The sequence below is a fragment of the Helicoverpa zea genome, chromosome 31, assembly GCF_022581195.2.
Source record: "Helicoverpa zea isolate HzStark_Cry1AcR chromosome 31, ilHelZeax1.1, whole genome shotgun sequence".
In the NCBI taxonomy this organism is placed as follows: domain Eukaryota; kingdom Metazoa; phylum Arthropoda; class Insecta; order Lepidoptera; family Noctuidae; genus Helicoverpa; species Helicoverpa zea.
The window spans coordinates 5,071,895-5,174,770 of NC_061482.1; the positions used below are offsets into that span (position 1 = coordinate 5,071,895).

General features: G+C 36.2%; 3 protein-coding genes and 2 non-coding genes across 6 annotated transcripts; 3 read left to right on the top strand and 2 right to left on the bottom strand.

The window, feature by feature from the left end:
- Nucleotides 1-10,664: 10,664 nt before the first annotated feature.
- LOC124645012 (DNA-binding protein D-ETS-3) lies at nt 10,665-68,483 on the top strand. Of its 2 annotated transcripts, XM_047184738.1 has the most exons (9): nt 10,665-10,860; nt 12,741-13,114; nt 19,044-19,127; nt 42,891-42,944; nt 49,948-50,019; nt 59,905-59,952; nt 64,468-64,657; nt 64,827-65,035; nt 66,184-68,483. In XM_047184738.1, exons 1-9 carry the CDS (start codon nt 10,856-10,858, stop codon nt 66,306-66,308), a joined length of 1,161 nt encoding a protein of 386 aa, XP_047040694.1. In that variant the 5' UTR covers nt 10,665-10,855; the 3' UTR covers nt 66,309-68,483. The 2 variants fall into 2 exon arrangements, with proteins under 2 accessions (XP_047040694.1, XP_047040695.1); XM_047184739.1 differs by lacking the exon at nt 64,827-65,035.
- Nucleotides 23,843-26,556, top strand: LOC124645011 (dynein regulatory complex protein 11-like). The gene has a single exon (XM_047184737.1). It carries the CDS (start codon nt 23,860-23,862, stop codon nt 26,554-26,556), a length of 2,697 nt encoding a protein of 898 aa, XP_047040693.1. The 5' UTR covers nt 23,843-23,859.
- A 13,090-nt stretch (nt 68,484-81,573) lies between the features above and the next one.
- On the bottom strand, nt 81,574-81,646 carry Trnav-aac. The gene has a single exon. It is a non-coding gene; the product is annotated as a tRNA-Val (tRNA).
- Nucleotides 81,647-82,267: 621 nt separating this feature from the next.
- Trnav-aac lies at nt 82,268-82,340 on the top strand. Its single transcript has one exon. It is a non-coding gene; the product is annotated as a tRNA-Val (tRNA).
- A 492-nt stretch (nt 82,341-82,832) lies between these two features.
- Nucleotides 82,833-93,384, bottom strand: LOC124645051 (succinate dehydrogenase [ubiquinone] flavoprotein subunit, mitochondrial-like). The gene is made up of 13 exons (XM_047184786.1): nt 93,364-93,384; nt 92,968-93,019; nt 92,458-92,649; nt 91,511-91,584; nt 90,946-91,118; nt 89,987-90,142; nt 88,668-88,825; nt 86,008-86,172; nt 84,279-84,478; nt 83,947-84,141; nt 83,556-83,700; nt 83,229-83,464; nt 82,833-83,044 (listed from the first exon to the last, which is right to left on the bottom strand). Exons 1-13 carry the CDS (start codon nt 93,382-93,384, stop codon nt 82,889-82,891), a joined length of 1,923 nt encoding a protein of 640 aa, XP_047040742.1. The 3' UTR covers nt 82,833-82,888.
- Between the last annotated feature and the right edge of the window lie 9,492 nt (nt 93,385-102,876).

Below are 102,876 nucleotides of genomic sequence, written 5' to 3' on the forward strand. Positions count from 1 at the left end.
GATTGTTCGAAAGAGTTACCGCGACCCTGGTACGTAAAGGGACTAAGAAGATGTACATGATGAGTTTTGGTCGCTGTACCCACAGCGGGAAAATCATCAAATGAACCTTCATTTGGTGATTTACCATAAAAAAAATGATGATCGATTCTAGCAAAGCCGGAGCATTTAATCAATTTCAAAGTAAAACTCATATCTTTTGACATTAAATTAAAATCAAGAATCATTTTAATGATTTGCATTTTCAGCAGCAGTAAGCAGATATGCTGAAATACTTAATTTACGCTTGAATAAAAAGGTACTACTAGGTCGTATTTAAAATCGTTGAGCATTAGTCGTTATCGGCCGAGGCGTTGAAGAGGGTGGTCGGCACGCCCCTCCCTTGATTACCGAGCTTTCATTGAGCATCGCCTAATTACCTACGAACAGTAGGTAGGTAGGTAACGACTGCCCAGTTTCTGAAAGGATAATGTCACTGTATATTGGTATAAAGGTTGTTTATGTATTTGTATGTATGTAATACATTGTATTTGGTTTTGATGTACGTGTGTGTGTGTAAGTTCCTAGATAACTAGATATACTGATGTATTTAAACTAGCCGTTTTCTCGCGGTTTCTCCCGTAGGAACTGCTGCCCATACCGGGATAAAATATATCGTAAGTAACTCGCAGATAATGAAGCTTTCTTATGGTGAAAGAATTTTTAAAATTGGTCCAGCAGTTTTTAAGTTTAAGTATCGATTACAAACAAATAAATAAATATACAAAGCTTTGCTCTATATAGTTTTACTAACTTCCGCGTGCTGTGTTGATAAAAAGAATCCTATGTTCATTCTAAGTACCAAGAATACGTGTACAAAGTTTCATGATCGGTCTTGTCATTTTCGCGCGAAAGCGTAGCAAACAAACGGACTTTTCGGAATATTAGTAGGATAGTGTAGGATGAGTACAGGAATGGTAAACCAGCAAAAAAGTTACTTTTTATATTAAAAATATTAATTCTACTGTTACTTAATTTGTAAGCATTATGAATAGATATGAAAAATGAGGATGGGTGTTTGTTTAATTTTCGTACTGTTGAACGAACACACACGGTAGATACTTAATAGTTTCACAATATTTGAGTGAAAATAGAACATTTTTATTCAAATCTACATAGAACAATTTTAGGACACGTGTTTACATAATCTGCCTAGCCTTTTCCCAACTTTGCTCGGTTTTCAGTCTAACCGAGTACCAGTGTCTTGCAAGGGGCACCCCAATATCTCTTGGGAAGAGTGGTTTTCAGATTTTATTGTTTCTACTACTAACTACCCGTACTACTGACTACCGACCTACAGTTTATCGTGTTTTTCGAAATACAGAAGAACTCGTTAGGACAAGATGCTCACCCATCCACGGACCGACTGCGCCAAGCTTTCCTTCATTTTATGTACAGTCGATCCGCGCGGCTTCGACTTAGCCACGAGATCTTCCTCAATGATATTATAGTACGGAGTGATTATTAAAGTTCGCCGTCTATTCCTTACCTAGTCTGTGGTCATACTTACTGTCGTACATAGGTACTTGCACACATCAAGCTGTCAGAACTTTTACAATAACGCATTGTTCTGTCGAGATATATCTACTATATAGAAGACGTCTCTTTTACTGCTAGAAGCACTGAGAATAGGAGAATAGACAAGTATTAAACTACTACTATATAGCTACTAGTATTAGTACTAGGTGAATCCCGCGATTTTACCTTGCGTCCCGAGGGTACACCTTCTCATACCCGCATAATAAGTAGGTATAGTCTATCTATGACATTCACCAATAACATACCTTTTTACTTATTGACCAAATAATTTTCAAAATCGGTATAGGCCCAAGTTCACTGACAACGTAAACGTCCGTTATTTTTATAACAACTATTTATTTATAGTTCGGCCATTCAGAGAATGCGTTCCTGACACGTCGCGATTGAACTGACGACGTAACTTTGCAATGGCGTTGCAGTTACGATAAAAATATTTTTGCTGGTTGTTTACCGTTTTAACAATTGAGGAGCATTAAAACAACATTATTATATCAATAATCAATGAATGTTATAATTTTGTGCCAAACTGAGTGTCAAATAACTTGGTAAACAATATTTTTCTAAATCTATACTGCGCTATTACAAGGTTATGTCAGCGGTTTATATTTTGTAGTGCTGTGCTAAAAATAACAGGCAAGTATCGTAATCTGTTCTTATACAGTTATAATATAAAATAATACGTTTTGATTTTCTTTTTAAGAATTGGAAAATAATGGACTATAAGACTTAATTATAACTTTTATGAAAAATAAAAATAAAACTATGACCAAACCGCATTTTTATACTTAGATTAAAAATGGTAACCCCAAATGGCGTTATGGGCCGCCATTTTGTGACGCTAAAACAGTCGTCCGTTGTCGTTTCGTGCGCATAGACCACGTTTTTCAAGTGTTTTCGATCTGTTTTTATTTGATTACCCGGCTTTTGTTAGACCGAGATATCAGGATTGATTCTGTTATTGATAATAATATAATTATACATGTAGGCGAAGATGATGATGAAGACACCACCTCCTCAAGCAAATCGGAGTCTGATTAATATTCTGTTCGCACATTCAATTCAATGTACTTGTAACAAAGAATAAATAAAACAATTTTATTATATGAATATTACCTTTTTTTGGTTTCCACTTAAATAACTAAAATATAAAACAAATGATTCCGCCAATTTAAAACGAAAATAATCTTAAAATAATGCGGCGGTTCATTTTGAAGGAACGGTAACGAACTCAGTGTTATGTTGTGCCCATCACTAGTCGTGACTAACTGATAGGTATCAGGAACGCATTCTCTGAACGGCCGAAGTATAGTTACTATTAATTTTCACTTTCAAATTTCAAAGTAAACCTTAGTACTTACCTCTAGATGGGCTTAGTTAGCCCCAAGTTCACCGACAGCATAAACGTCAGGGGACCGATTCTGCTAAGTTAATACTGTCAATATTGAATAGAAATTGAATCGCAATATCAGTTTTAACCTTAGCGGGCATTCTGCTACTAATATAAGACCAATCGTATACCAATGACGTTCGATTGGTTTGCGATTGGCCTGCCATTTGGTCTAGACGGTAGTTTGCTCTACAATCATAGTGCAATCGTAAACAATTTGCAGACAATATGATTCATTATTGAATCACAGAAACGGATAAAAAGGTTTATTTAAAAGAAAAAATAGCGGGATGCCATATACGCTTCAATCGTAATTGAGTCGTGATTGGATCTCAGGCGAATGTGAATCGTATGTCACTTAAGTAAAATTAGTAGAATCGCGCCCCAGTTTTCTTAAACAACTATGTACTACGAATTTTCCTTTTCAATTTTCAAATAAACAGTTGTTTAATAAAAACGGACGTCCATGTTATCGGTGAACTTAAGCCTTAGTCGATCCAGAGATTACCAACATTCCTCGGATAAATATTTGAGTAGGTAGGTAATAAAAATGGCAAAATGTACCTACTTGTGCAGCAACAGTTTATTTTCAAAATTGAACGTAAAAAAATCATAGCAAACAGTTATTTGAAGGAAACTGACGTATATGCTGTCGGTGACCTTTTCCCTAAATCATGAACTGGCTGGCTGTTAGTGATCGTCACTTGTTTAGGTATTCATTTCCCCTCAGTCAAAACATTGACCTAATGCACCTACCGAGTGTGCGTAGTGAGGTGAACGTGTAAATCTAGGTATGTAAGTATGTAAGTTTTCCCACAATGGAGTTTCTGAATTTCTCCATTTGTTAAAAAAATGAGGCAAAATAAACACAGCAGACTACCATTTGTAACAAAGCTATCGAAACCTTATATTATGTCTGTATACATTTCGCAAAATTATTGACTGAAGGTGCCTAGTACCTATGAGAAAGTTGATGAAGAATATATACAACTTCACTCCTCGGTAGTGTCCGTGATAAACTGAAAAATTACTGAACAGATCTTCATGCTGTTTCAGCGATAGATGGTCAGACAAATTGAAATCCCCTGCCGGGTGATATAGTGAGGGCAGTCTGTACCCAGTAAAATCATAGGTACCTACTATGCCTATTAGTTGCTAAGTATTGTATATGACGAAGAATGGCAGTTAGAAGATTCACCAGCAAATAATTAAATTGATTTGTAATCTGTAGAAACAGTACTGAAATATTGTAGTAGTATATAAAAATATGCTATAATACTGGTTTTAGCACTTAGCTACAAAAAATATCGATATAATATCGGTATGTACAGTCACCGACATAAGTATGAAGTCTAACTTTCAAGTACGTCTTCTTCTTCAGATAGACCTTAGAATGTCTTTCAAAAAGTACAATGAATCCAAAAAGGTAGCAAGTTGGTGAACGGAACGTCTCTGCCGAACTACCATTGAGCCGGGATAACCCGCGCAGGCGAGCCGAGGCCCCGCCCCGAGGCGTGGCTCCTTCCGGCTGCCACCCCCGCAACCCTCCCTTCGTCTCCGACGACCGGACGAGGCACCTCGCTTTTATCCCGGTTTCCTGTCGGTGGACGCTCGCTTTGCTCCGGTTTATCGATTTGTTTATTTTTTTAACAAGACAAATAGGTCAGAGGCGTCCCTTCCGAGTGGCGTGTCGTGTCCGTGTTGCGTCCGGCGCGTCGCCGGTACCGTCGGAGTGTCCGCGATGGACTGTGTCCGGTGGAGGTGCTCACCGGCAACCCAAGCCATGGAGTCTCTTGTATAAAGGTGAGTGGCGATCGACTCCTTCATTATGTAGCTCTAGACATTCTGCCTCTTTGCTCAGAGCAAAGGAGGCCAAAGTGTCGAGTATGACCTTATCCTTGAAAAATGTGTGAAAGTTTTCTGATTTTAAATTGGGATGTTACCTGGTTTTAAGAAGGCAATATTTGGGAATTAAGCTGAGTAGGAATCCTCCGTAACATGACGAGAAATAATTTTAAAGCATTCGTTCATTAGCTACTATGAACACCAAATATTAAATATTGATAGTTAGTTACAAACCCTTTATTATTGAACACTTAAGTAGTATCTACCAAGCTCGTCATACTAGAACAACATAACTTTCAAAAGTTGTATTCAAGAGTTAAACAATTTTATTAAGTGCGAAAATATGATCATCAATTGTTTGAAGCTAAAAGTACAAAATATCACGTTCAATCAAGCATTTCTCATAAAATAACAATTTATAAAAATACCTACATAACTCGAAAAACAAACAATTTAAAATTATTCAAAAAAGCTTGTTAAAAATTCGTTGATTTTCCATTAATGGGATCATGTATGGGTGTAGGAAAATTAGAATGACCAAGAGATTAAACCACTGTGAAGCTGAGTAGTAGAGTTAAGTTTAAAAAATAAATGCCGCAAGCCACTAAAGGCTTATCCAATCAATTATTCTTAGGTAGGTACATTAATTTTAATTAATAGTCCAATATTCAAAACGGAGCCAATAAATCAATACATTGTATATTTAACCACTTATTCAAAATCAACTGTAGTTAATTTGATAATTTGGACATACTAGTGCACATTACGCCTTAACTAACCAGTACCCCATCGCCTTATTTTCCGCAATTCCAACTTCTGTTTTTCTGCGAGCATAACAACACATTTTGCGATACCAATTGTTACGCCAAGATGTTCCAGCTCCATTATAACAAATTGTGAGCTAAATCCAGTCCTTGCCCATTGAAGCGCATTGTGCATTCTCGATGCAGTACCTAACTGCTATCCGGTGCTATTGTGCTACATTTGATCGCCGATTATCCTCAGCTGCAACCGAACCAACGAGTATTATCTACTTCAGGCCCATCCTGAGACGTATTTGCATGTGTAGGTACAAACCTAGTGTTGTTTGTTCATCCTTGTGCTAGTTTTTTGAACTTGAGAGCTACATCTTTGTTTCTGTATCAATCTACCCTATCTGTACTTCTAACTAACATTGTAAACGTGAATGTTTGTATGTATGGATTTTTTTGACCTTTCACGCAATAGTTTTGGTGACTTGACAGTATTATTAAAAGAGAAACCTGGGAGGAGAAGAACCTCGTTGCTTTAAAACTTTAGAACATTGTTCAACCTGAACATCAGATCCCTATTCCGCGCGGCTGTACTTACCCAGTTAAAATTGCCCTGGTGGCAGCCAACCTGTGGGAAATGGCACCATAGAAGAAGTAGATGCAAAGTAGCCTGCAATTTGCATGTTATTCTAACACTAATAACAACATACAGGCTACTTTTTACCCGGTTGCGAGAAATTGTTCCCTCGGCGACAAGGGAAACTGCTGGCTTAATGTATTTAACAGGTACAAATAAAGCTGTTATATGATAAACACCGAAATTATCCACGACGATGAACATGTCTTTACCAAACACAAAAATACAAATACATCTGACACGAAACAAAAATATTCCACGCTGCGGTCATACAAACATGCACTTAAATGCAACAAATAAGTTGAACATGTTATTAGCATGCCAGTAACCGTGTTTCTGCCAGTAATGTGACTGGTTTGGCACACTCCCTGGAAAACAAATGAATGCCAAATGACTGGCACGCGATCCTTCGGCTGTTTAGCAGAAGGAATGTCGAAAAAATTGTGTACTTACATACTTATTCGTGCTAAGATTGAGTCATGTACGTTGTTTATCTGAATTAGACATGACTTTTAAATAAAATAATGAAAAATCTTTATTCGTAGTTGTGGTTTAGAGGCAAAACTAGCTATGGTAATGTGAAAGACAGGATTTTTGTTTATTTTTATGATTATATTCAACGTTGTTTATTCAGGACTGAGGACATTATTTGCTACGTGTAAGGTTGATAGATATACCTAGCTTACTTATTTTGCCTCTTTATCCTACCAAGGCAAACGTGTTTATAGGCGGTCATTACTTCTTTGTTCGAGAAGAGGCCTCTGCCTTGCAGTAGGATAGTAAAAAAACCATTGGTTGATTTCGGTTGATTATACCAAAGTGGCTATAAGATAATACTGTTTACAAAAAAAAAAAAACATAAGGGTTTTTGTTTCTAATTCTTTCAAAATACCTAGCTACCGAATGACATGCCGTGTAAAGACCTGCAGGCCCGCCGTAAGCGGGCGTGCGTGGCGTGCACCGCACGCGGGCGTCGTACAGACGGTCGCGGGCGGCAAATCGAGCGACTTATCACGTTCTATTTAAAAAATACGGTATCTTTTTACCAATGATTTGATTTCAATATTACCGAACACAGCAATAGCGCTAAGAATATTACTTACACTGCCGGTTTCAGTTGCATCTGTTGAAAGATCATTTTATTTTCAAAATTAAAACTATTTAAGATCAAGGGCAAAAGCCCCGGGCGGCACGATTTAGGGGGCGGCAAAATTAAACCATAACTACTGATTACTAAATTATGAAATAAAAATATTTAGTAGATAAGCAATAAAAATTTAAATAAAAAGCCGCCCTCGCTATGGTCGTGTCCTGTCAATTCTAACGGCTTCACCCTTTGCATCCCCAAAAAAATTCGAGCTCGCTTCGCTCGCGGCTTCTTATATATTTGGACTTCGTTCCTGTGCATTTCTTAATTTTTGACGTTGCTTTGTTAATTTACAGTGGTTTTTAGTTATTTTGTGTCCTTAGACTACAAAAATTTTCGCGCTCGCTTCGCTTGCGCTTCCTTACGTATGACATATGTCTTATAGGGTAACTTTTTCATGAAACCCATCAAAAAAATTGTCGCTATCAACATCTTTTTATGAATGAAAACATTGTTATAGGTATTTAAGTTCTTTAGTTTGGGTTAAATAATAAACTGTTCTAAGTACTTTGACATTCATATGTTGGTACCTAATAATCACAATCTTTCAATACACAGGGGCCACTAGGGTAATGATTGCACAAGCCTTTGGTTGAAATTAACTTTTCAGACCATAAACTATAAAAATTTCGTTTCGTTGTCGTTCGTTTTACATCGCGCCAGGCGCACTATAATATTATAAATGAAACATGGATATATATATAAAATGGGGGTCCGGACCCCTGGACCTCCCCCCCTTATATACGTCCATGGTTTCAATTGAACATGAAATTTTTGACAGCTTGGATACAAGAAAGTTGATAGAAGAATTCGCAAATACAGTATGTATAAATACTGTATAAAGGCAAGAAGAGTTAAGTTTTTGTAATAATTATGTGACTTAGTTTTACACTTCACTAAACAAATATAAATTATTGTACCTCATACCTAATAATATGTAGTCGTAGGGCGGCATAATCAGTTTTGCACGCGGGCGAACAAACAGCTAGCGGCGGGCCTGAAGACCCGCCGTGTAACAGTGTATTTTCAAAAATAAAAAACCACACCTGAAAACGAAGAAAATTTTAAAATCCACTCAGCAAAGATAGCGGTGTACCGTTTTTATTTATAAACGCAAATGTATTCCTTGTAACATCAGCATGTATTACCATAGATGCATAAATCTAAAGTGGTAGACACTCCGAGTTGGGGCCGACTGTACCTATGTACATGCTAGCATAATATTCGCATAAATCACAGGCGAATTAATTATTGCTTCTGACTGTAGTACGTGTTTAGGGAGGAAGATTTAGTTAGTTTATGATGTTATGTTCATCTCTGTTTGAAAGTGGTTGCTACATTGCTGTAATACAACCTTATCTACATGGTTTTCTGTTTTATAAATTTGAGTAATTTTTAGGCAGTTTGAGTGTTCAAGTAGCATGCATGTTTTCTCACTGTATTGCTAACTCAAAAATTGATAGGTAATCATGTTTACTTTCAGTTGCAGCTTTCACTTTCGGATTTGTTCAGATTTTTCCAAAGTTATCTTTTACGTCATTTCACTTGAGTGATGAGATGAGTTTGATTACTTAATTAAGTTATCATCTGAAAAGCAAATAAAACTGAAAATAGAGAAAAAAGTTATTTACTTTAGGTTTATTAAGCTCTATAAAAAGCTTTATAGTATAGTCTAAGTTTCCCACGATTTAAATATAATTTGTGAAGAAATAGAATAGTGTTCCATGTAGTCGTAACAAATTCGTAGATACACATATAATATGTAACAATTTACCATACAACCTACTGTTCTATAATGTTCAACCTTTTACAAATCGATAGGTACAACGCTAGCTTTGCACTACAAACACAACCAAAGATGATGACGTGTTTTTCGCAAATGTCTATAACAACAAACATGGCTGTATGTGCACTGAATGCGAAGTTTCGGCCGATTTTTCGCTCGATTAGGTCCGTGATAAGTAGCCGATGGTCGGCCAGGGAAGAAATCGCTGTGTTTGCTATTTCAGTAACTTATGTTGGGGATTGAGGAATCGATTTTAGAATCGAGCGCATGATAAGTATATATTAATATATTTTTCCTCTACAGTGTATGAAACAAAGACATGTAGATTACACTGTATTTCTATGTCAAGATGTGGTGTGTGTGATTCCAATGTATAGTTACGTATTTGGATAGCAAAAATAAATATAGTTGACTGACTGCGATTTACACTCGACACAGTGCAGCCGAATGCCGCAGCAGTTCCTATCCTTATAAATCAATCTTAAAGTTGCAAATTTTATTAAGACACTCGTATTTTCTTATGATTGTTATTTATTACAATACCAATGAAACTTCTCAAGAAAATCCAAAAGTACCAAATTACATTTCGGAAAACAATCCGTGTGTCCTTGTATGACTTCGCAAATATATTTTTGACCCAAAACCACATTTCGAGATTCGAACACCCGCGTTTTATAATATAGATCAATTGTCTCTTATGAAGGCCGCCACCTGTTTGGTCGACAAGCGGATGACACTTTTACGGGATATAATAAGGTAATGTATAGACTTCCTGCAGCTAAGTGGCGCGCGCGCCGGTCCTCTCGCCCACATGCGCGCGTCACTTTATATGTATGTACATTTGACGGTTGGTCCAGTCGGGCATAAAAAGTGTTTACTGTTTGTCTTTTTTTACTTTTTAAGTAGGTGGTATATATTTTGGAAATGGGCGTTTATAATTGATGAAAAGCTAGTTTAGGTCAAGATTTTTTTTTAAATCAGAAGACGTTTATTTGCTTTCGGGTAATTGGCAATGCATGTCTTGACAGCAGTGTAACAGTTATCCAACCCTAATAAATTAAATAAAAAAATTGGCCTATATTGGGGGTACCTACTCAAATAGAAGTCCGCACTTTCTCTGGCCCAACAGCGACTAGATTACAGTCGGAACATGTAGTAAAAACTGCTACACAAACAATTCCGGCACTAATAACATAATTCATTAAAATGCTAACTAAAACGCGTTTATACCGTAATTTCACGACCGTGGTCAAATCGAGTGGTATATTTAAATTGATTGTAGGACATATTTCCTTGAAGCCGGATGCATTCAATTGGCATCAGCGGAGTGCGCAAGCGACGAACAGTTCGCGATCGGCCGTCCTGTCACTCTCACCGCGGTATCGATCAATCGGAATCGAGATATCAGTGCGGTGAAATATGATTGGTTAATCCGAATCTACAAAACAGTTACATTCGAAATTTAATTATTTAAAGTGCCCCAATTTTGTTGTATACGTTTAATTTATATTTGAATTTTGGTGAATTCAAACATGAATTTACATGAGAACATTCGTTTTGTGGGACAGTGAGAGTATAAATGGATTAGATTTAGAAAGTGATAGTCTGGAAGCAGGGTTTGTTACTAAGGAGTGGTATCACTGCCATGTGATACCACAAGACAGCTACCACGACGGAGAGAGACGGCAAAGACAAAAAGCGACCGAAAAGAAAACGAATATCCGATATGAGGTGAGATAAATTGGAATCATGAAAAATCTATTAATCTGAGTCTGCTAAGCGTGTTGGTTGCTTTAAGTTGGTGGAAATACCGTTATATATAATATAATAATAATGTTAACCGATTTCTATTTCAAACTTAGAAGGCAGTCAGAACTTTGAAGATTTTTCTCCAGTTCTTGTAGCGGGTGAATGTTATCCGGTAGTATTGAATGGTTTTCTTATATATTCTACCTATGAAACAAAAATAAAGTGTTTAACAATAATTTTCAAACAGCGTAGGTTTTAGTAATCTTGCAATATCATCATTAGCGATATTACCGAGAATAATTTACAAGAATGTTATAAAAAATATATATATTATAAATATTACAAGAATAATTTCTACATTATAAAAATCTTCAACAATGTTGGTTTTACTGTCTGATTTTATTATTGTAAATTGTATGTTTTCACACTATACAATTAGCTATCATTATAAATATTTTGCTAGAAAACCATATAATACGGGCTACATATTGTTTCTCTTACAACTGAACTATGATGTTGTTATTTTGATATTATTATTTTTTTTGTCCATAACATGTAGTAGGTGTGCAGTATGAGTAGGTATGCAGTAAAAACCGGTCGCGTTAGTTTGTTGCTAATCACAGTTTTGACAACAGCGATGACTTGGATAATACGAATCGTTTCACCAGTTTTAAGCCACTACAAGCTTAAAATAGCTACGTGCTCTCGAAAATATTTGTTAGCTTTATAACACCCCAGATGATTGCATTAACTGAAGTCCCTTTGTGAATTTCCGTGGCACATAAGTACATACTTTAAAAGAAAGGATGCTTAAATCAGCAGGATATTTGTAAAAGCTAGTTTAGTTTCCTATCAATCTTAATTGGCAGACGAAATACCCTTATCTGCCCCGTTATCGTTGGTCTATTGGCTGCCGATGTGATTGACACACACATTATGCATATGGTTTAGGTTTTAACGGGTCCGCCGGTAACTAGATTCGTGAATTTTAAGAAACTAACACAAAGCAGGAGTATGGAAGTTGATGGAGACATTGAAGTCTTCATCCCCGAACGTTGCCTAGTAGCAGTTGTTGCTATACTTCCATATAAGAGGCTGGTAGACTGTCTTGAGAACACTCGGACTCTGAAGGCTGTTCGTCGTCTTTAACATGTTTGTTGAACCTACTTCAATAACAGACACATACGATGAGGCATTTGTATGGATAAAAGCCTTATAACTGCAAACTCAAGATCTTTGAACATCCGTTATTCTCTTAGTCTTGTAGAGTAAGCTTACACTTGGACCTCCAAAGCATTGCATCTGATAGCTGCATGTCAATCATGCAGTCATTATTTAATCAGTCTGTATAAATAGATGCACGGATTAAATAATCACTTCATTGCCAGTACTTCCTAGATGACAGATAACTAGCTACTTCTGGTTTTCTATTGCCTATAATCACCGCGGTTTAATTTTATGGGATGTTGAATTGAAGTGTGATAAGATTTACTGAACATAAAAATTACCTATTTTTACTAACGTGAAGATGATGATCTAGGATTTTAAACTACGCATTTACTTTTATTATAAATTCGCGGCAGAACGCATTTTATTGGCTTCTTGGGTACCTAATCATTAAAACTTAGTCACATCACACCTGAAAAGTTTCAACTTCTTTAAAACTCAACTTACATTTTCCACTTACAATGAGTAAATTTTATACTTATAATTGACTTGGAAATGAGACCGCATATTTTAAGAAGTTTTTACCTGTAGAATATTTTTTATATATATTATTTTTTTATATAAAAATAAACGCATGTGTATTCAGAACTCAATTTATCTCAATCCTAACTATATCGTAGTTCCATTGTCCCCAGGGTTGACATCCGCAGTTTAAAGTGTGCATCTGCACTCCGCGCTGGCCTCAAAGCTGCAATGTACGAAAGCAGCTGCTCCTACGCAGGAGCCTTAGAATTAAAGAGAAGCGCATTAAAGGAGGAGCCATGGCCTGCCACAGAATGGCCGCCTTACCGTCTTCATCAGTCTACCTTCGAGCAGTTGAAACAGAGCGTGGAGAAGGCGAAAGCTGCCTTACAAGACAGGTCAGGACTCCTGGGCACGGCTACTGCCTTCGGTGACTTCTATGGCGGGCAGCTGGGCCAGGATGCCACTGGCTCCACGCTCGGCTTTGGACGGACGGCGAGGACAGAAGAGTCGATGCTCGGGAATATGGATAAAAATAAAACTATTGGTGAGTTCATTGTTTCTTATCTAACGTGTTTGAAGGTCTATTTTTGAATAGGGGTCGGTTAATCAAAATAGGATATGTATTCGGTCTTAAGTCTAACAAAGTATTGCAAACTTACGTCTAGACACATTTATCTAGTAAGAAGTTGAAGACGCTTTTGAAGATACATGCGTAATGTATATTATATCGATTTACGGTTCGTCGCAATCGAATACCGTAGCTATTATGTGACATGATATACTGCACTACGTCAAAGTGATAAAATTCACTCTCAAAATATGAACTTTTATACCAGCCATTTTACATTCATATCAGAATTTAAGGTCTATTGTCATGTGCCTTAACCTCAGGGCGATAACGCGAACGGGAGACACGGCTGAATATCGATTGGGCGTCGTTTCAGCGCATTCTCGCCCTTATCGTAACAAAGCACAGTCTCATTTTGCGTGTCAACTAAACCCTTTTAGATTACTTTGATGTAGGTAGAGGCTTGGCGGGGAGGCATCTTCAGATAACAATCAAGGGAGAGGGGCGTACGGGATTCATCCCCATGGTTGCTATAGAGACGCCCCCGCCCCTTAACGCCCCGCGATGATCGCGCTCGGGTAAATAGTGGCGAAAATAAATTTTTATTATCCCACCGTTCATTATTGTCGAAGTTAGCCGACGCTTTTTTTCGCTTAACGAGGATAGGATGATAATTCTGCTGCATTTTTTTCTCGAATTAGCCAGCAGTAAGAAATGTTGAGTTCGAATATTATTTTGTTTCAGAAACTTATTTTATAAATAGTACTGTTTATTGCCAAGATAAACAAAAAATAAGTTACACTCTTATAACGATATTTTATATTATCTCGTGTCACTACTAAGCTTATGTAGCTACAGTTTATGTACAGTACCTAATAGGTAACCTTCCCACTACCTAAACCGAACTAAAATTCAATCTCTATTAAGCGAGCCATTGTTATAAGTAATTCGTATGTGCTATTATGTAGTATGTTAGAAAAAGATTGCTCAGAAAGCTCGTGGATGGAACTTTCAGGAATTTAGGCAGTCAACTGCTTTGGGAAAAATAATTTTCTTTGAATTCTGATAAGGAGTAGGTACAGTGTTTTAGCGACAAACACTGGTTTAAAAAAATCCATGCCCATGTTCATAGACGATCCTTTGTTTTAGACTACGCATATCCACTTTTTCATGATCTTTTTGAGTTCATCCTCGCACAATTAAATCTTAGGTTTCATTACCAAATTTTATAGTTTTCTAAGCTATTCCGAGAACTACCCATGCTGCCAATAATCTTGAGAGATTTTCTTTGTAATGTAAAATAAATAAGCGTCTGACTGTTTTTTGAAAAGGGTATTTTCCCTTAAAAAAGGACATCTCCCAACTGCACAAAAATATTCGGTACCACTTTAATTGTCAATTCACTTTCACACATGTCGTAATGAAACTGAAATGACGAGCGTGAATTTTGAACACATCAAAAAGTTTTTCATGCACTGACTCAAAGCCGAAAAGTGTTGCTCACATAAAGAAGCATTTCTAGATCTATAGTACAAACATATTCCGATTGTTACAAAAGTTCTTTGTCCATAGAGGTCGCGACAAAAGGGCCTTAACAAAGGAGCTACTCTCGAAAAAGACAATAAACTTTTTGCCATTAAAAAAAAGTACCGCAATTCATAAAAAAATGTAAATTCGAAACGAGGTTCTATTGTCTTGGCATCGCACGCCGGAGAGGAGATCGGTCCTTTCCGCGTTCGTTAACTAGGAAAAACTCTTCGCGCTAGTTGCTCGTCCCACGAAATTCATTTTTTATTTACAATACCTATCTTTTGCGTCTTTTTGTGGTGAAATTCATTTTTACAACGTGAATTTTGAAATGTATTTTATTAGTTAGGATGATTTTTTCTTATTATCAATCTAGTAACACGCCTCGTCTCTGCACGGGCTGATTTTGTTTTTATTATAATTTCTTTCAATAATTTTCCGCTGAAAACCCCCCAAGACCGCCCGTGACCTCTCAAGCATGAGGGCGCGGGTTCGATCCCAGGTCAGGCAAGTACCAATGCAACTTTTCTAAGTTTGTATGTACTTTCTAAGTATATCTTAGACATAATTGACTGTGTTTCGGATGGCACGTTAAACTGTAGGTCCCGGCTGTCATTGAACATCCTTGGCAGTCGTTACGGGTAGTCAGAAGCCAGTAAGTCTGACACCAGTCTAACCAAGGGGTATCGGGTTGCCCGGGTAACTGGGTTGAGGAGGTCAGATAGGCAGTCGCTTCTTGTAAAGCACTGGTACTCAGCTGAATCCGGTTAGACTGGAAGCCGACCCCAACATGATTGGGAAAAAGGCTCGGAGGATGAATTTTCCGCTGAAAAATACTTATACAGAGACAATGTTATATGTCTATTGATATATTTTTTGTTTCTGAAAAGAAGCTACATCAAAGCATCTAATATAGTTTAGAGCTCGTCTAAGCAAGCTATAGGTACCTACCTACAAATTAAACCAATAATTTATAACGTATTTGTAAAGTCACTTCGCATTTGGCATGAAATAGGTGCTTGTCATTGGCTTTTATATTTCGTTCAAACTTAACAATAACCAAACTATTCACATAACAAATTACAATTTGATGGAATTTCAAATTCAAGACAAAGTTGCCAAGCTAAACGGCTTGTAACGACATCCATTACCAGTTGGCTTTGATAAATACACGACTAGAGCCAAAAGAACTAAGCAATGGTCGGTATATTTACATAATATTCAAATAAGTGCAAAAATCCACGTGCCGCCGACGCTTAATCTTAGTCATTAAGAGAAATGTATTTAAAGTAACCCTCTAACGACGACGTAAAGAGTTGTTAACACGAAAATGATTGCAGAACGCCCCGAATACCAGTTGCTAGTATTTTACATGGCTATCGTTCCCCGGGATCAGTTTGGTACAAATGTCATCAATTATGAGGCCACACTTTAGATGGTATCGCGATAAAATATAATATCAATAAATCATGCTACAACTGCTCTGATACGAGTTTATTGATTTTTTTAATGTGTATTGCCAAAGGGCTAGGGTTGTTGTTTCTCGATTTATATTCATTAGCGGGGGTCGGTGTGAGCGTACTATGTAGCTTGCAAGTAATGTAGATTATAGACCGTTTAGTTACTATTTTGCTTCATCTTGGTTTGTTTAGATTATATAGTTTATTCGTCCTTTCAAAATCAAAATCAAATTGTTTTTATTTCAAATAGGCCTTTGCAGGCTCTTATGAAACGTCATATTAATTGCACGGTTCCAAAAAGTTGGTCTCATGGAGAAGAGTCGGCAAGAAACTCCATAGACACTCTTTTAAAAAGAAATATTTTCACAAACATTCTATTACACAACAATAGTAAGCTGATAAAATTATACAATGCAACTGAAAGTTAAACAGTAAATCAATACAATCCAAACAGAAGAAATCCCTTTCTTAGGATAAGTTCCTATCTAGTCTCCAGTCTTTATCTTCTCTAGCTCTGTAAATCAACTTCCAATGGAGGTTATCAAGTTCTTAGTGCGTTTAATCTGTTGAAAGCCGCCCGACGGCTTCTGACATGGAACATAGGAGATGCGCTTAAAAAATGTTAGACTTTAACGAAACGGCCTTTGATTATTATTCACTTTGATTGGTAATTTTCACAAGTTCTGGTGTTATAGGTAATGACCTAGGTACAGACTGCTAGTTTTGAAAGAAGATTTAAAGTCAAATATTTTTTTGGTAATAATCTGTATTATTGTAGTCTATTTTATTTGATTATCTAGGATTACGCTAAATACGTTCCTTTTGCTCGTTTGTACTCTAAACTCTCTGAGGTATCTACCTACTGAGCTGATTTGAAAAATCTTTCACAGTTAAGCAGCGACATTATCCCCGAGTAACATGATTAGCTATATTTTATCCGATTAAGAGAAGTAGTTCCCATGAAACGTACGGAAAACAGCCACTCACAAAAGATCTGCTAGTAGAGCTGCTAGTGCTAGACTAGAATACAAACAATTACCAAAAAAGTATACCTACGTAAAATATGCATGTTGTATGCACATTAGTACAGTCAGCCACTTATTACTTATCACGCAGATAATCTACAAAGTAAAGTATCGTAAAACGTTGTAACGAGTGTGAAAGTGACTCATCATGGGGCGCCCTGCTGTCTGCACCGATTTTATTATGTTTAATAGTCCCGAGCCCCAAACGTTTGCCTTTTAATTAGTAAACCTTACTGTATTATTATAAACTGACTTATGACTTGGTGTAACGATACTGATGTTTGGGTGTATTAAAGGATTATTATTTCTTTGAAAATAAAATTAAAAGGTATATTTATTTGAATAAAATTTAATTATCACTGTAGGAATTTAATTCTTTAGCTTACATACACATAAACTTCAATACACCGATCACAATTTTTAGGTTCCGTTAGTTTTTCATGTAAAAAAATATAAACAAGGGATAAAACACTGCAACTCACTGTCACAGCAAAAAAAGCCCAATTCAACTTTGTAACATAATTGCTTAATCACTCCGAATACCCACTAACCCTCTCTCGAGAGCCAAACACTTCACATTAAGCCAATAAGCTATATTCCCATCCCATGGGGTGATGCGAGTACCAAACAAACAATTATTGCACAATCAATGACCATTCGCGCGCGAATATTATAAATCAGCGATAATGGCTGGTGTTCGGAATAGTGACATCGCTTTTAGTTCGCCGTCGCTGACAATAGGTGGCGTACGGCTGACGCGCGCCCGCGCATCCTATAAACATGAGACGGACATTAAAACCGCGGGGAGTATAGCAGAGCGTTGAGCGGAGCGGATAGTGAGTTGTTTTCAGTGCAAGTAGGCGACATCGTGACGTAAAATTAATAAACGTTTTTTGAATTGTTGAAATAGATTTTGTCAGTAAGCACATAAATTTTTTCGCAGTAAACGCAAAGTACACAAAATGAAAGCCTTAAAATCCAACATCAGGATTTAATCTGAAAAGGAAAGAAAATACCTACTGGCAAAAGTATTTAGTTTTCGTATTTATTAAAATATTCAATCTTTATGACAAGCAGAGAATTACCATATACCTTGTCAAAATGATGATGTAGTCAACATAGAAACCCTATAGTCCAGGTCCACCAACACACAATTTAAAATAGCTTCACCCGTCGTTTTCCTGGCCCCTTCAATGTTGCTTACCATTTCATGGGAACCATGGCCGAGACAATGCGAACTTAATTGTGCGACAGATACCGGTAATGATGACGCCACCCCATTTTTTTTTCGATTTATGGATATGCCGTGACCACGCGACCTCACCCCAGGGTTATTTTCAACAAATAAATTGTTCAAAACATATTGTGTTCGGCAATTTGATACGTTTGACTTTAGCGTGGGAGAGCCGAGATTATTATTTATTTTATTTTATTTTTTATTATTTTATTTATTTTTTTCGCACAATTTAATTCGTGTTTGATTAATAGTTTTGTTATAACAGTTTGGTGTAGTGGTCTTAAAATCCTGTACTTAGTAAGCTATCTTTATGAAAGTACTAGCTGTAGCTCGGTATGAATACAAATAGGTATTGTATATTATGACGGTTTTAAGAGTAGTCTTGAACATCGTCAATGTACCCCAGCTTCTGAAAATCTCTCTTATTTTGAAATCTCTAAGCTTCCTCAGAAGGATTATACGTAGCTATAGGCTGTCTATAGCCTTAATTAGCACCTATCATAGAACTAGCAATAACATTTGAGCCTGATTGAATTTATCAATCGTTGTTTTTGCATATTAATTAATTTTTCATTTTCCACATAGATTGAATCCCTTTTGTTTTGCATACATTCCCTTATTGTTTGGTAATTGTTGTGTAATTTTGGACGCGACAGGTTCAGACAAGCTGTCTGGTGGGGTCGGTAAGGGGTACAACACACCGACACTGTCGGACACGCTACGGGCAACTAAGTGTTCAGGTATGTTGCATTTTACGCTCTGCGAGTAACTCTTAATGGCTGACGTTAATGGTTTGGAAGAATTTAGAAAAATAGACCGTTATTTGTTAAGGTTTTTCTAGTGTTTATTCTTGGGGAGGTCTGGAAAGACAGTGGAATCTCCTAAGGAACCTACATATGTATTATATTATAGAAGGTGAAGCAGTTCAAGCCATATAAAATAATTACTAAAACCGTTTGCATTACTTGAAAACTGAAATCAGGCATCTAACTACGTTACATTTATTTCACGCCTGCCCTGCTATTTGTTGTTAAACATAACTCACTGAGGTACTAACCTTACCCTGTCAAGAAAAAATATAAACATCTTATTTTATAGGCCATAGAGACATCTATACCACAATCATATAGACTTAAGACGCCCACATAAGTCATTAAGTACGTCTCATTTTCCCGATCCCAAAAAGATTACACTGTCTTGCATTACATTTAACCAGATGCAGAATTCTTTCAAAAATTCTGTGCAATTTAACCGATGACAGTAGCGAGTGTACCGAGGCGTGAGTTCAAAGGATGGCCGCAAGAGTGCGCTGGAGTGCTGCAATTAAAAGTTACCGTTTCACCATCAAAGCGACTCTCATTATGCTTGGTAAAGCGGCAAAATGATTGTGGTAAATAGCTTTATCTACTGCGGTAATGAGAGGGATAACTACTGAACATTAAAAGGACTGATTTGATGAATTAAGTGTTCGGAAAAGTTGGGTTGTGAAAAGCTCTGGTTTCTGATTTTGACTTTTACAGACTCGAATAAGTAGGTACAGTGATATTTGTGGTAAAAATGCTTGTATATTCTTAACAACTTTCTTATATATGTACCTACATCTGTCTTGTAATGTCTTTATACATCTAGAAGTTTTAATGTTTTATCCACTTCTAGGAAGAATTACTTCCGGTAATCTGATATTATAATCTAGATAGTCTAGATCTCTAAACGCATAGATAATATAAAATTCTTATTGAGAAAGAATGACAGATTCAAAAAGACAAGATTCAAAATGACTTGACTCATATTAGTCATATTGCACTTTTGTATGTCCCTGCATATGTTTGTGCAACACGGCAGTAGTTTTTCTATTCATCTAATTATACTGGCAGCCTCTGACGCTGCCACATGTCAGTTGAAGCAATTTTCCAATTTAGACCTGCGATGTGGCACTGCAAACGTGGTTAGTTGACAATTGGTAGTGAAGCAGTCGATTCCCTTTTTGTTAAATCAAGACTGGGATTTGTTTTCATGTTTTTATTTTGAAAGAACCATAGTAAAATTATGCAAAACTAGCTTCCACACGCGGTTTGTCCCGCATCCCGGTATGTTCCCGATATGACGGTTTCCCGTAGCCGGATGGTGACAAAAACTATCCTATGTCCTTTTCCCGGGTCTAAGCTATCTCCTCTCTAATTTTCAGGTTAAACGGTTCTGCCATTCTTGAGTAATTAAATGTGTAACTAATACCATTTTCTTTTATATAAAAAATCCATAACAAAAATCTCCGTTTACTAAATGAGACTCTCACGAAACAAACCACTTCAGCTACACATTCCAAAAAAAAAAAACATTATATAATGAGAGTGATATTATAACCCTCGAGATACAATGCGTACTAGTGCTGTAACTAACACGGCACGCGTGGCTACATGTACCCCGTTAATTAAGAGCTCTCCACGTCCTTTCGACCGCTTTGTACATCGCGATTCGATACCGTTTCGGATATATCCCTGCATTTCTATTCACTGATACTCGCTTGTCGATTTAATCGATAAGTCCTGTGTTCATTTGCTGGTACTGGCTTATCGATATGCTGTGGTGTCTGCTATGTAACTGACGGCTTGATATTACTGATATGGAGAAGTTTATTTGTTTATTTATTGTAACTGCATGTAAATCATCGAGCTTAGATATGTCAATGATGTAAATGTTTATGTGACAGCTGTCATTTGAGTATAGTGAAGAGAAAATCTATGCTTAAGTATTTTATATTTTTTTGCAAAGAAAACATATGATTATGAACATTATAGTCAGTAGTTTTTTTGTTTGAGAACATTTCACGCACCTACGTTTTACGCGAAACATGTCGCCACTCGATTTTCCCACCACTCAATCAAACCTAATTGTTCTAAAAAAAGTGACGTATCCAAATAAAATTATCCAGGTCTATACATGAAGCTTTTTGGGACCTTTTGGGCCAATAAATCTGGGGTTCCGTCAGACCCCACTAAGCATATCGAATGTACGCGCGTGCGGATATCCATGCGAACCTCGAGCGATTACAAATCTGCGGTGACAACCGTGCATTACACAGATATTTTCTCATGCGGTACAAAAGACCGCGGCGCGTTATCGTAGGGTTGAATTAATACTGTAATTGTGGCGCTCATTATTTGAATTATAATCTATTATGATGTTTATTTTGGGATGTCTCCTAATTGGCATTATGTGTTTTTTTTGCTATTTTTTTTCTAAAGATACATAGACGTAGCGGCCCAGTGGTTAAAGTATAGATCTCTGATAGAAAAAAATAATGACGAAAAACACACAATCGAGCACCCAAAATTCCGCCAATTTACTATACATACAATCATAACTAACATCAAATGACATGACACACAAAAACAATCACACGAACCCCGCAAAAATAAACAGGCACTTTCACCCAATATTTATTTACATCGCGAAGATAAATAAATCAGTATCGCCCCTGTACCAGTTCATTCGTCAGTCAATCATTGTGCCATTCAGTTCCGGAGTCGCTCCATAAATGTGTGGGTGGAGCGATCGGAGCCGTGACTAATTCCTGGATTATCATTACCAGGGTATAAAGATGTTACCCGTGAGAAAAGCGGAGGGAATAATGAGGACGTCATGCTTGGTAGTAGATAATTGTTGAAGAGTGAGTTAGTTGGGTTGGTATAGTTTAATTATTTGAAAAAATCTGAATGAAAGCTAAGGAAATTAAGTCATGAACAATTATACAGTTTTTATTTTTTCACCCCATTAAATGAACAGTGCCATTTATTTAGGGTACTAGGTTTATGTTAATATAAAGTACAATTGTGGAAAAAAAAATTACACATCTTATAATTTTAGAAAATCAAAAATACCACCTGGTGAGCAATGCGTGAAATGGTCGAATCTTGCTGTTTTTTTCCAACTTTCATTTTGTATTAAGACACGAGCCTAATCTATGAATATCATAAACATATTAAAGGTACTTATAGTTCGGCCATTCAGAGAATGCGTTCCTGACACGTCGCGATTGAACTGACGACGTAACTTTGCAATGGCGTTGCAGTTACGATAAAAATATTTTTGCTGGTTGTTTACCGTTTTAACAATTGAGGAGCATTAAAACAACATTATTATATCAATAATCAATGAATGTTATTACGTCGTCAGTTCAATCGCGACGTGTCAGGAACGCATTCTCTGAATGGCCGAACTATAGGTACTTCATAAATAAAATCAGTAAAATCCCACTCCAAAACATAAATATTCATACAATATCAAATAGAAACATTAAGATTACAAACTACGTTTACATTGATCCCTTATAATCGGCCCCTTCGCCAACTTTATTGCCCGGGAGAGAGAGTTAACAAAATAAATGGCTTAAATTTCTACACCAGTAATGAATACAAGCGAGGGTTGGAGAATAAATCATTGTTACGTTGCATTTTGTGAAGCTAGGGGTGCGAGATAAGAGATGTAGCGGAACTAGGGGTGGCGGGTCTATGTGTAAAATGTGGCAGAGTTATTGAGAGGTTGCTTTTTTAAATAGAGTATTTTTATAATGTTGTTGTTGTTGGCAACATAAAAAAATTAAAGTATATTTTTTTGTATCACACGTAAAAAACTTGGTCTTACAATGAAAAACTAGAAGAAAATCATTATTTAATAATCGTAAACTGTAATGCGTCAGTTTCCTTAAAATAACTGATCACAACAAAATTTTACGTTACATTTCTAAACATAATCAGTTGTTGCTGAAATTAGCGAAAGAAATACTGGCAATTCAAATTAGATACATTGCTGCGATAATAGCAAAACTTGCATTTTAGTTTAGCGTATTATGTCCCGTTAACGCTTGTCTATTGGGCCACTGTCCAGCACGCGTCACGCACCGGACGTAGGTGACGAGCGGGAGCGTGCGCACACTATTCAAATGCTCAATGGGACGTACGGAGGCACACTTAAAACATTTTTATTGTAACAGGGCATTGTTAAGGAACCCTTGGAATTCAGAAGATATGAACTTCTGCTATTTTTAGTTCTCATGTTACAAAAAATATTTTGTCTCTCTTGTTTAATGTAGATCAAACCTTTTTTTTCAGTTTTGTATAAAATGTCGAAAGACCGTATTTTCTTAGATTTCTGCTCCTCTTTTCAGCATGCTGAATTAAAAGTCTAAAGTTCACGCGATATTCACAATAAAAATATGTTGACGCGTGGTATGAGCACGCAGTGTTCTGTTCTTGTTGTATTTAGTTATTATTTTCTCTTCGGCTATATTTATGAGAACTTTTTGGTCACAAAATTCTCGGTCAACAATATAGCATAGAGCATAGCACCTTATTTATTTGACGTGTCATGCTAGATTGATGATGTGAAATATTTTTGGAAAAATATATTTCTTAGTATTTTCACCAATAATTCAATGATTATACCATAAATGAAATCAAATTATTGTGTACAAAAATGTCTAACAAAGATTATTATGAGCGGTGGCTTAAACTTAAAGAGCAGTTCAGAGTAGCGCTACAAGAAGATGAGCGCATTCAAGAGTTAGCAATAAACCTTATCGGTGTCAAGCCCCAAGCGACAGCAGTTGAAGTAGTAAGTAGAGTTTATTGCAGGTATTGTGAGATATATAACAAACTATGCGATTGCTACGATCAAATGGAGCAGGCACAGCGAAGACCTTGGATAAAGAAAATTATAGACGGTGTCACATGCCGTATTATTGAGCTGAAGAGAACACTTGAAGAAGTGGAAGTTTTTGAATATACATATGCTGATAACGCGTTCGAACAAATGCTAATACAGCCCCAAGATGTTGAAATAATGTGTCCGTTCTTTTACCCATTTGAAATACGTAAGGCAGAAATGCAATACATTATGGACCAAATATTTGCTGGTAATCGATTAGGAGATCCACCACCAACGCCATCACAGCTAGAACTGTTAGAAGAAGAAAGACTAATAAAAGAGCAAAAGTTGCGAGAGCAAAAAGAAGCGGAATTAAGAAATCTGGCTGAAGGTGGTTCATGTGAAAAACTAGTTACTTTAACTCCTGATGAGTTGGAAGCAAGAAGGCAGAAAAACATTCTCAATGGCCATGCACGTACTATACAGAAAATGGAGAGGTCACGAATAGTATTAAGAGAGAAATTTCTTAAGGCATTCAAAGATGAAAACTTATACTTAGAATTAGCAGGTTTGAAAAAACCACCAAAACCTGAACCTATCAGGACTGCGGCTGGATTAATGATACAAAAAGTTTTTCGTGAGTTTATGGAACTAAAACGCATTCAATCGCGAGAAATGAAGTTAAAGGAAAAGCTTGGTATGATCATACCTTCTTATAGTCCTCCTTCGGCAAAAGTACAGTTAGAAAAGGTAAAAGAAGCTAGAAGGAAATTTAGACGTGCATATTATGAACAATATTTGAATGAAAACTTAAAAGAGAAGGCACACGTTCTTCGACTAAGGCAAGGTGACATAATGGATGATATTACAGATGAAATAAGACAGTGGTTTACAGAATGGTTTAGAGGAGTTCGTGTGTTTGATGAATTTCCTTATGCCGAGGAAGGTGGATCTATATTGATAGTAAAAGGTGAAACTTACTCTATCGAGGAGTATCTTCAATGGCGTACAGATGAAGAGAAAAGAATAAAAGCAGAGGGAGGTGTGGTAAAAAGCAAAGAACAAATTAAAGCTGAAAAGGCATTTGAACGTGAGGAGAAGAGAAGACTAGCACAGGAAGCTAGAGATAGAGAAAAGAAAAGAATTCACGAATACAAAAAGTATCGAATGCATCCTGATAATGACCCTGGTGTATATATCATGATTGGTCAGCAACACAATAGCTTAAAATCGAATTGGCATGATTATGAAATTCAGTGGAGTACTTATGATACACCTGATGCTGGCTTAGATTCAATCAGAGGGCATATTATGCAACTCATCACTGAGAATGCATATAAGGACATACAATTGGAGTTGCGCCCAATCGCAGATGAAATAATGAGATTGGAGCTGGAAATATTAAAAAATGCTCTAAAAACAGATTATACTACCGTTGGAATGAAAGTACCTCCAGTCAAGAAAAGGAAAAAACCAAAGAAACCGAAACCACCAAAACATGAAAAATTATCCCCTAAGGTGATGTTCCAACAGTTAGCTGATAACGGTATTGTTAAACGATATCCTCGAATGACGCTTGACGACTACTGGGGTGACAGGAACTATGCTGCTGCTGACTGCCGCGCCGTATTGTGGACTCCTACATTTCCACCACCTTGCATTGGTGATGTTAAAGAACAGATCAGGATTCGATGTTTACTAACTCTTGGAGCCACCTGCTCAGGCATACAAAGATCACATTTATTGGTTGGCCCCAGGGGTACAGGTAAAAAATCTTTAGTATATGCAATCGCCACGGAGACTAACGCTCTTCTTATTGATCTTTCACCTTTTAATACTTATGACAAATTTATTGGTCCTAAAAATACGCGGACGCTGTTTACCTACGTCAATAAAATAAGTAAACTTATGCAACCCACAGTAATATTTGTGGAAGACGCCGAAAAGTTATTTTACAAAAAGGTACCAAAAGAAGAAAAGATGTTTGATCCAACACGACTTTCAAAAGATTTCTTTAAAGAGATTGTCAAACCGCTTGGTGTGCACGACAAAGTAATAGTGATTGGCACGGCCACTGAACCGTGGCTGGCAAAAAATAGTACAATGTTCAAGGCTTTTCCTTCGACCATCATGATTCCTAAGTCAGATTATGGAAGCATTTCTTTAATCCTCACCCAAATGCTAATGAAGTACCACGGTGTTAATCGTGATTTTAATGTTAATTCCACTGCACAGGCCTTAAGAGGTTACGACATAAGTACTATTAAATCTGTCGTTGAAAACTTGTTGAGTGGTAAACGCTTGGCTGAGCTGTACTACAAACCGCTTCACCCTATGGAAATTCTTCAGGGCGTGTTGAATGCTGAAAATGTAACCTTTATGGACACACTCGAAACTGAAATGTATAAATCTTGGTACTTGTCATACTCGCCTTGGGGACCTAAGATGATGGAGTATATGCTCATGTTGGAGTCACAGTATAGCGTTAAATTAAAAAACGACAAGAAAAAGAAACAAGCTGGATAAATTATTAGGAAAAAATTATAGTTTGCTGGTTATATTTATTAATTCAACGGTCCGTGGAGGCAAAATCAATAAATAAATATTTATATTCAGTTGCAAGTGGCAGTTTCCTTATAAAATCTTCTTATATATAAACTTTGACTGACTTTACCGATTTGGCTTTTTTGTTTTTAATTTTTTTGTATAGGTCAAGGGTCAGCTATACGAAGCTTGTTGGGTCGTCTAGTACCTATCGAATAAAAAAATTAGAAATGCAAAAACGACTGCAGCTCCATCTAATAAGTAAGTCAGTTCCACCCCATCTAGTCATAATATAGCTGACAGACGTGCGTGACTGACTTATTACGTAGGGGTTGTACCGCATTCGCTACCCCCGTGTATCGCTAGTTCGCAGTCTAAAGGTTAGAGGGCGCTTTATCCTTCCAAGAATTAAAGGCAGCCTTAAAGTGTAGTTTTCCGAAAGATGGCGTTTGTTGACCGGGACAAATATTTTTCATTTTTATTTCATCTTAAAAAAAGGGTAAATTAAATTTTAAATAATAGTAATAAAAACCAAAGTTTAAATAGCTAGAACTTAGTATAGATCAAAATTTACGTAATTGCAATACTTATGTGTTTACCTATTTATAATTTTCTAATCACTGGATATTGTTATCTGGTATTAGAGCTTGGTCAAGTGCAATTAGGTATAAAAATCAAGAACTTTATAGCTGATTCTTTCAATTTGAAAAGGATACCTCTGCCATGATTCATAAATAAAGTAAGCTAGCATATCGAACTTTTCATCTTTTAATAGCTGCGAGTCCTCTCAAAAGATTATATGTACTGGTAGAAAAAGGGATCTTTTCTAGGAATAGTATTTTGCATGCATTTTGTCATCTTTATTATGAAAACCATATATTTAAAAAAGGAGAGATTTGATTGTTCCTTTGCCTTGAATGGGCTTCAAAACTACTGAACCGATTCGAAAAATATTTTACTCTTGTGAAGCCCGACTAGCCCTAGCTGAAAAAGTGAACATTTTCTCCTATAGAACTTATGAAAACACGAAAAGCAGCCAGCAACAAATAACCCTGAAAGCAAATGTGACGCTGAAGTTCATGGACTACGTAATCCGTCAGAGTGTCGGATAATAACGCGTATTTCCAAAAGTGGGTCGTAGGTGGGTGTTGGTCCGACAATACCCGGGTTTACACTGAACCGGGCACCGCTGGCTTCACCTCTCCGGATGTCGCTGTCTCCGCTCTCCGCCGCCATTTCCGCGGAGTCGGGGAGTGGAGGAAAGAGGAGGTTCCGACGCTCCGAACTACAATGGACCCTTTATATCTCCCTACCGCTAATCTAGGAGCTGATAATATGATTAGGCTCTTTGTACTCCGTTCGTATGTTAATCGTTTGGAAGTTTGGACAATTCCTCGGGTACTTTTAGGTGTGTGGTGGATTTTCAGTGGTCGTTTTTTAAATAAATAAAAATAAGTTTTCATACAGTGATACAGATAACTTTTAGACATTGCAGGTATACTATATAGTTCCAGTAGGTGCACCTTGCGTACAAATGTACTAACCAAAATTCTAGTAGCTGCTGATTGTAGCTAGTATGAACAAACCTTCTGGAATAAGCTATCATTTTTGACGACCAAAGCTTCTCGGTCAGATTTCTGAAAAAAAGTATTGGTTTTCCCTATCACTAATTATTCTTAAACCCACACTACAGTATTAACATTTATTTAAATAAATAAACAAAACATACATTACTTGTACCATGCTACTAACAACCCAGAAATTGATGTACTGTACAATTATAACTACAGTAAAGCGAGAGGACTGAAAACAATTTGGCGCTTGATCCGAAACGCCTTTGATAAAAGTTATACTCTGCATCTGGGTGCGTCAGTCCAACTTATTCTGACTGAAGCCGCTTCGACGCTGGGTAAACTAATTTAAGTTCTCGCAAACTTTTTCAATGAAGCCGGTGGTGGCCTTTTTCTGTAAGCCAACGGACCGCCGAGTTCTTTCATAGCTGCAGGCTTTCCCCTTTATGACTCAGTCTACCTGATGAAATGCAATTTAGCGTGAAGAACTGTTTCTAGTATTTGTTTCATGAGTTGTGTTATAGCTTTATTTATAGTGTATTTTATATTTGCACTTCATAGAGTTTGGTAAACAAGGACGATTGCAAATTGTGTGGACTCAATTCGGAACATACACTATGTAGGTTCAACACAAACAATTGACGACAATATATACACGACACAATACGATTTAAATTGGATTGTTTTACTTTCGTTATTCATTTATCGAAGACCAGAAAACTTTATTCAGTGTGAGCGAAATGATTTCTGTGATTTTTAGATTTGACCGATTCAGAAAAAGCCCCTTTTTTGACGGACCTAGGAGACGGTGCGCTAACTTGTCAGCTACGAGTAAAATGGATAATGGATTTGGAATGCCAGGTGCAGTCATGAAAACGACTATGTATGGAGTGTCTCTCGGATACAATACTAATAGGGATGTCCGTCCAAGAATCAAACAGCTACATATCCTGACTTATGAAGTAGTGCAATCAGGATTGATGAATTGAAGACAGCTCGTGAATCGGAAGTCGTGGTGATAATGGAGTAGTTGGTTTAGGATTCGTCTATCGAATTGCTTTTCATATTGACACTGTTAAAAATAATATATTTACAAGCAAGTTGAAGCTAAAGATCTGTATCCATGATGAGATATACAAAACTAATGCGTCTCTGTCTTAAATATATATTAGCAATTTAGAAAGAAAGAAAAAATATTTATTTGTAAGTTGTATTTATTTTGCAATTATCCTTTATTTTATTTATTTTTACTTAAATTCTTTTTCAACACAAAACACTCCCAGATTATATAATATACAAAGACAACTCAATTCACTTATTTTCGCCCTCATTCCGTATTTGCAAAATAATACTGAAAATAGTTCATCGGAACGCTTCAGAGACAGACATTTATGAAACTCACAAAGCTTTTCAAGCTGAACAATAGATATGCAGACGCTTCAAACCTACATAGGCCCATACATATATGTATAGACTTATGCAAGCATATGTATTCAAGTTCTAACATATGGCCTATACTTGTATAGGTCTTGCACTGAATGGACGTGCAAGACCAGATGCAAGATTTCTAAGGACAATGCCTAGCCTGCTTCTATCTTATTCGATAAAGCAGCTTCGGGAAATTATTTGGGTATCTTGATCGAACTAAGGGCATGTGGTTGTTTTGTTCCCTGTGAAATTGAATTCGCAGTGCAGTGACTCGCATTTCCATGGCTTGATATAGACTAGACATAGGGTTTTAGTATATGCTAGTATCTTGAGGATGTAAACTTGGGTTATATCCGAAAATATTCACAGTTAAAAAAGAAACACAGTCGTTAAAGAAAACTTTTTACAACTTTACTATAATTTAAAATGTTGAATAAAAACCTTATTACAGTTTGAGAAAAATAGCGAAAAATCAAGCAAATTAATTAATATGTAGGTAATTGTACATCCATATATAGTTGTTCTTTTTTAATTATTATAAAGAGAATCTTTGCTTTGAATAGGCTCCGAAATTGCCGAAATCTTTAGATGGAAAAATTCTTTCACGGTTAGAATGCCACACTATCGGCGGGTAACACCGTCTATGTTTTATCCGGTTACAGGAAGAAGTTCCCTTTAGACGCAGTTGACACTATGAGAAACAGTTAACTTTCCTAGCACTATAGAATCAGGATGTTATCGGAACATTTAATAAGTATGCAAATCTTTTAAAATTGAGTTTGAACATAACATACGATGCATCTTCATCTACTGAGCCTTTTCCCAACTATGTTGGAGTCGGTTTCCAGTCTAACCAGATGCTTACCTTGAGTACCAGTGTTTTATAAGAAGCGACTGCCTGTCTGACCTCCTCAACCCAGTTACCCGGGCAATTCAATAACACCCAGGTAAGACTAATTGTCAGATTTACTGGTTTCTGATTAACCGTAACGACTGCCACAGATATTCAAAATATGACATGTGATGCGACGGTGAAAAAAACCTTAGTAAAACTATTTTCATTTTCAAGTATTTTGGGTGTGCTGACCGATCATCGCAAAATCATTGACCTAAGTTTCAAAGCCTAATGTTAGGAATTATTATTTCCGCCAAAGCGTCATTATCTGAGCGTTCGTCATCGGACACATTACACAAGAGAATGCTTGCTTTGTTGAGCACATTTGCTATTTAGAGCAGCTAAAACAATTTCAGAGTTCCCTAGAACACAATAACATACAATGTAACACAATTTCACTGAACTACTTTGACGTAGAAGTAGATTAAGGAACAAGGAAGAAGCAAAAAAGACTAGTCAAAGCTTTGTCAGTGTCATTGAAGAAACAGGTATAGCAAACCTAATTAGAATATCTAACTAAAACATCGACTTATGTATCAGAAAACTTTACCGTAACGAAAACCATCGAAGCATTTTCCGTCATTTTCCTACTAATTCGAATGTATAGATTGAAAAAAATCTATGAAAGTAAAATTAAATAACGAAACGAAAAAACAACTCAAAGCGAGTATTTTATGCGACATGAGCTGAGCAATGGTTATCAAATTATAGCGACGGCTCCGTCTAATTCGGAGTTTTGGCTGCCCCCACCCTCCCCGCGTCGCTCCTGCCCCCCTGAGCTCCCTTCAGCTCTAAGCTCATTTCCTGTGTGCCGGCTGGTTGTATTAATTTTAAATTAAGTATAGATAGAGGTTCGTGCAGTCTCGCAGCGCCTCGATCCGGTGATGTAAACAAATATCTATGTACCTATGTAACAGGTGGGGTGTACATGTGTGTGTGATACACAGATTATATGCGATAGTCACCAACACATGCATAAAATGTACAGTTGATTTTACAGTCGTATTTTGACTTAGCAAATTTTGCAGGTTTTATTAAATATCCGTTTGATTTAGAAATCCGATTTAATGTGTGGTATCGATAGAATAATGTTTTAATTGCTTACCTTTTGCTTTTTTATTATTTATGATTACATAAAATTTAATAAAAGCGCACATTTTACTGTCAGTTATTACTGTTATGTTTTCTTTGGTAAACATTTTAGCTATCAACCCATTCCTGTACTGACAGTAATAAGTCATATAAGACTCACATACCAGACATTTATCTGCTTTAAAAGGAAATCTGCTAAGAAGTAGAGTAACATACAGAATTTCGATTTCTAATTTAGTTTTCAGGCTTTTGAGTACAGTGTTGATATTAAATTGCCCATAAAAAAATATTACACATAACCGTGATAAAATCCAGTACAAAAAAACATGGGACATTAATAAAACTAACTTATTTAAGTGCAATTTTCACTTAAAGTCATGTTTGAATGAATGCAATAGTACGGATTTGCAGTTATTACGGGATCCGACGGAAAGCGTCGCGACAAGTCGATTGCCATAGGGAACATATGAGTTAATATCCAACTAACGAATACTACTTAGCAGGTTCATGGACGTATAAAAGACACTTTAATTTTACTGCTCACATTCCACTGCTTGGAGAAATCACCAATCATGATTTTGTGAGATGTACGTATTTTAGCTAAGGCCTTTAGTTATAACTAATACATCAATTAAATCATATCGTTCCCTAGGAAAACGTCATCCATTTAGCAAATGGTGAAGCAATGCTATTATATTTCGCAGCCTGAATTGATTGAAAATGCTAAACGATGTACTGTGGTCAGATTTAGAGTAACAATCGAACATTATTCGAATTAAGTAACATCATGTTATTTATTACTAGCTCAAAAGGGTATTGGGTTGCCCGAGTAACTGGGTTGAGGAGGTCAGATAGGCAGTCGCTCCTTGTAAAGCACTGGTACTCAGCTGAATCAGGTTAGACTGGAAGCCGACCCCAACATAGTTGGGAAAAAGGCTCGGAGGATGATTTATTACTAGCTCAGTTCCCTATCCTTGCGGATAAAAAGTCTGTGTCCTTTCTCAGGCTGTACCAAATACCATTGATATCAGTAGCTTTGACGTGAAAGCGTGATAAGCAGACAGAGTGACCCCGGAATTTATAATTAAAGTAAGGATATGATCTTCATTTGTCTACTCTATTTATTATCGGAGTATCTCTGACCGGGTACCGATTTTTATTAATTACTAGCTTCCGCCAGCGGCTTCGCCCGCGTGCTGTGTTGATAAAAAGTAGCCTATGTGTTAATTCAGGGTATCACCTATCTACATCGGTCCAGCCGTTTTTGCGTGATTGAATAACAAACATACATCCATACGTTCTCACAAACTTTCACATTTATAATATAAGTTAGGATTTAATACGTGCATGTAACGCACATAACATATCATGGCTGACTGGCTGTTTTCTCGCGGTTTCTCCCGCGTTCCGAGAGAATTTTTTTTCGTACCTGGATAAAATATAACCTATGTTACCGGGGGCTAATATAACTTTCCAATAGGAAAGAATTTTTCCGATCGGTTCAGCAAATTCGAAAACGGACAAACAAAAAGATATTTACTCACACTACAAAGTGATAGAGTATAGAAATACATCAACGCTGAAAATGTATGCAATTTAATGTTCAGCAATGACAGTACTAAACTGAAAACTAACAGCAGTTAATTAAATTTTAATGAAATTTGTGCAGCATGAGAAATCGGACAATTCGATTCGCCGGTGATTCCCCTGCAGCTATTCGATTTCCTATCGCTGCATAACTGCCATTGAAGTTTTGATTCCAATATTCACATATTTCGATAGAAGCCGAGGCATGGGAAATAATTAAAAGCTAGACTCGTAGCTATTGGGGATAATATTTTGAAATATTAACTGTAGGTAGTAATTTTCATTGCAAAATCTTCCTCTAACAAATTATCTATTTCATTTGCTAAAATAAATGCTTTTCTATTAATATTAAATAGAAGTTCAACAAAAGTGGTTGTAAATTCGTTAGATTGCTTATAATTAATTTTGTTTGTAAATACCTTTTACCTACTGGTTTAAATGAGTATCAGTGTGTGATTATGGCATTAATAAAATGATAATAATAGTAAGCTAATAGGGAAAACAGTGTTCTAAGTTCAAAGAGAATTTTGAACGCTGAACAAACCGTGTACAGCTACCGTGTAATATGTTATCAAAATCTCCTCCAAATCATCACCCAAAAAGTGAAATCAAACATCACAAAAATAGAAAAAAAGTAGGCTTTAATCCACAATTTCAGTTTTACGCAGCCCGGCGAGGGCTGGCACCGTCGCAACCGGAAGTGCGCGGAACGGCAACGTCGCACTGGCATCGATCATGGCTGTACTCACACAGGCACGCACACATACACAGTTCACGCACACAGAGAACACTCTTACAGCCTTGAGGTGTTTGCTTGTTTAAATTATTATTTTTACGCTCCTCTGATGTATGGGGTGAAATAGACACGAGATAAGATGCGAGCAAATAATAACCTGATACAGGATTTGTTTGTTTGTCTCAAAAGATTTTTTGGAGGGTTTTTCATGATATTTTTGGGTTGTTCGTCTTGAAATTAGTGAAAAACGGATACCTGCGTAGGCTTAATGTATTGTATATAAGAATCGCTTTGTAGCATTATAAGTTATGAATAATGTCATGTGCGTTGAAAAACTTAATCAAACATTGTTTAGCAGTAGTCGTTTTCGTAGATAAGTTAATTTACAATGTTTTTGGACAATTCCATGTTAGAAGTAAAGAATCCGTAAATTTTCAAACGCTGAGTAGATTAAAATCAAAATACCTCATAATATATTTATTTATTATACATATTAGAGTACAGAAACCAAACCAAAGCAAGATAATAATTATTAAGTAAAAATATGCTAAAATTAGTAGTAGTAGTCTAGCTGTAAAGTGAAATTTTTAGACGCCATGCTAGAAATAAATCCATTACTTACGAAGATATCATTTAGACACAAAGCAAATACAACGATAAGTATTTTTTTTAAGTAGTCGCACTTTAAAACCTTAGCAATAGCCCACCGAGGCGTCGGATCGCCCTACGGGACACTAGGGGTGATCAACACCATAGATAGTGTGTTCTACCCACCAACATCCATTAATGCCACTAGAATACAGTACCCCACTCAATTAGCTTCATAGCTTCACGGTTAGGGAAGAAAAAGGTGAATAAAATAGAGGACATACTGTAGTAAGATATTTTTTTACTGTCTGGGATTACTTTGATACTCGAGGAAAATAAAATATCTGTATAATTAAGGTGCATTCTTTGACATAAAAACTACTTGACGGATTTAAATGAATGATGAATAAAAAGTCAAGAACCTGAAAAAGGAGGCTTTCTTTTTATCCGACTGCAGGAAATATGTAGCGTTACCTCGATCGTCAACTTCACAAACAGCTAGTAAACTTAATAAAATTATTAAATAGTCATGCAAAAATTAAATATTTTTCTAGTGCTGGGCAATCCAAAGGTTTAACAGTAGTTTAAGGTTTAATAGCAACAAAACCATTTAAAACAAGGACATACTCAATAGCTTAAAATCGACATCGACACATTTTGAAACACATAAGTGTCACAGTGTATCTCTCAGTATGAATACCCCACAGACTATTGCTGGAATAATTTAATACAATGGCATATATAATATACAACATCAATAGTAGGTATATAACAATGAAGTTCCCAAGAGACGGCGTTCTAAAGCATTATATTCTTCGGTCGGCGTCTATCAAACGAGTAGGTAGGTATCTACCGATAGTAGAACATACAGCCAATCGATAGTATCGTACTGTGAGAACTTAGTCCTATATGTACGTAAGGCTATGACCTAGAATTAGGATTCTGATTGAGTTTCAATGATTAGCTGTGGAAAGACTTATTTGGGATATAGGTAGATAGATGTATTCTTTATTAAATACACCAAATTAAATATTAAAAAAAAAAACTAAAATATTACAATGGGTGGTTATATTGGTAAAAGAGATCTCTTACAAACCTTTGGATGGATTTAGACGAAAGAAACAACCATATACGAGGTAGTTATTTCTATTTTATTTTTTTTATTTATTACACTTTTTGCACACATTTTACACAAAAAACAATGTACAAAGGCGGAATTATAGTTCGGCCATTCAGAGAATGCGTTCCTGACACGTCGCGATTGAACTGACGACGTAACTACATTCATTGATTATTGATATAATAATGTTGTTTTAATGCTCCTCAATTGTTAAAACGGTAAACAACCAGCAAAAATATTTTTATCGTAACTGCAACGCCATTGCAAAGTTACGTCGTCAGTTCAATCGCGACGTGTCAGGAACGCATTCTCTGAATGGCCGAACTATAACGCCTTAGGCGTTCTATGTACCTATATAGTAAATGTATTTCTTTTTACATTGGTCATGCTTAAAGAAATTGTAATGATAACAATATTAGGTGGATAATAGTACGAGTAAGCATGATTATCTGATTACCGCGGTTTTAGTTAAAGTCAATATTGACAATGATCAATATTGACAGTGTTCTGCAATAGGCAAAGATAAACACTGTTTTAGGGACCGTCGAATCTAATCGTCAAACACACTATTTAGTAAACGCAGTGCTTTATAAATAATTAACAGCCTTACTTATAAACGTGAATTAAATAATAAGTAATACTTAAGGGCTGTTTAAGAAAATTCTTACTTATAAACGTTGCTTAAGCATGTCTTAACTAACATTTAATCAGTACTTAAGGCTTTAAGTAGTGATTAGTTAAAATGTTGCTTAGAAGGTGATTAGAGATTTTTATAAGTAAGGGGGTAAATATATAAGTTTTTGTTTAGACACAGTATACATAAATTTAGACTAATGTTTAATCTCATCATCAATCATACAAAAAGAAAACAAAACTTTACATAACTATTAATAAAATAATACCTACAATAGTACTTCGTAGCAACAAGATGCTACAAAAGTGATAGCTGTAGCATTGTCGTAGCAGCTACGCCTCGTAGCAAAGTCGTAGTCAGCCTACGCTGCCGATGCAGTACAGTAATAGCACCGTATTGCGGTGTCTACGCTTCAATGATTTTCGAAGTCTTGCAAAGATGTCTGGTGAAGATATAACTTAGAAAAAATTTCTATAGAAGGTAGAGTACAAAATGTAATGGGAGCTTTTTTATAGTGTTTCTAGTTCAGTCAATTTAATACCATTAAAAAAAATAGTATTTTTTTAGTGCTCTCATAAAAAACGAGCATTGTTTGACGACTTTTTTAATCACCTGTAACCTTAACCTTCACCAGATTAACATTATTGATTCGATTATAAAATTTTACGAGTCTAAGGAGCCGGTCCTTTGAACAATTGTTTGTCCAAAAGCTTTTGTGTTATGAATCATAAAAAGTGTAATTTAAGTAGTATTTTCATCCTGTCGACTGGCAGGCTCGTGGGTCGTGACCGTAACCCAGCGGCATAAATTATAATAAATCGACCACGGAGCCACAACACTACCCGGCCTTGTTTGAAGATAACGTGTACGAGTGGTCAAAGCCATTTGATTGCGATTTTGTCAAAGGAATTTTGTGTCTATAGGTATTCCTGTTTGTACCACCCAAAACCCTCATTGTCTTCAAATGAAATGGACATATTGACGAGCACCCAAAATGAGACAATGCTCAAACAAAATGTTTACACGCAACAACACCTGAAAAGCATTGTGCCAAAATACAAAACACAATATGCCTAAACCCAGCCAATTATATGGACAATTATCGAGATAGGAAAAGGCAGGCAATTTATAAAAATAATACAAAAGGGACACAAAGGCGGTCATTGTTCCAGCCCGAAATTCGAGCGGGCGAATTAATAAAAAAAATACAATATGCGACTGACAAACAAGCCGAAACGAGTGCCAACTTCGATAGGCAATAGGCTTTTAATAAAAACGTTTTATGCTCTTTGAAAAAAAGCATCGAACGGTTCCATTTTCGCCAAACTGTGCGACGGCGGCGCGGGGCGTCGGGTCCCACAAAGCCTGATTATCGGCGCTCTACGTCATTATCTACCGCCCACCGTGTTTATTTTTCTCGGATAAAGATTAGCCGGAGTGTTTTGCTATTGGCGGGGTGGTGTGTTGAGGTGAGAGGGGGCGTGTTGAGGCGTGGTTAGGGTTGGTCGCCGCCCCGTGCGCCGGCCGTGCAGTCACAAAGTTTGTCGTAGGGCGCGCCGTACGCACCGACATGTGGCACCGCTCGTGAATCATGCTCGATATAAAAAGCTCCGCCGACTATCTCAGTCGCTCGGGCACGTTCACCAACTTCTCTATGTTATTTGCGGGTGAATATACCTTATATTATCTTATTGTATTATTGTAATGTGTACTGTGCAGTGTCGCGTGAAGTGTTGTGTGATGTAAGCACGGTTTGGTCAAAAGGTCGTAAGTACTAAGGATAGTGTGGATCAGTGCCAATATTTAATCAGTGGCTTTATATAGACTAGCATTCCCTAGGTATTTCTATAGGATATCGTTTGATTACTATGTTATACAATTTGTCCCGAGGTCCTTTAGAATGTCAGCCTGAAATAGATTATTTTTTTAAATAATATGACCCACGTTAAGTTATTCTTAAAATGAAATTAATTTTTCGTTTTATCTTAGCTTACCTATAGACCTATAGATATATTTTCATATTATTAAATAATAGATTCTAGATTTAGCTTACATAACGAAAGTATTTACTGTGGGTACCTAGTCATAGGATTTGTTTTGAGTATTTTAGTTAGAATGACATTAGATATATAAAAAATAACCTTATTCACCGTTAAGAATAGAAAAAAAATATGTTCTCTTTCTGATGTTTTTTGATAAGAGAATAAGTAGTATTTAAGTAGCTAGTAGGTACTAGTCTTCATTACAGATGGTATAATTTTGAGTCTAGTTACGTTGAATCTAGATTCAACTAGCTGGTGTTACTATAGTTTATTTACTTACAGTTTAACTGATTTTAGTAGAACTCTGCTTTGATAGCCCTCATGTTAATAATTTGTTACTTTCTTGTCCGTTTTAGAAACATAAAAGCTGGCGCACACTACACACTTTTAGTCCGCTGATATTTTTTTTTTTGGGATCATAAATTAATATGAAAATGACGCATACAAAGATCTGGAATTCAGCCGGTATCAGAATCAAGATTTTCTGTATAAAAATGTTTGCCAACCGTCGGGTCAACTATCGGCCCACTGTTTAGTGACCAGTGTGCGGAGACTCTAAATCATAGTACATACGTCTATATCGTATTTTACATAGATCGTATTTTACATAGATTTATGTTTTCATGGGTTTACCTCTACTTATATAAGGACTTCACTTACCATGTCGGCTCAATGAAATCTTTATAGAAGTAGATAATTTTGATACTCACATCAACCGAATTTTAGCAAAAAAACTTATTTAATTTTTATTTTTACAATACCTAGTTTGAATGATAATAGTTTTCACAAAAGTATTAGTTAATTTGTGACAACATTTAAGGGTTTCTTTACCATTTTTGGTGGCCCCATTTTTAGCCCCTTTGTAGTCTAAAATGTAATTTATATTATTGCTGATTTTTTATGTAGTTACCTTACATTATTTATTTGAGGTGAAATCAGGCGCACCTTCCGACTGCTTGAGTCGCAACTATCAGCCGTCTTTTTACAAGCTTTTATTATATATCTATTCTATATATATATATATTTGACGAGATAAAAAAAATATAATATCTCCTAATAGTTGTTTGGAAATTAAGCTTTTGAAATAAAAAAAATATATATAATACCAGAGATTAGTGCATACAAACAAGTTCCTCTGCTAGTATCAAAATAAGTATTTTTTTATGAAAGTCGTACACAGAGAGAATTGTTACTATTTTAACTAAATAAAGTGTACCTACCAATTTGCGAATGCCTCAGTGTCAACAATTTCTATTATTTAATATTCAATTTCATGTAACGTTTTCACAAAATTAAATGTTCAAACAAAAATGTGAACAGAATTCGAACGTTTGTAGATGACAACGGAAATAGAGCCTTCCGTGTGGACAGCTGTCATTGGCCAATAACGTTGCCATGTTTAATACGAGAATATTACCAACTAGTTCTATTCTGTAACGTGTCTTGTTGAAGCCGAAGGGAGATGAAAAAACAAACGACGGACAATTCAATTTTTGAAACAAAAAGAAGACTTTTAGAGCTTCTAATGTCTACAGTGACTAAAAAGGCTTTGAAAATGGTTAAAAATTAACATTGTTGAGCATAACATATATACATCGTGCGCATGCTATGATATAATCGCAACAGTGTCTGCGCTTTGGCATCATTACATTAAAGTTTTCATGGAAGATGCTTACAGTGCTAAATCTAATCAATCGAACTACCAAGGACTTAACAGCAACATCAGTAAGGCACGCAAGATGTTAGAGCCCTATGTCCCGTAGATTAATCTTTATGCGTTTTTCAGTTCAGCTGTTCTTCGATATGTCTCCAATTCATTAAAACAAATAACTATTCATTAGACCTTTTCCTCGGATTAACATAGTTGCAGCTTATTAAATACGGAATGAATAATAAGGAGTGGTTACCACTGTGAGCTTTGAATTTAGATCGGCATAAAAGTATAGACTGTCAGCAGTCTTTCCTGTAAGACAGAAAGTAGCTGAAAGAAAGAAAGGTGCATAACCAGTATTGCACAAGTCCTCGTCAAACTTAATGACGGCTCGCAACTAATTTCCGATTATGAGAACACGTGCGTACTATGCCTGTGCTACCCCTCGCGCATCTTAGTCACCCGGGTGGGCTAAAGTTTGGCAAAAACTAAATATTGTAAATGAAATGTATCAGAAAGGCACTCCACATAAGAAAGCCAGCATCTGCATACTGCAAAGCCTACTTTACAACGTAATATACTAAGAACAGACACAAGACGATACATACAAACTTTTTATCTCTGCAACATTTTTTTAAGCCGTCGTACTCACCAGGCCCTTAGCTGCTAGTTTCTATCTAGTTTATTACCGTCTTTTTAACGGATAATGGCTCCTGTAGGATCCTCAAGTCTTTCACCACCTGGATAATTTTCCTGCTGAGGGGTATTTTGGCACCTTTTAAGGACTGAAAGCCCTCGGGGGTAGTTGTCTCGGTTTGAAGGGGTTGAAAGCCTTTCACTGAAGTGTGGAAATGAGCATTACTGTCTCACTTCATGTCGTGGGGAAGCTGTAAGAATGCTTATCTGTAAGAGACGGATCAGTGGTTTTGTATAGCGGTAAATAAAATTGTTATGGTTCTAAGGGTTGGTGGAAAAAATGCCTATATTTTTAATGTTTTATGCTGTATTATTTGCATGATTTTTTTTTGTAATAATTCCTTTTGTCTTTTTATCTATAATTCTGGAATATTTTCCCATACCCGGATAAAAATAGCCTATTTCTATGGTCTCACATTCATATAATATAAAGCCTCTCTAAATTCAGCTCGTTTACTATGCAATTGAAACAATCAAAAAGACGTTCGCATTTATAATATAAGTTAGTTTAAAAAGTATGAAATGTAAAGTGCAGGCGTAAACAAACCGACGCGGACGGTAGGGCGTGGTGAGATAACTGTGTTCACATTGAACGCCTCTCCGACGGCTGCTTCAGGAATATAAACTAACTTGACTTAGAGTCCTATGTCCCCTAGATGGGGCAGAGAGCATCCACAGTGCTCCGCCATCGCGTTCGGTCGTGAGCTTCGCGCTTTATTTCGCTCCACGTTCTGCGTATAGCCGCTGCCAGGATCGTTTAGGATTATAAACGAAGTCCCAGGCTTAACTGAAGCTGAGTCGAGAGCAGAAAAAGCTAGTAACTTTCACCTATTACTGTCAACTGCTTCCATAAGCGTCCCAATGAGCTTCAGACTCTTCGTTACCTTCTTTAAATCCACCGTGATGCAGTACGTCCTACACTCGCCTCACTCTTTGCCTTATCGTGTTATAACTATATGGTATTTTAAACTGACGGACACATCCTCCCTTAATCAGGGCGTTGTGATATGTCTCCTGCAAGTAGCATCTCGTACTACATAAATACTATAATTATTTTTAACCGATTATAAAAAGGAGGATTTCAATTTGACCATATATTTTTTTGTTTCATAATACCAACTTGATGATTGGATTTAAATCATCAAGATTCAAGTGACTTATAAATTTTTTCATCGTCAATTACTTCTCAATGCCACGACTTATCATTCTCTTTAGGGACTTCGGCCTCGTAGTAAATAGATGCTTACTTCTTATCTTATAATAAAAATAGCTTGGGTTGTAGCAAAGCGGATAAGGTTATGTTAAGACACTCTCTAAAGTGATACTTTCCAAAAATTTTTGCTCTTTCTATAAAATAGCGCTGATAAAATCATATTTCTTCGAAACAGAAAAAAAACTGATAGGTAGGCCCCTTCCTAAAATAATAAAATTATAAAATTGCAATTTCGTCACACATTTAAGTATATAATTTTCTAATTTATTTATAAATATATACCTAATTATCGTTACAATCTTACCCAACTGAAATAGTTTGGTGTAAGATAATACAGTCAGGTATGCAATGTGATGCAACACAAAATGCTCCTATATACAGACGGATCAGGACGGATGCACTTGGCAACAGTTCGGATGAACTTCCGATGCGGATATTGAACCCGTTATGCATCAGTACTGGGAGCGAACCTGATAAACTGGAAGTTTTAGTTTAACTGAAAACTTCGTAGAGGTAATATAGTTGGTTACGTGTGATACTAGGCTGCTCAGTGAAACATCTTTTTAAATAAAAACTAATGCAAGTGGCATTAGTTTTATAACTCAAGAACGGTCGGTTCGTAGTAGTTTTATAACTCAAGAACGGTCTCACCTATTCAAACCCGTAACAGTTCCTAATATTAACGTAGGAATTGAAACAACTGCCTTGAAGAACATCGAAGATTTTATAAACATATCGATATTTGATCTGACACAGCAGTCTTCTTCTTAGAGATTTACTATTAAAACTCTATTCTAAAATATCAAGAAGGCTTTGGTTTTGTTAAATGTAAAACACATATTTTTTTTTGATCTCATCTTTGTTTTTCGTCAAGCAAGGTTTACTACTCTACCTCAATCAAATTATTGAAGTAACAATTAAATTTAATTATATTTGTAGGTGGCTCATGCAGCTTCAATCTTCTAATGAATACACGAACATTATTTACCAAAGACTACGTTTATACAGAGAGTCAAAAAAGTTTCTGAATTTGTACCTGTACTGAACTGTATTTTATTTTCAGATGCCTCTTACAAAAGTACTTGGTCAACTCACGCTACGTCACAAGGTTCGCAAGGTAAGGCTCTTTGACTTATATATCTATAATTATTTCTAATTAGCCGTTTTCCCGCGGTTTCACCCGCGTCCCGTGGGAGCTACTGCCCGCACCGGGATAAAAGGTAGCCTATAGCCTTCCTCGATAAATGGGCTATCTAACACTGAAATAAATTTTCAAATCGGACCAGAAGTTCCTGAGATTAGCGCGTTCAAACAAACAAACAAACTCTTCTGCTTTATAATATTAGTATAGATTATTTCTAATATAGATTAATGAAACTTAAATGTTACGGTTGTCCTAATACTAACTTAAGAAGTACCTACGTTTTGACTTTTTGGTAAAAGTTTCATGTGAAGAATTTCCTGTTTTAAAGAATTATACTGCTTTAGGTCCCAGACACAAAAAGAGTATTATTTTCGGGACTTGCTACTGAAACATAGCTTACCTACGATTCGCAACTATTTATATTTCTTTGATTTTGTCGTCTAAGGTGTTGGCAAAATATACATTTCCAAGAATATGTAGGATTTTGTTTAGTTTTTTGTTATATATATTTGACTAGGATTTTCTAGACGACTTTGTGTAGGACGTGTGATGAGTGGACGACGCGGGCTTGCACTATTAGGCACTACTATCAGTGTGCTGTATTTTTCTTCTATAAAAAAATGGTCACCGATTATCGGGCGTGGGTGAGCCGAATATATGTTTATTACCAACTATAAATTGCTGTAGGTAATAAGTAATAACCTACTATCCCTGGCGTCGTCTAAACTTAGCCGATATACGGTTTTAGGCTTGACCTTATCAGAACAGAAATCACAGCGTTTCCGTCCTACCAGATAGCCTAGACCACAACTATTGGTATGCCATCTCCGTTCGTTATCGGCTGTGAGATGACAGGTCATGTGTGATGTTATCAGTGGTCATTAGATAAGATATATTGGGTTACTGATGTGCTAATTGATTGCCTGATTGAATGTTAAGTCCTGTTCTACTGATGAAATTATAGAAAGTATTTTTTTTATGTCTCCATTAGTAGAAAACAGAATATTTAAACACCTTAAATAAAAGTGTACGCCATCGCCACCGCGTTAAAAAATACTAAAGTATATTAAACAAGAAAAACCAAAAATAACTATACGCACTTAAAATCGTGTTTAAACCTAAAAACTTCATTAAATTCAATTTTAATAAATTTTTACTCATAAAAATCGGAAACCCTGTTGGTCAAACCGCGTTGTATTTACCGCTGTTCCATAAGCTTGAAACCAACGAATCTAGCCAATATGACGTATCCGTGTCATTTCACGCGCAAAAATCAAAACAATGAGCCCCTAAAATGTTGCATGCGAGAGTTCAGCGAAGCGAGACCGCGCGTGCCGGGCGCGTGCCTCGACAATACTGACTTAATTCTTTGATTGACACTTACAATATTTCGATAACTGATGCAATATTTTGATGATTATCATTTTAGCGCTCCCGCTGTATTATCGCGTGCACGGTTCAGTTGCTTCACGTTGATTGACTTTTGAATGCTAAATTTAATGTATTGTTTACATGTTTAGGTGATGGTGGGATGTCAGACTGAATGTTTGACTTTTAGGCGCATTTGATTTCAATTAACTATAGGTACTAGAATAATACTCAACGGCAGAAATCTATTTAAGTATGAAAAAATTAAACACACTAACCACAATATACTTATTTAATTTGCGTAGGCCACTGGGCCCCATGAAAAAATACCTATACGAAAAAGCACTTTATTTTCAAAAATATTTCATTATAGTTTAATTGTATGTATAGTTTTTTTACAAACTTGCCTAGTAAAATATGATTTTTTTATTACTACATAATTACCACATACCAGCGCACGCAAATGTAGTTAGGGGGCTAACAAACTGATTTACACCCTGAGAAATATTTAAATAATTTTGTTACATATCTGTTGCTGGAATATAAATAACAGGGTATATTCTAGTTGGTTTTATTGGAAAATTAATTTTTGAACGCCTCAAGCCTCAGTGAGATGAAGAAATACTTTTGATTATATTCGGAAATTATTATAAACTAGTGAATGCTTTATTTGTTCTTCAAAATCGCACCTAGTCGCCGTAGTGATGCGTTGCCGTCGCCGGGTAGTTTTCGGTAAAATCCGTCGCGCTATAGATATCTGTAGGTCTTCAATAGTTATATAGAAATGATTTAACCACAGTCAAGGGTCCATCATTATCTATGGAGTACGTCATTACCAACGGGTAATGAACGTAGTTTTTTTAATATTATTATATCAATGGATAAATTACCCGTAAGGTAATTATCACATTTTTATTGACTCCTCTGACCTCTATGTCAGCATAGTTAGCACGTTGACGATTATTTAACTATTAACGCCCCCTCTAAACCTGAACTGTGAACTGTGACCCACGGGCTACCTAAATGTTATTAATTAAAGCCCCAACGCTACCCCAAACTTAATTATGAACGCTTTCGATTTGTTTGACTGGCATTAAAATTTCATCAACGATTTAGGGAGCTGAGTTTTCTGTACAGACGTAATTTGTTAGTCTTTTCGTTCAATTATTGTGAAGTCTTAGTTAAGTTTCATGTAAAATTTAAGGCTTTGCAATTCTGTCTCTGTGAAAGGTCCGTGATGACAACATTTTATTTACCACATCTGTGATGTATAGTGAAATCTATGCTATTCATACTAGGTAATGGTTGGCTTCAAACTTAAAATTTTAGTCTATTTAATCTCAATCCAAAAGACAGACCATTTTAAACGAAGAAAAATCGATGCCATTAACAGTGTCAATAAAATTCCCAGATTAAAATTTTCATTAGTGAAATCTGCATTAAAAATCTCAAACGCAAAAAAGGCACAAATGATCCCATCTCAACAAAAAGTCAGTTTAAAAACGGACCAAATATTTTAAGTCAGAGTTTGCGTCAACGAGAAGCGGCGAGCGCCGGCGAAAATTAGCTAAAAGTGGCTTTCGTCACCGGCATCTGTGCTCCTCGCACTTACTGAGGAAACAATGGGGAAGAACGGTACGGGAGTCGCAGGAAAAACCGCTTCAGGCATCAGGAGGGAAGCGGTAAGCACCCTATTGTTTTGCACTCCCCGAAGCGCGAATCGTTTGCAGCTATACGCTTGTATGAGAATTGTAATTTAGAATGAAAATTTCGCGCTTATGTATTGGGGTCCGCTGAATGTATGTGCGTATAGTTTTGATACGGTACTGCATAGGATAACGTACTGAAAGAATTAACCTATTGAAAAATTAATGTTTTTGAACTTTTCTCAATCTAATATGAATGCTGTTACAGAATAATTGAAATACTATTATTTTCTTTTATTAACCTTTCATTTAAGTGTAAACGTGTTTTAAACGTATCGTTTTAAAACTTAAATAAACGGTAATCTTAAATAACTGTAAATAACTACTTGGTACTCTGAAAATATTTGCTGTTGTTCGTGAAAACGTGTAATGTACTGAAAGCATTGAAGTGAATTAAGCTCGAAATGAATAAATGTTTTAATGAACATTTCGAATTAATGGTTAATAGAATTGCGCATTCTATTATTCAATGCTTTGTCATTTAATGATTGTTTGTTTTTGAAAAGGATCTGTGAATCTTAAAATGTGTTCATGACTTGAGATCAATAAAGTTAATTAAACTTTTAAGCGCCTATAACTGCTGTGAATTGTTGACACTGCAGCACATAAACAAAGATTCATATCTTTTATCATTATAATTCATGCATTTTAATTCTGTAGGACCGTGCCTCTGGCAGGGTCGCCATGAGGTGTCGCGACTAAAAGAAACTATTTATTGATCGGAATACACGTGTTTAATAGGTGAAGACCAGATTACGATTAATACATTCTTAGATCACTACACTACACTGTGTTTGTTTAAAAATATACACAGGTCTTGATAAGGTCTTAATAATTTAGAATTAAAATGAATATATCATATTGTCTACGCCAAAATACGTCTTAATCGTGAAGCGTCTTTTATACGGAGCAACATCCGTCGGCAACTGCCATTTTTTGCCGACACGCACTCATCATGATATTTTTGAACCAAAAACTATAATTACTAACCATTGAGTAATGAGAGACTATTGAGTACCTAATAATTAACTCAATATTAAGTTAAACCGTATTGGCTTAGGTACACTGTGTGCCTTCCAATGATTCACTAATTTAGCCATCAATTACTGGATTAAACGTTCCGCTGTTACAGTTCGTAGAATCCTGATTCGGCTTTGAAATTCCCTTTACTGCGTTATTCATATAAACTGTAAACAATATGAGAAACACAACAACCAAATTACAAATTAATCACTATCACAGAAGCAAAATTTAATTCTGGAGGGTAGCAATTAGGTAGCAACTCTGGGTGAAAAAAAACGCAATACTTTTGCACCGTTTCTTCACACTGGGAAAAGTGACAGCCATCCTGGTATCAGAATGGCTGTCACCTTTGGATGCTGAATATCTTCAAAACCACGAGGGTAGCAATTGGTAGCAATTAGGTAGCAACTCTCTATATGTATTTCAAGAGGATCGATGAGTTGTGACGGCGGTCCTGACGCAGACAATATACTTACTTATAACAATAGTTAAAAGGTAAGCTTTATGGGTAAATATGGCATCATAATTGATAGGGTGTAAGTGAACATAGAAATAAAAAACTGGACAACATATAATACAAGAAATAAAAAAATCAAAAATATCCTGTGTCAGTTTTAACACCAGTACTCAAAGAATTTCATTAAGTATTCGCGTAGAACCGCACAAACATTTATTTAGACAATCCTTTGATGTGGTGTGATGGTTCGTCTAATCTGCGGTCGGTTGGTCCCAGCGGTGTTATTTAAATTGTTTTTAGGTGATCGTATTGAAAATAGGGTGCTACGTGTTTGTAATCCCTTGGTTCGTGTTTGTCGCTGAGTGTAGTGTTTCAGATTTAGCGAGATGATTTTTACTTTTTTTGTCATCTAATTAGTATGTTGAGATTTTTTTTTGGGTAGGTATATTCTCTGATGAAATTGTTTCGTGAGTTGGATTCTTTTAGTGTAGAAAACCTTTTTATTGAGGAAGACTAAAGGCCACTTTTTTCACGAGTAAGGGTGTTAGTATTAGTTACCATGAAACATCGGTGACCAGCGGAATTTAGTAATTTAACATTTTCTTAATTCACAATTGATAAAGATATAATAATGAAATAAACCTCCTTTCACGATAACAACGATTGTATTATATCTAATTTATTACTTCATTTCAAATAATTCTTCAATCAAAGCTAAAACAATCGCCAATCAATAACAAATGTACGACAAAAGGACGACAAATTAACGTTTTTTTTTCAATCTTCGAACTCAGTCGGAACCATAACGATATTACTGGACCAAAACAATGAGCCAACAAGCCACGGGATTTTCGACCTTACACACTCAATATATAATTGTTACGATTAAAAAATTGATTGACAGGTTTTGGCGTAGGTACCTTTTGGCAATCGATTAACGATAAGGGTATTTCAATTGGTACTGAATAAAAGGTATTAAAAAATTGAAGGAGTAATAAAGCGAAGGCTGGACAGATGAATTGAACAGCTATTTGTGGTTTGCCAAATGCTAAATTTAGCAAAGAAGATATCCTAACTGATGTGGATGCTATCCTTCTACTAAACTCTGCTCTTGACTATAGTTGTTTCGCGATACGTTTTCCTATAATGGGCTTATCTAAATTAGTTCGCTATTAACCCGACTGTCATCGAACAAAGCGCCAGGATTTCCATTGATGATGTTAGCCATTTGTTTCTTAGGGGCGAGAGGACCCGAGGCGTCATATCCCATTGCTTTTCAATTCTCAACATTATTGTATTGAAGATAGGGTTCGATATTAAAAGATAAGAGGTGTGAAGCATTCGTTTCTCTTTGATGCTCTCAATAGGATTTCACGCATAGTTAGTGTTAGAGCTATATTGTGGAAAGCTCTTTGATTTTGGGTGTATTTTTGATTCCATGTTTCACGGAGCTTGAACAACTTTGGGGGAAAATAAACGTGATAGTGACGGAAGATAAACATTATTTTCAGAATAGCATTTTATCTTCTTTTTGGAATTTTAGAACAAGAAACAGCTATGTATAACTTGAGGAGCGTCAGAGCACAGCCGAAAAATATTCGGCTAGTCTATTAAGACGGCGTTAGCTGCAAAATATTAAACTTCGCTTTGGTCTAGCTAGACAGAAAGTAAAACCGAAATTAACAAAAATCTAATTTTACCCTAAAATCTTCATAAGCTATTTTTTAGTCTTTTAATCCACCATTTATCCCAATACAGTCCTGATCGATCGCTGCGACATTTAAGTGAACTTCGCAGACAAGATGTTGTCTAAACTACGACAATTCCATTCTTGTCCTCTCAATAGTTATCCAGTGAAGCGTCGGGCGCCGGCCACATTCGCTGAACATCGATCACTTGTAATATGATCCTTGTCTGATCGTGTAAAGCCACTATCTTTGGGGGATTATATTTTAGTTGTGTGAAAGAGGCTCATGTTTTGGTATTTTTATCTCCTTGGAACGGTTGTGTGGATTTTGGGGCTTAAGATTTCTGAATCATGATTTCATAGATGATTAACACAAGGCACTGTACAGTCGGGCGTTGTTTGTGTGAAAGGTTTGCGAGGATTTCATAGAAAAACTAGTGTGTAGGTATGTTATATGATTGAAACGCCAGTATGTAAAATGTGGATGGAATTGCTACTCAGGCGACTTCTTACCGACGGGCCGTGAGACGGGCAAGTCCAAGTAGGACAGAAGCTATGAAGTCTCTTTTCGGTTAAAAGTGTTTCTGCTTGCTATCCCGCCTCTCTTTTTAGAGCGAGATTCAGCATAGTTCTGTACAAATTTTATAATTTCTTAAAATATAATACGCTAATGTAATAGCAAAGGCAATTGTATAAATTATTACTTTATGACTAATCATATACTTTTTGTTCCAGGCTATGGGTCCAATACGATTTCAGCAATGTCGAAGTCGACGCTTGACGCGCACTCGCACTTACGTCAGCCAGGTCAGTGACTAATCATGTTTTTTTATAACATCTGTTTTCGTTTCTTTTCTCATGAAAGCTCCACTGGTATTTTACTGAAATATATCAACAACTGAATCTTTATAAATAAGTTAGAAGTGGCTTTAAAAAACACCTAAAACCACCAAGACCTTTTTGATGCGGTGCCCTAACACCCAAAGGAAAATTATAGTATTAAAAAGTTGATAACATGACAGTGTGATTTTCAAAAGCCCATGTTCAAGACACGAGCACATATTGAGAAGTTAAACGAACTATACATTTTCGAATGACCGAACCCGTATGCTCAGGCAATGTTTGTTGTCCACGGTCAGTTACACAGGAACCCAAGGTACATATAGGTTATTTGGTGGGCATATAGGCCTTCCGTAGTAAAACGTTCGGCAATTGTTTTATTGACATGAGAGAAATTACATTGGAAAGTTCGTATATGTAGGTATGCAGTTCTGTTCAAAAAAGGAATGATATTTAACAAAATTAAAAAGACAAAAATGCTGAATTTATGAAAGAACAAAGTTGATATAATTATAAAAATGTAACAGTAATTTTCGTACTAACAAGAGCTGGTAACACAAATGAAGTCGATTCTGAAGTGGCTTTATAGATGCACCCCCAATACGTGATTCTTGTACCGATTAGCTACATAATAAACGCTAATCTGTGGCATTAAGAGTACAAGTAAAATGAGGAATTATGAAACTAGACATAATATTCGACCTTATTTTGTGTTATGTTTAGGCATCAAATATTTGGGTTGTGATTATTATGATGACGATTGTTTCAACGCACGAGACTTGGGAGATTTTCATTAGATACAATCATCTAACCTAAATTAGCAATCATCAACTGTATCTACTACGAGAGTAAGTTTAATATGGGATGTCAATAAGTATAAAGTGAAACATGTAAAGATAGTTCAAGATGTGTAATACTTTGTAAATGAACTCGGGAATGGCAAACTAAAAAAACTTCAGTAAACCACAAAAAAGAGTACCAACCAAAGTAGAAAATATCACACGATTGTAAGGGATCAAAGTTTATTCAAACCACAATATTGCAAGCAAGTTAACATAGTAACGCGACCCCGCCTGTCGCCGGGCACGCGGCTACGACAAACAACGAACCCAATGTTTTCTAATGAAATCGAGAAGAGACGCGCCTCTGAGCTGTCACTCAATTTGGGAGTCTCGGCCCTCACCCTGAACGTAGTGATGATTGAGAAATATTTCGCTGAAGTGGACAAAAGAAATCAAGGTTTTGGTCGTTGAATAGACTATTGGTTCAGAATATTAGTTCTTGAGACTATGCTAAGAACACACAAATCTGATCTAATTGAAATGGTCAGTGAGATGATCAAGAATTAGTTGAACATATTCATGAACATCAGAAGACACCAAAACTCTCAACTGTCAAAATAATGAAAGTAATAAGTTTAATAGGAAACACTGGTGCAGTCGAGCAGTAATCTGTAATTGCCATCCAACTGTTAGCAAGCCAAAAAATATGAGAACATAGATTTTTTGATTTTTCATTTGCGGTGCAAGCACTAAGTACATTCTTATTATAAGTAGAAAAATCGTAGAGTGACGTAGAAGCAAACCACTTCGCTTTCAATTTTCACACTCAGCGTTAAAACTAGTTCAATAATGATGGAATGTGTTCAAAATACTTGGTGTAGGGGACCCAGGAATGCCTTGTTCGACCACTTTCATACATACCTGTTTGAGTACGAAACAACCTGTACCAAGTGCCTATTAACATGCGATACCTTATCAGACTCGTATTTTTTTTCATATAGGCGGCAGGTATGTAGTCCTATTATAGGAGGGTGTTGAGAGTTTTATAGGCCTCGCTTGCTATTGTTTCATTCAACTTCTCAACTTCTTTATCTTCCATTAGGATTCTCTTCTTAATCAGCTTCAACTTCTTTTTTTAAATGTAATTCTTTGATCCCATTAGGTACTCTTTTCTCTATTTCATAGACTTACGTAACTATGACGACAACTTGTTTTTGTGCCAAGATTTTTTCTTAAACTATTTCTCCTGTAAGCCATCATTCGCTATGGCTAGCAAAACATGTTTATCCAACGTTTGATCGGTCGCACCCACGGACACGCAAACAGGGGTACCGTGGGGGTACCTAAGTAAAGTAAAAATGCGAAAAGAAATCAAAACGTTGTTTTCACAGGCGTGCGTGCGGTGACGGTCGACATTGTCTTTTTATGTGCCGATTGTAGGGGCACACGTCATGCGTAACTTATCGCCTTTGACACTAGTCAACCGAATTTTGAAGTACGGCTAAAATATATGACACATATGATTTTTCTGAAGAAGTTGGAGCTTAGAGATCTGGGTAAAAATGAATCATTCTCTATCTGATGATTCGGTGTTAAGCCAGACTTGAATCTTCTTATTTTCATAAGTAACAACTACAAAATATTTCGAGCCAAAATATGGACCGTCAATTCTGACGAAAACCAATATGTTATGCATGTTGGAACGACACAACTAAAATGGATCTTCATGCATAAAGTCAAACTGGAATTGATTCATTGTGCGAACTCAGTCTGTAGAATTGAATAATTGTATTCAGTTCTGTGATAGGTGTGCAACTGTGCACAGATGTTGATAAATTGAAACTAGGCGTTGTAAAGTAGGACAAAGTTACCTATCGTACACCACCATTTAAAGAAAAGAGAAAACTAAAGCATAATGAAACAATAAAAAAGACTTGTGACTATGTCCGAAAAATCTTGCGACTGTAACTCAAATCGTCTGTAACTGCGAATCGATCAAAAATCAAGCGAAGACAAAAGACATAACACAATCTTACAAATAAGATCTGCCGGTTGATCTCACAAAACAATTACTAACCAATAATCATACGTCTTAACAAATAGAAACGTCAAAATAAATCTGTCGGGGTGAACATTATTGAATCCGGGAGTGGGGAGCACAGAATCGCAATCAAACGGCTAATGCCACAGGGGCCCGGAATTGCACTAACGACTCACTGGGGGACTGGTAATGCACTGAAATCGATTAATTATCCTTTTATTATTACTTTATGGCTATTTCACTAGTTCTGCGCGAACTATACGAGAAATGTCTTCACCTGGTTCTTTGTCATCAGTTCTTTATTTGCCGAATGTAGTATTCCTACAAAATATTTTCCCACTTGATGCCACGTTTCGCCATGGATAAGTTTTTTATAACGTGTTTCTCTCACGAGGTTTAATAACATTTTACGTTACAAACTACTACGCCTTTGATTCTTCATAGTAGCCATAATACTACCAGCTAAGTATAACATAATACTTAATATCGAAAAAACTGCCCTGAAATTACCACCTTTTATTGATCGTCGGATGTCTATGCTGGCGGGCGTCATAATTGGAATACAAATTCGCTCTTTGACGCCACGGCCGCACGTCGGCCAGTGATTTGGCCCTTTGTGCCGCACGCATTAACTCCTTCAGGCCTCAAGCAACACCCCACACTTTATCATCTCCAAACCGAAAAACAACTTTAACATGATGCAGTAAGGCATAAAATAGCAGATCAACATCCACCGCCACCGATTTTCGATTTTCAGCTAATGCAGTAAGAACTATTTCTCTTTTGTCGTATGACGCACATCATTGGCACTCAGCGTTTCCGCTGAGGGATAACGTACTTTATTGCGTGTGGATAGAGTTGGATTTTGTTGTTGCATGTGTTTTGTGCTGCGAAAGTGTAGTGGTAATGGCGCGTAATTACAGTAGAAAAGACTAACACCGTAAGGTTCATTTGGTGAGCACCAATCAGTTGTAATGTGAAGGGGTTTCGGTTTGAGTGCCGCTCTGGGCACCAACTGATTCACTTACTGGCAAACACTTCAGGCCACTTGTTTAGACGATTCAGGAGTTTCTTTAACTAGAACATTTATTTTGTCTAATAAGTTTCACAAATAAATTAGATTTAGATTTCAGTTTTCGCTTACAGACAAGTAAAATCAATCGTTAAAATATATAATCATAAATTAGCTACTCGTAGTTAAAGTCCTTAAATTTCATAATCAGCACAAGGCCTTTTTTGTGAGATTTTGGATATCTAGACACACGGCAGTGTGTCCGCCAAGTTCGAGCAAAAAAAGCGACACGCCGGCCGTGGGTTATATTACACGAACCATTTCGGGCCATATTCGACCCCCCTATTTAACTCAAAATTTATTTTGTTTACGCATATGAAATTTCTAGTATCTGTTGAGACCCCCTCACTTATCTAAAATACAAAATTTCATTAATATACCTAGTGTAGGTCTTGAGATATTGACGTCAGAAAATCGCTATTTTTACTATACACTCACTGACTGACTGACTGACTCACTCACTCATCAAAAACCTAAACCACTTCCAATGGTCGTATTGACTTGAAATTTGGCATGGAGGCAGGTCTTTATGTCAAGGTAAAGGGAAAAATCTGAAAATGGCCAAGTGTGAGTCAGTTTCAAAATAATGAAGGTGTATACCCGGTGTAAATTTATACCCCTAAGGAACTAAAACGAACTAAATTTATCTATATTTATATAATATATGTTCGAATGGTCGTACCAATCTGAAATTCGTTACAAAGGTTTGTATTTAGTCAAAGTAAAGTAAAAATCTGAAAACGGCCAAGTGTGAGTCACTTTCGAAAATAACGAATGCGTAACTTTGATCCACGAACATAATATATGATAACATGTCTTGTCAGTCAGTTGGTAAATCTAGTCCATTTAGTTAATCTAGTTCATTTCCTTGTAAGAAGCATAGTGCATATTCGAAAATCTGAAAAATAGTATAAATGAGACATTTCCTTAACTAACTTAATCATAAGAAAAAAATAAAATAATCAACCTTACAAAAATAAATGAAATCCCACCCAAAACAAAAGTGTGAAAGGCTGCCAAGTTCGATTATATGAGAATGCTTCGCCTATAAAAGAAGTGAGATCTGAATAAGTACCAAGTTCCATACACATACCTCAGTTAAAAATAGTTAATTTTTAATGATGTTACTTGGCAGGTTTTAATAGAAAATTATATACTTGATTCATTGCGTTTAGTAGGTTTATAACAAGGTGTGTGAAAACTTGCCAAGTAATATCATTAAAAAGTGACTATTTTTAACTGAGGTATGTGTATGGAACTTGGTACTTATTCAGATCTCACTTCTTTTATAGGCGAAGCATTCTCATATAATCGAACTTGGCAGCCTTTCACATTTTTGTTTTGGGTGGGATTATGTTTACTGAAAACTCCAAGGTACCACCCTTACTACCTTACCTTAGGGTTTATTCCTAGTAACTGTGTCTAATTTAGTTCAGGCATTTCCTCATTCTACTTAGTGACACATTTTTATCAGAAAACTCCTGAGATATTAACACGTAAGTACGTCATGTAAGAATGTCGTGCAAAAATATTATATTGTTTTCCTTATACTAAAATTCAGGAGACTCACCCAATATTCTACATCTGTGGCAGAATTTCCTCGACATTGGCACTATAAATAAATAGTTCACCATGTTTGCCATAAGAATGCATTGTTGACAGAGCTTCGAAGGGGAAGCGACGGACCGTCCCGACAAACAGCGGGGGACATATTGTCCACTAGCCAAAATATAAATGAGAAATATGCTCGCCTTACTCTATCATTTACAATTAGGACATTATAAAGGTGGAGTGGATAATTTAAGATTTTGCAAAATACTAAACAGTACGGTCTCACCTCAGGTCATAAATATTCAAACTGAATTGATGATATCATTAGGAAGTACTAAGTATCATTCTATGGAAGTAATGATCGATTATTTTAGGTACTCGTTTAATCGTGTACCTATTGTTCTGATATTCTTTCAAACATTATTAACTGAACTTTTTATATTTTCCAAGTCAATACTTATTTACAAATAACTTTTTACAATATCTTAATAATAAATATACATATACAACATACAACTAACTTATACTACTTACCTTTATAAACTGAACACTCATAAATAGGTATTAGAAACATTGGGCGTGGATTAAGCCCAAATTACAAAATTATCCACATCAACCTACACCCAACCAAAAAAATCAAAGATATAACAACAAAAAACGCCTAATACAAATCTCAAGATACCTTTACAAATCGCAAATCGATTGGAATACACAAAAACAATCAGAGTGGCAATAAGCGGCGACAGAAGCCGTGACGGGGTACGTCCCACCAATTTTGTTCGCAAATGGGAACTGTTATAGCTTTTGACAATTCTATTTGCGACGCTACAGATGTACTTACGAGAGTAACTTCGTTTGCAGGTGATTCAGAACCGTTTAACGACGGTATGTTTCGAAATTAGATATGTTTTGAAGTTATGATTGCTTGAGATTTGATGCTTAATCTGTGCTTTATGGATTTACGTGGTGTTCCTAAATGTGTGATGAGTTGTTAAAAGAAATGGTTTACAATCGTCCCAAAAATAAATTAGCGGGAGGTTTGTTATATGTTATTCGATAGGCTGTTTAATTCTTAAACTACGTAAGTAGGTAGGTACTTAAAACGCAAATGTTAAATCATCTAAATCTAAATGGTTGGCATCTATAAGTATAATCATTTCACCCACCCATCCAAAAGCGAATCAAAGCGGGTGTAACGTCAAACGAATGGAAATTGGTCAACGTTTTGAAGGGGTGGCGATTAGAGCAAATTATTAACTTGTGTCGAGATATAAATTATGATTCAGAAATTGTAGGGCCTTTTAGAGTTCATAATAAAACAATTTGAATGCAATTATTTCATTTTATGATTATTGGGAGCTATGTAGATGGTGCTATAAGAAGATGAAAAACGGTAGTAATTTTATTCTCACACTTTTATGATAAGGTCCCTTTGCAGATACAACAGCTTCATTAATTAAACACTTAAAATTAATGTTTCTTTTTCTGTCATCGCATCATAAAATCCCAATCCTGCACAAATCGCAGGAACATGAACCGTCGGCGTGAATCCATCCGCATCGCTTTGGGTTTCGGTTCGCGACGCATCGAAACGCTCAAAAACGTTCCCCGATCATTTATCATAATCATCTCGATTGGATCGCGCCTCGCCCTTCTAGCGGCTATTTACCCACCCTCGATTTAACTATTATTGTGAACATTTTTTTATGCTCAGCTTGGCTTTTGACAGTAACAGTGAGTTTGCAACATTTGTCGTCTTTCATCTTCGTTAATAGTGCTTTGACAGACTTTAATAGGGTTTTCTTCCGCGTCAGTCGTGTTGCAAATCACCTTGTTATTAGCTTTGTGTAACGCATTTTATATGTACCTATTCATGTACACTAATGATGTATCGTATACCTAACTGCCAACAGATACCAATTTTGGACTTATTTGCTAGGGATACACCTAGTTATTCGGATAGTTTTTCAATTATTATATTAATATATACAATGCCGTATTATTTTAAGTTGCCAAGGCCTTAAACAAAAACGGAGCGTGTGTGCTAGGCGAGCACAAAGCTACTATAACACATCAACGTGTACCTTTGATATACTTACATAGAAACACTTGTTCTTTTGCGACGTGACCCATGGTGGTTGTTAGCATTATTTTTCTTCTTCTACCTATTTTTTTTATATACGTATCGTTTATCTGAAAATACATTATGCCTTGTATTACTTAAACCGGCGCGTACTTATGTTTATGGGCTTTCTAAAAGAAGGCTTCTAAAGTAAATTAAAGGACTGTATTAATGTGATTTGCCACTCACTTTATGATTACTAAGTATATCACTAAGTAATTACTTCATATGAAATCCATTACACTTGCGTGTTCAGAAATCCAGACGTAGGTGTCATAATTCAGTGTAGTACAAAATTATAAGCGTCAGCGAGTTGCGATTTTAGCAAACAAAAATGCTTTCGTTTATCAGGACGAACCGTAGTTTATATTTTAAACCTATTTTTTACAATAATACAGATACACGTGTACAATACAATAGGTTCCTTAAATAGCTATGGTTTTGTCTTCCAAGCCCGAATGTACCTAACTTATGTTTTGGGCCAACGGTTAAACTATTTTGCTTGCACTACTAATTATTACAGGAAATGTCGGATTGTTAAATAAGTGTTTAACTTCAGCTGCTTTCTTTTTACAACGTGTTAATATTTCCTCATATAAGAAAAAGATTTTTCACGAACTTACTTTTATACTAGCCGTTAATATTGCGAACTATACTATTAATAATATGAATTAATGCTCTCAAGCGGGTCTCGATTCGTTACATTCAGTCTGCTTTATAGTCCGTCCAACTCGAGTGTCATTACCATCGCCACTTCATTATGGCATTAACAAAAGGCGAGAACTGTCGTTAGGGGGCGCTATTGTTTCAATTTGAATGTGCCATTGAAATTATTACTATAATTTGCATACAACGATCGTATGTATAAAATTATGAGGGCAACTTTTTATGGTCGATCCTAAGTTAGAACTTGGGGTTGAAATGCGTCGGCTTCGTGTATCTAGGCGTCGATAATACTTTTGATCAGAAATGTAGATATGCGAATAGTCAGAAGAAATGTTTGTTACAAATCATTGATGGTATTCAGTTTAACTTTATTATACCTATAATATGAAGAAACTGAAACCGTGCTAGCTGATAATAAATAATGCTACCGCCTTGTTCACCCATTTAAATCAGAAAATAAGGCATTCTTCATGTCGTTATTTTACTCACAATTTACTTCCTTTTTTCAAAAATTCTTGATGATGGGTTGTGGGACCTGACTTATTTTTAATTTATGAAGATACCTTACCCATTTAGTATGTAAACTTTATCCGTCTTACCACAAAAACTTTTAAACGTCAGTTTAAGCCTTGTCTAAAAAAATGTCAAATTATGACGTTGACATATGGTTCATTTTGCAGCCACAATTTTTTTTAGACAAGTGTAAAACAGGTGTTTAAGTTTTTGTAGTAGGGCCATATGTGTGTAACTTAGAACAAAGGCGTGATATACAACAAAAACTTTAACAAAAATGTACCTACAAGGCATTCTTCAAAGCGTGTAAGGCCAGACACGCCGTCGACGTGCAGCCGACGGGCGACTATCTATGCAAATTGAGATAGTTGCACACCGACCTCATTATGCCTATTTGTAATGCAATCTATGCAATGTATCTGGGTTTTTTCGGCCGGCATTGTTGGCGGCCAGTTGTCATGGCAACGGTTATCTTTTACGATGTTAGGTGATCTACAATGAGGCGATTGCGACAATCGCTGCCGTGATTCGCTGTTGGTCTTAAGATTGTTGTCGCGACTTTCGACGGCCTATGAAGATAACCTTATGGGTTTTAAGGTTAAATATGTTGATTGTGTACTTAGGGTTCTTTTAAATTTTTAAATTTTATACAGCTGTCTGTACAGATAGAACTTCAAATTGGATTTCGAAAGTAACTGTGGGGTAATACAATAATAATCTGAGGTAATCAGATTTGGTAATACCCACAGTTACAAGCTAGAATTTTGAGTTCTGCTCTGTTAAAAGAAGTATCACTGTGAATGAGTTTTCTGAACAATAGGAATGAACTTTATACAACTTTAATTCGGTAATGATTGCTTAATTGAAATGCATATTGCATTGTCATTGTTATTATGAAATCTCTCAGATTGATACATGTGACAAGGCCCAAGTTCACCAACAACATACATGTGACATATGTAATGTTTACTTTTAAAATTCATAGTACTTATACAGTTATTTTAAGAAAACAACTCGTTAGTGGTTGTCGTTGAACTTAGGCCCAAGATTTAAGAAAATGTTTTAATATTGCAATCTTTATTTTAACATTGTTTGTTTGTTTCAGACCCTTATCAAATGTTTGGCCCGACGAGTAGTCGACTCGCAAACTCAGGTTAGTAAAATATTATATTAAGTTTATAAGTAAGTACTATTTGCAAGTTCTTTCTAAGTATATCTTGGACGCCAATGGCTGATAAAAAGGTGAAGGAAAACATCTTGAGGAAACCTGGTCTATATAGGCTAAAATCTTCAACCCACATTGAGCAAGCGTGGTGATTAATGCTCAATCCTTCTCCGTGTGAGAGGAGGCCTGCGCCCAGCAGTGGGACAATAAAGAGGTCATAACAGTAACTATTTGCAAACACATATGCGGCTACCTTTAATCACTTTACTGTCCCAATAGTTAAATTAAACAATCTGTGTGAATTACATATGACTCATGGGACAGGCAAGTTATTAAAAAAACTTATTTATGATTTTATGATGTGGAAGTAGGTAACTGTGTCTGTCCTTCGGGTGATGGGTGTTTACGCAAAAAATACTGAATCGATTTAGTATCGGTCTAAAACCTGAGAAAGGACATATAAGCTACTTAAACCGACTTGTGGATACCTAGCAAGCAGTTTTACCAGCTTGTGGCTAATTTCTTAACGACAACTGGTCTCCTTTATTATTTTAGAAATCAAGTATAAAATATAATATCGTTCTTAAGGAGGTATAGCTATGGAAGGTATACATAACTAAAGATATTTAATAGGTTATTGAAAAGCAGCAGCTACATTATTGAGGCTTCCCACCACACTCACTGATTAATTCCAATCAAAACACTTATAGAGTTAAAATTAAACTAGTACCTACAGTAACAAAATAATCCAGCGGTGAAAAGGTCAGGTGGCCTCAGAAATTAGGGTGGCCGATTCTCACGTGGAAATCACGCGAGATCTCGATAACGGCCCCCAAATTGGGGTCAAACTGGCATTAACTCTCACTTATCACAGCGATTTAGGGGTACATGGGGTGCAGGTACCGTGAAGTGATCGTGTGTCATGTATGTGTACTTAGAAGTCATGTTTTTAATGAGTAAATTGTGTTTATGGTGCCATTTTATAGGTAGGTATAACTACATGTTTCGTGATAAAGTAATTCACTATTTCGGTATCCTAAGGAAGTACCTAGACACGCCTACCAATATACAGTTTTGTCACAGTCTCTCCTGAAGCATTCTTTATTTAGAGGTATTTCAGGCAACTGGGGCTCATGACACTTAATAAAACAGGCACATGTAGGTAGTTAAAGAAATAAACAAATATCAGTCAGAATGATGTTTTATGATGAGATTTCATACAATCTACTGAAACCGTGTACAAAAGTTATGCTTATAACCTACTTACAATTATGCGCTACACGATAACAATGCACTTGTCACAAAGTTCACAAAAATGACTAAAAAGATGGAAAAAAGTAATCTAGATATGAATGTCGCTAAAATAATCTCTAACAGTCCAAATTGGCAGCAGTTAAATTTGAAAAAAAAAAACTGTTCAAAGGTGACTGTTTTAAATACTCAGCACAAGTATGAGGTATTTTCGATACAATTCTTTTGGCGTCGCCTATGACACGCGATTGCTTCGATAAGCCGGCGCTAAGGAACGTGGTAACGTCACGAATATACACAATACTCTAATGTTTATGTTCATACCAATCGTGAATACCGTACTTTTATGTTTTCCTAACCATTTTCTTTAGAAATAAAGTTCGAATAGAAATTGGAAACAAAAAGTCAGAGGCGTATAGAAAATATAGCAAAGTGATCGTAGATGATTAGACAATCTTTATTTTAGAGAACTTTGATAATAGTCGTACATAATGTACCTACTTGTTTCACAAAAAAACTTAGCCAGATTATATGTGGTAGACGTACCGGACTGGATCTTGTGATTCATAATCTCCTCATGATATTAAGTTCAGTGTGAGGTACAATATTGAAAAAAAAATGCATCAATAACACTGGTCAACAGCATTTTTGTAACCAAGGTGAAACATATAAGTGATGTAAAGTAAACTGGATTTGAATTGAAATGAGCAGTACTAAACGATTCTTTAGTTAGAGATTACGAAAAAAAATAGTGTCTGTAGAAAAATGGCTTTAAATATCGTTAGCATTTTCAGATTGGTTTTTCTCCAAAACTAGACGTGCTAGATCAGTCCTGTGTTCTAGACTTCGATTCTGTGATAGATAATTCGCAAGAATTTGTATGTTTCACCTTGGTTACAAAAAAAAGAAAAAAATTGTAGACCAGTGTAATCATAATAACACCTACACTTGAAAAACGAATGCAAGTCAAAGTCTAGACGTCGTATAGATTGCGTTGCCATAACATAAAAAAAAAACTTTATCACAAAAATCAGTTCAAACTCGCGTTATCTTCTCGATCAATCGACTCACATCGACCCTCTAGAAACTAAAACACGACTATCTAACTATCTAATGCTACGGGGCCACTTTCCACACTCAGATTTATGTAAATCACACGTTATTATGGCAATATCTGAAGGGAAATTATTTAGGTATGCAGGGTAACTTTAATACCGCTGGTTATCAATGTTAAGTAGAATTAAATTGTCAGGGGTTGGGGTAGTTTCTCATGGTTTCACATTAACTATAGTTAAATTAATTTTGTTTTGTATTATACATAATAATTATGTTTTGTGTTGGGATTCGATTTTGATGTAAAAATTGTGGTTTTTGTTATATTATTCGAATTGGTTTAATAATCGTCAACCTACACTTATCTTAAAACATTGTAATACCTAATGGTGCAATTAACTTGTCTCAATCTTTTGACCACTTTAAAATCATGCTCATTAATTGCCCTTTTAAGAATCTCACTCCTCACTCAAGATATTCATTTTCAATTTAATTTCCATAAAATAAAAATACTGCAATTAAATCAAGCGAGCGATTACCAAGTTCATAGGTCGCTGCACCGTCACACCTTTGCATCAGCACCGTATAATTTACTGTCAGTAAATCTTTGGCCGGCGCACGCGTCGAACTAAAAACAATTAGGGCCACGTGCCTGCCCCGACTTGTAATCATTGGCGCACCTTGCCTGAGCACGCGAGTGCAACCCTATGTAAGCTAAGCTAGGTATCGATCGGCTTTTGTTTTTTATCGCGAGATTTGTGAATAAGTTTCGTTCTTGCTGTAAAAGTTTGTACAAAACTTTCTCAAATACCACGAGGTATCGAGTGATTCAGAGCTCAAACACAAGCCTACCACATTTTGTGACAAAATATAATAATAACAAATTGGTACCTACATAAAAATAGCTAAAAACAGCTCAAAGTTTTATCTCCGCACCCAAATTAACCATAGGCCTTAACAGTGGTAACGTAGTAAAGTTTGAGTTACTACATTAATAGAATACATAGGTACCATCAAGTTACCAACTTAATCACCATTTCAAACCCTACGATAGTCGATACACGAGCATACGTCCCACATCCATTTTAAGGCCGGGAGCACAATATTTTGGCTATCAATGCATTAATTGCGAGTCATAAAATCGATGAGGCATACAGCCAACAATGGATCAAGCGAGGCGAGATGCGATGCTACAAACGTTGTGACGTAAAAGACGATGCGCATATAAATCACGGGAAGGCACGGTCGTGTGCTCCCACCCTTAGTGTACGGTCCGTAGAACAGAAGTCGTTTGAGATGGTAGACTAGACGTTACATAAATCGGTTTTCGGTAAGAGGGATGATTTTTAGTAGGCTTCTAAGTACATGCCAAAATTACCTTAATAAGTCTGGATCTAGATCTGGGATCTTGTTTTTAAATAATTGCTGTGGTAAAAGTTTGAAAATACTCGATTAGTTTTTAGACATGGATGAACAGTTAATCTTAATTCTTACTCATTGTTAGAAACATGAAAGGAATTTTGTCTACTTTAATAGAGAGATCCATAACATAACCAGAAAGACGATTTTATGTGAAACTTCTCAACTGCGATTACCCCAAAGTCTTTTAAAAATGATCCGTGTCCAAATCATTTGTGCTACCCTTACGAGGGCGGTTCCACACGAGTGGAGCCGGCGTCGATCGTGCGCGGATGTAGCACATCGCCCAATAACGTCGCTCCGACCCTGCCCATTAGCCCCAACTATCCACCAGTGTGTGGCGCGCTCATTTTATTGTGCGCCTTTTTTTGTTATTTCGTCTAATTCCCGGGTAGTGTAAAAGTGTGTGATTTCATGAAAAATTTAATAAAAAATGCACCCAGAATGGTAGTTTTAGCTGAATAAACCATCCAATAATTGTAATTGTCATCTAACACAAGATGTAGGTAACCTGAAGACGTAAAGCTATCATACATATGGACAATGAAAGTTATAGACTGCATTTTATAGAAAACAAATCGTGTCAGTAATAAGTTCAGGAAGAAAATAGCTAATAATAGAATTGTAAAATTGTATTGAGTGTAAAACGAATGTATAAAAAATGTTTTAGGAACTGCAGTTGTAAATCTTTTGCAGTACTATGGTACTGCAAAAGAATTAGCAAAAGTGCGGTAGTATGCTACCGCGCGTAGACCTTACTAATATCGCTGTTGTTTCCAGGTTCGGGCCAGATACAACTGTGGCAGTTCTTACTAGAACTCCTGAGCGACTCCAGTAACGCCGGCTGCATCACATGGGAGGGCACCAACGGGGAGTTCAAGCTCACGGACCCCGACGAGGTGGCCCGTCGGTGGGGAGAACGAAAGTCCAAGCCCAACATGAACTATGACAAACTCAGTCGCGCCCTCAGGTAACAAAGCTGGTACCCTAGCGAGCCCTAGCGAAAGAAAGGGTACCCTTTTCTCATGCCTCATTCACTGCAATGCGATTTTAAAATTCAAAATTAATGCCTAAACAATGCGACTGTCTTTTCAAACTATAATTGTGACAACATTTTTCATGACTGTTTTTCTACACAGATATTACTACGACAAGAATATAATGACAAAAGTACATGGCAAGAGGTATGCCTACAAGTTTGACTTTCAAGGGTTGGCTGCGGCCACGCAACCGGCGGCCAGTGACCCCGCTTACAAGTACCAGAGCGATCTGTTCATGAGCTCGTATCACCACTCGGCGAAGCTCTCGTCGTTCATGTCGCCACACGCGGCGATGCCAACCTCCACAGGTAATATTCATTTGCAAGCGATGTGCTCTTGCGAATTGTACAAATGTAGGTGCGTGTGTTCGTTTTGCCTCTGTAAGGAAAATACTCAAGTTCAAAATATTTAATCTACAACTTTTGAGATTTTTCTGCACATACGGTTCTAAAGTTAGATGTGGAAATACATTTTCTTGGAGCGATTATTTCAGAAAATCTTTACATTATCAATATCAGTGTAATCATAAGGCATTGGAATTAACTATAGGACCCTAAAATAAGATAATTGATCTACGCTTGATCTAAAAAAAATTATACTCAAAAACTCATGGGTATTTAATATCACATACTTAAATCTGTCCACGGCAGTGTACCATTTTGCTGGTAATCTGCATTTCTCTGCTAATGCTTCGGTACACTTGCGTGCACAAATATTTGCACGCCGCTCGAAAGGGGTTGTCATTGCCACGATCCGAGCACACTTGACTTAATGGAACATACTATTTAAACTCTGCAGTATAGCGTATTGGATTTTTTAGGATTAAACTCTATTTAAATTAACAAATAAAACTTTATAGGTGTAGGTAAAGTATAAAGTTTAAAAATATTGGTAGGCTTCAAATCCATGTAGGTACTGGGTAGATAAGATACTGAAAAGTTCCACATTACGAATAATATTTAAATGTGCTTGCTGCTAAATTGTATGATTTATCTACCTAAGATTTTAATTCCCAGAGCATATGGCGATAACTTATAGCGTTCTCACACTAGCGGATTTTCCGAGGGCACCAACAACTTGAAAATACCACTTCCATTGCCACTATTAAGTACCACGTGAATCCGTGTGACAAGTTTTCTCGGTCCGTAAAAAATACAGAGCGGAAAATCCGCTGACGTGAAAACGGTGTAATGTTTAAAAACTGTTCGACGCAGATATGGCCACGCCTAGCACTGCGCAGAGCGTTTTTCACTACTTTCTTATCAAATGCGCTCTTGAGTCTAACGGCCTTTCCTAATATTCTGTCTGACTGAGGATTTTCTTACTAGAGACAAAATTTTGACATTAGTTCCATACAAATCCCTATCTCTAGAACGCCAGACAAAGGATAGACAGAATATTGGAGGCGGGCGTGAGTTATCACGTAAAAACTGAGGTAAGTAATGTTTTGTTTCAGCATCAATATTCCCGTCGGCGTCTTGGGGCAACTGGGGCGGCGGAGGGAGCAACTTGTACTCGCCCCACTCCATGGCGCCTCCCCACGTGCCGTCACACCTAGGATCCTACCCGCATTATGCATGACCAATTTAATTTTATCATAATTATTTCATTAATTCAATACGTCTTATAATTTAACGTAAAACCCATAATTTTTAATTCTTTACTATTTATTGGCAGCATAAAAAGAAATAATTTTAGTGTTAAATTCAGAATTTAGTTTAATTTTTACGTGCGTGGTAGAAATTATTATAATTCGTTTCGGTTTCGCTCATGAGTTCATACGTTATATATATATGTAATGTACTTCTTAAAATGTTTCCTTCATAAATTATGTATATATTTACATTATCAAATATTGCAACAAGCAATATATATTTTTTGATATTTCAATCGAAGGAACCCTTTTGAAATATCTTTTATTATATAGCTATCTAATAATCTGTAAACTGATTACCATTTATTCTGAAATTTTTATAGTTTTAAATCCATTTTGATAACAGGTAGGTACTTTTATTTTACTTTTATTGTAAAAATCAAATATTTTAATGTTATCTTCAGTCATGAATGTATTTTTCTTCTGATAAGCGTCTGATGGACCGCAACACTAGTCTTTTATCAAAGAATGATGTAAATAATAGATACTCATTAAAATAAGTAGAATTATTCGTTTAGGATAACAAAATAAATGAAAAAAAATTGGTCGTACGAAAAGTATGGTGAAAATAACGAATACTTCTTGTTTACAAGCTGATCAGTGTGTTTTGCAATAACATTTCAAATATCTTATTGGTTTCCAAAATACTGACAAGAAACGCAATTTCTTCACACAAAACATCGTCACTTTGACACCTTCAGCTTTGAACTGTACGTAGGTTATATACTTAAATATAAGTACGAGCAGTCGTACTCATATGTAAGTATTTTAGATTGGCCTCGTAATTTCTGAACAGTGTTATCGTCCAATATCGACTCTTCCACTTTGATTTTCAGATTTATTTTCTTAAGTTATTGCAAAATGACCTCAGAAAAGTATTCGCTAATAAAAAAAATAAGCACAATCGCCACGTATAGTTAACGATTGGTGATATTATACTCAGTATTATTGAACTTATTAAATAAATACTTATAAGCAGAACTGTTTTATTAAATCCCAAATGATTTCTATTGCGAACATAAACTTGAGATAAAAAAAAAAAATATCAAAGCTCAAAAATGTTGTGCCACTATAAGTATGCTGAGGTAAAGTCGGCCGATTTGTCGAAACGCAGGTTGTAACATTTTCTTACGTCGTCAGCCTTTTTTGTACATATTATTGTAATCATCAGTATTACAAAGAAGCAATAACCACATTGTATTCCTATGTTATTGCTGATTACATTAATTTTTAAATACATAAAGCTTTACTATGTTTCCGATTCTCAATCAATTTTTAATTCGCCTTATTTCTTGGAAGGCGAAAAAAGGTAAAAAAGACAATGTTTTTTAATTTGATATATTTATTAAAAATATTTCAAAATAGGTTTGTTATCAGTATTACCCCACTGTACCAAATAATTTCAACTGTGAGTAATAATAGATGTGTATATAATATTAGATTATTTTAAAAAGTGCAATCGTATTAGTAATAGTTTAGTTTAGATTTAAATTATTCGTATAATTAATTGTTTATAAAAAGTATTACCATCAATTTTATTGTATAGTAATTTTAATTTTTAAATTCGGTCCTTTTGTGATTTGAACTGATTTGATATTGGGTGTCGTCATGCTAGCTTCGTTGCAGTCAAACAGTTTTTGATGTGGGTCTTCTGTAGGCCCTTACTAAAAGATACACTAGTTGCACAATTTCACAATTTTTGATGGTTCTTTTACTCTCAAATGTTTAGTGTGAAAAATCCTAGCATGAGATGTCCCATTGAGTGAGAAAATTAATAAGTATTGCATGTAATTTAATGTGTCAGCTAATATTTTGTAGCTAAGGATGATAATTTTAGTTAAAAAAAATAGAATAATTTTAATCATCCTCAGGTTTCATGCCTAGGATTGCAGTGATTTGAATAAAATTCCAGTCAAGAGATTATTTATTTTATTTATTAAGAAATTGTTTATCCAGTGTTATTTTTTTGAGTGATATAATATATTTATTTTTTACCAATGTGTCAATAATAAATAATGAAAACATTTAGTCGTAGAATACCAATGTATAGATGTTATTGTATTTGAAAATGAATAAAAATAATTGAAACGTCTCAATTACAATTTATTTGAATTATTTTCACCCATACTGCTCAAGGATCCAAAAAAAGTAATAATATATTTTGATACTAGATAATAACAGCCTTACAGCGCTTTCACACACAACATTTAATCGAAAATATATTATATTATACATTTCGAGTGGAAAAAATCTGTTTCTCGGTTTTAAAGATCATTTTAGTTAGCGATTGTTTGGCCGACATCGCTAGTACGATTCGGGCGGTGTAGCTCCGAACAACCGAGAGGAAAATCAGCTAAGTAAACGACAAAAGCAACGGTTCGCCACAGACACACAGACGAACAATCAAAGCGTTATTAGTGCATACTATGACTATTCGCTTATTGGCCATTCTGTCGGAAGAGTAGGTACCTTTAGTATCTACCACAAAATACCCATTCATGTTCATAAAACTCTATATTAGCATAAGTAGCATTAGATATCAAAATGATCTTCCTTGATGAGAAAGGCCTTGCAAGCGGGGACTGTAGTTTGGTTATACAATCACATAGGTAGGTACCTACTGAAAAAGATGTACATTCATACAATTTGTGAATTATGGCCGTCGTCTGTAGATGTAAATTTCAAAGCATCGGACATAGGCTAGGCAAGGTCGGATGCCAGAAACTTTCTACACTATTTTAGTTACAAGACGTTCAATTTTTGCTATCAACCTCTTCATACCTAAGTAAAAACTAAATATAACAAAATGAATTGAGTTTTTCGTCAAAATATATCTTATTTCTTTTTTATCAAAATGCGACGACACAGTATACATTTTATTTTCATTTATTTATCATATTTACAATAAATACAGGGGCCCGATTCTCCTAAGTTAATAATGTCAAAATCGAATCGCAATATGATCGCAATAGCAGTTTTAACCATATCGGGCATTCTGCTACTAATAAAAGACCAATCGTATTCGATTGACATTTGATTGGTGTGCGATTGTTCTGCTATTTTGGTGATTTTGGTCTATACGGTAGTTTGCTGTACAATCATTTTGCAATCGTAAATCATTTGCAGACAAAATGATTCATTATTGAATGACAGAAAAGGATAAAAACGTTTATTTCAAAGAAAAAATAGCAGAATGCCACAACATACGCTTCTATCGTAATCGAGTCGGGATTGGATCTCAGTCGAATCGAGTCGAACGTGAATCGTATGTCGCTTAAGTAAAATTAGGAGAATCGGGGCCCAGGATTATCAATTTAAAATAGCAACCAAAAACACTAAGGTTTAAGCTACCACCATGAATCTATCTCAAAGTCGAAGTTTTAAAACGTTAATATCGCTAATGATATAAACTAAACAAATACATATAAATACAATATAAACGGACTTTGCATAAACAAACACATTCCTATATAATACTTATGAAATACTGCTTTAGTTTACATTTTACTTTTGAGTAATATTACTTTTTATTACTGAGGGTAAGCTATTAATAAGTATGGGTACAATATAATACAATGCAAACATAATTTACTCTTATGAAGTTAGTGGCGGAATAAACATAACTGCACTAGAAACTGACTTCTAGGTTCCTGCCACAAGGATCCACAAACGTGTTGATCCGGTGGGCATATTGAAACCTTTATAAGCATACTTATAGGTAATTAGGAAATATCTTCAACCAGCGGTTTCACCCGCATCTCGTGGGAACTACTTCCCGTGCCGGGATAAAAAGTAGCCTATAGCCTTCCTCGATAACTGGGCTATCTAACACTAAAAGAAATTTTCAATTCGGACCAGTAGTTCCTGAGATTAGCGCGTTCAAGCAAACAAACAAACAAACTCTTCAGCTTTATAATATTAGTATAGATATTGATTTTACCGAAACCTCAACAAAAAGTCTCATAAGAGAATTGTACCTATGTCTGTAATTATCTGTTAAGATTTGATCCTTGTTCTTCAGCGACAGCATCAAATACAATTCGTATTTTTCCGGTTTGTTAGGATAGTGAACACCAAAAGATGGAAGTAAATTTTTACTAAGTTCCCGAGGGTAACCGACGTTGGATAATTGTTTGACTTACTTCACATACGGTGCAGCCTCTTAGGAATCCGGCGTGTTAAATTATTATTATATAATAATTAATCATCTCATTAGGAGGGTGATAGCTAAAAATGTGGAGTAGATAAGGTATAATGATTGTATTCGTTCCATCGGAAATAAAAATAAAAACTTTGTTTAGCCATTGGATAAAACAACCGATTTTTATAAAATGCGGCAAAATGGTAGTTAAAAATGGTGAGAAAGTACAATGGTTGCTTTCATTATCCGAATTTAAAAAAAGAGAATTTTTACAAAACAAACTTAGTTGTGCGGTCGCACTAATTTTGATGAAATTCGGCGTAGATATAGTTTGAATCAATACGAATGAGGTTCATAATTCAAATCAGTCCTTTTATCAAGAAAAAAAAAAGACAGGCAGAACCGCGGGCAGCAACTAGTATGTAGCATTAAATCTCCTGCTCGCCGAAAGATGTCGCTGTGACGAATAGAACGACGTTCCACTACTAGATGGCGCTGTACTGAATGATACGTCCTTTAGCTAATAGATGTCACTTCTACAATTAAATTATCTACCCTCCGATAGATTGCGCTAGTAAAAAGAGGGCGACATCTTGTGACGACTTGATGATTTAGTTAACAGACTGACATCTAGGTGTAAGGAAATTAAATAATTTGTAACAAATATAACTTTCTTACGTGTTTGTGTGCGTAATTTTTTCTAGATGTCGCTTAAAAGAATTGGAAAATAACGAATACTTCTTGTTTCCAAGCTGATCAGTGTGTTTTGCGATATCATTTTAAATACTTGCCTATTTGTTATTAGTTTCCAAAATGCTGGCATGAAACGCAATGTCTTCGCACAAAACATCGTTAGGGTGCGCCTACACGGTGCATGTAGCTGGACCAAGTTAACATGTACAAATGATGGTCATTCGTCATCTCGAAATCATCACTACGAGTATCACAGAAAATTATATAAATACATTTTTATATTTTTCAAGGTTAAACGCAATTACGTTTTGAACCTTAAATATACACTCCATTGGATTTTCAATGAAAAAAAAAAACGTCTTCACCAAACTGTGACGTATGTGCAACGCCGGAAGATGCAGTACACTTGTTGACGGAGTGTTCCAGATTTCAGTCTGACAGAGCTGAGTTATTTAAAGATTTAAATTTAAATACACTCTTTTGCAAAAAAAAACGGGCACCTATGCGAAATCTTAGTTTTAAGGACTTTACGTGTATTTCAAAGGGTTTTAATGATTGTAGTATGTTTTTAGCATCAAAAGAGTTAGCCGAGCATGCGTGAGAGTGTATTCTAAATTTGAATTTTGAAGAATTGCTAAGAAATTGGTTTAACCTTGTTTTGGACTAATTGCTGACAGAAAGTTCGTCGGTGTTTTGAAAAGTTTTTGAAGTGATTTTCAGGAAAATGATAATGCAGTTTTAATTAATGATTAATGTACTTTTTTGTTTGATCAAAACATTTTGGAAAAACTATGCGTATTTGATAAAATTTTCACCTGCTCTAAATGGGCTGTACTGATGATTGATGGCATTGTTAAGAGTTTCGGTATTTTAGTGTAAAGCGTTCTATTGTTTAGATATTGTACCCACGTGTTTTAAAATATCGCTTTTTCATAAATAAACACAATTTAGAAGAGTATCAGTACTTTGAGCTACGACAAAACCTATTTAAAGTAAGCAGTGCCCATCACAACTCGTCTCCTATAGGACTTTGACATTTAAAAAATACCAAATTTTGTGATAAATGTTAAAATTAACCACATGAAATGATGAGGAGGGCCAAAGCTATCTAAAAGTCAAATTATTGCCTCGTTGGTTTTTTTTTTTACAAATTAGTTTACAAATTCAGTAGACAAGTTCCCTCGACCTTCTCTCGTCTCCATCATCAGGTCAGCTCCAAACCTTTATTGTTGCATAGTGTTATCAGACGTACACTGTCAATTTTTCAACCTATGCATGCCTACAATTTTCGAAAGTTGCCCTCGATTTCTCAGGGTTTCCATCATCAAATCCTGACTTGATGATTATGGGACCACCTGGGAAGTATACCCTATCAAATAAAAAAAGAATTTTGCAAATCCGTCGAGGCGTCTTGGAGAAATCGGTAAAAATACATTAAAAAAATATATCCCGACGAATTGAGAACCTCCTCCTTTTTGGGAAGTCGGTTAAAAATATTCCAGTATACCTACTAATATAATAAAAAGGCTCCGCGACTATTGAACCGATTTAAAAAATTCTTCTGTTGTTGGGAAGCTAGACTAACGGCCAGTTTCTTCATCAAAAGTTAAAGTTATGGCTAAAGTAATGTCTAAAGTAAAAGTAACGGTCAATTCGTTTTTTCTACTAGTTTTGCTGTCACTTTAGCCTTGAAAAAACGAATTTGACCGTTACTTTTACTTTAGACATTACTTTAACTATAACTTTTGATGAAGAAACTGGCCGTTAGAGAACAAAATAAATTGAGCTGTTATTTAAATATTTGACATGTTACTAGGATCAGTTGAAAATCATATTGAGCAGTTATTTTAATATAATAGCAGTTGGACAGTTAAACATGGACAGTTTAAAAACAATTGGTCGGTTATTTTGCTATGCAATGTCAATTCTAAAAATTCAGCAATCTAATAAATAAATGTCCAGTAAAAATTACTAAAACCGGCTTTTCATTATGGGGTGTAATATAATATATGTATCTATATTACATCCTGAGATATAATATTTTATCGCTCGGCATACATTTGACACTGAGCTATAATATCTATTACATCCCAAACTATAAATAATTTTTCAAAATGTATGACAAGAATATACAGGGTGGCCCATCCATAGGCGTCCAAAAGAAAAATTTAGAAGCTCTAGGCTATGGGGTATCCGAATCACCCCCACGTACCTATGTTCAACGATTTTTTGTACTTTAGGAGCTAGAATTATTTTTATTTTTTCCGTAATTTTCATTTTTTTTTCTATTTTATCTTTTTTTCCTAACGTCTACAGATTTTTTTAATGTAATTAATCATCATGATAGTAGCTAACACCTGAAAAAAAGCAGTTTGGCTAAACATTCTAGAACTTACATAAAATTTAATCTGAAGTTCAAAATTACTGTTGGAGTTCAGTAGCCAAAAATGTTAAGAACTTAAAAAAATATATGAGGAGTGCCAAAGGTTTCTAATTCTAAGCATTTAATAAATTAAGTTAAAAAAAAACTTAAAAAAAAGCTTTTATTTAAATGCGCTAAAATTAAAAAATAAACTTTTACAAAACTTTACTGTTAACTTATATTTATTTATTTAACGTATGTATTTGACACAATTTATATGTTTTAAAAGCGCGATTGAGGTGTCGCGAGATTTAAGTACCTACTCGTATTTACTTTCTTAGTTTAAAATTACGAATAGTATCTACTTAAATCTCGCGACAAGCTTCAAATTACAAAATTAGCAAAAGTTTATTTTTTTCTTTTTAGCGCATTTAAATAAAAGCTTGTTTTTAAAGATTTTTTTTACCTTAATTTATTTTTTACTTTTTAGTTTTCACCAAATAAGTTAGTAAGTCTGTTCATCTTATTCAACGCATCATTATTGATAGCAAGGTCGTTTGTCAGTTAATTTTGAACATTCCAACTCTTCAATTAGTACATCTTAGATTTTGATTTTGTATAGTGCACTTTATTCTACTTGTCAACCTTTGACATTTAATACCCATAATGATGATATTGAAAAAAAATTGGTTATCCGCAATTCTGAAGCGGCGGCCATCTTGGATTTTTATTTCGTAAACTGCGCTGTGTTCTAATTGTCAATCCCTTTCATTTCATACCCATATTGTATAGGTATATATAACTAGTCCACCATCTTGTATATACAACCATGCTGGATTTAGGATGACGTCACATAGCTTAACATGCATTGTCATCCAAACTAAACATGTATGCAAAACTTCAGCTCTATCGGTTAAGAGCAAGTGCCTTAAAATTGAGTTCTAAAATTCCACCCGAACACACATAGTTACATACATACATACATACACACATCAAAAAAGTTTGCGATCAATAGCATAAGCTCCTATAATTCTTTAAATTTAACTAATACTAATTAGTATATTAGTCTATGGTTGTACCTATGCTTTATTTAAATAGGAATACGTACCCTGTTTGAAATTAAAATATAAAACTATTTTTTATTATTTATTTTAAAAAATTGAGCCATTAATCATAATGTAATTATGATAGAAATTTCATAGAAAGAAAAAGACTGTTTAATTAAACTCAAACAACAATTAATTATTAAAATTATTATTCAGTTATTTAAGCAATGGACAATGCCGGATTTTGTATGGACCCTGTCCCCACCCACCAACAGACTTGAACCTAGTGTCATCGGAAGCGCATCTTTCGATAGATCATGATTATCAAAACGATTTACTCCAAATGTATGGGGTTTTGGAAAAACACGACATTTTAATAATCAATAAACGTCAAGTTTTTTAACCAATTACTCGGAGTTGCGTAGACCGATTTTGATTATTTTTGTTTTAATGCAAAGAAGGTGTCTCAACGTTAGTCCGATATAATTTTCATCGGGATCTTTTTAGCAACTTTTGAGTTATCACCGGTTAGAATGATAATTGGTTTAAATGATTTTGTATGGACCTTTAAGGTAGAATTCCGTGGGTCGCGGCTGACGCAGCCGCGCGCGGCTTACGACAGTCGTCGGCCGCGCGCGACAATAGTCAACCTATGAAAATGTATGGCACCGCTGCCGAGGCTCGCGACAGTCGCGCGCGGCCGACGAATTTCGTGAGCCGCGCGCGGCATTGTGTTGAAATTAGTAGATTTTGTTCGTCCGTTCCCTCTAGTCGAAGTGCTAATTGATATCCTTGAAGAAGAAGAGGATGACGTGTTGCTGTGGCTGTATTATGAAAATAGATTACGGGTAGTATTTAAACGCAAATCAAAAAATATCCTTTTTCTATGCAATAAGATTCCGAATTCCCATCAAAATTACTGATTGCACAGCAAAATATTCAACTCAAAATATCACTAAACACACTACAATTTATTTTCGCAGCGTACAGCGATTTTTCCTAAAGCAAAAGCTTTTTCATCAATGCACAGCTAATAATCTTAATGCACATTATACATGTTAACTCTTTTTCTTTTAAATATAGCTTCTATTTTTATATTATTTACAGCAGTTTTTCAGAATGAAACAGCATTTTATTTGTCTCAGTCATCTTATTATTTATTAATTACGGCATAATGAGATCAGCAAAAAAATATAAAATTAAATACAAAATTGTAATTTATTGAATTATTAAAGCGCGTCTTGCTTTCGCGGGGCGTACACGTTTCCTTTTTTGCCCTAATAATAATAGGCAACATTTTTAGCTTCTGCAGCTGGCGCCACGTACTTGAGTCGGATCGCAAGTCCGATGATATGCTTGCATATACATACTATAGTTCTTTAAAAAAATAGGGCTGGTGCATTGTCAGTCATTGTCAGTATTTCCTTTTGGCATACATTTCATATAAGTAGTCATTAAAAGGCTACTACTATAATATCATATTTCAGAATGTTTATAGTCAGAATCATCTTTTGGCATAGTTTTGGAATTTTTATTTTCCTGTAAGAAGCATGCAAACAAGCCTGAAGCATGAAAGCAGGCATGCAGCATGTAACCAGGCATGCAACATGGAAGTAAGCATGCAACATGCAGCAAGCATCACTTCTGTCACGGCTCCGGCGCTTCGTGGCTCCGGCGGTCAAATGCGAGCTTATCGTCGCAGATGATTTTCACGCTCACCACCGCAGCTTCGGCTTACTGGCCGGCCGAGCCGGCCAGCCTCAACCGCGTTGGCGAGCGTTAAAATTACCTGCTCCTCAGCTCGCAGGCCGCCTCGCCCCTCCGCGCCTACGCGGTTTTGAATTGCACTCTAGGGGTAGGGCAGACAAGACTACGTGGAGTCGGTTTTGCAGCGATTTGTTTTCGTTACTAGCTTCAATTTTTAATACAATATTTTTTAATTGAACTCTATCTTACTCACTCGCGCCACTCTGCACTCCAGTGACGAAAAAGCGCGCGAAGCCGCGAACCTTTTTCAGTTAATTTGTTCTGTTTTTAGAAATAATGCAATGTGACAGGATTTTTTTGTTATAATAATCATTTAATTTGTCGAGCATGGCTTCTTGAAAATTAAGACAAATATGATGAACAGGTTTTGTTGTACTTACTGGTTAATATGCGACTGGGATAGTTATTTTGCTATGAAATATGGAAAATTTGCTGTGCAGTCAGTATTAATGCTATGTATGTAGTATTTTTGTACAAGAATAAATTTAAGTGTATTGCATTATAATAAAAAAAGCAATGTCATATTGATGTATAATTTCGAATTATCTGCAGTTTGAGTGTTGTTAAACATTTAGTTTATTTGTAGTGAACTAAGTTATTTGATGTAAAAAAGAATATAAATGATGAGTATTAATTGATAGGCGATTATTTATTTGATATGCAATTTATAATATCCCATAGATTACCAATCTACCCTATCTTTAAAAAGTAGAAATGATGAAGGATACACCAAATACTGATTCAAAAGCATTTGTATTGTAATGAAAACAAAAGGAAGTTTTGCCGACTAAATAAAAAACAATTCAATTCTGGTTTTACTAAAATTCTATAGATGTTATTAAGCGCTAGACCATGTTGAGATGCATACGGCCGCGCGCGGCTCACGAAATTCGTCGGCCGCGCGCGACTGTCGCGGACCTCGGCAGCGGTGCCATACATTTTCTTATGTTGACTATTGTCGCGCGCGGCCGACGACTGTCGTAAGCCGCGCGCGGCTGTCGTAGCCGCTATCCACGGAATTCTACCTTTACTGACTCCAACAGAGTTGAACCCAGTGTCATCAGAAGCGCCTTATCTGATAGATATTTTTTTACTGTGACGACATACTCTTAAGGTTTGGGGTTTAATGAATTATTTTTAAATTATTAAAATCTCATATTTTTTTATATGAACGTTTACTAGTCATTGGATACATGAAGTGGGCTGCCGTTGTAAGACGACTAAAAAGTCACGGTGTATACCTACTAACCTAACCTAACGTTACGTTAATTGTGGATACTAAAATGTCGAATATTTCCAAAACCCCATACATTTGGCGTGAATCGTTATGATAGTCATGATCTATCAAAGGAGGCGCTTCCGATGACACTAGTTTCAAGTCCGTTGGTGGTGGTGAAGGTGTCCTCACGACATCCTACATTGCATCTTCAAACCGATTATTTTAACTGATGATAACTCAAAAACTGCTTAAAAGATCTTGATGAAAATTAAATCGGACTAGCTTTGAGATAGTTTCTCTATATACAAAAAATAGATGACAGAATCGGTCCACGCAATTCCATGTAATTGGTTAACAAACTTGAAGTTAATTGATTATTTAGGATACTAAATTGTCTTATAGTTCCTAAACCCCATACTTTTGGAATATGTCTCCATAATAAGAAATGGTCTATCAAATGAGGCGCATCCAATGAAACTTAGTTGAACTCTGTTGGAGGTGGTTAAGGTGTCCTTACAAAGTACTACACTGTCTCTTCAAACCGATTATTTTAACCGATGATAACTAAAAAACTGCTTAAAAGATCTTGATGAAAATTACATTAGACTAACTTTGAGATAGATTCTTTAAAATAAAAATAAAAACATCAAAATCGGTCCACCCAACTCTGATTAATTGGTTAACAAACTTGAAGTTAATTGATTATTAAGGATACTAAATTGTCTTATAGTTCCTAAACCCCATACTTTTGGAATGTGTCTCCATAATAAGAAATGATCTATTAAATGAGGCGCATCCAATGACAGTACGTTCAAGTCTGTTGGTGGGTGGGGACGTTTTTAGGCATTGTCCAATATGCATTCAATATGACACTTGTAGGTAGGTATACCTACAACTACTTATGACGTTGACTGATGTCGATTCGAACATAGGATATTAATTAGTCGTTTGTTATTTATTATTCTACCCGCGTTTTTGACTAGAGATAAATAGTATACCATTTGTGTAAGTACCAGTTTACCAAAAACTCAACGGCAAATAAACCTTTTTACAAATATACTGAAATAGGCTGAACATCAGATTTTTTGTACGAAAGATAATCGGGCCGATTTTTTGTAGGTCATACTGACTAGAACTTTTAGACGACAGATGTTTGAAGAAATAATGTTTTCCATTACTTATACTCCTACAAAAAAAAAGTCGCCTGTTATTATCGGACGTTTGGAAAAATTTTATATAAAAAAAGGGGTCAAGTATCTTCGTTGGTCGTTCATTAATCCTAGTTATAGCAGGCTTGCGCCATTGTCGTTTTTATTAATATAGGTGTCAACCATGTAATGTTGTTTCCGTAATTTTGTCTGTATCGTGATTAGCTAGCTTATTAGTTCCGTCACTTTACCCAGCTGACGGTACTGGCTTCCCTCGAAGCTATGGACCCCGCTAATGCAGCCGAAATCTAAAGTATTTATTCATACATGTGCGCAAACTTCGCTTGCGCGATTTAGGACTCTGGTACAAAATGCCCATTTTAAACACAAGGAAAAAAAAATCATTGATTTAGGAATATTTATTAGATTTTAACATTTTTTTAGGTGGATAACGGAATAATATTTTTGATAAAAATTTTAATCAGAATACAAAAAGAGTTCCCTTTGCTGAGATTCGAACTCACGACTTTAGATCGTGCAATAACTACTTATAGGTGGTAGCACACAGACATTATTCGGACAGTAAAAGCTCTCATCGTACTGACAATAATGTAAACAAGAATGAAAAGTAGGTACTTTTATTAGGCTTATTATTTTCCGAGTGACTAATAACTTAAAAGTCGACAAATGTTTGCAACAAATAAAATAACTTGCCAGCGATTAAATATTTTCGCGACTATTATATTATGTAAGGTTCAAATTTAAGGGTGTTATAAAAACTAAAAACTAGCAGCTGCGTTTGGGTAGCAAATAAACTATACCAGTCAACTGAAATATTAGATGAGGAGCTTATAATGACTTGGCGCTAAAATTATTATTGAAAAGTCGCACAATGTATCTATAATATAAGCTAAGTAGTTTATATTTATTCTTCATACAAACAATTTTAAATAGAACCTGATTTGTATTCATTATGAATGCCCATTTCCTATTTTATGTTCATCATTAAGTTTTCGCTTAGATATTAATTCAGTTCCCAAAAGAAAAACTTGATGCTAGTTTAAATTAAAACGGACCTCATAACTGATATATCAATATGCTACCTTTTACTAAATATGATACCTACTCCTTATTAGCTGCCAACCCATTATAAATGGTACCCACTCTTTTATTTTTTTAAACCTATATTCGTTTTACTTAGTCGCCGCGTTAAATACATGCCTTTTTATTATGATTAAAATTACGAAATAAGGGATATCAATAAATAATGATAGGGCCAAAACGTATTAAATAGTCCAGTCAATTTGGACATTTAAAGTTACATAAATTCACAACAAGCTGAAAATGGGTGAGATCGTTTAAAATATAATAATAAATAAAATTTCAAAGTATATTTCCCCTGTGTGGAAAAAAAGAATTCAAGGTCAACGGAAAAAAAAAATGATTGTTTTGCGTTTTCTTTTTTTGTGATTTCCAGCAAGACAGTAAGTTTTATCATAATAATATTTTCGGTAAAATTGTTTTCAAAATTATCTATGAACTAATATAATTTTTTTTCCTACGAGCCACTGTTTCGGAGATATAACGATTCAAAAATTACAATGGTGGTTCCTAGGCTATCAGCGGCCAGTCATGATTTTGGTATCAAACGGTAGCTCTAGTACTTAGACTCTAGTAATAAGGAATACCTAACTTTTAATATGGGCGTTATCCCGCTCGACATTTAGGAAAATAGATATTCGCATATTATTGGGCATCAGAAATATATGTGCTTGGACATTCAATTAGACACTTCAAGCTGTGCTTATGTGGTCCCAGCTGTGTTTGTATATCTTGAGCAGCTGTTATCAGTAGTCAGAAGCCAATTTAGGTGTACATGGCAATTGGGTTGTGTTACACTGGGTGAAAGAAAAGTTCAAAAGTTCTGATACAAATGCATTTTTTTCGGTTTTGAAGTACACCACGGGGCTAGAACTTCATACCAGTAATTATAGGACCATACTACATCTGTTAGTACCAAAAGCATTGCTGAATTGGTAAAACTTGACGTTGGTTATACCATATTTATTACTTTGACTAACTTCTATTATGGATAATATGCAGATAAAGTGATTAATTTATCCCATTGTCAAGTCAATTAAGGCATTATAATATAATGACCAGTCATCTATACTAATATTATAAAGCTGAAGAGTTAGTTTGTTTGCTTGAACGCGCTAATCTCAGGATACGATTGGTACGAGTTGAAAAATTCTTTCGGTGTTAGGAAACAAAATTATCCTGTACATCATTCGATTTAAACGAGTATAGGAAATAACAACTCAGCAAAATAATGATCGAGTACTGCGCGCACGATGTGTGCCTAAGATTTGGAAAATTCTCTCATGTTCGGAAGCTACATTATCCCCGTGTAACATCGGCTATATTCATCGGCGGTACGGGAAGTCGTTCCCACCGGAACGCGAGTAAAACCGGGTAAAACGGGTAAAAGCGAAATACTACGCACTGATTAATTACGAAATTTCAGAAACTATATGTAAACTCCTACAAAATGGAAGGTAGGTAGGTTAATTCTTTATAGAGGGAAGACATGTATTAAGGAGGGATTTTACCAAAATCTATTCCTTATGGGGTTAAACGGGGATTGATAGTTCGCATGGAGTCCTGTTATGAAGTCGCGGGCGACCGCTAGTCTTATATAACTACTTATTGTGTAACCACGTAATCCACGTTTACAATAAGAGGAGTGCTGTAAAATCAATAGTGGTTTGTTGCATATAATATTATCCCACGAATGTCTATGAAAAAAAGGATCATGTTTCCGCCCGGGATCGAACCAGGGACCTTCTGCGTGTTAGGCAGATGTGATAACCGCTACACTACGGAAACCTTGAAATCTAGGTTTCAATTTAAGGATCAGTTTCCTGTTGTAAAGGACAATAGTTAGGACATGCAATAGGAATGCAGAAATAAGCTATAACGTGCTCAGAAAAAAATCGTTTCAGACGTTAAAGGTTAAAGAACACCAAAAATACTTTTAAGGTCTAGATTTTCGTTCATCCCATTCAAAAAAAGGAATTCAAAGAAACTAAAGTGAGGAAAACCTGGGAAATGAGATCTTTTATAGTACCTATATCTGATAATCTGTCGATCTGTTTGTCTATATGCGCTCTACATAAACTATGTAATTTCAGACCTAACTATGTGTAAATTTTAATCGAGCCTGAAAAAATTACAAAATCGTTTAAAAGTTTATTTTCGTTGGTTTTAGAAAACCGACGAGGGAAACTCTTGTTAACCTTTATACGTGGATCGATCATACATGGTCAAATGGTCCAAATGGGTGTACAAAGTTAGAAGTGGGGTGCAAGTGTTTTACCCAGCTGTGCTGTTGAAAACAAGAACAGGGGCCAACTAAAGTTTCGTTTCTTTTGCTTGAATTTGAGAAAGCTTCAGTTTTCAACGTGAAAACTTCGATAGTAATCCAGAATTTCAACTGTAACTTTCATAGTTTCCGTGGTGTAGCGGTTATCACATCTGCCTAACACGCAGAAGGTCCCTGGTTCGATCCCGGGCGGAAACAGTAGCTTTTTTGGCTCATCTCGCTGCAAAGGCATTACAGGTTTCCTTTCAGAGGGAAATCGTGTACGTTTAGGATCCAGACGCTACACTTTAAAAAGTCTTGTTTGAGGAAAACTTGTAGTAGCAGGCTCCCCTTTTGTAGATTTGGAGGTTCTTGGAAAATGAAGTCTGGGTCAGTTTTTATAACACGTCCTCCTCGCCGTAACAACAATATGTAATCACCTCGTAAATTTTAATAAACAATTGCTTTTTTCTCATTTCTTGTGACTTGAATATTCAAAAACCCTTACTCGCCCCATCTGGCGACATTATTCATAACGAGAAAATCAGGCATGAACTCCCGCGTAGGGTAGGTACAACGTAAATCAAGACTATAATGGTTCCCGGTTTTCTCTGCTAGATGACAGCATCAGTAGATACGACGATAAAACAACCTTGCTACAAACTAAATTAAATATGTTTAGAAAATGAAGGTTGCAATAAAACTAGCATGGTATTAAAAATAAATACGTCTATTCCATCAAAATATTATTTTAACCGATAACAAATTTAGTAGACCCTGGGTACGGGAGGGATCCATTTCACTTCTCTATCGTCCAACGTTTTGTCAATCACTGGTCTGTATGAAATTGTTACTTTGCCAGAGCAAAGGTCCAACGTGGACATCGAGTGTTTTCTCCAGTGTTCTGTAAAGGACTTCTTTTTCTGAAACAACAAATATCATCGTCACTCGGAGGAAGGAAAGATGAGCGGAGATGTAGTTAGGAAGGTAGGCCAGGCGCCTTCCCGTGGGTCAAGTAGTTGTAGGAAAAGTTTTACAAGAATGTTCGAACCAATTCCAATAAACTTTTAGAGAAAATAGGTACATAAAACCATATCAACAAATTACCTGTCCCTCAGTGGATCTGCTGTAGTCGAATTCGTCAAGTCTCTTCGGGCAATCATCCCTGAAGTGAGCACCTCTGCTCTCAGTTCTATTTTTAGCGCAGGCAACTACCTGAACAGCACATTGGAGCATGTTTTGCAACTCCAGAGCTTCGATCAGATCAGTATTCCAGTTACTTCGCTTGTCTGTCACCTTAATGTCTTCGAAAGCTCTGTACCATTTCTGAATTTCCAGGTCAGCTATGAAAAAGAATGAGGTTTGTAAAGAAGAATATATACGAGTCATAGATGCATTTTCACTCAAAATATTCTGACCAATCTTCTTGTTTACCTTCGTTAAGCAGCTTGGCATCTCTGAATACTCCACATTTACCCTGCATACTGTGTCTCATTGCTTCCCTTAGTTCATGTGGTGCAGCACAGCCACACGCATTTTTGACCTTTTCTAAATTATCAAGTGTCGCTTCGCAGATATTCTGTAATTATGATTTTAAAATCTATACATATAAAAATGAAACCCGCTTTCGGTTGTCACGACATAACATGAAAACGGCTTGACCGATTTGGCTGAAAATTAGAGAGGAGGTAACTTAGATCCGGGAGAAGGTTTTAGGATTAGTTTTTGTCACCATCCGGCTACGGGACGCGGGTGAAACCGCGGGCCAAAGCTAGTTAAGTATATAATTCTATAAAACGCACAGTAACCACTCGGTTATACTCACGTCTTTTAAAGCAACTTGTTTTTCTCCTGGCTTAAAGTTCTTTGCTACAGTTAAAGCTATTGATTTCCCGAAGACTACAACATCGAGGATAGAATTGGCTCCAAGCCTGTTGGCACCGTGCGCATTGCTGACTACCTCACCAGCTGCGTACAGTCCAGGTACAATACAATCCTTGCCATTTTGGTGGACTAGCGCCTGCAATACATTTATATGATTTTATTAATTAGCTACAAGTAACTTGATTTGATCTTAAAATCGACAGAAATATGAATAAAAATGTTGATAAATGTGACTGAAATAGTGCAAAAATTGTCACTCATTTTGTAAAGTACCTCTCCCTTGTAGTTGATGGGTATACCGCCCATGGTGTAATGGACGGTGGGTATGACTGGTACAGGTTGGGTGAACACGTCAGCACCCGTGAAGGTAAAGGCAGACTCCGAGATCCCTGGAAGCTTCTCTTTCAACGTCTCAGCGGGGAGATGGTGCAATTGTAAGTGCACGTGGTCTTTTTTCGGTCCAACTCCTCGACCTGGTAAAAAAATTAATATATCGGATGACCAATATGGATTAAATAATCTATAAAAGTGCATAATTCGAGAATAATATAATAAAAATATAATTTGTGAATTAAATATTGGGGATAAATATAATGACCACCATAAAATGCTTTATACCCTTAGTTTTGTAACCAAAAATATCTACCCTTAGTTTTGTAACCAAAAATATCTACTTAACACCAGAAAAATAAAGTCTAAAAATATTATAGTACCAGCAAAGTGTTACAACTTTGGTTGTCATTTTACATTAAAATGCGAGTTTCATTTTGGTGATCATTTACTATTTTTGTCTGCTATTTGTTACTATATCTGGTGGTCAGTTAAACATAAGCCTTAAATATCTGCCACACCGATGGACCTTCCAATAGATAGTGTGTTGTTATTCGAATTAAATTCGCACTTTATCGAATATTGATTTATGGCTCATGGCAGTGGCGTTGCTACCCAGGGGCTAGACGGGGCACAGCCCCCAAATTCAGATGGCCAGAATCATTACCAGTAAATCTAGAGTTAACTGAACTTTTAAAAATTATGTACTCCCATTGTCAAAATAATGACAAGTAGCAACCGACTTGGACCAAGGCCCAGTTATGAAAAATATATGGCCTTACTACAAAAACTTTAACCCGTGTTTTACACTTGTCTAATAAAATTTTGGCTGCAAAATGAACCATATGTCAACGTCATAATTTGTCATTTTTTTAGACAGGGCATAAACTGACGTTTAAAACTTTTTGTGGTAAGACGGTTAAGGTCTATCTGAAGGATTTAGTGTGCCTTCACATTACGTTGCAAGTAGTACGGCAGCAGCGCGGCTATAGCAGCGCGACAGACGCGATGTTCACAGGCGGCTAAATTCCATACTAAAAAGAGCGCGACAGCCGCGCGACAGCCGCGCGACACTTGATTGTCCATACTGGGCGGCAGCGCGGCAGCCGCGTGCTGTCAGTCGACTTCGAGCCAGTGTTGCAATCGTAAGTTTTAACAATGAGCGAATTTGACACGGAACAATTTATCATGCAAATTCAAACACGTCCAGCTTTGTGGGATTCGACGACGGATGATTACAGCAACAGGACCATGAAAAATAAAACTATGTGAATTGTTTATTCCAAATATCAGTAATAAAACCGGGCCAGAGAAAAGTGCAGCAAGAACACTATTATACTATTCACATGTCGATTTCGAAATTAAGGATCAATCCAGCAAATTCTTTTCTTTTTATGATTGCGACGTTGATGGCACCGAAGGAAAACTAACAAAAGCAGGAACAACAGTGATTTGTCCTCTTTGGAGTCCATTGTAAAATGAACCGGCCACCCTAAGTCGCGCGACTGTATTTGTAATGCGAAGGCATCCGTTGCTGTCGCGCAGCTGCCGCACTGCTTGCGACAAAATGTGAGGGCGGTCTTAATATGATTAGACACACTGTGTATATTTTGTCAAGATATGTTTTAGAAAATTTTGCAATAAACAGGTTTGCAAAATCAAAATTACCAACCTTGTCGTATTTCAGTGGCCATTGATCTAGATACGACGTCACGACTAGCCAAGTCCTTAGCTTTGGGAGCATACTTCTCCATAAAGCGCTTGCCTTCGCTGTTCACCAGATATCCACCTTCACCACGAGCACCTTCCGTCATTAGGCAACCTGAACCATACATACCTGAAAATTCAATTAACATAGCATTAAAATTGCATTATTATTATTTTGTATGTCTCTACCAGACCTCGGGACTATAGAGTCCCGGATTTTTGGGAGGCGAACGTGGGGCCGAAGCCAACACGCTGAAGCCCTTTTGAGACAACTTTAATGAAATGGCGACACAAAACCGACGATTATCCCCGTATACACTATAGAAATGTACCCAAGGAAGGACAATCCCCGGTTCTGTGCTAAACAATTGCTAACTATGGAGGAAAACTACTTGGGCTATTGTGATGGGATGTTAGTGGACTAGGAATTGGAAGACTATGAGAACTATGGCACCTGCCGATAACAATGTTTGCACACGTAAAAATGGCAGGTGGAGACTCGCCAACTCACTTACTGGGCCCTCGGGAATCAGTCACTGAATAGCAACAAGAGGGCAACAGGTACATGAGCGGCTGAAGGGTGAGGATACCTCGGCTGACTTTAAACGCAGATCACGCGCTCCCTGTGGGTCCAGCATCACCGGCCCACTCGCCACTTACCACGAGGCACCTACCCTCCGAGTGGGCTGTTAACCCTGCGTTGATCTAATGTTGGTAATTGTAATGTATCGAGTGTTCAGGTCTTCTTCGGTGCAAGGACTTAATAAAATTAAATAAATTGCGAATAACCAATAAAAGAATAGTCTAATAAAATAATTATTATATCTGTAAAAGGGCCCTGGATGAGTTCCTGTGTAAATTGGATTATGAACGGACTGAACAATTCATTGAAATATGTAAATAAAATATATATTATGAATTTCAATTTATAACCATATATGTCAGAAAAAAGGTAACACGTAGGTACACACAGAAAAAAATATATTTGTTTAAGATATATACAACATGTAACTTAATTAACGCACATCCTGAAATTAGTTTGTTCAGAATCGTTTACTGAATCGATTCATTTTTAATATAGGTAATTTTTTATCCCAAAAATAATTAAAACTACGGAAATTATTGTCATATTAACCCCCTGTATCATCATCATCATCATCATCATCATCATCATCTCAGCTATGACGTCCACTGCTGAACATAGGCCTTCCCCTTTGATCTCCACAGATACCTGTTGGAAGCGACCTGCATCCAGCGTCTTCCGTCGACCTTTATAAGGTCGTCTGTCCACCTCGTTGGTGGACGTCCTACGCTGCGCTTGCTAGTCCGTGGTCTCCACTCCAGCACTTTTCGGCCCCATCTGCCATCTGCTTTGCGAGCAATATGGCCTGCCCATTGCCACTTCAACTTGCTAATCCGGTGGGCTATATCGGTGACTTTGGTTCGTCTACGGATCTCCTCGTTTCGGATTCGATCACGTAGAGAAACACCGAGCATAGCCCTCTCCATAGCTCGTTGAGCGACTTTGAGCTTTGAGATGAGGCCGATAGTGAGAGACCACGTTTCGGTCCCCCCCTGTATAGTCAAAACAAATTCAAATAGACCGTAACTCAAAGTAATAAGACTTTGTGTATTGTGGGCTTTTTCCGTAGTTTCATTGTTAGTAATTAATATATCAATATATAATATTAATTACGTTACATGTGTATATACATATAATATTAGTTTTTTATTTATTTAAGGGTTTGCCAACAGCTTCTGTGTACTTACACAGCGTGTGTGGACTTACACAGTCGCCAATTACAGGTTAACCAACATACGCTAAATAATGATAGAATTTAAAACTAGAAAATTATACAAACAAAAAACAAAAACCAAAAAACACTTCTTACTAAAATTAAAATTCAATATATAAATATATATTAAAAAAAACGCAACCTGTTTGTCTAGTTATTTTGCTTATACTACTTGTTTACGCTAAACTTATTAACTCGTTATCGGCATCCACTACATTGTAACAAAATAACTATTTAAGAAAAGAGTGTCTTATGTTCATAACGTTACGATTGCAAATTCATGTTATAAGGAGAATCTCACCTTGCCGTAACACAGTTTTTAACTAGCACGGGAGGTAAAGAATTTTTTCTTATATACCGTCAATGGACATTTTATTATCAAATTAAATTGCATAGTTGTGGTGGCATTTTTGTTACGAGTAAGTAATATGTAACTAATAATTTTCAGGTAGTTTAAGAATGCACCTCTTACCGTTTCAATGTACCGACCTAATAATTAAACACCGTGTTAATTAAGAACTTAGAGTATAAGTAATATTGTACTGGTTACTGTATTTAAAAAATGAAATAAATTCTATTCTATTCTATAATAACACCGGAATCCTTTTCTTCGAACTGTGTCAGACTTTTGATCAAAAACCGCCACGTTTCTTCTGGAGCTTCTTTTTGTCGTAAAATCCTACAAAGAATTCCGCAGATCCAGCAGGTTTTTGTACAATATCGAGAGGCTCCTTATGCTCAAATTTCTTTGAAACGTACCAACGGCCTAGAGTGGTAGCTACCTACACGACTAAGACCAAGTGGCTTATTCCTCATTGTGTGTACTAACCAGTGGGGTGGAACTGAATGAACTCCATATCCTGCAGCGGAATACCAGCCCGCGAGGCCATAGCGGTTCCGTCACCAGTACAAGTGTGCGCGGCTGTGCACGAGAAGTACATCCTCGGGTAACCTCCAGTTGACATTACTGTGTGCTTGGCTTGGAATCTGCAAGAAAATCCAAATAAAAACATTAATTTGGCTTTTGACTATGGGATATAATATAATACCTATATATTACATCCCGAAATGATATATTTTATCGCTCGTCACACATTTTGAAAAAAAAAATATAATTTGGGATGGAGTTTATATGATAGCACAGTATATAGTATAGTATAAATTATAGCACGAAATGTATGACGAGCGATTAAATAGTATACCTCAGGATGTAATATTATGTTTAATAATATTCCATAGTGAAAAGCCTTCCGCACAAACAAAGAAACCCGCCTTCTTGAAATCTCAATTGACGAACTGAAATAGTAGAAACCAATTGAACAGTCGCAATTAGGGCACCTCGTAGCTAAAGCAAGTGTTATTTATGTTAGTCCCACAGTTCGACCTCATCTTCAGTCATAGCTACTCGTCTATATCTATAATTATGTTTCGCCTCACAGTTTTGATGGAAAAGCACCCTTAGCTTGAGGAATATATTTATGTAAAAGTTGAAAAACTAAACGAAAACATCGAGTTTTTTTTTATCAGCCTCTCTTATGTTCAAAATTATGTCAAAAAAAAGTCGTGGTGGCCTAAATGGACAAAAAACCAACCTCTCAAATATGAGGGCGCGGGTTCGACTCCAGGTCAGGCAAGTACCAAAAAAAATTTTCTAAGTTTGTATGTACTTTCTAAGTATGTCTTAGCCACCAATGACTTTCGGATGGCACGTTAAACTGTAGGTTCCGGCTGTCATTGAACATCCTTGGCAGTTGTTACGGGTAGTCAGAAGCCAGTCAAGTCTGACACCAGTCTTTAACCAAGGGGTATTTGGTTGCCCGGGTAATTGGGTTGAGGGGGTCAGATAGGGCAGTCGCTCCTTGTAAAGCACTGGTACTCAGCTACATCCGGTTATTCTGGAAGCCGACCCCAACATAGTTGGGAAAAAGGCTCGGAGGATGAGGATGGAGGATGATTTATTACTAGCTTTCGCCCGCGGTTTCACCCGCGTCCCGTAGCCGGATGATGACAAAAACTATCCTAAAACCTTCTCCCGGGTCTAAGTTACCTCCTATCAAATTTTCAGCCAAATCGGTCAAGCCGTTTTCATGTTATGTCGTGACAACGGAAAGCGGGTTTCATTTTCATATATATAGATAGATTAAATACCTGTGAATGCTTCCATCATCCATGTCTAAAGCCAGACACCCAACAACTTCCCCATCCTGCACCAACAAATCTAGCACAAAGAACTCTGTGAAAGTATCGATATTCTTAAACTTTGTATAGTATCCATACAACGTGTGAAGTAGGGCGTGACCGGTGCTGAAAAACAAGAACATTTCATTTTATAAGACCTGAAAGAATCCGTTAGTATATATTTTTGATAATGAGTGGTGACTGACATACAGTGCAACCAAAATTATATGTACTTTTTTTTTTATTTATTTATTTGTTTGATTTACACGACTTCAGAATATAAATGTATTTACTTTATATTTTTCATTTAATATAAATAAATACGTAAATCTCACTAATTTTATAACAATGTCAGGCTGTCGAAGCTTAACGACTGAACCAATTTAAATGGTATTATGTACGTAGTCAGACGACCTTGTGAAGGTCGCCGGAAGACGCTGGATGCAGGTCGCCTCCAACCGGTATCTGTGGAGATCTAAGGGGGAGGCCTATGTTCAGCAGTGGACGTCCTATGGCTGAGATGATGATGATGATGATGTACGTAGATAATTTAGAGCGTTATATGGGACATTAATATAGGCTGACATACTTTAAATTATAATAATCCGGGTGCGGTTATAGGATATAAGGTAATATGGGTGCGGTGAGCGAAGGAATTTTAAATTGTTGGATTCTGTCTGACATTTGAACATCTTTGGCAATACCTGCTGGTTATAAAATATTATATTAAACTGCCAGAAAGTCTAACAATCTGTTATCACCACCAAGGGGTTACCCGGACAACTCGATTTAGGAGGTCAGATAGGCGGTCGCTAAATGTAAAATATTGGTACTCATCTGCATCAGATGAGAATGGAAGCCGACATAGTTGAAAAATGGGTAGGCAGTTGAAAAATGAATAGACTTTCATACATTAAATATTGACTTACCGGTCAGCAACAGCACACGTCCTTTTGGCTACAGACTTGCCAAAATTCACGGTTCCTCCACCGAAGGGTCTCTGGTATATTTTCCCTTCTTTTGTCCTTGAAAACGGCATGCCCATGTTCTCCAGTTCTAGCACACAGACAGGAGCCTCACGAGTTAGGTAGTGTATGGAATCCTGTGGAGGGAAAAAAGGATTTTCAAAAATATTTTTGCAAACGAACACTACCTGCCTTGTTATTCTAGTAGTCTCAAAGCGCGATTGCTGTGCCCGGGGCTCTAAGTTCTCTAGTTCAAGAACAGCCGCCGTAGCCGAAAATCGGCCGTTTCCCAATATTCTGTGATTTTGCTTAATAAATGAAATGTAGGACATCACTTGTAGGTATGGGGTAAATGTCAAGATTTTATCTCTAGTAAGTATCAACGGATAGAATATTGGGATCGACTATGAGATATTAGATTCTTGAAATATAAAGAAAGACATGACATCTCACGAGAAGATCTAATATTATAGCAGATTAATAACAACGTAGCTGACATAAGAATCATGGCCAAAAGGTACAAACTTACCTGATCACCGAGCCAATCCGATCCTTTGACAGTATCATAGAAATGATATTTCCAATCGTCCGCGTGCATGCTCCCTTTGAAATTAATTAAATATTTCGATATTTTTGTTATTAATTCGACAATGTACTGCAAATTACTAGAAAGCAGCAACAGGCAATTAGAAAGTAAAATATCTTAAACTTTTATTACTTTTACTTCGATCGGCTTTACCGCCAGCCTTTTTTTAATCAAATATTTTATTTTTTTATCGAGACAACTAAATAGGATAAATGAAGTAAATATGTAGCAATTATTGACTGAATACATTTCGGGAAACTTTGCGCGCTTGAATTTGAACTAGGAAGTGACCAGCCAACCAAAACGTCGGATGGCTGGTCAAAAAAAAAATCATTTCAATATTATATATCCGATGTAGTAATTATATTTATTATACGAAGCAAATATAAGCAATTATGTAACAATTTTTGAATAAACTCTCATAGGCCAATGCCACAGACAACCAGCCATTCTAAATCACACGTTGGAAGGTGGGCTAGATACTATACCTATGAAGACAATTTGAAAATCGTTTAGCTCAAGCGTTCTGCTTAGCAACCTCCTACTTGTACGGACGTTTAAAATAGTAAAGTCTGACTTTCAAAATTGGTAAAAGGCATGTCACATTACGAACTACCTACAGTAGCGTTTGGGCTTGTTTGTACTAATCAAGAAAAACAAAATGACTAGCGGAGGTGCCGTAGAAAAATCTAAGAAAGTAGCGCGGCAAAATGCGGGTGTGCGGGGGACGAGGAATGTTAATTTCCTCACATTCGTTCGTTCAAATGTCTTAAAGCACCCGAACGCGCCATTAATTTACTCGTAACTGATCGTTTTGAGTCATGCCTTCCGTTCGTATTCGACCTAGAAGGCGCCTGACCTACCTGCATTATGGAATTTCCGGAACTTACCAAGAGCAGCATTCATGCCGCCCTGAGCAGCAATTGTGTGAGAACGAGTGGGGAACAGCTTGGAAACCATAGCTACTGAGAATTTAGCTTCAGCAAAGCCGATGGCAGCCCTGAGCCCGGCCCCACCAGCGCCGATGACCACGCAGTCATGGCAGTGATGATGGACAGTAAACGAGGCATGACGGATGCTATCTAAACAAATTCAATGTAAATAAGAATTTTAGTATTCTGAAATCAGGATATTAATCTACTAGGCGATTCCGTGATCTTCGTGTAAAACCTCTGGTTCTCCACAAACATTTTAAACCCAGAATACGGTAAATCGGTCCAGCCATTCTCGAGTTTTAGTCAGACTAACGAACAACAATTAATTAATATAAACAATATGAAAAATTTAACCTCTTCCGATCAAAGCGACAACATAGCTAAATGGAATCTGATAACATCTTCGGAATTCCAAGTACTTAATCCCACATGCGTAATGTGTTGAAAACAATGCATTTTACTTACTCTTCGACACCAATTGGGCACGCAAACGCCTTGTCAGCCAACCGGCCTGCTTCTGAAAGTGGAATAAAATGTGTATTTATCATACTATTTAAATTATAATAATGTGTGTTATAGGAAATATCAGTTTTACGGCCACAAACGCTGTGACCATCTTATAAAGAAATATCCCTAAGAGGATACTGCGGAAGCTGATAGCAATAGGGTGTCATGTCAGAGCAACACACACGTCCATTAGCCAAACGTGACACAAAAATCGACGTGATTATCTGTCCCACAAAAGGTATCACGGCGGGCAGCCAAACTCAATGTTCAACAAATGTACGACATTTTAACCTTCCAGTAAAATCTTGCAAATTGGAACTATGGAAAATTAAAATAATACAATAAAACAGTTACCTTTACAAAAAAAGTTATCATGTTTTTTTTTTATAGTTACAATAATAAATTATCCAAATAAAAACACATTAAATTATTTTGTTCAATTCAGTCAAGTTGTAAAATCGGTTTGTAATGTATTGTCATAAATAAAAATGGTGTTTAAAAATTTCGTTTCTCTTTTGTTATTCCACGATTTGTTTTGTGCCAGAAGTAAAAATAGTAACCTTAGTAAAAAGGTTTTATTTAATCAATTACGTACCTTTTTGCAGAGATAGTAATAGGAACATCGATCGATCCCAGAAATTATATTATGTTTGTTTGCGCTTATAGGTTCTGAACGACTGCATAAATTGGACATATTGTTTATCGTAGTTTTATTTATCGGGATAGGTCAGTATGGCGAAAAATATTTAATGTGTGATTTTCATTCGTGATGGATGCATTCTTATTCAGCACGATTGCTATAGGCATGCTTTAGGCTACATGTTTCACACTCGTCCGAATCCCGATGGGGTTACAAGTTCTTTTTATGTCTATGTAAGTCACTGACCTCTATAGTATAATAAGTCTGACCATTAAACTATTTCTAAAACGCATGAACAGCAGCATTTAGTATCTTGAACTATAGATGGCGCCACATTCTGTGGGTTTGCTCATTCCTCTCACCACCCACTAGATGGCGTTACCAGAGGTTGCGGTATTACCTCCAAAATTGCTTGCATAGCTGCACAACCGCGATTTATTTTCCCAAAAGTTCGAATAAAATATCTGCAAACTTATAGATACTCAAAGATCAGCCTAAATAACAAAAAAGTTACACTATCGACAAAAGATCAGTAAGAAACAGGCAATAAATATGTCTTTCAGAATTGCGAAATTGCAAATAAAGCCCTCAATAATAGAATGATAGTAAGCAGTAATTGTTCGATGCATATTTAATGTAGTTAGCGAAGTAAAGTATGTGCTCGCATGCACCGGGCCGCCAGCCGGCGGGTCGCGGGTCGCGGGCCGCGGGTCAAACTATGTCAATAAATAAGTACGCCTGTAGGTTCACCATGCTGCTGGTTTTCCTCAAAATCGGTTTTATTTTATTTAAAAAAAACTTAAATTTACTAGCACTAGCACTGAACCTATACCATTTTGACCTCACATAGGTAATGGATATGTATAATTGTACATGGTAGGTACAATATAGGTTGTATTGTTAGCAGAATAATCTTAAAAATAAGCGTTTTCGGGAAACCAACAATACCTTACCTTGGTTACGGACAATCGACCAAAAAAAAAATACCGGTGAAAATAAATTTGAAACTATTTTATTTATCGAATATGTTCAAAAGTTAACGGTCATCACTCCTTTATTAAAAGTAGGCAGGATAAATTATGAAGATCGTCTCGTAGTTAATAAATACAAAAAGCGGTTTAAAAGTTCACCCTCCTCGTGACGTCACTCATTGAGGGATCAACGATAGGGGCGAGGCCCTCTTCGCGCTTGCGCAAACCAAAGAATAAAGTGACGCAGCTAAAATGAGCCATTTTGTGAACTTTATCCCTTCGGCTCAAACATGTTAGACTAATCTTTTTCGCAAATATAACTGAAATTTTTTACACATTTTTTTATACTAAAAATAATTTATAGGAAATTTTAAAATGTATTCCTTGAGTGTTTCCGAAGTATGTGTAGTAGTGGTGTGATCCGGTGTCGGGGCGATACCTTACAAGCTGCCGATACACTGCTCGACGGTATAATTGTACCAGCGATCGTTCTATGCACGTTACAACCGTGCCAAGACTCTATAACTACGTTTTAAAGACTATTACAATGAATCCAACTAACTAAATCTAATATTAACATAGGAAAAAACTTAATGCACAAAGTTATGAAGTGAAGTTTTGAATTAAAAATACCGCCGCTATATTTTTTCGTGTGAACTTAACGCCGTCCTACTGATTTGTGTGAGTGTAGTGGAAAATAACAGTGCCTAAAAATTTGAAATTGCAAAAGAAATAAGTTTGTGTCATAGAAGAAAATTGTGGTTGAAACCACATTTTTGGGGGTGAAAGAACTCGGTTCAAAAAAGTGTAAGTAGTTATAGTATAGTATTTTTTAGTATTTTGTGAGGAAATTAGTAAAATTGCGCATGTATTTAGATTATATTGTGAAGTAAATAGAATATCTCGTGAAACTGAAGTGCACACTCGGACATAGCCCGGCGAATAACCTAGATTTAGGGGATGGTCGATATCTCAGCGTGCAAAGGATGTGTCTCGCCGCAGCATAGATACGATTACAGAGCAAAATTTTATTTTCGTCGCCAATATCAAGGCTTTTATTATTCAGATACGTTGAATAATATAATTTATAGTAGACACCATGACTGATTCTTACCCATTTAGGAATTAATTTAGTTTTTTTTATAACGATTATTCTGTCGCTGAGCGTTTATAAAAAAGGTTTTCTTTTACGGCTCTCTGATATCTGAATTAAAGTCCTATTATTAATAATTACGAAGTGCACAATATTTTTACAATTTAATGCACCAATTTAGTTTCCGAAACATACCTTATTTCAGGTTTTAGGAAAACTTAATTATTATCCTATTGTACTAGGTATAATAAAATGTTCATTATTTCTGTGTATGAGATTATTGGCAGGAATTTTATGAAAAAAAATTGTAATCTAATTTTTATCATGCTCCACAACATTTAGGTAGGTAGGTATTAAGTATATAAGTACCAGATTTTTCACCAAAATATGATTTTTGCAAAAAAACTATAGAAAAAACCGGCAGTATATCTTCTAGAATTTGGAAACGATTTCAATAGGAATACTTACGCAACCACTGCGGATGTGTTTGCGAATCAGCTACGTAACTCAACATCTATAGATATTTCCTACATGCAGACTTCCAATGCGGATTGCGGTAAAACGCCACACTTCAATTAATTTTCGTTCAGAAGTACCAGTGTGAATATGAAACTTTTTCTGTACGTATTTGGTTAATTTGGTCCTATATATTTTTTTTTCTCGGGCCATTCTCATCTTGTCATCAAAACTCTTTTCTAATTTATATGGGATATGACCAACCATACAGATTTATAAAAGGTTTGCCCCACAGTGGGACAATTCGGAAAAAGAACATAAATATGAAAACTGTTTTATTTTACGCTTTTCGCCAATTTCCTATATTTTTCACTCCAGGTTTGAGCTATTCTAAGAAGAGAAATTTCATAAGTCAAGTCTTTTATTTAAATAAATACATTTAGAATGTGAAGTTTACAATATTCAGCGATATCGCAAAACGGTCATTAGTCTCGTTACGTGACGTGATTGGTTACATTTAGGTCAAATAATCAGCATTGTCATCGAACTTGGCAATGCAGCAAGCTTTTTGGGCACTCAAGCTTTTAACAGCAATGCGGATAAATACTGAACAAGGTAGAATATTGGGGTAAGAATTAATTATTTTGATTTTAGGACTTTTAACTTGGAATAAAATTCAAGATCCAAGAAAATTTTGAAAAAGGCCTAGGTACCATTGAATATGATACCCATTGATTGTACCTAGGTATATATTATGTGTAATGTTGGAAAATAATATATCATTTTTAGATACAGACTATTTTATCAATTTTTAATTTATTTATTTTAATTTAATTAACACTGTTTAGGGAAATCAACTCATTAGTAACAATAAATACCACCATTACACCCAAAACATGATCCAGTAATACTGCTACACTTTTTAGCCAACAGACAAGAACCTGTTAACGTAAAACGAGTCTTATGCACAACTATTTAGGTGTCACAATTGCATACAATCCGAGTGTCGTGCGGTGTGGACGTTCTGCATATTGCACTTTGCGTGGATAGCTCCGAGCGTCGATTCCTGGAACTACAAACGAGGCTGCGCTCAAAATAGTAAATCGTAGTTTACTACAAACACGTGTTTTCATTCATAAAGGTATAAAAGGCTGTGAACAAAACTATTGATATAGGTAGTCGCAAAATATTGATTTATTATTACAAATTACGTTGAACAGGACTTTGCTTCTATGCGATCTCAAAACTTTTTACGGTAGAAGAATTACATAGAGAGACTTGGTTTTTTATATTTTATGTTTTTGGTGGGATCCTTTTTACACTCTGAGATAGTGCTTTTATAAGGTCATAGCACACGTGAACGGCACGGCTCGGCGCAACCGTTGTTAGGTGGGTAGCTGCAAGCTCGCTCTCACCCCACCCGCGCCGTTGCCTTTTTATATTGACGTTATAAAATGTTTCATATGAAATACGATTTAAGGCTCAAATTCAAATGATAAGTTAATTGCTAGATTGGGGCTGCATCGAGGCGAGCATTTTATGTACCTATGTCAAGACCTTGAATCCGGTTGAATACTAAAATCTGTGCAATATTTCTTAGACAAACGCTATCAAAAAATAACGTGCCTCGATATTTAATTCGATCAATAGGAAAATAAACTGTGTTTCGGATGGCACGTTAAACTGTAGGTCCCGGCTGTCATTGAAGATCCTTGGCAGTCGTTACGGGTAGTCAGAAGCCAGTAAGTCTGACACCAGTCTAACCGGTATCGGGTTGCCTGGGTAACTGGGTTGAGGAGGTCAGATAGGCAGTCGCTTCTTGTAAAGCTCTGGTACTCAGCTGAATCCGGTTAGACTGGAAGCCGACCCCAACATAGTTTGGGAAAAAGGCTCGGAGGATGATGAATAGGAAAATAAACCTAAAAAGATTTTTTATGTTTTTCTTTCTGAATATGTAGAAGCCTTTACATAATAAATAGCATTCACATAGTTATCTACAAACGCCGGCTTCGAAGAAACGCCTCGGTAATAATTTAATTATAGATAAGCTTCTAACACCGCCTAGCAGTCTCACGCGAAGAAATAATGCTAGGGGCTAACGTAGGCTATTCTTGGCTACTTTTCCATAATAGGTGTTATTATAATTATGCAGTTCAATGCATTAATTACGTTATTAAACTCTCATTTTCTATTCATTTCCAAGCTGGGTATAATTAGCTGTTTTTATGCCACTTTGTCCTCTATGGACTTTCCGCTCGTTTTTTTTATCCGCGACTTTATTCCGAGCGACCTAAAACTAAGTAGATTTTCCATTTCTTGGCACTTAATCAGCGCGAATCACCAAATTACGGATAGCATAAGCAGGCATCCGTTTTAAGTGTTTTATATACTTAGGTACCAAGCTTATTTCGCATATTTAGTACGCTTTTGAATAAGGAATCTACAGAATGAACGTTTAATATTCAATGAAAAAAACCGGCCATGTGCGAGTCGGAATCGCACACGAAGGATTCCATACCATTATTTAGAAAATGAGCAATAAAATCACATTTGTTGTATGGGAGCCCCCCAACATAATTTATTTTATTCTAGTTTTCAGTATTTGTTGTTATAGCGGCAACAGAAATACATCATCTGTGAAAATTTCAACTCGCTAACTATTACGGTTCATGAGATACAGTTTGGTGACAGACGGACGGACGGGCAGACGAGCGAAAACCATAGGGTCCCGTTTTACCCTTTGGGTACGGAACCCTAAAAAGAATCTATAAATGAAAAACGTACCCCAAAACCTCAAAGGATACCTTTATCAATTATTTGCGATCACTTGCCTTTACTCGGAATCCAGGCACGGATATAAATAGCTGGAAATTAGATAAGTAAATAGCGCGACGTGAATTTTCTCTGACGCTTAATACGAAAACACGATTATCGAAGACACTCAAAGGCTTTTACGTACTTACTCGTTCGGAAGAATTTTGTACAGATAAAGTATTTACACACGTAGGCAAATGTTAATAATCCTTGTACAATGTACATAGTGTAGTCTTCTTACTATGTAGTGAGTTTGCCGGTGCATGCAAAAATAGCTAGACCAATTAAGATTAAATTCTAAATGTATATGAACATGGAGTCAATGTGGCTACAATGTTACTTGTGAAATGCTGGCAGTTAAAATAGTACCTATAAAAGGAGGAAACATGCTGCATCGACCTTAAATAAAATTGGTGTAAAAGGTAGGAGATGATATGAAATGAAAATGGAAACAGGGTTAAGCTACTTTTTGTTCCGTTGCGGAACCTTCGAAATGTAGCTACAGTTGCTGGTGAAAACTGATACAAAATATATTTATTCAGCGTATACTTAAGTTAAATGCAAATTCGCAACACATTTCAGACTTCCTTATAGTATAGAACATTTGCAGTCGCATGTCCCCTGGGACCCCACCCACTTCGGTAACGACAAACCTTTGTGTAGTCGATTCATTGCGCTCCAATAAACATCAGCCGAGCGATGCAGACGGCATAAGCTTTTATATACACTCGTATGTTTATTACATTCAGTTATATCATACGCAAATGTTTGCATTCGTATTCATAAAGGAGTTAAGTTAAAGCAGACTGCGAAAATTTCTCACATTTTTTAGAAGAAGGTTTTTCTTTAAGGGCTATTTAGAATTTTCATGAAAAAAGAGTAATTTCAAGAATTTTCTGTAGGAAAGTTTCTAGTAATTTCTCTATCTATTTTTACCAAGCACCGTCACGGTAATGCATGGTTGTTAGTATCAATTTTCTATGTACACAAAATTAAACCATCAAGTTCTTTAGATCCCTTTTAAACTGTCGCCGTCGTCCGTAATGCCTTTAATTTGCTTGTATAATGCACTAGGAAACCGAGGAAAAACGGTTTATATTTCATTAAACTTTCAAGATAATAGACATTAATGATACATTGTCTTTTTAAAAGAACTAAAGCTGCAATTTGATGGGAAGGCAAATAGAAATCAATGGTGGGGTGATTTCAGAACGTAGCCTGACATTTCTAGTTACTTGGAAATCAAAAATAGTACTCATTTTTAAATCGTCGAGACGTAACGACGGTTGTAATTTATTGTAGCGTCTCATTTTTTTTCACTTGTAATAAAGTGTTGTTCGCGCACAAGTTCTTAATTTTACCGCTAGGGGCGCGCGCGTGATCTTGCAGCGGCGGATTCTGCACGCATTTTTCTCGGTTGCGGAAGTAGGTAGTGCCATCTGTGGAAAGTTATAGCCATAGCGCTCAGCTCGCTTCACAAATACTATGAACTAAAATTGCAGGCACCTGAAAGTTAATAGTTTGTTGACTGCGAAACAGGTGGCGTGATATGCAGCGTGCAAAGTTTGGTTCGTACATTGTATTTCATTGTAGTACCTACTGTACCTACTACACACTATCAGCTTCGTAGTTCATAGCTTGTAGTGCAAACAGATGGCGTTGTATGTACATGAAGGTTAGTTTCCAGTTTCCGTGATAAGAGGTTACAAGTGATATCTAAAATAAACCGTAGATTTTCCTACTACTTACTTACCAACATGACCCGCACTCTAACATTCACGCTTATATTTTCTGTAATTATACGGATTATTCAAGTCACATTTGGATCAAATAAGTTTATATTTAAAGTGAGAATTGGCGTCTTTTTAATGTTCCGTACCCAAAGAGTAAAACGGGACCCCATTGTTTTCGCTCCTCTGTCCGTCCGTCTGTTACCAGGCTATATCTCATGAACCGTAATAGTTAGAGAGCTGAAATTTTCACAGATAATTTATTTTTGTTGCTGCTGTAACAACAAATACTGAAATCTAGAATTAACAATTTTATCTAATTAAATATCAATTTTAAATATTACCTAAATATTAATCAAATTTAATAACAAAATTTCAAAGGAGATGGCCAAATTGTTATAGTAAAAAACCCAGAATCGACAGCAACGAAATCGGTACCAATGAGTTCATTATGATAGACCTTTGGTGGTGCCAAAAAGTCCAGCCTGAAATCCACGGCGTTTATGAGCTATCCCAACTAGCATACTAGTGGAAATAGCAGCCTATTTTGCAACTATTAGCTGTACAGTAGTGCTTTAGGGGTTCAGAAAGTATCTTTAAGTTCTACTATTGCTTCCGTAGCTGCTAATAGCTGTAAATATCACTAAGGGCAGCAAAAACTGAACCAAATGTCACTCTAGATTTTACAAGAGATCATTCTACAACCCATTTGCCGCCTACATGTTTAAAAGAGAGTTCAAACAATTATGTTAAAGTTTAAAGCTGCTAAAAAGTTTCTATTGCCGCTGATGTACGCGTTAGAAGTGCATAAAGGCTCTAATTGTAGACTTTTTAAGGGAACCGTATAAAAGATATATTTATCACTTTTCTGCCACTAAAGGTTTCATTGCAGAAGTAATTTGTTCTTTTGCGCAGACTTAAGTAGGAATTTGGTCCTCTGTACTACTTATAGCCACATTAAGGCTTCACAATAGAAGCAGGAGATTAATAGACATTGCCTGCTCATTTGGATACATTCTGTTATTTTATTCACAAACACAAGCAAGGGTCCCGTAGATTTGGTTTTCTCAATTACTGACAACGAATCAGTTACAGAGGACAAGTTATGTTTATTTTGAAGTAATAAAATACTTATAACAGAAAATATGTATTTATTCAAGAATACAAAAAAAAACAGTAGTTCAATTTATTTGCTCTCAAGTATAGTGAAACACGTTTTTCGCATTTAGATGAACAGATGCAAAGTTCTTGTTTATTTTGTTGTGCATTATAAGTTGAATTATTTTGAACGGTACTCTGAAAACAGGGTAACACATAGTAAGTGTAAACATTTAACACTAATATATCATCGTATACTAGAGTTTCCAACGACTTCTACGGACCTCTAAACAAGTAGCCATTAATAGTGTGGTTTGATATATGCAGTATTTATCACAGTGCAGACTTGAACTGCAATAGTGGTACAGATATTACTTGGACCTTCAGAGGAGTGAAGCTTAGCGCTATGACGCGCAGAGAGGAGTTTTTAAGGTTGAAGTTGCAAGTTAAAGCTGCTTTTAATGGACGCCATGTTTACAAGATAATTATTTATTAGTAATCGAGAAAGGAGATCATTCATTTCGTACCCAAAACTAAAAGTGCCGGCCAGAGTAAAAAAATAGTAGATTCTTGTAGAGAATAATGCCCTGAAGATTTTTTACTATTACAAGAATTGTCTACAGTTAACCCCCAGGCTGCTATTTGACTTTGAAAATACAAAAAAAACCAACAATGTTTGGAGCATTCCATTACGTCCCCAAACTGGAGAAGGCACGCGCTGCCTTCCAACGACTCCTGTCTAACCTGGGAAGTCAATCAAATGACCCTCCCCCCTCCCGATGTGGGTTAGCAGCGTGAGGGAAAGTTAAACTCCTACTGACTTAAACCGATCATGTGCCTTCTTAAGCTCTTTATGTATGTACCAGGGCCGCGGTAAGTCGCGCGAACAATCCCGCAGCCCCGGCAAGCCTTGGCCCTGATGGGCCCCACTGGGGCCCATTGGGGGTTGCTGACGCCACAGTAAACATATCGTAGATTTTCGTCGAGGATAAAGCCCTAATTATTTTTTTACTATTATAAGGAACGTCTTCGGTTAACCCCCAGACTGCTATTTGAGTTTAAAGT

Bases quoted from the DNA above. Each gene is read 5' to 3' on its own strand.
- LOC124645011 (XM_047184737.1), top strand. From the start codon at position 23,860: ATGTCTAACAAAGATTATTATGAGCGGTGGCTTAAACTTAAAGAGCAG.
- LOC124645051 (XM_047184786.1), bottom strand. From the start codon at position 93,384: ATGATAACTTTTTTTGTAAAG. The intron at 91,119-91,510 runs GTAAGTTTGTAC...TTCCCTCCACAG, and splicing joins CGGATTGGCTCGGTGATCAG to GATTCCATACACTACCTAAC. The intron at 84,479-86,007 runs GTTGGTAATTTT...TTTTTTTACCAG, and splicing joins GGCCACTGAAATACGACAAG to GTCGAGGAGTTGGACCGAAA.
- LOC124645012 (XM_047184738.1), top strand. The intron at 13,115-19,043 runs GTGAGTTCATTG...TGGACGCGACAG, and splicing joins GGATAAAAATAAAACTATTG to GTTCAGACAAGCTGTCTGGT. The intron at 50,020-59,904 runs GTCAGTGACTAA...TGTTTGTTTCAG, and splicing joins CTCGCACTTACGTCAGCCAG to ACCCTTATCAAATGTTTGGC.